Here is a 139,607-nt window from a genome sequence, read left to right as displayed (position 1 = left end):
AAAAGTGCAGGTAAAATTGATATTATATTTCTGGGAAATATGCCTGCAGAATGATGGTGCAGGTGCATTTGTGTCCATAGGATCACTTGCGTGACAAGACAAAGGGTGTCTGTGCTCAAGGAGGAAAGGGGATGGATTTCGGGGTGGGGGGGGACGGGAACTGGCTGATCGCCCCAGGCTCCCTCCCCTCTCTCCAGCCAGTTCTTAGCACACAGCCAGGCCCCAGGGTTTGGGCCTTGCTCTGGCGCGTCTTTCTGAGCTTGTTTTCTTCATCTCTGCGTGGTAACCACAGATGGTTACGGCGAGTGTCAGGAATAAGCGAGACAATGCACGTGAAGCCCTTAAGATGGCCCTTGGCGCATGGTAGGTTCTTGATAACATCAATACGTCTTCCTAGTATTACTACTTGTCATATGATGTTTGCCTTGTGCCTTTGTTGTGTGTTACTGCATTAATTACCACAGTATCAGTGGCTTAAAACGACACGCATTTATGATCTCATGGTTTCTGTGGGGCAGGAGGCTGGGGAGGGCTTAGCTGGGTCCTCCCAGCTTCAGGGGCTCCCCCAGATTAAAGTCAAGGAGTTGACCCAACGTCTGCAGTCTCACCTGGAGGCTCGAGCAGGGAAGGCTTCACTTCCGAGCACACGTGGGTGTGGGGGGCACTCAGCTGCTTGCTGGCAGGTGGTCGGCAGCTGCCCTTTGGCCCCTTGCCATGAGGGCCTCTTCCAAGATGGCGGCTCAAAACATGGCGGCTCAAAACATGGCGGCATGCTTCTCGAAGCCAGCAAGGGAGGGAGGCTGCTAGCAAGACGGAAGTCATAACCTTGTGTAACCTCATCCCAGAAGTGAGATCCATCACCTTCACCAGAGTTCCTGGTTAGAATCAAGTCACAGCCCCTGCTCAGACCCAAGGGAATCGGCGGGAGCCTTCTTAGAAGCTGTCCACCACAGCAAAACTCAGGGCCCTGGGCACACATTTGGGTACCGAGGGCTGGCACCCAGCTGGCTGTGGTTCCTTGCCTATGGGATGACCCAAACCCACATTCTTCTCCTTCTTCTTTTTTTTTTTTTTTTAAAGATTTTATTTATTTATTTGAGAGACAGAGAGCATGAGCAGGGGGAGGGGCAGAGGAAGAGGAAGAGGGACAAGCAGACTCACCACGGAGTGGGGAGCCATCCATGCAGCTCGATCCCAGGACCCTGAGACTATGACCTGAACCGAAGTCAGATGCTTGACTGCCTGAGCCACCAGGGACCCCTCAAACCCAGATTCTTTTTTTTTTTTTTAGATTTTATTTATTTATTTGACAGACAGAGATCACAAGTAGGCAGAGAGGCAGGCAGAGAGAGGAGGAAGCAGGCTCCCTGCAGAGCAGAGAGCCCGATGCAGGGCTCGATCCCAGGACCCTGGGGTCATGACCTGAGCCAAAGGCAGAGGCTTTAAACCCATTGAGCCACCCAGGCGCCCCTCAAACCCCTATTCTTAAAGGGTCTGGGCTATTAGTGGCACTGCTGGACTGGGTCGTTGTCACTTCCCTTGGATGTTTTTCTAGTCCTGGGCCACCTGCAGGCACAGGGTGCTCAGACTCCCGGGCTGTGTCCACCCCACCATGTGCCCTGATCTCTAAAGCTCTTTGAGGCCGGGAGTCAGCACAGCCCTTGAGTCTTTTACTCAGCACAGGAGAAATCTCACCAGGGGAATCCCCCAGCCCAAATCAAACTCCCGCACCTTATTCATTTAGGGGTTGAAAGAAGGATCAGACCTTCTCAACAAATTTGGAGTTCGCAACATCAGTACGTGAAACCTTGGCCTTGGCACAGAGGAACTATCACCCAAGGAATTGTCGCCGTGGCAGAAGCCTGGACGGGCGAGATGCGGACATGACGGAAAGACCTTCTGAAAGGCGAAGCCCTCAGTGAGAGTGCCGCAGGGCGAAATACTGAGCCTGGGAAAATAAGCTCAGGAAAGTGAAAACGAAAATGAAAATAATCAACGAGAAACAGTTTAGCCACACTTGAGAAGATCAGCCAGGAGGCTAAATAATCCGGAAAATCTTACCCTTGAAAATTATACAATGTCGATGAAATTCTGAAAACGTTTTGATTCAGAAACGAGAGGTCAGAGGGCCGGGCCGGGCGTCCTGTCGTCCATCATGTCTCACACCGTGTCCCCACCAGGCCCCACGTGGCTCGCCGGCACGAGGGGCTCACGGAGCTGGGCGCGGGCTGTTTCCAGCATCCAACAGCGGTGCTAACACAGGCCCTATGCCCCTTCCTCGAGAGAGGAACCCGAGGACAAGGACAGGAACGCCCCTCCTCAGGGACCCCTCAGGTAGGGGACGGGTGTGGTGCTCCAGGCGGCAGCAGTAACCAGTCACCCGAGGTAGAGTTTCAGGTGCAGAGCCTAGGTCCAGAGCCTGCCCTGGCCTCACCCTCGAGAATGAGGGTCCTCCTCGGTCCACCCGGTCCTGAGCCCAGGAGCCCAGAGCAGGAGGCGTGCTGGTGCCCTGGGGCCCAGGGGACACAGAGGGAGGGGACCCTGCCATGCTCTGGGATCCTGGGGTCAGCCCTGGGGTGGGCAGCTGCAGCTGGGAGATGGGAGGGTTTAGAGTGAAGGAAGTCTGGGCAAGAGAGTGGGGAGAAATGACTCTTTATTGAGCACTTACTGTGTGCGTGGCCCGGGTGTCTGTTACCTAATAGAGACTCATAACAAGCCCATGGGGAAGGCATGATTATTATTTGTCCATTTTACACATGAGAATACAGGCTCAGGGCAAGGAAGTCCCTGGTCTAATGCTGCACGGTGGGCCGGTTTCAAGCCCATGTCTGTCTGTCTGTCTTCTGTGTCTCCAAAGTCCCCCTCAGGCGCGTGGCCTCCTAGTCCAGTCTTCCTTTGGGATCCTTTCTTGTGGATTAGTCCCCTCCCCCCACGCCCCCCAATTTCCCCTCTAATGAAAAGCACCCTTGTCTTCCCCTTGGAAACTCTCCCTCTCGGGAAGGGCTTCGCTCCCCTCTGGCCCTTTGTCCTAGACCTCAGCCTCCAAGCTTTCCCAACCTGGGCCTGGCCAACCCCCACCCCTTCTCCCCTCCTGGGCCCCATCTCAGGAGGCCCCGGTGAGGTCATCCCTGTGTCAGCAGGAGCCGCACAATAGGGGCCAGGGTCTGCTTTCTGCTGAAGAGGGAGACTCGGGGTGGGGGCGAGAGGCAGGGGCCTGCAATTATGGGTTCCACAATGGGGCGCTGTCAAGGGGGCCTCCGCCAATTAGAGCCGCTGCGGGGAGCTGGGGGAGGGGGAGGGCACAGGGGGCCAGGCAGGCCTCAAGGATCAGGTCAGGTAGGCTCCAGCACTCACTGTTCGCCCGTGTGTGCGTTCATTCATTTATCCACATGCGAACATGTGCGCGCGCGCGCACACACACACACACACACACATTCATTCATTCATTCTGCTAGTACAGTCTGGGCACTTACTACATGCTAGGCGCCGTGCTATAAACCACAGGGACCCAGCAGAGCACAGGCGTAGGCAAGACAAGCAAGAAAGAGATAGACATACGTGACACATAAACGTGAGTCACATTTATGAGGCAAGTGCCACAATGGAAAGAAGACAGCGTGAGATCACAGAAAGCAGCAGGCAGGTGGGTGAGGGGCAACATTACTGAGGTGGTCAGGGCAGGCTTCTTGGAGGAGGTGGCATCTGAGCTGAGACCTGGTCAGCCATGCCGCGACCAGAGGAAGAGCATTCTAGGCAGAGGACATAATAAATACACAGGCCCTGAGTCGGAGCCTGCCTGGCTGTGCGGGGGCCAGAAACATGGCCTGTGTGGTTGGAGGGCGGGGTGGGGGGGCAGGGGAGGGGAGAAGAAGGGGGGCTGTACAGTATTGGAGCTGGCTCTCATCGGGTCCCGAGAGCTACCGCACACAGCTGTTCCCAGCTCAGCGTGTAGACTGGTAGCTTGAAATGGACCATACTGGGAGAGTTTACACCCTGGAAATCAGCAAATGCCACAAATCAGGGCTTTCTCCCTGGGGAGCCCACTGTTAAAGATTCACAGCACACGCTGGAGGGGGGTGTGAGGGGTCCCCGTATTGTCATGGAGAGCCAGGATTTTATTCCCGTGTATTTAACCAGATAACCACCCCTGGGGGCAGCCAGGGGGCTTCTGCCCTTTGCACATAAAGAAGACTGAGGCCCAGAGAGGGAAAGATGTAGTCATGGTTCTCCACCTTGCTAGCCGCGTGGCCACTGGCGGTGGGGTGCCTCCTGGAGCCCAGGCTTTTCTTTTCCAGGAATTGAGCACCTCACCCCCCTCCCTTCTGAACTCAGGCTCTCCAGGGACTCACAGGGCAGTCGTGTCCCGGCCCCTCCTGCCCAGTGGATCCAGGCACCTGTGGTCTCCCAGTGCCTTGGTGATGGGGGCCACTCAATGCTCATTGACCTTGGTCTTCCCAGCAGTGGAGGGACTATGTGCGCAGGGGGTTGTGTGCAGGGGTGCATGAGAGAGAGAATGCACAAGCAGGTGAGCGAGTGAGCATCTTTTCCAAGCTCTTTGCAAGTTCAAGGTGTGAAGTCTTACTAAAACAGGCATCCATTTAGCTCCTGCTGTTTACAGGTACTCCCTCGACCACTTCATGCACCTTTCTCCATCTAGTCGTTGCAGAGAGCTCTAGCTCACACCCCTGTGGGTGTGACCCCTGTACACACTGCCCATGACTATGCCTCATGACCACAGCACTCTACAAAGCTTTTTCCCAGGAGGGCTCAGGGGACGGATGACAGCAATCAGAGTGTGTTTTGGCTGAGTACTTACGGTGTACTATGAACTGGCACCTGTTGGTCCCAGTCTTGGGCATTTCTCTCTACAGTCCCATAGCACGGACCCGATGTCACCAGCCCCGTTTGACAGAAGGGGCTCATGGTGGTTCGTTGGGCCCTGGGCCTCCTCGGGCTGCTGTGTCTCTCAGGAGGCTGGGGCCCAGCTGCTCCCGGAACAGGGGTTTCCACCAGGGCTGCCTCCTCGTTTCTGCTTATTCTGAGATATCATCCCATCAGGTCCTGGGGCTCAAGACATTGACGAGGACATGAAATGGGCCTCAAGGGAATTCCGGGCAGGAGACGCTGGCAGGGGCCTCAGAGAGGACAGAAATTCCTCGTGGCCTCTTCCCACCCACCTGCTCTGTGTGATGGACAGACGTGACTTTGGACTGCATTTCGCCAGCCTGGAAGGAAGGCCCCAGAGGGTGCGGGGGCTCCATTGGAGCTGGAGCCCTGGGGAGCTTGAAGACCCTTATGAGAAAGAGGGGACCGTTAGGCCAGGACCCACTGCCCAATAAGAGGGATGGCCGCCCTGGCCCTGCCTGAGATGGGGCCACAGGGCTTCTGGCCTCCTGGGGCGCATGGGCTCTGGGATCAGCTCCCGGGGAGCCCCTGGCAAGGCACTGTGCCCCCCTCCCCTTCCCAGTTGTTTCCAGCTGCCTGGAGGATATGGGGTGACCTCCATGGTCTCCTCTATGAGTCTGACCCAGGCCAGCCAGCAGGGTTTACAAGAGTGCAGGTGACAAGGAGAAGCACCATTGCCCTTCCTCTGGACCCACAGGTCCCAGCACAGACGATGGCAGCAATAGTACGACCAGTGACACCTGCTCAGTCCCCACGCTGTGCCGGGCACTTTTGAAACTTCACCTGCCCTGCTTCATGCTTGTGATGGCCCCCTGAGGGGCAGCTTCTGATGAACGTCAGCCCTTTTCACAGGTGAAGAAATAAAGCCAGGATAGTGCAGAGACTTGTGCAAGGTCGCGCAGCCAGGGAGTGGCAGGCCTGGGGCGCCAGCTCCTGGATTCTTCTCACAGCTTCTGTTTCTCCCTCGGCCAGGAGCCCGGCGGCTCCCTCGCTTTGCCCGCTGGCTTGAGGACAGGGCTCGGCATGAGGGCATCTTGGTGAAGGGAGGAGGGATGGAAATGAGTGGCCGGGGCAGAATGTGGACAGTGGGTGAGGATGGGGGGCACAGCACAGGGGACAGGGAGTGGGGGCCGAGGAGGCAGGGCAGGGTAGGGAGCAGGGAGCTGCCCAGCCCTGCGTTTCTGCTCACAGGCACACTGGGGCCGGGGCGCTGAGCAGGGAGGAGGTGAGCTCCCTGAGGGAGAGCCCACACAGGCTGCTGTAAGGCGCATCCCTCCAACCCCACACAGCACACACCGCCCTGCACCCTGGGATGAGGATTGGAGCTTCTCAAGCTCTGGGGTGCATAGCAGGCAGCGAGAACCCCTGGGGACCCGGGCAAACACACCCTCCAGGCACCTGGGCCTCCCCTCCACTGCATCTCCAAAGCCTCTGTTTGCAGTGTAAACACTTAGCTTCCTGTGTGCCTGCTTGCCGGGTCCTACCTGCCCTCCCTGGGTGCCAGCCAGAGCGGTGGGGGGTCCACTGGGCCCAGGGGTGGCTGGTTGTTTTGAACAGGAGCTTCAAACCATCTGGGCCACACGATGACCGCTGTCAAAGAGAGGAGCTCAGCGAGGACTCAGCTGAGACAACGTGACCAGCTCCATGTTGAGACATGTCAGCCCGGAGGCCTCCCAGGAGGGGTGAGATGCAGCCACGGCACAGGCCACGGCACAGAACTAGGAAGTGCGAGATCACATTCCTAGGACATATGGGCACTCCGTGGGCCCCCCAGCCTGCTGGGCTGAGTCCCTGTCGCTCTGTCCCATCAGCTACCTGAGGGCTGACCCTTGATCTTTAATTCCCTTCTGATTCTTATTGGTCAACACCCAACCGAAACACGGCTCCTCCCTCTCCGGGCCAGGTAACTGTCCCAAGCACAACGCACTTAAACCTACCAGCCCTGGGAGACAGACATAAAAACCCTGTTTTACAAATGAAGACATCCAAGCTCTGACAGTTGTTCCCGGCCTCATGGGTGGGCCTCCAGAGGCCCAGTTCAGGCTCTTGGATGGCAGGGCTGAGGCCCGGGAAGAGGGAGTCTAACCCCGGTCCCCTCGCTCCCACCCCCATCCCATCCCATGACCTTTACTCACAGTATCTCTTGGAGCAAGGACAGGGGCAGGAGGAGGCACTGCTGCGTTGGGCACCAGGGTCTCTGGTCCCAGTTCTGCCTCGGACTGCGTGTCTTTAGATGAGCAGCTTCTACCTGTTTTCCCATCTGTGAGATGGGAATAAACTTGGCTTTGTGAGGGGGCCCTGGGAATGGAATGCTGCTATCTCCCACACGTTTCAGACACTGGCCAGAGATCTCTGCCGCGATGGGCACTGCGGTCCTTGTCCTCAACACGATGGAGAGCTGTTCCCAAGTGTGGAGAGTCAGGGGTACAGGGAGTGTCTCTCTTCTCACTTCCAGCATTCCCGCCCCCTTGGGGACCCTCTCCTCAAGGTCTCCTCTGACCTTCTGGTTCTGAAGTCCAAGTTCTCCTACTGAGGCCCTCCGGGACTGGGGGTCCCCCCTCCCTTCTCCTTTGGCTTCCTCCCCCACTCTTTCCTGCCTGCCTCTGTAGAACGCTGGGCTCCTCAGAGCTGGCCCTGACCGCTCCTCTTTCCTAGGCCTCCCCCAGGCCTCCCCCATTCTCCTGACCTTTCAGGCCACCTCAGTCCAAATCCCCGATGGCAGCCCAGGCCTCTCTCCCCTGTGGCCACCCCCCTCTTGCCATCCCTCCCTCAGGCTCAGGAGCTTTCCCACGGGCCTCTCCACCCTCCCGCGAGCAGCTTCCCCCCGGATTCCCCATCTCACCCAGCAAGTACGCTGCGCGTCCTGGAACCCTGGCCAGCCCTTCGCCCTCCCTCCATCTGCCCCCAGGGGTTTGGGTCGCCGTTTACTTTCCTGTTCCTGTCTGCGTCCAGTCCCCCTCCTCCTGGATCACCTCCTGGCTTCTCGTTACCGGCGTCGCTGCTCAAAACAGGCACCGCGTCAAGTCTGTCCCGCCGCACGCCCGGAAGTCCGCCACCTGCCGTCGGGGTCCTCTCCACGGGGGCCTTGCCCCACATCTTCTCCCTTAGCTTCCCCTGAGGCATATCGGGCTCTCTCCCATCGCGGCCCTTTGGGTTGGTCCAATGATGCGGGGACACACTGCGGAGGGACAGTGTAAGCTGGCGGCCTGCCAGACTCCCAGGTGAAACGAGGATCCACCTGTTCGCGGCTGCCCCGCCCACGGGTTCTCCGCTCTCCGCGATTGGCCAGACTCACCCTGCACTGCGGGCCCCGCCCCCCACCGTGGCTGATTGGTCCAGGCTGCGCACCTGACCCAAGAGCGGCCCAATGGGATTCTCGCTCATGAGTCTAAAGCGGGGACAGGCGGACCTGGGGCCTGGAGTGGTCCAGCCGGTGGGCGCTGAGGGTGTCGGGGACGAGGGCGTCGGAGCTGCGTGGGTCAGTCCCTTCCACACGCTTGTTTCTCGATCTTTTGTCAACTCACCACCCTCCTGCATCGCAGCCCCTCTCCCTGCGTTCCTTGGAGGCGGCTCCTGCTGCAGACTCTCCTCCCTCACTGTGGGGCCAAGCGGCCAGCCCTAGACCCCTGCCCCCAGCCAGCGTCTGCGGCCTGTGCGGCCCGGGCTGTGCTTCTCTGCGGCAGCCCTGAAGTGGCAGACGGAGACCCCGGACAGGACGGGCCGCTGCCTTTGCCTCTCTCCCGCGGCCCTCCGTTGCGCACAGCCGTCTCTGACGGGAGGGCGGCCGGAGGACAGGCGGAGGCAGGGCCCTGCGTCTGCCGCCTCCTTTCAGCTGTCACCAGCCTGACCAGGAAGAATGTATCTGGCAGAGGAGGAAGTGAAGTGTCAGGGACTTGAAGGAGGTGATCCCGGAGCCAGAGCCGGGCTCTCGTCCAAACCTCACTGCCAAAGGTGTGCGATACAGTTTCCTAAGGCTACTGGCGTCTCTTTGGGGTCAGGTGTCCCTGCCCAGACCTCAGCTGCCTCTGGGTGCTTGAGGTCAGGATGGGGACAGAGGTCCAGCCTCTAGGAGCCAAGCACAGCTGTCGGGAAAGGCCAGACTCGTGTCCGCACATGGAGAGAAGCAGGGCTGCGTGTGGAGGGACAGTGGAGCCCAAAGAACTTCCTTGGCCCTGAGCTTCCCACCCTGGAGCTTTCTTAGCCATCAAGAGCCCCTTGGGCTGACAACCAGCCGGGGGTCTTGCGGGGGGGGGCGCTATGAACATTGAGAGGGAGCTTTGACCTGGTTGAAGGGTGGGACCCTTTAAGGAAGTGCCCACCCTTGCTGAGCTCCGAGGGGCTCCTGGGGGGTTGAATGGAGAGCATTTCAGCACAGGGGGGTGCCTTCCACAGACATCTAATTGTCACCCGGTGGGTCAATTTGACTAATTCAGACATTTCAAAAGAGGCGGACTGATCCCCAGCCTCAGTTTCCTGATCTGTAATGGGGAGAGCTAGATCCCCCAGCCCTGACCCTTTCCTCCTCCCGCAGCCATGGGCCTGGGGCTGGCTGCCCACCCCGTGGGCCTGACGTCTGTGCCCAAGAACACGTGGCGGGTGGCCGGAGGCGGGTGTGTGTCGGGGAAGTTGCTGGCACTCTCTCTGGCTGCCTCGGGGTGATGAAAGGAGCTGACGGCTTGGCAGGGGCTCCTGGGGAGGCAGCAGCCAGGCTGGCGGCTAGGCGGTGGGGATGGAAGAACAAAGAGCTGCGGGTGCTGGGCTCTAGGGGCAACGGAGGGGGGAGGGGCGGGGCAGGCAGGATTCTGGGGTCCATTTGGAGTGGGCGGCACCCCGGAGGCCATGGCATGGGGGGCTAAGTGGGTGTAGGGTGTAGAGTTTACCTCGTGGCTGTGTGAGCCCAGGCAGGCCTCTTAGCCTCTCTGAGCCTCTGGGGCCACACCTGCACAGGGGGGCGATAATACCCACATTGCAGTTCAGGGTTGTGCCCTAGTGCTCACAAAAAGGCGTGGCACATAGTAGGTGCTCAATAAATATTTTTGGAGTCAGCAAATAAAATAGAGTTGAGGGAGGATGGGGTTAGCTGGTCTGTTTCAGCACGACGCCTGGCACATGGTGGTTCTAAATCAGCCACTGCTTTGTCATGGCTGCTGTGGTTATTCACCGTGGGGGCAGAAGACTGAGCCAGAATGGAGTCCCAGAGCCAACCAGAAGGAACTGGGTCAGTCTGGAGCATAAGGTTGAGGGTGGGATGTGGGGCTACCTTGGAGATGTCCCCAGGACCAGGATGTGTAGACTTCAGGGTCACAGCTGGAGGCTGGACTCTGTGCTGATGGCGGGGATGGCGGGAGGACTACATGGCTGGGAGTGAGCTGGACATCGTGGGTACCAGGAGGCTGTTGGTGAGGGCGATGTGGGAGGGACGGAAGTCTTATTTCTTGGGTCGGGAGACATGAGCAGGTAAAAAGGCAGTTGGAGAGGAGCTGGTCTCCTGGGGCTGCTCAATGATGTGGAGAAGGGGGATTGGCTGTAGGGGGCCCAGAAATGGGAGGGGCAGTCTGCGAGGGGGCTTCAGCTTCGGGTTTAGGCTGGGGTTTTGTGGCTCAGTGGTGCAGAAACATGGCCATCCTCAAGGTAGGGTTGGTTGGGGCCCTGGAGAGCTACAAGGAAGGGGCCAGTGTCTGGGAAGAGAGGGGGTTCTACAGGGCTGGGGAGCTTGGCGACACTATGGTGAGCCTCTGGTCAGCTTCAGACCCAACCCGGCAGGGAAGCGACTGCCTCTGTTACACACAGCAGGGCAGAGAGCTGCCTGGTGAGGCCGTGTAGACAGGGAGGAGCTCTGCAGGTCCAGCAGGTCCTTTCGAGAGGCAAGTAGATGCTCTTAGGGTCAGTCCTTCTCAGTGGCCGCCTGGGGCCCCCTGCGGGGATCTGAGGCTCTAGCCCTGGGAGCACGTGAGAGCACTGTAACTGATGAGTGACGTCTGCTCTGGGCACTGGGGCAGCACCAGAGAGCCAGAGGCCAGGGATGGGCTGGTACCACAACTGGGTGACATGGCAGCCCTCCCACGGACTCAAGGTGTGAACTTGGGCAAGTCCCTTGTCTCTGTCCCAGCTTGTCCTCTGTAACCTGGAAATAAGAACGCCACCTTTCCAGGTGGCTAGTAGGATTAAGAGCTTAATGGGTGTGCTCAAACATAGAAGCTTCTGTCCCCTCTGAACACACTGCAGAGGAGCGTGGGAACGGCAGCCAGGAGGGAGGCTGAATGAGTGAGGTTTCATTGGGGTGGTGGTCTGGGGACAGCACATGGGCACACATCTTTCCCTTCCCCTCAGCTGCCTGCAGAGCACTGTCAAGGACGGAAGCATGGGCTGCTCGAGGTCAGAAGATCAGGGCAGTTGAAGTGCACCTTTGGTGAGTCACTCAAAGGCTTACCTCATCTGTCAAATGGGTGACCATTTACAGTAAGGGTTATTAGCCACCCCTATGGCTTCAGGTGTCAACAATCCCGGATGGGGAAATCGCATAAGTCTGTCTTTAGCCCCCTCACCCCACCTCGACGCTCCTTTTCAGAAACTGTTTATCCTTTCCTCTAATCTGGGGACAGGATATTCCCTCTCCTATGTTTCTTTATAATTGGGGCCTCAGTTTCCTATTTGTGCAGTGAGGAATTTAAGGTGAGGTTGGAATAGAAGGGTACCGAGATCTCTCCCTACCTACCTTTGATGATTCTGACTCAGATACACTTAGGAAAGGGCTGGGAATATTCAGACTAGGGTGTGAATGACTGCCACAGTGCTGATCAGGATGTCACACCTCGAGGCGAGAAAGAAGCTGGGACTTATCTGGAGAGGAGAACCAAGATGGGCAGGGGGCATGTGGCCAGGTTAGCTGAGGGACAGTTGCAGGATGGGGCTATGGATCTGGGAAGGAGCAGACTCAGGGAGTTCTGCTGGTGGCCCCAGGACCCCTCATGGCTCTTGGAGGGAGACAAGGATGCCTGTGGCTCTGGAGGTGGGGCGGGGAGCGAGGCAGGGAAGAAGCTACAAGCTCAATGGAAGGAAGAACTTCGGACACGAAATACCCCAAAGATGGGACCAGCCCCTGGGGGAGCAGGGCAGGATGGGCGTGGGAGAGAGGCAAACAGGGATAGAGGATTCCCCACAGGAACGCGGAGGCCCGAGAAGGCTGGCTTGGCCTCCCCCAGCTCGGCTGCTCCCCCAAGTACTGTAATGCCGCGCTGGGATTTTGCCTTTCACCAGGATAACAGCTCCCCAGCGGGGAGATTTCAGGCATCACCAAGAGTGGGGCTGCTTCCTGGGGTTCCTGTGTCTAATACGTCTGGCGTGTAAGTGTCCGCTGAGAGGCTGCTGGTGGTAGGAGTGGAGCTGGGCCCAGCAGTGAATGGCCGAGCAGGGGGACACCAGCGGGCAAGGAGGGCCTGGGGCAGGGGCCTGCCAGCTCTCCCGGGGACTGTCACTGATTCATACTTGCTGACAGTACAGCCAGCGCTCGGTCGCCCATCATCCTTATCCCACGTGGTCAGCGCAGCCAAACAAGGCAGGTGGCTTTACCCTCGTTTTACAAGTGAGGCAGCAGGTCAAGCGCCCTGCCTAGGACCCCGAGCCCTGGCCTTTGGGCACCTCAGACTATGCTCTCCACTCCCTCCTGCCTTTCTCAGGTGAAGGGTGCTGGGAGAGGGACGCTATCAGCAGGAGAGAAATGGGGTGGGCCTTTGGGGTGGCTTAGGGGCTGGCTTCAGGGACGTACCTGGATGGTAGGAAGCCCCAGCCTCACCTCTGGCTGGACCCCAGGCCTGCCTGGCTGCCCCCTTAGTTCTTGATCCCACTCCTTGTCATGGGCTGAGGCAGAGGGTAGAGCAATTCCGGTCCCATGGTGGGCCCAGGAGGGGTAGGGTGCCAGGACAGGTGTACCCTGGGGAGGATGGCCAGGGCACAGACTTAGGAGCTGTGGGGAGACACCGAGTGTTTCCACGCAAGGGAGGGGCAGCATGATGGCAGTGCGGGGAGCAGGGAGCCCCCGGAGGGCCGTGGATATGGGAGGGCTTGGATTCGGGAGTGAGGGATGTGCAGTGGGGCACAGGGTTTCAGGTTTTATTGCATTTGCTGGAGGTGCCCACTCTGAGCTACCTAGTGCCTTCCCCTCCTCGCTCCCTGTTTTCTGGACTTTTTGTTCCAGGGTCTGGACCATCCTGGGGGTCCTATTGTCTGTTGGGTCCTGGTTGGGTACTTGTGCAGAGACCCAGGCCCATATCCCGGGCATCTTATCCAAGCCTCCCACAGGCTTCTTGGTGTGGTTGGGGGCAGCAGTGGTCTGGGTCTGAGCTCCCGCAGCCAGAGCCAAGACCCCCCCTCACTCACCCTTTTCCTGGGTTCCAGGATCACCCTTCCTCCCATTTGCTCCCTTCTCTGTGTTTGGCTCCAGCACCAACGCTGACCTGGCTCCTGGGTCAGACAGTCTGATTCCAATCCAGAGCTCCTGCGACTGGCTGAAGCCCCTGGGCCCCCTGTGAGATCCTCACAATGCTGGGGTCACCTGTGTCCCGTGCCCACAAATCCAAACTGGTTTTGGACAGAGTAATTGGGGTGGGGCAGCTCCTAGGTGGCTGTCCCAGACAGAGATAGACACAGGGGACCCAGCAGATGCCAGAGCCACCCTGGGAGAATTCTGGTGAGCTCCAGCAGTGGGGTCATATGCCCTAGGACAGAGGGCCTGATACTCAGGTCTGGTTGACAGTTGACTCAGTCATCACCAGGACAGAGCCAGGCAGTACTTTCTCTTATTTTTCAGGTGAGGACAGAGAGCTCGGGGACATGGAGGAAATCCTAAGTTCAGCTGGAGGGGGATGTTGGCAGCCTTGTCCCACTGTGTCCCAGTCCCTGCCCACCGCTCCACACTGGGCTGGTGCGGGGTCATGAGGACTGAAGGAGGAAACACACGTAGAGTGACTGGGACTAGCTACTGTTACTAGATCTGAGTCATGGAGCTCTGGGCTTCCTCTCTCTGGGGTTTGGTGGGGGGTGTCTCTCCGCCATCTCTGTCCGCACTTCGCATCAGCTACTGCCCTTGGGATCTGACCAGATGCACCAGGCCTACCCTCCTCTGGAGCTGAGCTCTGGACTCTGGAGGTCCGGGGCCCCACCCTCCTCTACCCCAGGCTCCCTTTGGACTCCTACCTCCGGGTCTTTGCTTATTCCATTCCTGCCCCAGAATGCCCTCTTCCCTTCACCCTTGCCACCAGGCACTCCCCTGGCACCTCCCCTTCTCTGCCCTCTGGGGGGGGGAGGTCCCTTGTGCTCCCCCAGCCTGTGTCCCTCTCTGCTCACCAGTGTGTGGTCATGGTTAGTTTCCAGGCCCCACACTCTCTGGACCCGTTGCTCAAGGGCAGGCCCAGGTCCAGTCTCTCTGCAGCTCTGGCTTTGCCTGGCCCCAAGGACGGGCTCTCATATCTATGGAAGTTTACTGAATATGAGCCACCTTCCGGCCCGGCCCCGTGCTGCACCCATTCTTCAGAAAATGAAACCAACTGTGAGTTGAGTGTGGTATCTCGGGGTTCACAGGGAGCCCTGGGACAGACCCAACACCACATGTTCTCACTTCTTTGATACCCGGGAGGTGGGAAGAAGTGACAGCCCGGGAGGGATCAGAGCAGGCTTGGGGCAGGGCTGGGCCTGGCCAGGACCCTGGACAGCTCAGCAGAGCCCAGCAGCCCCAGCCCGTGCTGGGATGGTACCTGAGATGTGTTGGGGCCTTTAGAGGGGTTGGAAGGAACTGGCCTGGCACCTGATGGGGGGGGGGGTCGGAGTGTGTGGAGGGGAGAGCAGGTGCCCTGAAGTCTGAAGACTGGCTTTGCAGTCTCAACTTTAACATATACTAGCTGGACAGGTCTCCAAACCTCTTGGGGGCTCAGTTTCTTCATCTGTAAAATGGGCTTTACAGTCTTCCTTCACAGGGCAGAATGGCCCCAGCCGAGGTCCCAGCCAGGCTGTTGTGGGTCATAAACCAGCTACAAGGATTCTGGAAAAGCTCTCTAAAAACAACGAAGGGTTCACAGGCAGCATGCGAGGGGCTGGGCCATGGGACCTGGCAGCCCAGGCCACCCACAGGGGGATGCTCAGGAGTGGTGAGAAGACGGTTAGCAGGGGTGTCGCCTCCCCTATTCTCCCTGCCCCAAGAGAGCCCTAAGCTATGGCACCCTCCTAGCTCCTGCCCGGGTGCGGCCTCTGTCCAGCTCCTGGGGACTCCCAGCCTGGAGCAGCGTCCCATGGGGGCAGAGGACACCTGTCCTGAGGCATATCTTGGGCCAGTTTTCCAGCAACAAATGCCTCCCCGTTCAGGTCTGTCTGCCTGGAGCCACTCCCTGTGGTGTAATCAGCTAGCTAGTGTCCCGAGGCTCGCTGTACACTGGGCCCGTCTCTGTACCTGGCAGTCTGGGTGATGGCTCAAGGGTCATATGGGGGGAGTGTCCTGGAATGGGGGGCTTCATTTGGACAGCAGCCTGGCTGGAACCTCAGGCAATGGCAAGGGGGGGGAGGGGCTCCTGGGGTCCTTCCACGCCTTCTCATTTCATCTCTGACCAAACACAGGAGCGAGCGATTACATCATTTTTCTCCCGAAGCTGAGAAAATCGAGGCTCAGGGAAACATGAGAATGTGCCGAGGTCCCAAGCAAGTTGGCAGAACCGGGTTAGAATCCCGATCCCTAGAGTTGGTATCTGGAACAGCGACAGCAAACACCACTAGCTGAATGCCCGCTGCGTACCAGGCCCTCCACGTGCACCGACCCCGGGCACGAGATTGTCGCATCAGCTTTACAACAGTGAAGACCGAGAGACCGTGTTTCAGAGTCACGATAGCCATAAGTGGCAGAGGCAGGATTTGAACCAGTGGTCAGAGCCTGGCTCCGGAGTCGGGTTGCTGTCATTGTGGGTTGTACCTGAGTCTGACCAGAGGTGGGCAGGGCCTGAGCTCCCTGCCAGGGCATGGATCTTCCACCCTGGGCCCTGGGTCTGGATGAAGGTCCTGGCTGTGCTCCGGGTCAGACAGCTGCCTTGAACTTGACCTGTGTCTGGGCTGTGTCAGGATCCAGACAGATCTGGGCTGACAGGCAGAAACCGTGGCGGTTATAACGGGGGCAGAGCTGGGGGTGCAAACCCAGGCTTCATCCTTCCCACCCCAGGGAGTTTCTCCCGACCCCTCCAGCACATACTGATGTCCCCTCCCTGAAATTCCCTGGCTTCCCCTGCCAGGATGATTGCTGGGGCATGACACACTTCTGGCACATTGTAGGAGCCCAGGGACTCTGCGGAAAATTCACCATACCCTGCATGCTGGTTGTGCGCCAGGCACCATGGAGGACCTAAGGAGGACACGAAAACCTAAGCTCCTTTGTCTCTGAGGCACAAGAGGTCCTCTATGGCACAGGCCTCGCTGTCCAGCCCATCCCAGCCCCCGCCCTATGCGCACCCTCCACTCTGAATGTCTCCCACCCCACTCTCCATTTTTCATGATATTCTGATGATCATAGAAAGGTTGGAGGCTGGGGCGCCTGGGTGGCTCAGTCATTAGGTGTCTGCCTTCAGCTCGGGTCATGATCCTGGGGTCCTGGGATCGAGCCCCGAATCGGGCTCCCTGTTCCATGGGAGGCCTGCTTCTCCCTCTCCCACTCCCCCTGCTTGTGTTCCCTCTCTTGCTGTCTCTCTCTCTCTCTCTGTCAAATAAATAAATAAAATCTTAAAAAAAAACAAAACGAAAATGTTGGAGGCTACAAAGGGTTCCATCAGTAAAGTAAAACAAAAACAAAAACAAAAACAAAAACACCCATCACCTTATGCCCGGGGTTATTTTGCTGGACATACCCCCGACCTTCTTTTTTCCCCTCCCTCTTTCTTTTTTCAAAGCACAGAATCGGGAACATTCCTGTGTCAGCTCCTTCACTGGCTCACGGGATGTATGCCGAGCATGGAAGTGATTTTCCTGCGACATCACATTTCAGCAGCATGATTCGGTTGCTTGGGAATCTTTGGGCTTACCGGCATTTTTCAAAACCGATCCCCTCTTGCTGGGCATTTAGCTTGTGTCCACCTTGGGACTATATTTAAACACCGGCCGTTATTACCTCGGGACACCCTCCTAGGAGGTGAATTTCTTGGCCAGCAGATAGCCTACCGTGCTTCCGAGACTCTTGAGACTTTGTACAGGCTGGTCCCTCGGCTGGGCTGTCCCTTTCCTATTTATCCTCATCCTGAAATCATATTCTCCCGATGTGCACACATAACCTTCTTCGGAAGTGTCCCTGGGCTGCACCTTCAGTCCTTCTCCCCAACCTCAGCTGTCTTTTTTTGTCCCTGGTGTCATAAGCACCTGTCAACCTCCTGCCTTTCTGAGGGCAGACGGCCTGGCACCGTCTCCTTCTCTCCCCAACACATAGTAGGCTCCTGGGAAATGCTTCCCAGACGAACAAGCCGTCCCCTGGCTGGTTCAGCAGCATGGGATTATGTGGTGTTTCTGTTAGTCTCCATGAACAAGTGCCACTGTGTTATTAAATTTTTCCAAAAGCAGAATGTCTGCTGTGTTTGCCAGTTGGTTGCTCTTTTAGGAATGGGTCTACCCTGCCCATCCTGTACTCCTCAATCTGTCTTTCAGAGCCCATTCACTGGACACCTGTGGCACCAGAAGCCCTGTGGGGTGCCCTGCTGGGGCCCAAGTTGAAGCAAGAAGCAACCTAGACCAGGGTAGGTGTGGGTCAAGCTCAGAGCTCAGTGCCTGGGCCTGGGTGGGGGTGGTGGTGGTGTAGGTAATGGCAGCCTCTTTAGGAGGGGAGCTCATGCTTTACTCCAAAAGAAGTGACACTCAAAAGAGCATCAGGCATACAGTAAGTGCTCAATAAATGTGTGTCCCAGGAAGGCAAGCGATGGTGTCTGGGAGTTGAAGGGAGGGCTGGTGGGATCAGAAGTGGTGAGGAAGCTGGTTTTAGAGGATGAGCGTCACAGGAATTTCTCTGTTCTCTCCCCAGGGACCAAGAATGACAATTCTCCACTATCCGAGACTGTATGTCCTCCAGGGCCTCCTGAGGCCGCTACCAGGCTGTGGCTGTGTCTTTGGCAGGCAACAGGTGGATGGAGTCTGTTGGGCTGTTGAGCCCAAGACCTGTCTCTTGGGCAGGCATGACAGTCTTCCTTGGAGACGATGTGCAGAGAAGCCTGCAGCCCTAGGACGAGAAAGCTGCTCCCTGCTAGTCTGGGATGTGGGATGCTGCTTCGTTCATCCTCCAGGGAGTTGGGTGGCCCAGTTGGAGGAGCTGGGAGGCTCCATGTACTAAGAGGAGTTTGAGGTCAGAAGGATCTCATCCTTCACTTGCTCGGGAGACACTGGCCTTGCCCTGGGCACTGGTCACAAGACACCATAGGGCATTTCGTTCAAATGAGCTCAGGGACCCTGTGGCCTGCTGAGCGTGGCACTCAAGGCCCTGTGTGGCCTGCCTTAGGGACTGCTCCTGTCCTTAGGGGACATCCTGTCCTCCCTGCATATCTCCTCCTGGGGATCTGCAGTTCCTACCATGGGGAATGTCCATCAGACCATCTCCCCTGTCCACCTTCTGTATCTTCTTCCAGGCCCAGCCCTCAGGCCCTCTTCTGGGAAGCCCTGCTCTGTCTCTCAGGGTGGGCATCTCTCCCTTTCCCGGCCCACGCTCGGTCCAGGCTGGTCTCTGAGCATGTCTCCCCTCTGGCTTTTCACTGGCCATGGCTGGATGGCCAGAGCTGCCTCTGGGTGCCCGGTGCCCCGCATCCCTGGGCACCCAGGGATTCCTAGGATGACACAGGTGTCAAATGGGTGTTGCAGCTACCCGAGCAGTGGAGCAACCACGGATTTGGGCCACTGAGCGAACCTTCTCTTTGGCCTGTGTGTCTACCTGGCGCCTCCTTCCCGAGTTCCCACGTGACTGCTCTCACACTCCTCGCTTCCTGACTTGGGAAGAGCCTGCCTTGGGGCTCTGACCTTCACGGGGCAGGCACCCTTGAGCTGGGCACCTGCAAAGGTCAGCGTGGACCTGAGGGACGGAGCAAGTGATCATGGAGGGTGGTCCTGCCTGGTGGCATGAGCGCACTGGGAACCCTGGGGGGAGACCATGGGGCAGCTCCCTGCTCCCGAGCGGAAGCGTAGGGACGGCTAGCTGGGGGTTTCACTGTCCTGCCCACTCGGCTGGCTGAGATCACACTTATAGTCTGGCCTGTTCACTGCCCCAGGATCACCCTGGGCCAGGGTGAGAGAATCCAGGTCCACAGACGAGGAATAGGAGGCAGATGCCCACCTGCAGTCCCCTCAGCCACTCTCTGTCCCCCTTGCTGGCCTCAGGTCCCCCAGCCGGGCCTCCTTCATCTCCTGGAGCAGCCCCTCCTGCTCCTCTAGCAGAGCAAACTCTAACAGATAAATCTGACCAAGGCATACCCCTGCCCCAAGCCTGCTGTGGCTCCCATGGCCCTTACTGAAGTCCACCCCCTTAGGTAGGCATCCAAGGCTCTTCCTGAGCTGGCTCCTATCCCTCCCCCTCCCCCACCCCATCTTCCCCTCTCCCCCCACTTCCTCTTTCTCTAGCCCCATTGAAGCTGCCATTCCAAACATGCCAAGGCCTTTGCATGCACCGTTCCCTTTGCCTGGAATGCCTTTTCCATACCTTTTCTCCTTGGCACACACTTTTTCAGCTGGGGTGTGTCCACCTCCAAGAAGCCACGCCAGGTAGCCGGCCTGGCTTCTGCGCCAGCACTTGTGCGGGGGAATTCTCCTGTGTCCCTGTCTGCCTCCTTACCAGACTGGGCTGTCCCCAAGGGCAGGCCAGGCCTGAGGCGCCCACGCAGGGTGTCCTCATACTGAGTCTGAAGCAGCGAAGAATGCAGGAGTGGGAGCCACCGTGTGATGTGAGTGTTGGGGGAGGGGACCCAGAAATATCGTTGAGGAGCCTTAGATGGGCCTCTGAGGGGCCACACCCCCTTCTCACCTCCCTCTCAGTCTGGGGGGCCCAGGCTTGACCTGTGCTCTGGCTGCAAGCCCTGTGGACATGGTCCTCCACTGTGGCAGGGGCTGGAGGTCATAAGGGGCCCCTCAAACTCCCCCGGGTGGGACCACCGCCTCTAAGGGTGCCCCTCTCCCTTCTGCTCAACAAGCAGGACCGTCTTCAAACCAGGGGCCAGGTTCTCTGTGGCCCTGCCCGGCTTACCTGCCCTGCTCCGGGTCAGGCCTCTGCTGGCCACCCGCTGTACCCTGGAATCTGGGACCCGGGACCCCACGGGAGCAAGAGATGGGGGCGCAGGAGGCGGAACCGGGCCTATGCAGCCTCCGAGCTGGGGTCCGCGTCTCCGCGGAAGATGGGGGGTTAGGGGTCCGGGGCAGGGTGCCCTCGCGGTCCCGGGAGGGGGTCCAGGCAGGAGGCGGGGGCCGCGGCGCCCCGGAAGGAGCCGCGCACGCCCCAGCACACGGGGCCCGCCGCGGCGGCCGCGGATCCGGAGGTGAGAGCGCCCCCGCCCCGCTCCCCGCCCACCCCGCGCGCGGCCGGGCCCGGGGCTGGGGGGCGGGCCGGAGAGGGGCGCTGGGCACCGCGGGGCGGCCGCCTGCTCTTTTCCGCAGCGCGGGCCCGCTGCTGCTCCCCGCGTCCGGCCCGCTCCCCGCTCCCTTCCCCGCGGCGGAGGGATGCGGGCCCCGGGCCCGGGCGGGGGCCGAGGGCCGAGGCCTGGCCGGCGCTGCGGGGGCCCCGGCGGGCGGCCGCGCGGGGCTGGGGACCCGGGGCTCGAGCGCGGCCCTCCCGGCGCCGGGGCGGGGGAGGCGGGCGGGCGGGCGGGAGCGAGCGAGGGAGGAGGGCGGCGGCGGGAGGGGGAGCCGGGGAGGCTCGGAGCCGCGCGGCGGGCGAGGGAGGGGGCGGCGGGGAGCCCCCCGCCCCCCGAAGGAGGAGTCTGGCTCCCACTTGCTGCCTCGGACGCGCGGCGAGGCGGCCGCCGCCGGAGGAGCCCCCGCCCCTGCGCGCCTCCCTCCCGGGAGCCGGGCCCCTGCCTCCCTCCGTGCGCGCTGCTGCTCGCGGCCGCCGCGGCCGCCGAAGAGGAGCCCGGGGCCAGGTAGGGCCGGGGGCGGCCGGGGCCGGGGGCGCGGGCCGGGGCGCCGCGGGGCGCGGGAGCGGGCGCGGCCGGGACCCTCTCCAAGGCGCCGGGTGACGCCCGCGGCGCGGCGCAGGGGCGCCCGCAAAGTTACTTTGGCCGCCTTTGCCGGGTGCCGGCGCCCCGGCCGGGCACCCCCAGCCGCCCAGCCGGCCGAGCGGGTGACGCCGGGAGGGGCCTCGGCCGGGGCGCTGGACTCTGACTGGGGCCGAAGGGTCAGCGAAACTTTTCCCCGGCTCGCCGGTCTGTGCTGGCTGCTGGCGGAGTTGCTGGTGGAGGAAGCGGACTGGCGGGGCGCAAGGGACGATGACCGTTCTAACAATAGCAGCCCCTGGTCGCTGAGAGCCTACTGTGCGCAGCGAAGCCCCTGCGGGCACTTGGGGGCAAGGGAGGGGGTTACGAATGCTGGTCTAGTGGCCGCTTTCGCTGGGCGTTGCTGGAAACTTCATCCACCCATGCGGCCGTGCATGCACGCGTCCACCCATCCGCTCACTCATTCCACGCGTATTTGGTACTATCTGCTGTGTGCCCGGCCCAGAGGATTCAGTGGCTAACCAGGCAGGTCCCAGCCCTCGCAGGTCCTATTTCCATGCTAAAGAGCGGTCCTGTCTCTTGTATCTTTACTCTGGGACTTGTTATAGGACAGTGAATTCCCTCACAGCCTCCCCTGATCCAGGTGGAGACAGAGGAGGGTTGGTCTGAGAGCTGATATGTCCAGGAGTGTGTGGCAGACCATGGCTTGGGGTCCTAGACCCACCATTCTGCGTTCCTTCCCATGCCCTCTCTGCTCAGGTGGGAGGGCCAGATGCCTGGCTCTGGCCGTGGCTCCCAACGGTGTCCCATTGAGCTCTCCGAGATGCATTTCCCCCAGCACTGGGTCAGACCTCTCCCAGTTCCCCTCCAGTACCTTGGTTGCCTCCCCTTCCCATTTCCAAGGCCCCTATTAAACAGAGCAGAGCAGAGCTGGGTAAGCGGGAAACAATTATGAAATTACCTGGGGAACAAAAGTGGGTGGGCTGGTGGGTGTTTGAGCCGGCTGGACCGGCCGTGAATGGTGGAGAGAGACTTGTTAGTAGGGACCGGCCACGCGGGGAGCTCAGGCCAGGCACTCCCTTCCTCAAAACCCTGGTTGGTCTTTGCAGGGGGAAAAAAAAAATTACACCAACTTCATGAATAATTAGTCAGGTTGGCTAAAATGCTCGGGGCGGGGAAGGGGGGATGTCCGCGAGGCCACCAGTGGACTGCCATAGCGAAGTTGAAAGCCAGGCCTCGGTTCACGGGAGCCAAGGCACTGGGAGACCATTTGGGGAGGGGGTGGTGGGTTTGGCTGGGCTGAGGCAGGGTTCTGGTGGTGGAGAGCACATGGGGCTTGAGAGGCAACCGGTGGTGATTGGGAGGCATTCTGGAGCTGGGCACGGTGTACCGGAGACCGTGGTGCGGGAGCCATGCCTGCTAATTCGTGCTTCACGAGGCTCGGCTCCCTGCAAATTGGCTTTCCAAGTGGCAGCCCCACAACACTTGTAAAATCTTTTTTCTCAAGATGGGTTTCTGCGAAATGGTTACATCTGTTTGAGTCCTCACTCGGAGGTATATTAATTGGCTGATGGCTAGTCGAAAGGCGATAATCCCGTCACAGAGGTTTCATCATGCTTTCAGAAGTGGTTCAACGTGGGGCTGCCTTTCTATTTATTTCTCTACCCCAGAAATTTCGTGAGACCTGGGTTGAGGTAAATCCCTTTCATGTTTGATGGGGAGGCTCAGAGTATCATCTGCACGTGGGGAGCCCTCGTTCTGATGTGACAGCTGTGGGTGCACTTAGGATCACCCCCCACCCCCCCAGCTGAGGCCCCGTGGACTGTGCTGATGGACAGAACAGGTCTGAGTTTGGGTAAAAGGCCCGGGCTTCTGGGTCTTTCTACTGGTGTCTACACCGTGTCAGGAATGTATAGGCCAATAGATAGAATAACCTTTCAAGAAAAGTCAGCTTTTAAAAAATTTCCCAGACCACCCTCGAGACTATGAAATCTTCATCCGATGAAAGCAATTCAAGTTCATTTGTTTTCCTTAAACTTGCTACATTCCCTGGCAGGGACGGCCCCTCGTGTGCTCACCTAACCCGGGACACGTCTTTTTGCCCCGAGGAATTAAGGACGGTAGTAGGATTTCACTCAAGGGCAGCACTCAAGAAGAAAAACCAGCATTCCTGGTTCAGACTAGTGGAAAAAAGGTGCCCCCTCCCCCTGCAAAGTGCCCTCATCTTTTAATCTATCGAAATGATTCTGTTGTTCCAGCTTCAGGCCTGTGAACTGAGCACGAATAGTGGGGCAGGGGAAACAATAGGCCAGGCAGACTTTTAACAAGTAAATATGATGCATAGAAAAAACATGCAATTAGTGGAGGTTAGTTAATGCCTTTCAAGTTGCGGCCGAGCTGCAGTTAAGGATAGAATTTCTGCGTTATCCCTGAATTGTCTGTCAAAATCTTTAATGTGACAACGTGACATGTCTCTCCCAACGCCCCTCCTTCGCTGTGAGTAGAAAAAGGGTCTTTTCAAGCATCCCCCCTCCGCATTCTTCTTCTCCCTGAGATCTCTCTTTCGGCAATTGGTACCTTTGTCTGCCTGCACCTCTGGAATCAGGGACCCTGGGGGAAAGGCGCCCCCCAGATGCAGGAGCCAGGGAATGGGTCCTCACGTTCGCCCTGATGGGCTGCTTGTGGGGTCTCCCTTCTGGCCAAACGTCTCACCTTCTGGGATCAGGCATGCCAAATGCTTGGGGGGCAGGGAAGACGGAGCAAAGGGCATGATTCGCACCAGAAGAGCTGTCTAGACGGTGCTGGGCCACTCTGAGAGCAGATCCCTCTAGCTGGGTGTCCTGGAGGGTGGCTGGCTCCCCGGAAGGAGACCACCAGCTATCATCCTCTCCAGACTGTCCCTGAGACTGTTCGCCTCGAATCCGAAGAAGCAAAGAAAACATTAAAGCAAAAGCAACCCCAAGGGAAAGAAAAAAGAGAGATCCCTTTTTTGGGGGTGGTGTTGGAGCGAAGGTATAAATAGTTCCTTGGTTAATTTGATTCACTGTGGCTCTCCCCGGTGATCTGGCCACTCTGCTGCCAAAAGGAAATGTTTTACTTTATTTTGACTTTTTCCGGTCCTAATGAGACGAAATTTAGTTCTATCTTCTTTCCATTGGAAGGATCTATGGTGGAGGAGGACAGCCCCAACCTCATAAAAAAAATCCCAGCAAATCTAGATTATAGGTTTTCGTTTTTGAACTTCATGGCTTTCCATCAGTCACTCTTTGGGGGTTTTCTTGGACATGAATTGGGTGGCTTGATGTCACAATCTGATCACACACGATAAATAAAAGCAGCTACAATGAAAACAAGAAGTCTCCCCTCTGGTTGATGGTGATGCTCATTGAGTTCAGAGCCAAGGATGGAGTAAATCCCTCCCTCCACCACCCTAACCTGGACCGGAGAGTTTGCTTCTATCGAATGCCTTCCCATTTCCATCCCCTCCTTCCAAGAAGGATTTGAGACTCAGCGTTGGTGCACATCAAAGACTCTTGGCATAGCCCATGCTAATCTCATCACTTTAAGGAGCAAATGATGCCTACTTCCAATTTCTAACATACCCGTCATTTCCCCTTCATTTCGTTCCTTTGCATTTTCTGATGGTGCTGCAGCCCACAAGACCGCAAAATATATTGCTCCGGCTACCTGAGAAGTGTGAGTACCCGAGCCCCGTCTTTCCCCGTTCACAACCAAGTGCTTTTGGCATTGCGGCATTGCAGTGCTGGTGGAAAAGGCAAATGTTCCCTCCCCCAGGGTGTGGAGGGTGGAGAGTTGAGTTTTGCTGGTTTTTTTTTTTTTTTTTTTTCCTGGTCATTCAGACACATGAGTTAATTGACCATACTTTGGAGATTTCATCCGTAGTTGCAAATTCCCCACGATCACCAAAAATGCACTTGTGCTGATCAAAAAAATGGCAAAACCTCGATCTCAGACTTAAGTATTAGAATTTACCATAGTGCCGATTTGATTATGCTTCAGTGACATCTGTTTAATAGATTTCCGTGAGAACTGTAAATCCACATTCACTTTCTTTGCAAATTTTACTTGAATGCTGAACAGCCCAGACCCTCTCGCTGCCCCCCACCACTTCCCTGACCATGTGGGTCCCAAACCCCACGACCGTTGAGTGTGACTTGACATGAATGTGGAAAGGAGAATCAAAACGCTGACTTTTTTTTTTTTCTTTTTACACATTTACCTCTCGTCTCCTCTTGTGTGTGAGCATGTCTGTGTGCGTGTTTGAGACGGATCTGGGCAGCTTCCTATTTCAACTCCGCGGCTCCGTGAATCTCCAAATGCTTTATTTTGAAAACTAGGACATAGCACTTTGCAGAAGAAAAATCATTCCACTCGTTATTATTTATGTGATTGCTGATGTACTAGATGGATAGAGAAAGCACCAAGAATTATACTAATTTATGGAGCTGAGCACTGGTTTACAAACATATTTCCCAGCCTGAGCTTTGTGGGTTTCTCCGCGTCTTGGGCCTCTTTGGGTGCTGTGGGATTGGAGAATATTCGGAATTTGAAGACCAGCCGGGTGAACTGACTGCATCCGTGTCTAAAATTAAAGGAATAAGTGAGCAGCTATTTGTGGCAGAGAGGACATGATCCACTAAGCAGCGCTCTCCATCATTCTGAAATAAAAGTACATAATTGGAAAATGAAGCGGCAGCCAGTGCTTGGGGGGTGGGCGGCGAGGAATTAGAAAGTGTAATTTAAAATCATGTAGTCATAATTCAAAATGGGCCCAGCTAAAAGGTTTTTAAGTGGTAAATGCTTTAAAGTCACTCGTGGTTGATCCTTTTTCAAGGAAGATGTCTAATTTTCGCGATATGTGTGCCCTCCTTCGTCAGCTTGGCCCATCACTCATCCGGCGAGGCTGCCGACCCCAGCTGCAGGGGGTCGTGCTCCGTCCTGGGGACCCGCAGCTGAGAGCGGGGCTGGGCATACGAGAGGGCTGGCCTTTTCGGGATGCTGTGGATTGGGTTAGATTCCCCCCACCCTTGCCGTGGGCTATTTGTTTTTTTTTCCTTCGAGTTTCTCTCTCTCTCTCTCTCTTTTTTTTACCCCTTGATGACATTTTTTTTTAAGATTTTATTTATTTATTTGACAGACAGAGATCACAAGTAGGCAGAGAGGCAGGCAGAGAGAGGAGAAAGCAGGCTCCCCACCGAGCAGGGACCCCGATGCAGGGCTCAATCCCAGGACCCCGGGACCATGACCTGAGCCGAAGGCAGAGGCTTAACCCTCTGAGCCACCCAGGCGCCCCTCCTTAATGACATTTTTAACTACCGACTGATCAATTGCAGGTTTTCAGGCACGAGCAAAGCAAGGAAAGACAAAACCATTTAAAAGTGATTTTTGAACTTGAGTGGAAGCGTGGCTTAAAGAATTAGTGTCCCCGTCCCTTGCATCTTGGTGTTTTTCTGTGAAATATTATTTCTCCTGCCTTTGGCTTCAGGAGGACTACTTAGGTGTTCGCGTGGCTTCTCTGTGACCCTTCGCCACGTGGCAGTAAATATTGGACAAAAGCCCCAGGGAGCAGTGACTTGCACTGAGCTGGCTTTCTCTCTGAGTCACTCTGGGTGATTGGTGGGGACAGTCGCCAGCAGGCTGGGCTGACTTGGAGAGGTGCCCCCCACTTGCCATTAGAGGAGACGAGGAGCGGGATAGAGAAGCCCTTAGGTTCCTGGAGAAAGCTGTCCAGGCATCGGTCTTTGTCACCACCCCGCCTTGGGGAGACTGTTGGGGTGGGTGTTTCTCTGGGGTTTCTTCTCTGTCGTGGACAATCCTGGGTGGTCATTGCCCTCTGAGTTCCCGACACAGCACAACACAGTATGGTCCTAGCCTCACGGTCCTGGGTGCAAAGATGCCGACGCCAAGAAGAGAAACATGGGTGCCTTTTGAGGGGTGGTTACCTTGATGGCCTTGGGTTGGCTTTATTGATGGGGACCTTTGCCCTTTATGACATTTCCAACTGTCTTTGAGATGGGGACGCTTTGGAAAGCCAGAGAAGATGCTGGCAATGATGACCGGCAGGGGACAATGAGCCAGGACCGTCCTGGGCCCACCCTGGCTTTGAGGAGCCTGTGTCAGGTAGAAGGGGATGCCTCAAGCCTCATGGCAAAGGAAATCTATCTTTTTTTTTTTTTTTAAGATTTTATTTATTTATTTGACAGACAGAGATCACAAGTAGGCAGAGAGGCAGGCGGAGAGAGAGAGGGAGAAGCAGACTCCCTGCCGAGCAGAGAGCCCAATGCGGGGCTCGATCCCAGGACCCTGAGATCATGACCTGAGTCGAAGGCAGAGGCTTTGACCCACTGAGCCACCCAGGTGCCCCAGGAAATCTATCTTTGATGTTCACATCAGCAGCCCCTGGTGGCACACATGCTCGTGACTTTCCCTCCCGAATCTGCTGGGCGTATTTGAGCTGTCGGCATGACCCAAGTGTCTCCTTTGCAAAGATGCTCCGTGTAAGCCCAGGTCTCTTAGTCTCTCCTTTCCGGGCCTTTGACTCATGCTGGCTGGCCTCGCAGCTGGGTGGGGGCCTTCCGGGGCCCAGAGAACCCATTCCTTCCCCCTCATTCTAATGGGGTTCTGAGCTGCACTTTTGATCTGCCTGGCTTCTCCCTGGTCCCCAAGCCCTTTGCGGGTCAGTTACACATCTGAGTCATGTGGGTTGCAGAACAGGCCCCTGGAGTGGGGACCGGGGGTGTTTGGGGCTGACCTGCAGCATGCTGGGTGAGGCGGGCGGCGAGGAGCTTGCCTTGGAAAGGTAGTCAAGGGTCCAGGGCAGGCTGTTCTGCCTGTGTCCCATTACAATGTCCTGGGAAGTGTGAATTAATGGAATGGCGGGGGTCGCCCAGTAACGGGGTGGGCGGGAAGAGGCTGGGAGTCCGGCTTCCAGTGAGGGAGGAGGGTTCCTTGATTATCTGAAAAATCTCTGTTCGATTCTCAGAAGCTCCCTGCAGAGCTTCCGGGTGTCACTGGCACTTTCTAACCACAGTGGAAGAGACCTTTAGTGAGCACCTACTGTGTGCTGGGTCCTCAGCCAGGTGCTTTTGCAGGTCCCATGTCCTGGTGTCCACCCAGGGGTTCTGGGAAGGAGGTTTGAGCGCGCGCAGCCTTACAGGGCAGAGACCTGAGTCTTGGGAGGTGAAAGCTACTTTTGAGTCCGGACCGTGAGTTACAAGCGCCTGTGCGGTTCCTCTCGTTCATTCCTTCGTTCACCTGCGGTTTTATTCTTGGCTTCTCATTCAGCTCAGACACAGGGGATGTGGCGAGAGAAGCCCTTGGGGGTTTGTGGCTGGAGCCTGCCTGCCTGGCCCAGCCCAGGCGGTCAGGGAGATGCCCAGTAACCAGGTGTGTGTGCCCGCTCACGTGGGGTGCGCAGAGCCTTTCAGGGGAGGGGACAGCACGTGTGAAGGCTCAGAGGCAGGATTGCTGGTGTGCTGGGGGGAAACCAGGGAGTGGGGAGCTTCACCTGAGCCGTGAGAGGGAGCCTGGGCGTCCAGTGTGGCCTCCTGAGCTGATTGAATGATCTGGGGCTTTAGACCAGAGCAGCAGGATGGCCTTGGGGACATTTGGTGAGCAGGAGGGAGTGGCTTTAGTCAAATGTGCATGTTAGGATCTCTGTTCAGGAGGCTGGCTTGGGCTGGCCTTGGCGATGCCGTCGGCGGAGGCCGGACGAGGTTGTGGGGACAGTCAGAGAGCACAGGGCCTAGAGCCGGCCTCTTCCCTACTTACGACCTTTCCATACAGCTGGTGCCTAATTGCTCCTTACCGCTTGGTGCCTCGGCTGACGTCCAGGTTCCTCATGGCATCTGAGGACCAGCAAGGAAATGTCTTTGGGGGGAACCAGAAAGATAAATCACCTTGTGAGAGAATCCGACTTGAAAAGCGGGCCCTACAAATTAGAGGCAATATTTCAACAAGAAGTTTTCACCCCAGAAATTTCAAGAATTTTTGGCCCATCCAAGCAGGCTGATTGGGCTTCTGTGGAGAGGCAGGCACAAGGCTTCCTTCATCTCCTCTGTTACCCTGAGAGGGGCCTCATGAGGCAGCGGAAGCAGCGCAGAGAGGTTAAGTGACTCGCTCAGGTCCCACAGCTAAGTAGTGCTGGAGACTGAATTTGAACCCACTGCCTGGGACCTCGAAGTTCAGGCCGTTCTCCACTGTGGAAGCACACCCCGGGGTCAAGAACAAAAACAATAAGAGGGAGACCACTTGTTTTTTATTTTGTTTGTTTGAAGATTATTTATTTATGTGACAGAGAGAGAGAGAGCAGTAGAGACAGCAGAAGCACGGGGAGCAGCAGGCAGAGGCAGAGGGAGAAGCGTCTCCCCGTGGAGCAGGGGCAGGAGGAAAGACACAGGCTCATGCTTTACTGACCGAGCCACACAGGTGCCCTGAGAGAGACCATTTATTGGTGCCTCCCCTGCCTCAGGGCCTTTGCAGTTCCTTCTGTCTCGGTTCTCTTTCCCCAGGTCTGGGTCTGACGGGCTCCCTCTCAGCACTCACCTTTGAGGTGACATCCCTTCTTCAGACAGGCCTTTCTCGATCCCCCAATCTCAAGGAACAACCCCCCTTACCCCACTACTCATTCCGTTACTCTGCTCTTTTTCCAGGCACATATCATTATCTGAAAGTATCTTTTCTATTTACTTTGTTGCCTCCCCCATCCCTTCCCTCGTGGGCAGTGACCCGTGTGCTTTCTCGCTGCTCTCTCTGGCTCTCGGAACAGTGCCGGTGTGTAGGGCTGTGGTTAAATGTTGGGTTGCACAAATAAATGCATTAATTAATTCGTTCCACCCCCCTCCTCCTGGTTTCATTGTCTTCCCACCCGCTGGCCCAGAGGAGGCACCTGCCGCCTGGCCATGATGCGTGCCTTGCTCAAGGTCACTCTGCCAGCCCTGGGACCGGAGCCCAGGCGCTCTCTGCACACGCCGGGGGCCCAGCGGGTCCCAGCGGCCCTGTTGCACAGCCGGCTCGCTGCTGCTTGTTCTGTGGACCAGGTGGAAACGCTTCCCAGCTAGAAGCCGTTTGTTTGGGCAACGCTGCTCCCCCTCCGAGGATGGGCTGCGTTCTCCACACGGCGGCTGACGCGCTGCTGTGGCTCCATAAATATTAAATGGGTATTAAAAGAAGGCTCTGCGTTCCCAGTTTCCCTGATTTCTTCAAGCAGGGCCCATTGCAAACCCCCTTTATGTGAAACGCAGCATTTCACTGCAGAGTGCCTCCCGGGACGCCTTGCTGCCTGCCGTTCCCGGCTGCGTCCCCTGGTGCAGAGCCGTCCTCCCTGCCCCGGCTGCAGGCCGAACCCTGGGCGTGCGGGCTCGTGCCCCTCGGGGCGGGGACAGGTGGAAGCCCCTGAGACCTCCCCTTTCAGAGGGCTGTGCACGGCCCAGCCAGCCTCCCTGCAGGGGTGTGTGGTGGGTAAGCAGGAGAGGGACCAGGAGTCTTCAACCTTCAGCTGAGGCCTCTTGGCACCCACCCTCTGGCAGGCCGGTGCTGGGCACGAGGGAAAGAGACTGGCAAGACCCATACTCGGTTCCTCCACCCATCCCTGCCTCCCTTCTTCCCCCCATCCTCTGTCTGTCCATCCCTCCCCTCGTCTGTTCACCCATCCATCATCCATCCATCCATCCGTCTGTCCGTCCATCCATTCATGGATCCCTCCCTCGAGCCGCTCATTCACTAATGTGACGTGTATGCACGTGTCTGCAGTGGCCCTGGGGATGACGGTAATAATGTCGGGATAATCGCTAACATTTATTGGGCACTTACTACGTGCTGGGTCCGTTGACAAGCAGTTTCCATGTGTCCCCTCGTTTAATCTCCATGACTGAATGAGGAAGCCACTATTTCCCCTGCATTCCGTGGATGAGGAGACAGAGCCGCCTGGAGGCGAAGCCACTTGTTCAGGATTGCAGAGCTGGGGGTGGGGGGAGAGCGGCTGGCTCTGCCTGGGGGGAGGGGAGTGAGCAGGACCCAGGCCCTGCCTCCAGGAGACGTCTGGCGCCTCACGCCACCCTGGAATGGGGACCCCGATCCCCGACTCCAAGGAAATGCTGGCTTTGTCGAGGGGTAAAGGGCGAGTCAGCTTCTGCCCCCTGGAGAGGAAGGCAAAGGGGTCCGGGAGCCCTGGTGTCGGGCTGCCTGCCACGCGAGCTCGGTGGCACACGCCGTCTGTGCCGGCCTGGCAAGGGTCTTCCCAGCTCCCAGCTCCGAGGGGCGCCTCTCCCCTCTGTAGGATGGGAGGGTAGGGGTGTCCATCGGAGGAGCCGGGGCAGGGATTTCCAGCAGGGCTGTGTTCCGGTCTGTTGGCATTTGAGAACATTCGGGTTCTCCAGGCCCTTCCGCTCACGGTCGACACCCTGTTCCGCAGATACCCCCATACCTGGGCAGCAGCTGCTCACAACGGCCCCTCGATTCACAGGTGTTGCATTGAACAGAAGAACGATCATAATAGGAACAGGGAGTCTTAGCTGGGTACTTGTACCTGCCAGGCGCTGTGCCCAGGATCCCCATTCATTTAACCTGCGCAGCTGCCCTGGGAGGGAGTGTTACTGTTATCAAACCAAACTCCGGAAGAGGAAGCTGAAACTCAGAGAGGTTAGGACATTGGCCTAAGGTCACACAGTGAGTCAGTGCAATGCTGGGGCTCAAACCCCCACCCAGATCTGGACCTTTGGCGGTGCGGGCCTCAGCGTCCGTGGCCCCCAGGCCTCTCCCAGGGTTACAGAGGGGCACGGGCCAGCTCTTACGGAGATTTTGTGAGTCCTGAGGCCAGGACACCCTGATTTGGGCACCTCAGAGGCCTGCCAGGTCATCTCTGCTGGGAGAGGGGAATCACAGTGAAACAATTAGCAGGACAAAGAACAGAAGCAAGTGTATGCTGGGGGAAGGCAGATATTTTTCTTGTCTTCCCAAGTGGAGGAAAGGGAGGGATATGTGTTGTGAATCAGGGTAAGTTTTTTGTTGTTGTTGTTTTTTTGGTCTTTTTTTGGGGGGGGTGAGGGAGGAGGAAGACGCTGCCATTATGACACCTTGTATGGGCCTGATTGTTGAGATTTTTAAAAAAATTAATAATCTACTTCTCCTTCACACGTAATTAAAATGTTCACCAGTCTCTAATTTTTGTCATTTTCCTAATCTAATTTGTTTTCTGATGGTGTCGATTCTTCTTCCATGCGCGAAGCAAAGGGAATTTTTTCTTCGTTTAGCGCGACTGGGTTATGACTGACCAGAAGGAGTTTAAATTATGTTATTTTCTCCTTGGTTAAATGCAGTGCACATGGAATCAGAGGGTCTTAATGACCCCAAATTGAAACAAAACACAACAAAACATCTTTAAGACCTTATGTATTTACACAGTTAAAAAAAAATTATTATGGGAACGCACGAGAACGCTAGCGGGTCTTAGAAAGGAGGCACTGGCCGTGGTGGGAAGCGTGTGAGCCTGTTGGGATGGGATGGAGACGGAGCTTGGGGCCCTGCCCCAGTCATTCAGAAGGACCGGTCCGAAGGATGTTAAAATCCAGTCGCCGCAAATGTAGACGGCGCTTCCCGAGGGAAGACAGGGTAAAGGGAAGGATGGCATTTGCAGGCTGTGGTTCTGTGTGGACTGGATTTGGGAAGGTTTTTTTTTTTTAAAGTAGATCCTCCTCCGCCCCCCCCTCCCCAGGGCCACCCCCTGAGCTGAGTTGGTGGATGGCAATCTGTCTGGGAAAATCCCTTCTCCAGGCACTGCTCGAAGATATCTTTAGGCGACACTGATGTTGAGGAAGGAATTTGCGCCCGTGCTCTCCGCCTGCTCGGGCTTGCAGGGCTGTGGGTGTGGCGTGTTTGGGGGTCTGCGGGGGAGGGGGCGGGGAGGCAGGGGAATCCTCCCTAGGGCCCCATTCGGATAAGTGAAACTTCCTTACCTGTTTCCAGAACACCAGCCATTGTCCTGCCTCATCTCCCGGTCACCCCGTGGGCTCCGGAGGGTTTTGTGGGTGAACAACAACAAAAAATGTCTTAAGTATTTAAACATGTCGGACCACGCAGGCATCCGTCCCCGGCGTTGTGGGTTTCTTTTCTTTTCTTTTCTTTTCTCTCTCTCTCTCTCTCTCTCTTTTTTTTTTTTTTGGTCCCTCCCTTCCTCTCCTTTTCTTTTTACCAAAGTATATTCATCAAACTGCTGAGTTGGAAAGATCTGTAATGAGTTTTTGAGCTCTACGACTGTGTTTTTTCCCTCTCCCCCCTTCGTCTTTCTAAATCTTCATCTGACATTAAATAAAGCAAATCCCAAACAGATTAACTGTCGTACGGTTCTGCTCCGTCTCCCCAGTCTGTTCCCAGGTCTGGCTCGGGGCCGGGCGGCGGCGGCGGGCGATGCCCGGGCGGCCCGCAGAGGTCCATGTGGCGCGCTAGGTGGGGTCCCGGCGTCCTGAAGGCTGAGGCCCTGGCGCTCCTGCCCTGCGGCCTGGGCATGGCGTTCTCCCAGTCGCACGTGATGGCCGCCCGGAGGCACCAGCACAGCCGGCTCATCATCGAGGTGGACGAGTACAGCTCCAACCCCACCCAGGCCTTCACCTTCTACAACATCAACCAGGGACGCTTCCAGCCGCCGCACGTGCAGATGTAAGTGGGCAGCCCCGGGCGGGACCGGCTGCTGGGGCGGGCTCGCGGGCGCGGGGGGCCTCCGGGCCTCTGGGCCCAAGGGCCTCATGCTCCTTGGCCGGCGCGACTCTGGAGGCTCCGAGCTGGGAGGGATGTGTGAGACGTGGCTGGGACGGCCTGGGGGCCGGTGCTGGCTCCCGGCCCTGTTTCTGCGGGCCGGGAGATGTTTCCCAGATATTTAACGATGAGGTGACTGCACGTAAAAATCCAGACTTCTGCCTTCGCTTTACGAATCGGCCAGGCCTGGCGACTGGGGGCCCACAGCGCCTCATGGGCGATGTCTGGGGGGCTGAGCTCCAGCTGCCCCGACTCGGTATTCGCGTTGGTGACTCCTGGTCTGATTCATGTTCCTCGCTGTACAGCCGGGGAGACCGAGGCCCCGAGAGGGAAGGGCCCGGCTCCAGGCTCCAGGCGGGTCGGGAGCCTAGTTTTGGGCTGGGGGGTCCTCCCTGAGCTCTCCCCCTCTCCTTTGTCTGAACCCCTTTTGCTGCTATGGAGAAAGCAGAAATGCTTTCCTAGAGGACTGGGGAGTCCTGCCGCCTGCCCTTGGGGCCGAGGGAGCGTTGCAGGGATATCTTAGCGGGAGGACCAAGACGAAGGCACAGCCTCGGGATCCCCCGGGACTGAGGGGAAACTCTCTCCCCCCTGGGTGATTTTCTGAGGTCTGGGGAGGCAGGGGAGGCCCAGCGAGAAATGGCTGAACTCCCAGCTCCGGCCCAGGTGGCTCCCCTGGTTCCTAGAAGACACTCCCCCTCCTTTATCCTTGACTTCTTCCGGGGCCGTGAGCACCAACTCAAGGGAGCCGTAATGTGGGGGCCTAGTGGCTGTTCCTTTGGGGAGACTGGCACATCCAGCCCGTGGACCCCTTTGGAAAAGGAGGCCAGGGGTGTCCGATCCCAGGGCAGGAGCTTGGGTGCGGGCGGGTCGCGGCCTCTGGTTCCCGTGTGGCTCCCTCAGGAGCCATCCTCTGCCGTCGAGCCTGGGTGTGGAGAGATTCCTCATGGGAGGAAGGCCCTGGAAGGCAGGCGGGCGCCAGGCCTGGGGTGTGCTCCAGCGCCGGGAACACGCCCTTCCCTCCGTGCTTGCTTGGGAAATGCTCATTTCGGTGGGGACTGAGGCCTGGTGTGTCCGCAGCTGCCTACTTTACTTTTTGGTACGTTTCTACTCGGGGAACTAACTGCCTCCTATCTCCGTTCCGGGGCCAGATTGGCAGATTGGGTCGGGATGGAAGCTCAGCATTCGATTTCTTGGTGGCGGGGACATTGAGGCCTGGCAGGGCTGCCTTCCCCAGGCTGGGTTTTCTCTTTTGTCCGTGGGGTTCGTCCTCTGGGGCTGGAAGTGACCATGCCTGGAGTCCCTGGATGCTGGGCTGGACTCCTGCCCTAGCGGGTGGCAGGCAGAGCAGGTGGGGTTCCTGGGCCTGGACCCTTGTGCACCCCTACTTCAAAGGGTCCCCAGACACCAGAGATAATGTCGTGTAGTGCCGTGCGGAGCTGTGGCTTACCGGGCCCAGCAGACACCCAGGCAGGCCCCAGCCCCAGAACAGAGCTGGGGAACAAGTGGTCGGAGGGGAGGAGGGCCAGGGGGCAGAGGAAAGACTGTGGAGAAGATGACTTCTAGGCTGAGACCCAGAGGAGGATGGGGGGTGGGGAGCAGGCTGGGAGGGCCAGGGCGTGGGGGCGCCGAAGGACGGCCCAGCTGGTGCGAGAGTTTCCCGTGTAGGCCCCTGCGGGCCTGGCTGGGTCCTGACGAAGCCCAGTGAGTGACCACAGGAGAGAGGGGTGGTCGCTCCCATTTAACCCATGAGCCGCTGTGGGTTCAGGATGTTTGTGAGCAGGAAATCCACACCGGGGATGGGCTAGTAGTAAATGTTCCGTCTTGTTAGCGCACACTGGGCTGGGCTAGGTGCTCGGACTATGGCAGTGGTCAGAGTTGGAGCCCTGCCCCGTGCTGAGCTGACCTTCCCGTGGGGGGGCAGACGGGAGGCACACATGTCATCCGAGTGGATAACAGTGTACGGTACAGGCATTGTGGCGAGCATGCTTCCTGGCTTTCCCGTGGCCCCTCAGCTAGTGTGGACACAGCAGAACCCCCATGGCCTGCCCCATGGCTCATGACCATCTTTCCCGGCCTGCTCTGCGCGGCCCCCTCCCGGGCCGGAGTTCCTTGCTGCCATCGGCAGTGGGGCTCAGGGGTTGGGACAGTGAGTGGTCCGGGAAGAGCATGCACTGAGCCCAAGGTCTGGGCTCCTTCTCCAGGGCTCCCTCATTGCCTGCTCCGGCCAGCCCAGCTCTGAAATGCAACTTGGCATAAAGCCGGGCGATGCCAGGGCCAGGCAGGGACTTGGGAGGGCTGCTGCCTCCCGCCCCCCCCTTCTTTGAGCCCGCAGGCCCCCAGCGCGAGGGAAGCGTGCGGGCTGCTGGCGGTGTCTGTGCAGGTTTCCATGGCGCGTCTCCATCGAGGGAGAGAGAAGGAGGACGGATGCCGCTTCCCGCCCCGTGATTTATCACTGCCCTGGGCTTTGTCTCCAGGGGGAGGGAGCGAGGGGGCCGTATTTAATAAATCCACAATTTATATTTAATAATGGCAGCGACAACCCAAACATGGCCCGCGATTGAGCCGTGTGATTTATGTGGTTGCCCCCAGAGACCCTGGTGGTGAGGACGCTGCCTTTGCCAGAGTAATGAGTCTCTGGATGGGGCCTCTGGCTTCAGGGCCCCGAGACCAATGATCCCTCACCCTGAGGGCCCAGAAACCCTGTGCCTGGCCTCCTGCCCTGGGGGGCCGGGTGGATGTGTGACGGTGTGGCTGGTGTGGCCGGCGTGGACTGGGTTATCCTGACGGTCTGCCAGAGAGGTGCCTTGGGGGCTGGTGTCAGGCAGTGACTCTTCTCGCTGGCCTTTAAAAGGAATCCTGTGGGTGGAGACTCGAGCCATCCTGTTGAAAGACCCCCCAAGCACATCTTGAAGATCATAGCCGAGTGGCAGGAGCATAGCTGTGTGCCTGGCCTCGGGGTGCCCCTGTGTCCCGGGACCCCGGATCTCCCAGCCAGGCCGGGTCACAGCGTCCGTCCCCTCTCTGATGCATGAGGCTTCGGAGGGACCCTGTGGTCCCAGCCTGTCCATGCACTGAGAGGCTCCCAGGAGATAGTGGGAGCCAGCCTGGAGCCCAGGGAGGACAGAGGGGCAAGGCAGGAGGACAGGCGAGGCCTGGAACCTTCCATGTCCCCTCCTCCCTCAGGTCCCTGCACGTGCTGTCACTTCCTCCCCCCCCCACGCTCTGCCCTGCAGACGCGGACTCACTCTTCGGATGTCGCCCAGCCGTCACTTCCTTGGGAAGGCTCTCTGATGGTTTGACAGACAAGGTCGCCCCTTCCCTCGAAGCCGGCCCCACCTCTAGGGTCCCTCCCTGCCACCAGCATGGGGCTGGGCCCTGGAGCCTACCCCAGTAGACCCATGGGAAGAAGAAAGAAGAGGGAATGAGGATAAGGCAGGACTATGTATGTATGGCCCCGGAAGAGTCAGGGAGATCCGGGAGGGCTTCCTGGCGGCAGCAGCATAACCCTTGGGCTTGAAGGACCCGCAAAAGCAAAGGCCCAGAGGTGGGAAGGAAGGGCGGGCACGGGACTCAGGAGGGCAGCACGGTAGGGCTCACCTCAGAAGAAGGGCCTCGTGGAAAGAGCAGGGGGGATTTGCGTGACACTGAGCCAACTAACCAGTCACCGTCACTCCTCTGGGTCTAGTTTCCCTACTGTCGAATGAGGGGCAGGGACTGGCAGGCTCTCCCACTCGGAAACACCATGGAGGATGCCCATGCACGTGTCTGGACATATAGTTAGAACCTCACTGAAGGGAGGGGTCCTCTGCCCCCCGCTACCCTCCATCCTTCAGAGCTCCCCATTGCGCCAGAAACAGAGATGTTGGAGGGGGCGGCCTTTCCTTCTGATGTCCTTGCGAGTTCCTGCACTTCCAGGGAGCCACTGGCTCACGGGAGAAGGAGCCCCGAGAAGTGGGCCCCGGGCCCAGGAAGCGGCTGCAGGGGGGCACTCACATCCAGCCTTTGAGCACTCACACCTTCTCCCAGAGTGAGCAGGCTGTCCCCACCTTACAGAGCTTGCCTGTGGCAGGGGAGGGTCCAGGGCACAGCCAGGAAGTGGCCCAGCTGGGGTGCTGGCCTATGTCTTGGTCCCCGAGGCCATGTTCTCTCTTCTGCACCCTTCCTGCCACCATGATCCCTGTGGGTATGTCCTTTGTTATGCGGGGGAGAGGAGGCGACAGGTTTCAGGTCTTGGAGAGAGAGCCTCAGCTGTCACCTTGTCTCTGGCCCCTACAGAATGTCATTGGAAAATAACCATTTTACCTTGTTTTCTCTTGGCACAGAAGGTGTTGAGGTTAGATGCCCAAATTCCTGTTGTGAAGACCCAGGTTCGAATCTACTCTTTAACTTGCTAGCTGGGGCCTTGGATACGGGACTAGCGTTTCCAACCTCAGTAACTCCCCAGGGCTGCTGTGACTCAGGTGTTAGCCAGCATTTGGCATTACAAGTGTCAGAAACTTAAGGTAAATTGTCTTAAGGATAAAAGAGAGTTTACTGGCTCACCTAGTTAGTGAGAAAAATCCATGTTTTCCAGCTTCAGGTATAGCTGGATCTAGGGGTCAAATTATGCTGTCAAGGTGTTCCACTTTCTGTTACGCTCCCTCTCTTTCTCTCTTTCTCTGTATCTTGCACTCTGCTTGTCCTTTTCCTCACTTCTGAATTTCCAGTCTGGGTTTCTGGGAGCTCCATGAGGTGACCTCTGTGGGTATCTTCTCCACAGGTATAGCCCTTGTGCCTACCAGGTGCCTGGCTTTCGCGAGGCACCCAATACGCATTTGTCCACAGATTGACTGAATGAAATGAGCTGGGCCTGGAAATAGTCCAGCTTGGTGTGAGTTCTGGAACAAAAAAACCAGCTTCAAAACTGCATCTCCACTGCCCTCCAGGGCTGAGATCCTGGGCAAGTGTTTTCTGAGCCTCGGTGTCCTTGTCTGTAAAATGGGCACACACAGACTACCCTGCCCACACAGTCATCGTGAACGTGAGGAGAGCAAGTACGTGTCCTGTGCTTAGCAGATGACCAGCTCTCGATCTGGGAGAGGCGTCAAGCGCGCACCTCATTACTGTTACTTCAAGGTTGAGCATTTGCTACAAGCCAGACAGCTAGAGGACGGTGCAGGGAAGTAAGTCTTTATTTTTTTCTCGGGGATTATTAGGTTTGCATCCTCGCTGAGCTTGGTAGCCTCGGGGTGGAGGGAAATAAGCATGCAGTTAATTAAGGAGCCCGGGCTCCCGCAGTAGGCCAGCCCGACTGGGGCCCTCGGAATTCCCGCTGTTCTTGGCTGGCTGGTGGTGGACGGGGCTGAGGCTGGCTCAGGTGCCTTGCTGAGGGGCTCAGGGGAAGAGAGCTCGTTGGGACCAGAGGTGGCTCTGGTGGTGGCATCTCGCTCCCTGTCTCTCCCTTCTTCATCTCTCTTGTCTCTTTGACTTGGCCTCTGTCATCTTGGGACACGCCCACAACCTCAGTATGTGTAGGGGTGAATAATAAATGAATGAGTGAATCTGATTGGCTCACTCATGTTCCTGTGCCTGGACGAGAGCCCAGCAGTGATCGGCCACCCTTGGTCCAGTCAGCTGTGCCGGGGCTGCAGAATGTACCGGTGATCCACAGGCCGGCCACCTGCCAGACTGTCTGTCAGAGGGTTGGGGTGGGGGAGGGGAGAGAGGAGGGAAGGGACTCAGAGGACAGAGCGGTGGCAGGGGAGATTTTAGCTCCCAGACCAGCTCAAGTCTTACCCCCTCCTGGAAGCTTCTAGGGAGCCCCTTGCTGGGTTAGAGCCCTCTCTGGCCCCCAGCTTCTCTGTTGTCCCATCAAAGCTGGCCAGCCAAGTCTGTCTCCACCATCAGTCTGGGGTCTCTTGGCCTGGGATCAGTCTTGGTGAGTCCCTGTGGCCCCAGCATTGAGCTCAGGGCCGGCCCGCAGTGGGTGGGCAGAATGTGCTGGGCTGAATGAATGGATAGATGGACGGACGGGTGGATGGACAGACGGACGGGTGGATGGATGGATGGATGGATGGGTGATTGGATGCGGAGGGAAGAGGAAGAGTCCCTAGTGCCTTCTTGCTGGTTGCCATCGGACTGGGACTCGGAATCTTCCTCTTCTCCTTGGTCACACTGTGCTCGGACCTGCTGGGGTTTAAGTCGGCTTGACCACGCCCCTCAAGCACCAAGGGGGCTCCCTCCCGCCCTGGCACCGTGATGCCCTGCAGAGAGGCTGGCTCAGTGCCTCCGACTGGGGTGGATAGAGCCTGCTAATGCTCCCTTGCACATTAGCATGCCGAACCCACGTCTCTCGTAAGGTGTTAATTAAATTTCTTCGAAGTATATTGTCTGAAAAAAAAAAAAGGATAATTAGAAAGATGTCTTTAAAAGTATTTATGTAACTGATATGGTACCGCTTTTGGTTTGCCGCATAATTAGATTTAAACACAACTCCTCGAGCGGCATACTCATTTGGAGAGAGCTGCTCGTTGAAATGTCATTGCGTTGTTTTTAAGAGTTTTGAGCCTGGCAGAATCATTCAGCTGAGGAGGCTGAATGTGGTGGGGGGAGCACTGAACTGGGAGCACAGAGCTGGGTTCGTGTCCCACAGTCTGCCTTTATTCCCCGGGACGCTGGGGGCCACTCGCTCACCGTCGTCGTCGTCGTCGTCTGCGGAACCAGGGGGCTATGACGGGCTTCCCGGAACAGGAAGTTACATCTCTGCAGCTGTTTTAATTTTCTGATAATTTTTGCTTAGTGACGTAGCTCGATTTTACGGTCAAGCAAAGCAAGGCCAAGCTGAAGGTCACACATTGGTGATAAGGGGCCGAGCTGGCATTCGAAGCCTGGTCTTCTGATTCCAGCGCCCTTTTCCTACACACCCCTGGAAAGCTCTTGTTTTTGTTTTGTTTTTAAAGATTTTATTTATTTATTTGGAAGAGAGAGAGGAAGAGAGAGAGAGCATGAGCTGGGGGAGGGGTGAAGGGAGAGGGACAAGCAGACTCCCTGCTAAGGCTCGATCCCAGGACCCCGAGATCACAACCCGAGCTAAAGTCAGACGCTTAACCACCTGAGCCTCCCAGGCGCCGCTGGAAAGCCCTTGTTTTAAAGAGTTTAGAAAAACTGCCTGGGTTTCCTATGCTCCCGTGAAATCCCCACTTTCCCACCGGCTCTCCCTGGACACCATGTGTTCCTAGGGGCCCTGAGGGGAGACAACTCTTTCGCCAGGACCAGAGACTGTGGCCTTTGCATTCTTGGTGTGACTGATGGCTGATGGCTGATGGGGGTGAAACTGGTTCTTAGGGGGTGAAGAAGAAGCTTATTTTTCTTATTATAAAGCCCAGATACAGCATGAACACATATATATGCATCTGTGGTGGTGAAATCTCATGGGAAGGGAGCAAGCAGGAAAAAGCATCTAAAAAGGCCCCACAGCGGGGGATGGGGGAGAGGGTTAGCGCTGGCCAGACAGCGGGTCAGCTGTCACAATCACACCGAGCCTACCAGTGCTCCCCACTCCTTACCGCCTTCGACCCTCCGAGGGCTCCGTGTTACAGAAGGGAAACTGAGGCCCAGGGGGAACACACAGTTTTGCCAGGCTAGCGAGCAGGAGAGTCAGGACTTGAACCCCCGAGGGCCCATTGGGAAGGCCAGGCACACTGTCCGTGTTTGGGCTGGGTGTGGTCCGAGCGGACGGGGCCGTGGACGGGGCCGTGGACGGCAGCTTCGGCCCTGGGCTGGACACACCCCACCTGCGGTGTCTTCTCTTCCCCCAGGGTGGACCCTGTGCCTCACGATGCCCCCAAGCCCCCCGGCTACACCCGCTTCGTGTGTGTGTCGGACACCCACTCGAGGACCGACCCCATCCAGATGCCGTACGGCGACGTGCTCATCCACGCCGGCGACTTCACAGAGCTGGGGCTCCCGAGCGAGGTCAAGAAGTTCAACGAGTGGCTTGGTAGGTGCTGGGTAGGAGGTGGCCTTGCTCTGCTCCCCAGGCCTCCCTGACCTCCCGCTCTCTGTCACACCTCCACGTCTCCTTCCCCAGCCCTTGTCTCAGCCGTGATTTGTGTGTGCGATTCTTTTGTCCCGGGAGACGCCCTCCCGGAGGGATTTTGCCCGGGTCTCTTTATGCCCCCTGGCACGTCCGGCCCCTGGTGCCTGGTACAGGTAGGTGTTCAGTAAATAATCGGTGTGTGAATGAATGAATGAATGAATGGGGGAATGAATGAATGCCTCTCTGGGAATGGCACTCAGCTGACTGTACCGCCCACTGCCCTTGCGACAGCTGTCCCCGAGGCGCCCGTGCCATCCCCTCCCTGGCACAGCTGTGGGGAGGGCGCTGGAGCGCCGTCCCCGCGGTGGGCGCTGGTGGGCGGATTTATAAGCATGCCCTCAGGGATTTGTCTTCAGCTTTTTGCTTTCTTCCCAAACAAAAAAGGCATAAATATGGAGCGCCCCTGGGAAAAGCTGCTTGCCCGGAATCCGGAGAAACCTCAGAGCAGGTTGTCTCTGCCACGGCCTGGGGGACAGATGGAGAGCCCCCGGGCAGCCTAGCTTGGAGGTGTGGGTGCAGAGACGGCCCAGCCCTGCTCCCTGGGCTGCTGGCGGGTCCTACCCCCTGGGGCCTTCCTGCCGCGCCGCTGGCTGTTGGCTGGGAGCTCCGAGAGCCGAGGGCCAGGAGCGACCCCGGGAAGCTGCAGGGAGAGAGGCCTGACTCTACCAGTCGAGACAAATATTTACAAGCAAGGCCTTCCCCTCCACTTGGCAGGCTTGGAGCTTTAAATATTGATTTTTGGAATGGGAATTTCTGTCCAAATGCCCCATTTGGGCTGCACCGTGGGGAGGCCAGGGTGGGAGAGAGCTCCTGCAGGGTGGGTCGGCCGCTGGCTTCTACCCCGCCCCGTGCTGTCTGCTGGCCCTGGCCGCCCCCTAGGAGGGGGTCCTCGCTGGCTTCTCGTCCCCCTTGCTGTGGGTCTCCACAGCTGTGAGGCTGCTCTTGGCTGAGCCAAGGGTGTGTGTCCGAGGCAGACACCAGTCTCCCACCGCAGGCCAGACACCATGTGTCACTTTATTGTTTCTGTCCACTTGCATGAATGAATGAATGAATGAATGGGTGAATGAACGAATGCCTCTCTGGAATGGCGATGCCGGGGGCAGACACACAGCTGTGTGTCCCAGCATATGTGACTTTTGGGAACTGGGTGAACTTGGGGACGGTGTCGTTTGTGTCCTGAAGACGCAGCAGAGGATGCCGGCCCGAGGTTCTCACGCTGAGGTTCTCCAGGGTGGGGCCGGTTTCCGACGAGCCCTGGGAGTGGACAGATGACCCAACCAGGTGGGCCACGTGCTGCTGGTGCAGGGAAAGGGGGCTGTTTCAGGCCGAGGGGACAGGGGAGGCCAGACGTGCTGGCGGACACTGGAGAGGAGCGGCTGTGTGCTGTGGCCCGTGTAAGGGGCTTTGGGACTTTGGGGGTGAGGGTCCTGGAAGAGAGGCCTGAGTGACCACGGCTCGGAGCCTCAGGATCACTGGGGGCTCAGGGAGGTGGCACGGTGAGGTGGGCATTTCAGCAACGTCGTTCTACCTGCCCCTTCACAGAAGTCAGAACAACCATGGGCATTTGGGGGTCTTCCTAATTCGCACGTGAAGCTGCCTTGACTTATTTGCCTGAGTTGTTGCTGGGCGGGGGGTGTGAGCTTACAGAGGGGGTCTTCCTTTTAGAAAAAGTTCCTTTTCCCCAGGTTTCTCCCCTTGGCTGTCTCAGAAGTGTTTGCTGATGCATTCAAGTGGGGTTGGTGGGGTTGGGGGGGCTTTAGGCCCAGGAACGAGGAGCCCTTTGCTACTCAACTGAGTGGCAAGGAATGTGCACATGAGTGAATGTTTAAATGGAAGCAGCTTCTAGAAGTCCATTTGCAGCTGGCTTTTTGGGAACCTGCTTGTTGTACGAGACTCATCCCCTGGGGGCTGACAGTTCAGGTCCCCTGGGGGTGGTGGTCATGGCTGAGAGGCGGGTGGTGCACTCATCGGCCCGTGTAGCTTCATCCATCGGACACGGGTGCATCTGTAGATAGCTAGTGTTTCAAGAGTGATAATATGTGATAATATGCCCTTGGTATGTGCGGTCAAATCACTGAATCCTGACAACAGAATGAAGCGGGAGCTGTCGTCATCCCCATTTTGCAGAGGAGAAAACTGAGGCCCAGAGAAGTGAAGTGACTCGCCCGAGGCCACACAGATAGGAAGGGGCAGAGCTAGGATTCCAGGCCAGGCCGCTGGACTCCAGAGCCGGGCTCTTGCTAACCCGTATCTCCTTTCTTGCTCCTCTTAGAGTGAAATCTCGGACCCCACGTAAACAGGAAGACTTTGCTATCTGGGACCAAACGTCCTGGGTCTGCTTCCTGCCCCGCTAGTTACAGAAGCCACGTGACCACTCTGAGCCTCGGTGGCCTTATTTTAGAGATGGGTGGTCAGACTCTCCTTGCCACCTCCAAAGAGGGAGGCTGTTTGCAGGCTCCGTTGGGCTGGAGGAATTGACCGAGTTTTATAAACTGTGAAGTGTTGCAGACATCATGCTCTTGCCTCCAGGAGCTGACGTTTGCCAGATCAGGCCTTGCCTTGGGGTAGAGTCAGGGGTCATGGGTGGGTCCCCCAGGACGTGGGGCACATCTGATCATGAGGTCCTGAGGCTGGGCAGCGGGGAGAAGGCCTAGAACAGTTTGTGTGCAAAAAGGTGTGGAATTTCCGAGAAATCTTGATGTATGATCTCAGCTATGTTCACAGTTGAGACACACACACACACACACCTGGAGAAAAGACCGGAAGGAGTCCGTCTCGGCCACGTGTGTCGCAGGCACTGGGGTGACAGTGGGGCGGGAGAAGCAGGGCACACTCATATTCTGGTGATGGGGACATGGTGCCTCTGGGGAGGCAGGCTCGTGTTCGCATAGGCCTGTGGGACCTATAGGGCCGGGGACCGGGGTTTGGGGTTGACTCTATGTGCAGTGGGGATTTGCGGGAAGCCCATGGCTCGGAGTGATCTTTAAAAAGGTGTTTGAAGGCCTGGATTGTGGAGTTAGAGTGGAAGCAAGGAGACCAGTGAGGGCAAAGTCTCTGGAATGTTCCAGAACCGATGTCTGCGTGGGAGGATCTTGGGGGATTTTCTTCTTTATGGTTTTCTCTCTTCTCCACCTCGATTTTCTGTAGGGAGCATGTGTTATTCTGGTGGCATCATGTAAAGGCAACAGTAAAATCTTATTTAAAAAAAAATATATATAGTTTATTTATTTGAGAGGGGAGCAGCAGGCAGAGGGAGAAGCAGACTTCCCACCGAGCAGGGACCCCGATGCGGGACTCAATCCTGGGATCACGACCTGAACCAAAGGCAGATGTTTAACCAACTGAGCCACCCAGGTGTCCCCAAATCTTACTTTTTTAAAGAAATCTTGGCCTCTCCGATATCTGGTGCAGAGTGTGTCCTAGGGTGGCGTAAGGGCAGCACTGGCCTCAGGCCAGTCCTGGTGTCCTGCAGCCGCTCAGGAGGTCCCCTGGAGCCCTTCCCAAGGCCAGCAGAGGCCCGCCCGCCTCTCACCCAGGCTTTTCTCCTCAGTTAAGAAGGTTACGGATTTGAGATTCACAGCCGGCTTCTTCCCTGTTCAGGGACGTCATGGAAAGCATTTAAAATCATATTCCGGGGGCCACCTCCAGACAGACAAGAGGAGATTTAAGAAATTAGTACAGGCCTTCTTTATAAGTCAAGATTAGGCACCCGGCTGGGGGTGTCTAAATTCGAGCCGACTTGAATTTGCTGACAGGTGCATTGCTCTGGGCTTGGCCGTGAGCGGTGACCACGTTCTGCCCCTTTACAGGGTTCTTTCTGGGTCTGAGTTTGGTGACGGGGGCGTGGTTGGGGGAGTGACGGTTCTCCTGAGAACACGGTTAATATCTTTCCCATTGGTCGTTAATATCCCAAATATGTTCATGAAATATATTCACGAAATAGAAATGCCAGCTTGATTCATAAATGTTCTAGTGACAGCTAAAACATTGCTAGAGACAGGCTTCTTAGCCATAGGGAGCAAAAGGGACAACGAAACTTGCTGAAAATGGAAAAGAATGTGCCAGAAGCTCCTTGCTGCTCCACAGCTAATGACCCCAGTGTCACCCGAGCCACACTGGCTGACTGCAGTCCCTGTTCTCCACTCTGGGCCTTGGCTCATGCTCTCCTCCCAGTGGGGAACCTGCCTCCTCCTCCAGCCCACGGAATCCTGCCCCGCCCCGTTGGGCGACACTGGTTTCCTTCCCTCTGTGTACTCAGAGCTCCCCATTCAGGCCCTGGGGGCGGCCCTCAGCTCATGGCTGGGAATTATCTGTGTCTTCATGCCCTGTACCCCACCTAGGCCGTCAGCCCCTGGAGGGCAGGGCTGGACCTCATTCCCAGCAACAGCCAGCACTCGACCCCGGGAGGTCTGGGACAGAGGCTGTGGGCTTGGGATGGCCAGGAGTGAGGGGCGTGCTGGTGCACTGTGAGCCCGTCACTGCGTACCCAGCCCGCATACACAACCAGTTGCCATGGTCGGGGGGGGGCCAGCAGCAAGAGGGGGCTCTGAGGAGGGCAGGTTGCTGCAGCATGGAACTTGGGGTGGGTCTGAGAAGACCCAGGGTCGGAGGTTGAGTTGGGATCTCCATGATGAGGCCAGGAGCTAAGGCCAGCAGGGATCTGGACCCAAGCAAGGGGGGGCCAGGTGTTCCAGGTAGGCGTGTGGGGTCCCCCTTGGAGGCCGGGGCTGCTGAGGGCAGGAGGAGAGGCTGAGCCCCAGAAGCACCCACCTCCCAGGATGCCAGCTGGCCCAAGGGGTCGACGCCACGCACATCTGACCCCAGGCGAGGACACCAGGCTGTGGGCTCTGAGTGCTGGCCATGCTGTCGAGCGAGAACTGTGAGTGTATGAGCTGATTTGCAGAGCGCCACCAGGTTCGCTGTCTGTGACCAGCGGGTGCCGGGCTGGCCTCCTCAGGCCCCCACCAGGAGAGGTCTGCAGCCTCTGTACCCCCGCCCCCGCCCCCCAGCTCCCACCACCTCAGACCCCTGCACGGGCCCCGAGAGTGACAGCCCGGAGGCCACTGGTGGCTTGTCCTCACCTCTTCTCTCCTCTCCTTGCTTCTCGGTGGGGCTGGACGTCGCCCCGTCTAACTCGGGTTTGCCTTCCGTGGTTCCCACACCACCGTCCTCTCGGCACTGGTCCACATCCATCCCCTGTGTTCCTTGTTTTGTTCCGGCCCGCTGAAGGGGGCTCCCCCTGGGGGGTCAAACTCGGTCTTTCCAGGTGACCATCAAGGGCCCCCAGCACTTGCTCCAACCCAGACACGCAGACACCTCCCCCTCTCTCCGCAGTCAGCTTTCTCTTTGAGATCAGCTGACATATTGTTCAGTCTTCCTAAGATACCTCCTCCTGGCTGGTCACCGGGATTTCAGGCTCATTCTGTCCCAAACCTGTGACCTGTTGCCATCGGCCCCCATCCACAGCTCCTCTGCCCTCTCCCTCCCCTCAGAGTCTGGCGTCCGCTGTCATCGTTATTCTGACTCTGCGGCTGCTGCTTGTCCCCTCCACTGCGTCTGTCACTTGCTGAGCGGCGATAGGCACCCCGCCAGGCTCGCCTTCCTCCTGTAGGATCCTGTGAGCCCCTGGAGGGTGGAGATGGTGGCCTGTGCTGACCGCAGGGCCCTGCGTGGCCCCGAGAGTGCTCAGCGGGAGGGTGTTTGTTGAATAACGCATGGCGAGGCCGTGAAGCGAAGCGGGAGCGGCACGCCACTTAATTAAGTGGCGCCTTCCCCTCCGCGGAATCAGGCAGGGGGAGGAAGATGAGGGCCCGGTAATGGAGTATTTGGAAGTTATAATTAACTTTTTACTGGTGCCCTAGCATGAAGCGATGTATAAGACAATATAAAAGGGGTCCGAGGATTTAGTTAAATAGAGCCGGGTCTTCTGCAAGTAAACCCTTAATTAAAATCGGGGAGGGAGGGAGGGAGGGGGAGGGCAATGGAGACGTCGCTCCGAGGTGGGGTCTGGTTCTTGCCGCACCTGCTCCCGCGCTGAGGCCCGAGGGCTGCAGAAACGGGGCCGCCCACGGTCCTTTGGCCTGTCTGTGACGCAGTCCAGGAGCCCGTGGAGTGGGCTTGGGGGGGGCGGTGCGGGGCTCTGGAAAGGGGCAGGGCGCTGGCCCCCCCAACTCAGGAGCTGGAGGCACAGGGATTGTTAGAGTTTGTGGGGAATGACTGTCTTCACTGCGGCCAGAGGCGACCACCCCCTCAACCACTTCTCCCCTCTCTGTCACCTTCCGCTCTGTCCCCAGCAGCGTGTGCGAGGCCCTGCTTTTGTCTTATTCCTTTTTGCTGTAACTTTCTGACCCCCATGGTTCCCTCCTTGTCTCACCACACTTGACCGTGACCTCACCCCACTTACAATGCTTCATGCTCTGTACTTGCCATGCACCATGCCTCCTGACCCCTGCTGTGCCGTGGCGTGGCGTGGCGTGGGGGGGCATCCCCTATTTTCGGTACCAGGTGCAGAGACAGTACCTGGCTGGCCCCATTCGTGGAGAACAAGACAGTAGCTGGCTTCCCCCAGCCCTTGCCAGCGTGCTCTCCAGGCCACAGAGCCTTCCTTCCCACTGTCAGGCAGCCCGGGGTCGGGGCAGAGGGGGGGCTCTTGGCTGTGGCCGGCCGACTTCCCCAAGGCTGTAAGCAGCTCAGGCTCTGCAGGGACAGGCCTCACCCCGATCCGCGGTCAGGACCGCAGCCTCTTCGCTGGAGCAGGGCACGGAGCACCGAAGTCAGGTTTCCCGGGGCCCACTTCTGGCTCAGCCCCTCACCCGCCAGCGGACCTCGCTTTCACCCCACTGAGTGTCCAAATGCCAGAAAGCGTGACGTGTGGACCGTGTGTTACCTAAGATCCTTCTGGTGCCCCAGGTCCCCATTCTTCCTGGCCTCTCGGCCCTCGGTGGGTCAGTGAGGGTCTGCCTCTCCTGCTGGGCTGTGACCGTGGGAGGACAGGGGAGGGCTCCACGCTTACCCCAGTCCATACATGTCTTAGGAGCCCCCTGTGTTCTCCGGTTCGGTGTTGGAGGCTCAGGCTCAGGGATGACCACAACAGGTGCAGTCCCTGCCCGAGGGGCCTGGGGACAGATGCAGGGCAGGTTATAAAGATGAAGTAAATAGGATCGTTTTGGCGATTAGATCAGTAAATCAGGTGAACAAACAGGGGAGGTGATAGTGACTGGGGCAGGGGTTTATCTGACACAAGGTGGCCCTGGAAGGGCCACGAGACTGAGCCCAGCGGGCACGGAGGCCCAGGCCTGCTGACCAGCAGCCTGCTCCTAGAATGAGGAGGTGGATTATATTTTATTTCTTTTTTAAGATTTTATTTGTTTATTTGACAGTCAGAGATCACAAGTAGGCAGAGAGGCAGGCACAGAGAGAAGGGGGGAGGAAACAGGCTCCCTTCTGAACAGAGAGCCCGATGCGTGGCTTGATCCCAGGACCCTGGGATTATGGCCTGAGCTGAAGGCAGAGGCTTTAACCCACTGAGCCACCCAGGTGCCCCAAATTGTTAAGGAGGCCAATGGGGCTGAGGCGGGAGAGGGATACAGTCTGACTCAGTGTTTCGAAAGTCTCCTTTGGCTGCTGGGTAGAGCTGGGCTGTGGCAGGCAGGGAGGACTCAGTACTGGGAGAGGCTGCACAGGTGCGGGGAGCTGGGACTGGCCCTGGGGGCGGCTGTGGACACAGAGCTCGGGGCAGGCTTTGGCTGCAGTTTGGAGGCGACAGCAACAGCATTTGCTGCTGGGAGGTACGTTTGGAGGGTGCCAGGGATTGCTGGCCTGGCGTGAGGCAGGCACCCCACGAGGAGAGAAATTTGTATAAGGCGGTCACGTCAATCAAAATGTTCAGCCAACTCTTTTTGCTTTTTGTGTTTTTTTATTTTTTTAAGATCTTGCCATGGTCCTCACTGAGTATGTCCAGTGGGATCTAAAGTGGGTCCTGGTTCATTGGCTCGTTAGTTGGACACCACGGCCTGATTCAGACCTTTCCAGAAACGTGCAATTCTCGCAAAGACTTGAGATGGAGTATTTAATACAAAAATTTTCTTGGACTTCGGTCCTCATGTCATTGCTGGCAACTTTCTGCTCAGGAGCTGGTCGGCACTCAAGGATTTTGGTTGCAGGTAGCACAGGGGCCAACGAGATGAGCAGGTGCTCGCCTAGGTGTAAGTGACCAATGGGTGAACGGTACTGCCGAGATTGAGTGTTCACTTAAAAAATTAAATTTCTACATTCATAAACAAATTCTTCACACAGCCAAAGTGTGTTTCAGGGGCTAAAGGAGAGAAAATTACTTTCTAATAAAGATGGAAAAAAAAGTCTAGATTCTAAGTTGTGGTCCAGTGACTTTGACGAGCTGTAATTACGGGAGCTTCACATTAATGTGTACGCCTCTTGAAAGGTGTGTTTAAGTGCTAATTACCCTTTAAAAAAAAAGATTTTATTTATTTATTTATTTTAGAGAGAGGGAAAGAGAGCAAGGGAGGGGCAGAGGAGGAGGGAGAGGGAGAGAGGGAATCTCAAGCAGACTCTGGGCTGATATTATCTCACGACCCTGAGATCATGACTTGAGCCAAAATTTAGAGTCAGATGCTCAACCAGCTGAGCCATCCAGGCGCCAAGTACTAATTATTTATTTACAACAGAATGATTTTGGAGATGAATGAGACCCACTGGCGTGTGTATTTTTGTGTGAGTGTTTCAAACACGTTTTGCAAGATTATCATCCTAAAAATTTCTGCCTTAAGTTAAAAACAAAAACAACAGGGGCGTCTGGGTGGCTCAGTGGGTTAAGGCCTCTGCCTTCGGCTCAGGTCATGATCCCAGGGTCCTGGGATCGAGTCCTGCATCGGGCTCTCTGCTCAGTGGGGAGCCTGCTTCCCCCTCTCTCTGCCTGCCTCTCTGCCTACTTAAGATCTCTGTCTGTCAAATAAATAAATGAAATCTTTAAAAACAAAAACAAAACAACAAAATTTATGTTTACACAAGGTTCAGATGCCTATCTCTGAAAGGCCTGGGCTCTCTGAAAGTTCTTCCTTTGTTTTATTTTGTTATTTTGGAGGATTTTTTTCTTGCTTATCTATATCCCATTTTGTGCTGGAACATTTGAGGTGCTTTATAAAAAGAATAAGAATAATAAAATGGTAGAATGTAAAGGAAAAATGAAAAGCCAACATTTAAAAAAAGAAAAGAAAGAAATTAAGAGTAGTTCAGATGGAAGGCCCCGGGCTACCTGGACCCTGTGAACTGGAAATCAGAGTCTGAGCTTCCTGGGGGCCAAAGTGAAAAGGGAGACGCATTTGACAAATGGCTTTTGCATTTGGGGGAAGGAAATGTGTAAGTCCCTCTGACTGATCTATCCCGTGTGTCGTGTTGGGTGTCTATCTCATTCGGCTGTGAGTGTCTTGAAGACCAGATTGTGCCCCTGTTGTTGCTATGCAGGACTATCTTGGTAAAGATTTTTGTATTTGGACAATAACAGGGAATATTCGTTTGACGTTTCCCAATATTAAACCGTTTCTGTCCATTTCTGGCATTCACTGTGTGCTTACCTCCCTTTGGATTGATTGAAGTTCCTTTTTTTCCCCTCTACTGGTTTGGAAATTTTACATTCTTTTTCAATTTGTTTAGTAGTTACTCATAAATTTTTAATATGCATCTGACTTAACTCAGTCTAAAATTAATCAACACCTCCATTCTTCCCTGAAGGTCCCTGGAACGCACCCACCCCATTCGCTTGATGCCATCTTATATATCTTTGCTGCCTAGTGTCTCACTTCTAATTTGGTTTTAAGCCTGCCCTGAAGTAGGCATCATCATGATTATTAATAATAATTGTTTCCAGTTTGTACTTGATTGTTTACTCAATGTATGTTTGCTGGGCACTTGCTATGGTGCTGGGCATGGTTCTGGGCACTGGGGGTGCAGTAGTGCATAAACAGAAGGTGGGCCAAGGACAAAGAGAACTCTAGGGTGTTGGACAATCAGGATAAGGGGTCAAGACAGGACCTTCTGATGAGGTGACATTTGAGCAAAGACCTGAACGGGGGGAGCCAGTTAGGGAGGACATGCTGGGCAGAGGCAACAGCTCTGAGTCAGCGGTGCTGGTGACACCTTTGAGGACCCCCGGACAGGCACCCAGTTGGATTGCCATGGAGGGCTTGAGCGAGTGAGTGGGGGAAGCAGAGACCGGATGGGGGAATGGGAACCAAGTAAGGAAGGTCAGGTGGCTTCATGTAGAAGTGGCACTTGAGGGAGACATTGACATTTGGGCAATGTTTGCTCAAATGAAGGGTGGGTTCAGGTCTTCCAGCTCGAAGGGGCAGGCTAACCAAAGGTCTGAAGCTGGAGCTCTGCCTTGCCATTGGTTTGCATTCATTCACTTACTCTGCAAACATTTATCAAGGACCTGTCTTGTCCTAGACCCTGTGCTAGGTGCCGAGGATATAGTGGGTAGCAAAACAAACAAGACTTTTGCTAGAGAGACATATACATAAGGAAACACCATGGCATGATGGAGACAAGGTGAAATGGTAGCCTGTGACCAAGTTAGACCCATCTAGGTTTAACTCAGAGCTCACCTGCCTCCCACGTGTGAGACCATGGGCAGGTGACTTACCTGCCCTGGGTCTCAGGTCCCCATCTGTACGGTGGATGCCCCCAGGCTGGTGGTTGTGTAGCGGAGGGATGTCGTATTAATAACCACATGGGCTCAGAGCCTTTGCTGGGCTTCCCTCCATGACCGTCCTCTTCACCCTGTAGGGCATCTTCTCTTGTTAGTGCTTATTCGAGGCTGTGGAACCATTGGAGGAAATGGTTGGTTGGTAGAGAAATACTGGCTTGATCCTTCAAGAGTTGGGAAAGCAAGATTTTCTTGCTGGTGTGCTTTTTCTTCTTCTTCTTCTTCTTTTTTTTTTTTTCCCTACCAACGTGGAGAGATGTGTTCGGATGTGAAATAAGCCTGTGGGTTTTTTTTAAATGTCATTTCCACGCTGGACTTCATTCCAAAACAGGAATAGTCAACAGCCAGAACATCCTGGCTAGCACAGCAATGAAATATTCTGTCCCCGTGTGCACACAAACTTCTGAAATGTCTGGAAGATCCCACCATTTCCCTGTCCACATCTTCCCCCGCCTGCCTCCTGCACCTGGACTTGGCACAGACTTTATCAGAAGCTCTGTGTCTGGTTTGGTTTGGAGATTGTGATCACCACTTAAAGAGGGTGTGGAAACCGCTCTGTCCCACTGCTGCTGTTTTACCGAGCTGCCTCTGCTTAGTGGGGTGTCTTCCCTCCTGGTCTCTTGCATCATCCTCACAGCTGGCCCTTCTCAGACCTCAGGTGCATGAGAAGCCCCTGGAGGGGGAGTCTTGTTCAAATCTGGATCCTAGTTTGGCAGGTCTGGGATGGGCTGGAGATTTTACATTTCTTACAAGCTCCCAGGTGGCTAGTAGAAGCCCTAGACCAGTGCTGTCCAGACCAGTAGCCACCTGCCTCATGTGGGTATTGAGCACTTACAATGTGGTCAGTGTGACCAAGAAGCTGACTTTTGTGTTTTATTTCACTGTAATTAATTTTGAAATTAAAGAGCTAGAGGGGGTTAATCACTCTTATATGGGATGACACAGCTAGACAACCCCTTGAGATGTCTGCCGTTAATGTCTCTGCAGATGAAGAAGCCAAGCTCAGTCTGGTGAAAAGCTTGCCCAAGATTGTACAGTAAATAAAAGTGGAGTCAGGATTATAATCCAAGGTCTATGCTCTTTCTTAAATTTTTATTATTTTTTAATACCTAAGAAGTTTTTTTTTTTTTAATGTGGAAACTTCCCCTATGTATCCAGAAAATCTTGGCCTTTTTTGAATAGCAAATTTATGACCAGGAGTACAGGGCCAACCAAACAAAGTGATGGGTAAGTTGCTGACAAGATGGGAGAATTTGCCCAACACCCTACATTTCATATTCAAAAAACATGTCTTGCCGCAAAGCTTCGTTTCCAAGTCTCAGGGCTTAACAACAATAATGACTTCCTCTGGATGACCATTTACAGTTTAAAAGCACTTTCCAGTTTAAAGGTGCTTTCATGTTGTTTCCTTATTTCTCCCTTGCAACAAGAAGCCTGGGTTCTTTGTAACGTTGTCCCCACTTTACAGATGAGAAGACTGAGACCCAGTGCAGGGATGTGGTTTCCTGGAGGTTACCTAGTTCCTGGCTTTCAGATGTCACCGTCTCAGAGAGACATTCTCTGGATTGGTCAGCTGTCCCACCCTGAAGCTTCCTGTCGGGCTCACCCAGCTTTATTTGTTCCATATCCATTATCCCCACCTGACCTGGTATGTAATTGTTTATTCCTTTATTACCAATATCCCACAAAGGTCACCTTCTCTGAGGTAGGGATGCTGTTGGTTTCATGCATGCCTGCACTTCAGCACCGCGGACAGCGCCAGCCCCCAGGAGGCATTCTTCTTTGCTTATCACTTATAAATTAAATCAAATTTCTTACACGAGAGAGGAGCCAGTGGGAAGGAAGCCGCCTTTGGAGCAGCAGGTGGACTCCCTTCCCAGCTCTGCCTGTCCACATGCCAAGGCTGCTGGGCGGCCTTGAGATAATCATTACTCTTATGCCTCAGAGTTATCATCTACAAGTGGGGTACCAAGTGGGGTAATGCACTTTCTTTGTGGAACTATTGTGAGGAACTGCATAAGACATTGCAGTTGGGATCCTACTTAACTAAGCATGTGGGTCTGGAGAGACTGGCCTCGGTTTTCTCATCTGTAAAAGAGATCTAATATTGACAGAGCTCAATGAGGCAGGGGGAGATCTGGGCTCAGCATGGGGCCTGGCACGGGACACAAGTATAATAAATTCAGCTACTATTTCTATTGTGGCTGTTTTATGAATGCATCTAATGCCCAGCACAAAGTAGATGCCAAGCTGATGGCAGCTTTAATTATTATTATTAATTTCATCCAAAGATGTCTTCCTTTTTTTTTTTTTTTTTACAGTTATTTAAAAGTTAGGATTTGGTTCTTTGAAATTTGTTTTAAAAAGAAAGCAGATTTTTTTTAAAGTGTATAGGTTTGCTTTTTTGATTTCCCTTAAGAAGAAGATGAATTTCACACCTTTCCGAGTGTACACGATGCAAATGAAGATCTGAGACTCACCGAAGGCCGTTTGGAGCTAATTCTGGGCTGGTTTGACAACTACAACACTGAAGGGGAAGCATTGAGCTGACAGAGCGGGGCTTTCTTGGGTAATGTCCCAACTTCTCAAAATAGTCACTTTCCAGACGACTGTTGTCATATTGGAATTCTAAAGAATTTTTCGTTCATTGATCCAACTGTGGCTCCTCCCCCCTTAGCACTCTTCATTCTTTCCCTGCTGTGTTCAGGGTGAAGTCCAGACCTTTGCCTGATAGCTGGGGCCCCCTGTGGGTCTGATCCCAACTGTCCCTCCCAGGCCTGCTTCCACCCTCCTTCCTCGGCCCTGGGCTTCTGAGCAATTCCCAGATACCTAGCAGGTGGATTTTTCTACCTCCAAGCCTTTGCTTGCATGGGGTGCGTGCTAGGAGGACGGACTTACCTTGTCTGCCTGGGAATTCTACTCATCCCTGATACCCAGTTCTATGCCTGTATCTCTCATCCACCATTTCAGAGCCCCTCCCTTACTCCTGGTCAGGGAAAGGAAAGCTAGTGCTGTATCTGCCGTAGGACATTGTGCACCCCCACTACAGATCCCAAACTGCTTGCCTGTGTCTATCCCACACTAGAGGGCAGGAGAAGGGGCTGTGTCGGGACCTCTCTGTTCCCAGTTCTCAGCACTTATTAGAGCCAAGGAAAAGGACGGTGGAATAAAGAAATGGGTACACAGGGGTGCAAGATGATTTTACTTCAGGTGGATCCTAACATCTAAAATGTCTTTTTAGCTTTGAAATGGTGGGTTTTACAAAGAAACATTTTAAAAATAAGAAGCCATGGTCGTAATCATTTTTGAATACTTATTTCAGTGGCTACTACAAAAAACATCACTTTGGGCTATATTTCCTCCTCTTTAAAAGAGTTGTTTGTTGGGGCACCTGGGTGGCTCAGTGGGTTAAGCCACTGCCTTCAGCTCGGGTCGTGATCTCCAGGTCCTGGGATCGAGCTCTGTGTCGGGCTCCTTGCTCAGCAGGGAGCCTGCTTCCCCCTCTCTCTGCCTGCCTCTCTGCCTACTTGTGATCTCTGTCAAATAAGTAAATAAAATATAAAAAAAAAATAAAAGAGTTGTTTGTAGCCAGAAGGTACCTGTGAAACCTTTTGGAAAAATATTCAGTAACACAAGGGCTAGGTATCTGACCCTGTAACCCTGCCTTTTGTCCAGGGCTGTCAAACCCTAGGAGAAATCCATGCTGGGAGTTTTCTGGGGAGGTAGGAGCAGGTGTGGGCTTCCTGTCCTGAAGCTTCTCAGCTGGGACCTTTTGATGTGGGGTGGGGGTGGGAATTGGTCAAGGGGCTGAGGCTCTAGATGGCCACTTAGAGCCTTTCCACCTCAAAACCACAATGACCTGTGAAGTTCTAAAATCATTTGCCTCCACGATTAGGATGATTGGCCTCCAGGGTTCTAAGATTTTAAAAGAGCATTTCTAGGATTCTAAGGTCCCAAGAACCTACGGTTCTACGAGCTCACAATTCTAGTTGTCTGGGATTCAGGACCTTAGTTTTCTTCTTCTGAGATTTTTAAAAAATTTAAATTGTGGTAAAATATACATGACATTTATCATTTTAACTTCTTGTAAAATGTACATTTCAGTGGCATCAAGCACATTCACAGTGTAATGCAATCATCACCACCCTCCATCTCTAGAATTTTTTCATCTTGTAAAACCAGAGCTCCATCCCTATTAAACTATACATCCCTATATCCTCTCCCCACACCTGCAGGCAACCATCGTCTTACTTCCTGTCTCTATGAATTCAATTACTCTAAGGACCTCATAGAAGTAGAATCGTATAGTATTTGTTCTTTGGTGACTGGTTTATTTCACTGAGTGTATCTTCACGGTGCACACATATTTGAGAAAGAATGTCCTTTTTTAAGGCTGAGTAATATTCCATTGTATTGACATACCACATTGTGTTTATCTGGTCTTCTGTTGGTGGATTCTTGAGTTGCTTCTACCTTTTGGCTGTTGTGAATAATGCTGCTGTGAACATGGGTGGACAAATTTCTCTTGGAGACCCTGCTTTCAGTTCTTTGGGGCAAATACCCAGAAGTGGAACTGCTGTGTTGTATGCCGGTTCTACGTTTAATTTTTCAAGGAATTGCTGTACCGTTTTCCATAGCAGCTATTTCGTTTGACATTTCCACCAACAGTGCACACGGGTTCACATTTCTCCACATCCTTGCCAACACTCGTTGTTTTCTGGGTTTTTGATAACAGCCATTCTAATGGGTGTGAGATGGTATCTGGCCATGTTTTGATTTGCATTTTCCTGATGATGAGTGATGTTTGAACATCTTATGTGCTCATTGGCTATTTGTATATCTTCCTTGGAGAAGTGTTTATTTAAGTCCTTTGTCTACATTTTCCTTGTTGAATTGCAGAGTTTTTAAAATATGTTCTGGTATTAACCCCGTATCAGAAATTTAATTTGCAAATATTTCCCCTCTTTTTGTGGGTAGCCTTTTTACTCCATTGATGGTGTCCTTTGATACACAGAAGATTTTAATTTAGAAGTATTTTTTTCTCTTGTTGCCTGCATTTTTGGCATTATATTCGAGAAATCAATTGCCAAATCTAATGTCGTGAAATTTTGCCCCTATGTTTTCTTTTAAGAATTTTGTAGTTTTAGCTCTTACTTTTACGTCTTTGTTCCATTTTGAGTTAATTTTTGTATGTGGTGTATGGTAAGTGTTCCACTTCATTCTTCTGCATGCAGATAGTCAGTTTTCCCAGAACCACATGTTAAGAATATTATCCTTTCCCCCATTGAATGGTCTTGGCACCTTTGTTAAAAATCATTTGATCATATAATTTTGGCTCAGGTCATGATCTCAGGGTTGTGAGATCAAGCCCTATGTCAGGCTCCATGCTGGGCGTGGAGCCTGCTTTAAGGTTTTCTTTCTCTCTCTCCCTCTGCCCCTCCCCTTCTTCTCTTTGGCCATAAATGTGAAGATTTATTTTGGGGCTCTCTATTCTCATCCATTGGTCAGCATCTGTATTTAGGCCAATACCATACTGGTTAATTACCATAGCTTTTTAGTTAGTCTCGAAATCAGAAAGTGTTTGACCTCCAACTTTGTGTTTCTTTTTCAAGATTATTTTGGCTATTTGTTGTCCCTTTAGATTCCATATGAATTTTGGCATGGGTTTTCTATTTCTGCAAGAAACATCGTTGGGATTTTGGTAGGGATTGCATTGTATCTGGAGATTGCTTTGGGTAGTATTGTTATCTTAACAATATGAACTCTTCCAATCCATGAACATGGGATGTCTTTTCATTTATCGGTGTCTTTAATCTCTTTCAGCAAATGTTTTGTAGTTTTCAACATATAGATTTTTTGCCTCTTTGGTTAAGCTTATTCCTAAGTATTCTGTTCTTTTTGATGCTATTGCAAATGGCATTATTTTTAGATTGATTTTAGTGTATGGAAACACAACTGAGTGCTTTGCATATCGATTTTGTATCCTGCTCCTTTGCTGAACCCATTCAATTTGTTCTAAGAACTATACTGTTTTTAAAATGATCTTCAAAATCTGTTTATAAGAGCCACAAGGTCTTCTCAAAAGTATTATGTTATTTAAAATTAAATCATTTGGAACTCCTCATAATAGGAGAGATCTAGTAAGGACATACATATATGGTAACAGTTTTTGTTTTGTTTTGTTTTGTTTTGGAGGAATGTTTAGTTAAAAAAAAAAAAAAAAACCTCTGGCACATGCCAAACGTGTTGGTTGTGACAGAGAGGGGGAAGTCATGGGCTTCAGCTCAGAGAGGTCTGAGATCAGATTCCCACTTCCCTGCTTATCAGTTGTGTAGTTATGTAACCTCACTGAGCCCCAGTATTTATCTATATCTTTCAAACATGCTGCCCATTTTGCAAGACTGTTATTTTGAGAGTTAGAAATAGGGCATGAGGGATCCTGTCTCAGAGTCTCAGCAGGGGACACCTGTGATATCATTAATGTCTACCTGACCAGCCCATGTGAGGACATGCTTGCCCGGATCACTTGCCTTTGAACCCGGCTGCCAGAGTAATACCAGCATGTAGGTGCTCAGAATATTGGAGGGACGAACCAGTTAAGGTTTTATGCCTGTTTTGTCTTTCAGTTGGTCTTAGCTGTGCCTTGGTTTGATTTGGGTCTAGGTTTTGAACAACAGGCAGAGCAAATGAGAGGTCAGGCTACCCCTGGAGAGAATTAGGAAGTGGGCAAGGAGCACCTAGCCTCCTGTTGCCTTCTTCTTATTTGAGTTTTATTTGCATTAAAGTAATAGGTGTATATAGTATACCTATATATACCTATATAGTATACCTATATATACCTATATAATATAGTAATAGTCACAATGGGATAAGAGGCTTATGATGAAACCAGCAGTCCTCTCCCCAGCCCCCTCCTCAGTCCCGATTCCCATTCCCCATGTAATCCTGGTAGCTTTTATTACCAGAGTGTCTATAAGTAACAACCTTATATGACTATCTTTTATTTTCCAATTTTAGATGTTACTCCTAATTTCTTACAATTAAAAATGTAGATTTAGAGACACAGCCTCTCCACCCATCTACGCATATCTCTTCTCCTGTCTTTTTAATATTGTTCTAAGACAGTTTTAGGTTAAATATTTGTTGCGCAACTTGTTGTGTTTCGTAAAGTAGTCAATTGTTTTGTGTGCTTGCTTGATTTCTGTGTACCCATCATGGTTCATTCCTGTGTCCTGCAGAGGTTTTGTGTTTTGTTTTTTTAAGGAATTTATTTATTTATTAGAGAGAGAGAATATGAGTGGAGGGGAGGGGCAGAGGGAGAGGGAGAAGCAGGCTTTCTGCTGAGCAGAGAGGCTGATGTGAGCTCGATCCCAAGACCCTGAGATTATGACCTGAGCTGAAGGCAGCTGCTTAACCACTGAAACACCCAGGCACTGACCGCCCCCCCCCAACCCCACCCAACCACAATGTGATGAGCTGTGCTAAGCCATCTTCTGGTTTCTTTTTCTCATTTTCCCTTGAGCCTCTGACCCCAGGTGGTCTGGACTGTTGATCCTGCATACAGCCATCATCCTGGAGTCTCTGCGTATCTTCCATCCTGGAGCCCCTGGTTCCTGCATCCCGTGGCTTCCTTCTTCTTGGTTTACTCCCTCATTTTGGTGGAACACACCCTCCAGTAGTCTTCTGAGAAAGAGTGCAGTAGACAAGTAGGCAAAGTAGGCAAAGTTGCATGTCAGAAAAAGTCCTTACTCTGTCCTCAATCTTGACTGATCATTTGCCTAGCTATAGAATTCCAGGGCCACACCCCATTTTCCCTCAGGATTTGGAAGGCACTGCTCCAAAAACGTTCTCATCACTTCGTATAGCCAGGGAGAACCCCACTCTTGTTTGCATACCTCACCCTTAGTGTCTGAGCTCTCTTGTTTCTGGGCAGTGTGCCTTGGGTGTGAGTCTTTTTTCATTCATCTTTCTGGGCACTTGGGCAACCTTTTTAATGGTGCAAACTTTGCCTTTTAATCCTGGAACATTTTCTCATATTCTTATATTTTTAAAAGTTTCCCTCTTCTTTTTTATCTGTGACATCTCCTTCTACAACCCATACGATTGATTTTTGTATCTTTTCTTGCCTGGCACTCATGTCATTGTCTTTTTGTTTCAGTCTGTGGGAGATTTTCTTAACTTTATCTTCCCACTCTTTAACCAAATTTTTAAAATGCTGCTACGATTGTATTTCTTTTGTGAAGAGCACCCTGCTAGAATTTCATGGGTGCAATCGCTTCTATTATCTCACAGAGGGTGTTAATTATGTATTAAGTTATTTCTCCTGCATCAGTCCCATTTTCTCCAATTTCCTTTCTTCTGCTTGTTTTGGTCTCTGAGTCCATGTTCAGCCTGGAGGTTTCCCTCCCAGCTCTGAGGATCCTGTGTGTTTGTGCATGTGTGTGCGTGTGTGTGTGTGTGTGTGTAGGGGGCAGCTTGCAATGATGGGGACCTGGCCATCTCCTTGGCAGAACCCCCTATATCTGTGTCTGTAGGTTTCCCTCCTGGCCCTGTCTTTCTCCCCAGAGAGGGGTTCCCTGTTTGCAAGCCTGGCTCCCAGGATTTGCGAGCTGAATGAGGAAGGGGCCTGGGGTCTTCAAAGTCACCATGTTTATGCTTTCACTGTATCTTCCTCTGGTTCAACCCCCACCTTGCTGCCCATCCTCCCTCCGGCCTGATGGTCCCTAAATAGGGTTCTTTGGAGCTGATATTTTCCCTTGAAATGAAACCCCCTTCTTCTGTGGAGACTAGAAGGAAAGGGCCTATTTCCCTGAATGGGTGTGATGGCGGAGGGGTCCAGACCCACCTGCTCGTACAGGTTCTAGGTCAGACACACACCTGGGTCTGAGCCACCCGGGGCCTCTAGCCACAGCTGTTTGGGCTTCCTGTGACACTCCCTCCCGCAACCCTTCCCTTCTCCTCCCCCAACCCTCTCCCAAGGCTTTGGTTTCAGTTTTTTCTGCTCAGCGCAGCCAGTCCACTCATCCATCCCTCCAACTCCCAAACCTTTGTCCTTAGAGGGTAATGCCTTTTTGATTGCTCTACTGTTGATGTCCTGGGATGTCAGCCACAAGTAGAGGGACATGGGCTTTCAGATGCCCTTTCAGTGAAAGTGCCCTGTTGGCCCCACTGTCTTACTCTCTGACACCGCCGGCGGGGAGCCCCCACCCCAGCATTACTCACACACATGCCTGGAAGGTCTCAGAGAGCTGAAAGGGCTCTCAGAAGGTCAAGACCTGTGCATCCCCTCCTCGTGGAACACGGAGTAGCACGACGCACAGCTTCTGGAGGCTGCCACCTGCCGGGCTGGTCGAGTCTTAATGATCATTGGTCCCATTCATGGCAATTAGCTTCACCTTCCAGAACATCCTTCGAGGACTGGTTGGGCGACCTTCGGCGGGTCACTGACCCCTCTGACCCTCATCATCTGTCCTGCTGGGTGATAATACCTCGTGGATTCAGTGAATGTGTGTGATGACCCAGGGCTGGGCACGAAAGTGGAATCGGGCAGGTCCCAGGAGGGTACCCAGGCCGGTGGGGGAAGCAAGAGCACCGGCTGGGCAGGCTGGGAGCCCTGATCCGGTTGGGTGAGGGATAGTGTTTGTAGCAGGCATCTTGGAGGAGGCGGCCCTTGGGCTGACTGTGTAGGGTGAGTGGAACTGGAGTGGCCTCAGACAGGAGGGCAGGGAGGGGTCCCAGGTGGATGGAAGAGCAGGAGAAAAAGACAGGAGGCCTCAGTGGGGCCGAGGCAGCAGGGACAGGGCGGGGCAGGGCAGGGACGGGCGTGTCGTGCAAGGCGAGGTCAGAGCACCAGCAGGGCCTGGCCCAGAGGGGGCGCCATAACCCCAAGCGCTGAATGTGACCAGCCTGGCCCCTACCTGAGGCCACAGGTCTTTCCCGAACACCTTTGCGCCCGCGTGTCCTTCCAGGCTGTGGCTTCCTGGGAGGTTCCGACGAAATCTTTCTGCTGGCATCTGGCCTTCTTTTCGGGAGGAGGGATGCAGAGACGTTGTGGTTGTCCCTTCGAGCCCGAAGTCACTCTGCAGTGGTAGTTGGCCCAGACATTTAAAGATGATTAGGACTGAATGTTCCTGTAGTTAAAACATTTCCCAGGAAAAACAAATGTTTGAAAGTTAAACATTTTGGCTATTTGGATGGAGCAGAAGAAAAACTGCATTTGCCTTTTAAATATGGGCACCGGCGCTGGGTCGGGAATCCAGAACCCCCCCCGTGCTGGACGCGCGGGCCAGGCGGGGGTGGGGGCAGGCCCTGCCTGCAGGTCGGTGTGGGGTCTGCTGTCCCAGGACGGGTCCTTCCCACCCTGGGTGTCTGCACGCCCAGCTCTGGACAGGTCGACCTGCCGGCAGACCCCAAGCGGCTGACCTGCCCTCCCCGGCCCTCCGCCCTCATCCTCCTGGCTGACGTCTCTGGACTGGGTCACCTCTCATCCAGGTTGGATCCACATGCCTGTAACTTTCCATATTCTGATGCTCTGACATCTTGGGGCCTTGCTGAGCCTGGAGGTACAGCCTCTCCCAGGGTTAACCAGTTCTAGAGAGAGTAAAAGGACCCACCTCTGACAATGCCTTTCGTATACAAACCAACCCACCCAGAGCCTCCGCCTACCCCCCCCCCCTCTCCTTTATAGGCTCTCTGGCTCTCAGCTCCTACCCTGGGCTCCCAGTCGCCCCAGGCACCCAACAGGTGGAGGCAGCCCTGGGCCCCTGAATCTGCCAGAATTGTCTCGTCTAGCCAGTCCTAAACTCGCTTACCCTGCCTCCCTGTCTTGTCCCTTGGAAACCACAAGGCTCTGGTCCAGGTTTCTTCTTCACTCCCTCTGCCTCCTGACCCACTCTGGCTTCCCCATGCGGCCAGTAGGGCCCTGAATGCCGCCTGTGTCTAGGGACCTGGGAGTATAAACTCCCTGATTCATGACAGCCATTTCCACGTCTGTGCATCTTACTTATACCTGAATTAAACAAATCCTGGGGTAAGCACAGCACAGGTGCTTTGCAATCTTCCCAGTGTGCTCCTTGCAAGAACCCTAAATCCTTCTTACAGACAAAGACACTGAAGCTCAGAGAAGTGAGTTTTCACCCCAGGCCAATCAGCCAGTAGGTGGAAATAGGATTCAGGCTTTTTGGGCTCCATGGCGAGCCCCTCTGTGGCTAGACTTCCTCTTACCTGGGGAGCTGTGGGAATCTAGAAACATTGACCGTAAAATGTAAATTGCCTATGACACCGCCTTGCACCAGGAAACGCTCACATCAGGACAACAGAAAACAAATTTTGCAGGCACAGCCACCGCGCGTGTTCCTGTCCCCGGGCTCCAGCCACGGGCCCAGGCACGCGTCTTCAGACCTCTCCTGCCTGTTCTGGCTTCACGCAGAACTCCGCATCCCCTGGCGCTGCCGGCCCGTGTCCTGTGTTTGTGCTTGGCTGTGCGAGTCCATCCCAAGCACTAACGCGCCCGAGCTGCGTCGAGACCCACCGGGGGCTCAAAGCAGAGTCGTGGGGCTTGCTCCGTCCCAGTGTGATTCTAGACCGCGCGCCATACCCAGAAGCCTGCTAATGTGAGTCTCCCAGACACTGGCAAGTGTTTAAACACAGAACTGTCAAAGATGTACTAAAAATGCAATCAGAGATCATTACGCCGTCTCTTTATTCCATCCCCCTCTGCTGTGTTCTGTGAGATGGGAATGGGCGGGAAAAGCCATAAGTGGGCATTTTCCTGATTGTCGCTGCATTCAGAGAACACTAAAACTCTGCCGGGCTCCACGCGCCGCTCCGGGAATGGCATGGATTATAGAGAAGCTGCACAGATCTTGTTGAATTTAACGGATTATGCAGTTTGGAGGCAGCACTTTCTTTCTGTTCGATGGGACCGATACGCGTGAGTGACAAAGAATTGTAGCCCTTCGGAAGGAGATTGATCTTGGAAGCGCACGTAGCAGAGTTTTGCATTTGCGTCCCTCTGTGAGCCCCGAACGCCCGTGCACACTTGCTACCTTGTGGCATCCGTATGGGGGTGCGTATCTATTAGGATATATACGGCAAGTGGAAAGTTCACACGCTATGGTCTTCCTCTACTGCTCAGCTGACTGGTACCTAACGGTCCTTTTACCACCAACAAATCCATGGCTAGCAAATGCCAGGAACTAGGATAATCTGGCCGAGAAGAAAGGAAGCGTTTAGGGAGAGGGTCTGAGCATTGCAGAATACACAGGTAGGACAACACCCAGCATTCTGGAAGCAGGGCTGGTTTCCTTGAGGTCTTGGGGCTTCTCAAGGATCACGTTGGGAGATCAGCCACCCTGCCCAGGACCTAAGCAGCCTGTCCCACCCATGCTTAGCTCCTCCCACCTGTCCTCGTCTTTTTCCAGTCCGCAGCGCATCAGGCATGTCCGGGGAGAGGCTGGTGTGGCTGCTGTCCAGCACTCCCGAGGCGGGAAAGCAGGGGTTCACGTCCCGGCTCTCCACTGTCTCGCTGTGTGACCTCGGGCAGTTCCGTCCCCTCTCTGATCTCCAGTTTCCCCCTTTGTTTGCTCTGTGGTGTGGATGGAACCCCTGTGTGCCACTTCTGGGACTGAACTCATGACTGAGGCTTATTCATCAAAGTGTCCCTGACGGTGACTCTCTAGGGTCTGGAGCAGGGGGTGGGGGGTGGTATTACAGTGGGGCCCAGCCTCTGGGAAGAAAGCGAGTTTCTGGTTTGATGGGATTTTTGAGTAGGCTGACTGGATTCTTTGCTTCTGAGGGGCCGACGAGGGGAGGTGGGTAAGAAAAAACATGGGGACCCATCTGTCCCCTCTCTCACATTTCCCTGCTGCAGAAAAGTCCCTCTCCCGGGGTTCAAGCCCTTCGGGCACTTTGTCAGGCAGGTGCTTCCCTCACGTACTGGGCAGCTCCCCTGCAGGCCAGCCCTCTTCCCTGCCGCCGGGAAGGACAAAGGGAACAGCATTAATTCCCTCTGTGTGCTGAAGAGTTTGCGTTCATCTCATCTTTTTACCCACAAAGCCCCTACCAGTTACTCCGTCACCGAGGTCCACAAACTCTCCCCAGCTTCACGGCACAGACAGAGGCAGGGGAAGGCAGAAACCAAGCAAGAAAGCCTGTGCTGATTGCTCAGTGGGCATTTTATCCACAGTCAAGCTGGTAAGAGCTGCAGGATCGTGGGAGCACCTGGAAGCTAAGGCAGCCTTAGGCTGTAGCAACAGAGGCAGCAGTCCTAGAATAGAGGAGGGGACTTCTCGACACCACTCCAGGATGGTCAGTCCATTCCAGAGCTTTAGTTCCGGCTCCCTGACTCCCACTTGGGAGAGAGCAGGTCTGATCAGAGAAGATTCAAAGATGGACATTCAGCGTTGGGGGGCGGGGAGGGACATGGGTCTGAAAACATGCCCTGCTGGGACAGTGGGAGAAATGGTTTGGAGGAAAGGTGAGGGGACCCAGGAGTTGGAGGTCGGTTGGTATAAAAAAGACAGGCAGAGTTATCCCAGGATGGATGGATTGATAAATGTGTTCACCCACCTCTCCCCACCCATCCATTCATCCGTAATCTGTCCATCTCTGTCCATCCGTCCTCCATCCCTCCTCCCACCCGCACGCTCCCTAGGAGGCAGTGGGCACGATGGTTTGGGGTGCCAGTTCTGGGTGAGTTTGATGAGGCCAAGCCCCAAGGTCTACCAAGTGCCCAGTGGTGTCTGCGGTTACCAGTCCCCTCATGAGTGATTTATGTAAACTTGGGTAACCTCTCTGAGCCTTGCTTTTCCCAGATGGAAAATGGGGATAGTTCTACTTCGGTGCCTGTGATGGTTATGCACAGCTGGCGAGTTGCCAGGTTCAAGTGACCATCCAGAGAGGTATGTCTGTGGTTGGACGTCCAGCTCAGAGGGGCGCAGTGCCGGACCCTTGATGTGTTTGCCAATGGACGTGCCCCCTGCCTCCGAGCCACGTGACACCTGCTTCTCAGGGAGAGCCCAGACGGTATTTGAGGGTATCAGGCATCAGGTTGTTGCTCCCGTCCACACCTGGCTTTGTGTACAGGAGCCTTGACCTCCATCCACTCCTCCCTGGGAGGGAAGAAGCCTCAGTTCCCTCCTCTGCGGAAGTGGGAGGAACAGGGCAGAGCTGAGAGCTTCGTGCTCACTCCCTAGTCCCCGGGAGTCAGGAGCTGCAGAAATAACTGGGACTGTACAGTTGGAGTCATTTGTTAATTAGCTTAAGTAACACCCCCAGTCAGAGACAGGACGTAAATACATTAGTGCGGCTCCCCCCGCCGGGGCGGGGCCCGGATGGAGATGGATGGGTAACGTAGAGTCGGAGCTGGAAGGCGGTGAGCAGAGGCCACCCCTCATCCCCCGAATGCAGTGTGGGAAGGGGCTCAGCGAGGGCTCGCAGCCGACTCCGTGGCTTGGAGGCCTTGAAGGAGTCACAGTCGCTGACCCAGAGATGTGGGATCAGCTGGACCAATGTCCAACGGCCCCGCCCCTGCTCACCTGCTGTGGGACCTGGGCAGGTTCCTGGCCTGAGAGCCTCCTGTCTCTAGCTACAGAGCGTATCTCGGAAAGTTCCATGGGGACTGGAGGGGCCGGCCTTTATCCAGGGTGGCTGGCCCGACGATGGGGTCCAGGAGATGGCAGTCTTCTCTGGGGTGTCCTCCACGACCCTTCCCCAGATGCTCAGGCCCCCGCAAAACTCCTCCCTCCCCTCCGGCAGCTGGAGCAGGGCTGCTGAGGGCTTCTCTGTTCCATGTCACCTTGTGATGCTGTCGGCGGCTTCATTTGCTAGATTCCTCCTGGGACCTGCCAGGGATGGGACGAGTGAAGCAAACACGTCTCGTCCTGTACCCTGCAGCTCTCTGGCTCGGCTTGGGGAACAGGCAGGTGCTCAGCACCTCTGGGCCGGGCCCAGCAGGGTGGGCACGTGGGGGAGGCAGAGAGCCTGCAGAGCCCAGACTGGCAGCACTGAGGGGCGGGGGCCTGCCGAGAGTGGGCGGTTCCTCAAAATGAGTGACGTGGGTTGGGTGTGGGTCCTAGGGACAGGTGGGGAGTGGGGCAAACAGATAGCAGCTTCCTGTCTGAGGGAGGCACAGATACTCAGCCCTTGTCTGGGCCGGGAGCATGAAATTTTAAAATTGATTGATCGATTTTTAGAAAACAAAGAATGGCATTTTTGGGGGGGACTTTTTGCATTTTTTACATTGGCAACCAGATTCAAATAGAAGAGTTATGCCAAACAAAATGTGCCTGTGGGTAGGTCTGGTCGGCAAGCGGTGGCCCAGAGAATCTGACACTGTGGATACCAAGGGCTGTGCGTCTCTGTTCAGTGTCTTCCGAAACCCCAGAGCGGTTTGCCTGCTTTAGAGTGGGGACAACTATATAGTGGGGACAACTTTAGAGTGAGGCATCCAGCTGGTGAGTGGCCGAGCTGGGTCTGGGGCCCCGGCCATAGAGCTAGTCATTGTCTTGGGGCTTCCAGAATTGATATATGTCAAGGAGGAGAAAACCCTCTTTTCTCAAACCTGTGAAGGATTCTGGGGTGCCTGGAGAGGCACCGTGGGCAAGATTATGGTTTTCTGCCAGTTTTTCGGAAAACTTCTGTCTTGCTCCCTTCCCCACTCCGGGGCTGGGCTGAGACTCAGGTGGCCCTCGGGCAGCCGTTTGCCGTGACCGTGACCGCAGAGCTCAAGAGCAGGCAGGATGTGTAGGGCCTGGTTTCAGGGGTGGGGCCAGGGCACGAAGAAAGAAGGTTCCAACTACATCTGGACTCTTCTGTTCCCTTGTAATTTGAATACAATAGTCGTAGGTACGGTGCCCAAAACGTTGTTGTGTTATTGTTCATCCTTCTCATGACTTATTGTTTGCCCAAAAGGCTCGCCCTGCCTCTTGCCGGAGCTCACACAGGGCTGAGAAAAGCACACTTCTTCCTGGAACGCCTGTTGGGAGCCAAGTCTGACCGCATGTCTGTCCCATCCGATCCGATATTGTGGGCATCAGGACTCAGTAAGGCACATGGTCCTTAGAATTTGGGGCATTTCTGGAATTGGGTTCTCGACAGAACACTCACGGGGCAGAAGATTCAGAGTTTCATGTCACAGGCCAGGACGGGAAGGCCCGGCTGTTCCTGGACTGTGTTCCCCTGGGGAGCCGGTCACAGGGCAGGGGCTCTGGGAAGCCCGAGGGGCCAGAAAGGTCCGTAGCCCCCAGGAAGGGGCATTCCCCGGGCACACCCACCTTGATCAGAGGGGAAACTGAGGCTCAGAGAGGTTGAGTGACTTGCTTATTTGAGAGGTGACGGAGCTGGGATTGGAACCGACTGAACACTTTCCTGGCGTCAGGACAGCGCTTTGCGTCCTGGCCTCGTGGGGGGCACTTTCCTGGGCTCTCCCCGCGCCGGTGGAACGTGTTGGGGTCTCTTAGAACTGGCTCGGAGTCCAGCTCTGCCACCTCTGGGCCGTGTGTCCTTCCACTCGTCACACCCCAGCTTCCCCAGCCTCCGTTTCTACCTCGGCGCCGTGGAGATGCAAGTGCCCGGCTCAGTGCCTGGACGGAGGGACTCCAGGAACCCTCGGGGACCGCGGGAACTGGCCATTTACGCAGAAGCATTGGGGACCAGAGAAGTGACTTTCTTGCTGAAACAGGTGCATGGTAAAGCTTTGTGTCCCTGCACTGGCGCTTGTAGAAACCAGAATTCAGGTCATTTCGACGTTCCTTCGGTGGCCGCAACGACTCTCCTGTCCAAGGCCCACGCTGGGCTGGGGTGTGCCCACACCGTGCTTGCCCGAGCACCAGGGCCTGCCCTGCCCAGAAGGGGCCAGGAGAAGGGCTTGGGCCTGCGGGGTGGCTCACCTTCAACGTTACATTTTTCATCCAAATCGGGGCCCACAGGTGCCATCATGACTTTTTTTCCCAGGCCCAGAGAACCTGGCGACTGAGGCTGGTGGGCGATGGGGAGGCAGAGACCCGAACCTGGGGTCAGGCTGGCTCCTGGGGGCCAGTGGGAGCCGGGGTGGGGGTGGAGGTTTACTGAGTCCGAGGGGCTGTGGTAGTTGGTCGTGGGGGTGGCGGCCGCGCTGGAACCCGGCCTGCAGCCCGGTCAGGCGGGAGGCAGCACCCACCCCAGCTCAGGGTGTCTGCACGTTGAAGACCGCAGAGGAAGAAAGGGAAGGAAGTGTGGTGTGGGAGAACGGCCTGGGCTCTGCACCGAGCCAGGCTGGAAGGACCTGCTGCTGGTGCGGCCTGGGGTCTGCGTGGACGGCTTTGTTCGGGTTGCACTTGGCTTGGCCAGTCAAGTTTGGGCCCTTCCCCAAGCAGGGCATCTCCAGAGGTTCCACACGGGCTCTGTGAGGAACCGGTGCTTCCTGCTGGAGCGTGGAGGCTCCCGAGTCACACCCCCCGCGTGGTCCGTGGCCTGGGACAGTGAGGCTGGGGACCAGGCCTGGAGGTCCGGGGCGGGGTCTCCTTTCAGGGGAAAAGCGGCCCACACAGAGGAGCCAGTGGAGGCGGTCAAGTCCCGAAGGGGAGGCCAGGGGCCCGGAGGCAGCGGTGCAGGTCCCTCCTGCTCGCCTGGGTCTGGTGGCCTGTCACCTAGCTACCACCAGAGCAGGAAGGCTGCAGGGAAGAGGAAGGGCCCGGCTGCTGCCACCTCTGACCCGAGGGCACTGATGGGGGGGCGAGCAGCTGGGGCTGCTCCCTTGGGGGGTTCCGGAGGCTCTCGCCTGCCGCCCTCCCCCGGCTGGGGGTGGCTCTCAGCCGTCCAACAGCGGGGCGCCGCGTGTCTCTGTCCACCCCCGCAGGCAGCCTGCCCTACGAGTACAAGATCGTGATTGCCGGCAACCACGAGCTGACCTTCGACCAGGAGTTCATGGCTGACCTCATCAAGCAGGACTTTTACTACTTCCCATCCGTGTCGAAGCTGAAGCCGGAGAACTACGAGAACGTGCAGTCCCTGCTGACCAACTGTGTCTACCTGCAGGACTCGGAGGTCACCGTGCGGGGCTTCCGCATCTACGGCTCGCCGTGGTGAGTGCGCCCTGCGCGCCTTCCCGACCGCGGCCTGGGTGGGCTCGGGGAGCGGGGACTGAAGGCCCAGGGAAGTGGGACAGGGAGAAGCACCGGGGAGTTCCAGACCCCAGCCCTCCTCGCACCCCTGTGTGGCCCCCGACCAGTCATGGCTGCTCTCTGAGCCTTGGTTTCCCCTTAACTAGCTGGTAAGTCGTTCTATCACCTGTGTCCTCTGTGCTGTTTGTCTCACACACAGATGGCTGCTGTTATTATCCCCAGTTTCCAGGTGAGGAGGCACAGAGAGTGTGAGGGTCTTGCCAAATGTCACACAGCCAGGAAGGGGCAAAGCTGGGATTAAACCCAAGCACTCTGGTTCCAGAATGCCTTCTTTCAACCATAATTCTGTATGCTAGGACTCTCCCCATTGCCCCTGTCCCCTGACATACACCAAACGTGCCTGGGTGAGGGGTGACAAGTGATCAGCCAGGCTGAGGAATGGCAGCTGGGATTTTCATGGAAGGTCGAAACCTGGTCTTCTGTGTCAGGGATGAGAGTTGCTTCACTCACGAGTACACATCAAGCTCTTACTCTCTGTTGGGCACACAGAACCATCAGGCCTCATCCCTGGCTCAGTGGGGATCATGGTGAGAACGAGTCATGACTCTTCTGTGTGATGGTCCATGTGTCCTTCAGAGCCCTGGTGATGATGATGGTGATGGTGATGGTGATGGTGATGGCCATTGTAGTGGTGATGGTGGTAGTGATGAAGTGATGATGGTGATGATGGTGATGGTGATGATGGTGATGGTGATGGCCATTGTAGTGGTGATGGTGGTAGTGATGATGGTGAGGATGGTGAAAGTGATGACGTGATGGTGATGGTGATGATGGTAATGATGGTGATGATGATGGTGATGTTGGCGATGATGTTGATGATGGTGATGGTGGTGATGGTGATGATGATGGTGATGATGGTGATGATGGTGATGGTGATGGTGGTGATGATGATGGTGGTGATATTGGTGATAATTAATTAAGACGATGGTGATGACTGTGCTCACTTCAGCAGCACATATACTAAGAAGATGGTGATGACGGTGATGGGGATGGTTGTGATGATGGTGACCGTGATGGTCGTGGTTGTGATGGTGATGGTGGTGGGCAGCAAATCATTCCTGAGCAAATTCAGTAAGCCAGTCTCTGGGCTAAAGTCTCCATAAGCATTGTTTCTAATTCTTACTCAGCCCTGAGCAGACTGATTTAGTGTCCTCATTCTGTAGATGGACAGACCAAGTGGCCCTTAGAGGGCTTAGAGCTGGCAATAGCCACAGGGTGCCAAGTGCTTGTAGGGTGAGGAGGGGACCAAGGAGGCTCCTTGGAGGAGGTGAGGTGACCTGAGCAGTGAGTGAGGAGAAGGGCATTCATAGCTACGGAGAGGTCATGGCCTGAAGCTGCACCATCAGAAGTACACGCAGGGAGGCTGAGGCATGATTTGGGGGCACACGGGGACTGTATGGGTGCAGGGACTTTGGGCAGAGCCGTTACCAATACAGCATGTCTGGGAAACCCCTGGGCTGTCTGGTGGATGCCATGTGGTGACAACTGGTGCCTAGAGGCTGCTGGCGGGTTTAGGACCTGGTTCTACCTTGCCAAGGCATCCTCATGAGGTGGAGGGAAGATGTGGGCTGCCCCACGGTCCCTGAGCCACAGGAGGAGCCTGCTGCCATCTCTTTGTTCCTCGTCGTGGCTGGGGTCTTGAGAATCTCCCTGGGGTCTTGATGATTAAGGACCACGGGGCACTCGAGGACATGCTGAGCTCGGTGCCAAGGATGGGAGTAGAGAGGAGGCGGCTGAAGCTGCCTGGCAGGCTGCTGCAGCCCAGACGTGGAGAAGGAGTCTGGCTGAACGTGCTGGAAGGACTGGAGTATGAGGAACAAGAGGGAAGTCAGGAGAAGAGGCCTTCAGGTACCAGACCAGGCAGGCTGGATGGCATTTCCTTGCCCGTGTTTTGAATACCCCCTTGTCCCTGCATGTCCACACACATACACAACACTTTAAAAAAATATTCTATTCTGTAGGAGTTAATAATGTGCCTTGAGAACCAAACAGTATCAGCTCAAATCTTGGCCTCACCCTTTATGGGCTGTGTGACCCTGGGCAAGTCACTTAACCTCTCTGTGTCCCAATTTCCTTCCCTGCAAAATGAGAGTGAGAGTGCACGTCCCGCAGACGGTGGTGGTGAAGGCGGCAGGAGGGGTTAGCTGGGCCTGGTGCCTGCACCCACAAACTCTCCATGAACGGAGCCCCATTGCTGTTATATGCTGCAGGGGCCGCCTTCCAACTCTGTCTTGGCCAGAACCCAGAATGTGGCCTGGAGGACAAGCAAGGGAGGGGACTGGCAGATGTCACTCAGTGTCCATCCCCTTCCCCCACAGCGGCTGTGTGCACCCCTATGGCTGGGGGCTGAACAAGCCCTTTGACGGCCTGTCCTCTGGCTCATGGGTGTGTCGAGGACCAGGGGTTTGGGCCAGCCCTGTGGTCCCCTCTGTGAGCTAGATGCCAAGGTCAGGTGCTCCGAGACCTGAGGGAAGTCCAGCTGCTCTGTGCTCAGGCCGCCAGTGGTTCCTGCCTTCAGCTTTTGTGGTTCCCAGCCTGGACAGTTCCAGACCCTTTAGTTCCAGACTCTCCTGGGGACTCCCTATTTTCTCCTTGTCCCCCTTCTTGACCCGGCTGGGGCACACCCACTGCCTGATGGCATGTGGAGCTCAGTACTGAGTGGAGGAGTGGGAGGGGCTCAGGCCAGAGAAGGGACCCCAGGAGGCCTTGGTGAGATCCAGGAGGGCTCCCTGTAGGAGGGGGGGATTTGAACTGTGGTTTCTGCAAGTGGAGGAGGCCGGAGAGGAGCCATGTTTCTGAGCCCCACCCTGTGCCGGGCTCCCCCAGTCTCTTTTGGTTGCTATTATGCAGCCGTCAATGCTGAGGGCTAAGGGCTACCTGGTCTATGCTGCACGTGCAGGCTGTGGGCTGGAGTGTCAGCAGTTGCCCTGGTTTCCCTTGGGCCCCATCTGGGGCTGGCAGCGGGTCGGGGGGAGTCACAGCAATAGCCATGGGCCGGCGTTTGGTTAGTAAGGGAAGGGCTGTTCAAATTGGGACGCTATGAATATTTAGCTGTGTGACTTTGGGCAGGTGGCTTAGCCTCTCTGGTCCCTCTGTAGAGTGAGGAAATGATACGACCATGTTATAGTTGTGAAGTCCGTGTGGGCCCATCCAGAGGAAGGCCTGGCCCAGAGCAAGGCCCTGGAGGTTGGTTGCTCCCGCGTGGAGGCCGGGATGAGGTTAGCTCTACTCCAGCTGATACCTCGACAGCCTCCGAGGCAGGGCCAGGACTCTCCCATTTTACAGAAGGACAAGTAGAGGTGCAGGTGGCATGTGGCTTTAGACTGGTTGTCTCGACTCCTCGTCTGGACTCTTCCTGGTCCAGCATAGAGACCAAACAGCGTTCTTGTACAAAACCTACTTCACACCAGGCCCAGAACAATGGACTGTGTTCCTTGGTTCTCCAAAAAGCCTTCTGGCGCGCCTAGAACTTACAGGCCCCACAAGCATATTGAGGAGCTCATGGTCAGCTGCTAATTGCTTCATTCGTTTGCCAAGGCTTTGCTGAATCCCACATACTGATCGAGGCCCTGGGGACAGGCTGAGAACCAGACAGGTGCAGCTCTGGCCTTCATGGGGTTTATGTCATCGTGGGAGACACATCAGCCACCAAATCTTTGATTCCATAGGGGCCAGGAGACGAGGGGCGGGAGCTGGGGTCAGGGAAGTCTTCCCCTGGGAGAGGGGCCAGACACGAGCAGCTATGCAGGGCTGGGGGCTGGGGAAGCGTGTGCTAGGCATAGGGAACAGCTCAGGCAAAGGCCAGGAGGCTGGCAGGGCTGTGGGCATTCTGGAGGCCGACGCTCAGCGCTCAGTGCATCACAGCTCCCTCTGCCTGTCACCCTGTGTCATCAACCTGCTGGGACCCTGCACAGCACAGCTGAGATCCAAAAGGGACACAGTGCTCATACACGCAGGCTGTCAGCCAAGTGCTCGTTCCCTGCGTCCAGACACACCAGGGGCATCCCCAGGCTCTGCTTCTCACTCCAGTCTGACCTGGGGAGTCCTGTGTCTCCAAGCCTCGGTGTCCCAAAGGCATAAGGGGACACGCCCCTGCCAGCCTTCTCTGTGCTGTTCCCAGGTGACGCTGGCCCTTGGGACGGTGTTCACGGCCACAGCATCTCCTGGTCCCACTGCTGATTCTGCTTGGTGCGAGGGTTGCGCGCCCCACTAGCTGTCTGCCGAGGCTCAGCACCCCCGCGCCGCCCGCCTGGACATATGGCGGCTCATTAGCAGGGTAGCCCGGCCAAGCTGGTGGTAATTATTACGAAGTTCAGATGTTTGGGTTTCCCTTTCTTCTCCCTGCTCTCCCCACATGGACTATCACGGGGAGCGCAGGAGCTGCTCTCTCCAGCTTTAGAAGTGGAATCATACCCGTGGGGGGATCGGGGATTGAACAGAGCACTGGTCACCAGTGCCCGGATTGCAACGGTGTCTGGAGCATGGGGGCAGGGCTGACCCAGGTTGAGGGGCAGACCTGTTTGGTGTGACCCTAGCAGGCAGAGCAGGAGGAGCGCAGAAGACAGTGACAAAAGGCAGGCTCTCATCAGTGCGGGAAGACGGTCCCATGGGCAGGAGCCCAGAAGGGCGGGGATACGTCCTTACTGAGTGCTGAGCTGCCTGGCACAAGGGGTATGCAAGAACAGACCCGCTGTGTTTGGGCTTGGCGTCTTCCCAGCCCCTCCCCGCTCCCAGGGCCCCAGTTCCTCTGCTGGCGTGGAAGATCCCCCTGCAGAGGGAGGGTCCGCATGCTCTCGGGGGCTACGCGGGCAGGGAGAGTCGTCTCGGTGCTGCACTTGGAGCAGTGGCATCGCGACCAGGTTGGCCTTGACATGGAGGACCGTCCAGAACAAGCGAGGAAGGGGAAACCAAGCAAACCCGTGGTCACCACGGTTGGCCCTTCTTCTAAGTGGTGTCACCGGGAGATGCTCTGCGTGGGAGAGAATCCTTCCACTTTTCCCTTGGGCCACACGTTCTGAAGACCACAAGGCCACCGTGTGCCCGGGCCCCTGCGGGACTCTGGAGATCCAGATGTGCATCAGGCCTGGCCCTGCTGTCTGGGCGCTTGGGATGAGGGTGGTGGTGGCTGGGCGGGGGGGGGGGGTGTGGTGCACAGTTCCATAACGGCCAACAGCCCGTGCCGACCCAGCCTTGGCCCAGGGCAGTCCCCGGCCCTGTGCTTGCCTGCATGTCCCCCTCGGTCCTCGCTCCTGTAGGACACACAAGACACGGTCACACACACACCCAATTAGGCCTGGAGGCGCAGGTCACGGACTGTGAGTTCTTTAGGGGAACCTCTAAATCGTCTCAGAGCGGTGACGCGGATTCCTGTCCCCAGCGGGCTGTCCCTCGCTGAGCATCCTGGCTGGCACTTGGTACGGTAGGGCTTTTAAATCACGTCCGTTCTGCTGTGCTGGCCTCCCCGCCTGGTTTCGTTTGTATCCCCTGACAGCCAGGGACGCCGAGCATCTTTTGTCGGCCACTCGGATGTCTTCTTTTGTGAACTGCTCTTGTCTTTTGCCCATTTAAAAAAAAATGGGTGTCTGTCTTTTCTTATTGGTTCGTAGGGATTCTTCATGTATTGCGAATGGGAACTCTTTGTCGTAACGTGACAAGTGGCTTTTCATCCTCTGGGACTCTCCTAGTCGTGCCTTCAGATGGCCAGAAGTTCTTAATTTGGGGGTAGTCAGACATATTCATGTTTTTCTTTGTGGTGGGTGCTCTTTGGGTTCTATCTAAGAAATCTCCCCTCCCCTGGAGTAGTGAAGATATTTCCGTGTCGTCTTCTGGAAGTTTGCTGTTCAGCCTTTTGTGCCTGGGTGTTGGGTCTACGGGGGGTGAGTGTGTTGATGGTGAGCAGGAGGGATCCCACCTCCGGTGTCTCTGCATGGATGCCCGCTTGGCCCAGCACCGAGTGGAGACAGTGTGTTTCTCCCGGCACGCCCCACACTAGCCATTTCCACCTTTGTGCCTGGGCTCGGTGTCTGGGCCTCTCCTCCCCCATTAGGTCCCTTAGCTCCGGGAACACAGTCTTCATGACTTTGGCAATAGCTTTCCGTCGTGCCTCTTTTCCTACTAGAATGTTGGAGGCTCCATGAGAACAGGGACCCAACTCTGTTTTGTGGTCTTTACTCCAGCGGCTGGGACAGTGCCTGGCTCATCAGAACAGTGTTGGATGGATGGGTGGAAGGATGGCCGGACGGACAGGTGACGGACGCCGGGCTGCAGGGACTCAGTTAACATTCGGGCCCGGCCTGGCGTGCTGTTCCCTGTCTTTCTGGGACTTTCCTCCAGGCCTTCCCCCAATTTTCTCACCTGTAAGGTCCTTCCTCCTCCTCCTTGATGCTGGTCCCTCCAGAGCAGAACCTGACCGTGCCACCTCCCTGCTTACCCTGCTGCCTCCCACCCCCAGGCTGAAGGCCTGCCCCCCACCCCCGCCCCATCTCCAGACCCAGTCCTCCCCCCACCCCAGCAGAGGCTCCGTCGCTGCGGGCCTCCGGTCCCAAGTCTCTTGGGGGGCAGTGTGTTTGTGACGCCGCGCCCGGGGCACTGTGACTTTCCAGTCGCAGGAAAGCCACGTCTGGTCCTCTCGGGAGCAGACTCGGCATGGAGCCTTGGGTAGAGGCGCTTAGAGGAAGGGGTAGGAACCACCCACGGAGGAAGAGGAAGAGCTGAGCTGTCACAGAATCTTCAGTGTTGGAAAGAACTCTGTATACATACCGTATTCATTTATGGGTTTTGGATACATTTTTTGTTCTCATTTAACTGAAAACGGCCTTGGTTTAAAAAAAAAAAAAAAAACCACGCGTGCGGGAGGGAGTGAAATTGGCATGCGGCTCGTCCATCTGGTCTAATTACTTCTGGTATTTTGAAAGAAGGAATATAAACCTGCTGAGACATTAAACTTCGAGAAGAGGCCGCCGGCCGCCGCCGGGTGTCTGGGCGCGGACCCTGGTGCCCAGCTTGGAGGCCTGGCGCTGCCTGCGGGCAGGGGGGCGGGGGGACCCTGCGTCTCTCGCAGGGAGCCCCCGGCCTCGAGGACCAGCTCTCTTTAAATGCCAGGACTGGACAAGGCCACGCTTGACACTCCTGCTGGCCGGCAGGACCCAGCCGGGTGATCCTGACTTGGAATCTTGGCTTTCTATGAAATGACAGCTGGGATAGGCCCCTGCTGTAGGGCCACTCTTAGGGCCCCAGGGGGTCATGTGCATAAACCGCTTGGCGTACAGGAGATGTTCAGCACACGGTGGTCCCGCTCACTGTCTGACCCTCGGCAGGTCTCCGCCTGGATTTCCCAGAGCGGGGCCGGGGGGGAGGGGGTGAGATCAGGGTGTTCTTCACAGCGGGGGCCGCCCACTGAGGCGCCCCGGGGGTGGGGTATGGGCAGGGGCCGAGCTTTCCCTGTCCTTCCCTCCTTCCCTGTGTGCACAGCCCAGGCCCCCTGGGTGGGGTGGGGGCAGGCACAGAGCCACCTGGGAGTTTTAAGCCTGGGACCCACAGTATCCAGGTTCTGCCTACGGATGGGACAGTTGTCATAGTAACGGTTCCCACTGCTGTCCCCGAGGCCCCGTGCTTTCGCCACTTGTAGTTAGATGTTTGTCCCCACTGGACAGCTGAGGAGCCCAAGATCCAAGATCTGAAGGGACTTGCTTAGGGTCCCCCAGTGCTTAGGGCCGGGTTGGGCCTGGGTGGCAGGACAGAGGCCCCCAGACCTGGGTACAGAGAGATGCTAAAAGATTTCTTTTTTAAACTTTGTCAAATTGGTCTTCTGGAGAAAACCAAATAGAGGCTAACAGAGTGATACCCTGGCTTCTTCCTTGGCCCCTCAGAGGCTCTCACAGGACGTGGCCGAGGGCCTGGGACCCGGGCCAGAACCGAGGCCTGTGCCAGCCCAGCACCCGCTGTACCGGCTGTGGTCAGAGGCTGTTGGGGCCACAGGGACACCGGCCCTGCCCGTTACGGCTGCCTGGCTTCTGGGCCAACCCCTCACCAGGAATCCTGGCTTGGCACAGCTCCAGCCGCTCCCCCAGAATCCTTTGCTCTGTCTCTTAAGAAAAGCTTTTTATTCTTTTGAAAAACATTTATTTCTCAGTCTTCCTCCAACAGTTGTCCAAGGTGTCCGGGGCGCTAGACGTTTGCACCGCACGCTCGTGTTCCGTGTAGCTCTTCCGGGGCCGTCCTGGGCAGCCCGGTTTGGGGGTGCCCCTCAGACAGGATCGTGCCTGCCTTGGCCTGTGGGTGCCCGCAACCGCGGACGGCTTACTTTCATTTCTTGGGCTTTGTGGGCTCACCCGGAGGCTGGAGGTCGGGGCAGGCGCCTGCCTCCCTGTGGTCAGTGGGCAGCCTTTTCTGGTCCATTCCCTCCCTGTCCCGGGACACCTTCTGGGGGTCCAGCTTTGTAAGGGGGGATCACCAGCCCCGCTCCCTCCCCTGAACGCTCTGAGGCTCCCTGCTGGTTACTTCAGGGCCGCGGAGACCCACCTGCCCTGGGTCACAGGCTGCCAGGCCTGGGCCTCTCGCGCTGTGTCTGTTACCGTTCGTTCCTCTCGCGTTTCTGGGTGGCTTTAGCATGAGGCCGTGGCCTTCCTCTGTTCGTTCCGGCCGGAGGGGCAGGCTTTCCCTCCTGTAGCTGCGATTCGGAGACCCCTGGGTCCGCCAGTGTGCCGGGAGCTGCCACAAAATCGTCCCGTTTAACCTGGCGAGCCACGGGGCAAGACGGGATTGTTTTCATCCCATTTCGTGGACGGGGATGGTGAGGCTTGGGTGGAGGGACCGGCTAGAGATCTCGGCCCTAGCAGAGGGGCGCGGGGGCCCAGGCCCGGTGGGTGGGCTTGGTCAGCTTCGGGCCGGCTGGTGGTGGCCTTGGGAGCCGCTGCTTCCCGCTGGCCCCTGGCCCTGCCCCTTGGGTAGCCCCTGTGGGCTGCAGAGCCCGGACGGGTCTCCCTGGATCCCTGGCCCCGGTCATGGCGTGTTCTTCCTGAGTTCTGAGTCCCCCTTCTGGGAAATCAGACTCAGAGTCTCCCCTCGCAGGGCCGAAGAAGGGAGAGATGCGGGGCACGTAGAGCTGATGGTGGGGCGCCGGGGACCTTGGTGGTATTTTGCGCCCCCCCGCCCCCGCCATCTGGAGCCCAGATGGGGTCGGGAATGGCCTGGGTTCAGTGGGAGCCGCGGAGCCAGCCTGCCCGTGGGGCTGGCCGCACACCCCACCTGAGCCGGCCGCCCCCTTGGGCGGTGACAGTGACCGGAGGGCAGGAGCCAGCCCACACAGCCCAGCCTGTCCCTGAGGGACCCGGCGTGGCCACCGCCAGGGTCCCGCTGCTGCTCATGCCCTCTCTCCTTCCTCCCTGGGTTCTGACGGTTGTCAGCCCCGCGCGCCACGCACAGCCCGCAAATTTTGATGTCGGGAAGAAATTCCTCACGGTTTCTGGCCCTCCGCTGTGCTGCCTCTGTACACACACACCACACGCCCACCCCCGCACACACACAACTACACACACACATGCACCCACCCCCACACATGCACAGACACCGTATACACACATGCACACCTCCCCACGTCATCCACACACACACACGCAGCCACACGCACACACCCACAGCGTACACACATGCCACACTCACACACACACGCGCGCACACACCCATCCTTTCCTCTCTCTCTCACACGGACTCTCTCCTCTGCCCCTTCCCTGTCCTTATCTCCCTCCATTTCACCTTGTTGTTATCTCCTTTACGGAGGGCCCCTCTGCACATATGCGTGCGAGTCTCCACGAGATTAATGTTTGAAACGAATTGCCTGCCTTCTCCCTGCTGCACGGTCCCCGCGAAACAAAAGATGAATGGTTCCGCGCCTCGGAAGGGTGGGGGAAATTAATTAGGAATGACAAAGGACCCCATTCTTCGGTTCCACTTATCTTGCTGCTGACTTGCCGGAACTGCTGTGTGCTGGGGGGGCAAGGCGTGTGATTGGCAGTCCTTGGGGACCGGTCGCCAGCCTGCACGGCCCTGCCCCCTCACCGGCCCCCGCGGGCCCCCGGCCGGTGGCAGCGGCCCCCTCAGCCTCCCCCTCAGGAGACCAGGAGTGCGGCAGACCTCTCTCCCTCAGAGCCCAGGTGATGGCGGTGGCTGCTCGGACTGTGGGATGTCCCCACGTGTCCGGGAACCACCTGTGGGGGTGAACTCGCCTGGGCCACCTGGGTGCGTCACTGACTCAGTTTCCCCGGCTGCAGAATGGGAGCACAGCCTCCCTGGGGTCCCGAGAGGGTCCTGGGAGGCTCCTGGGGCCTCTGACGTGTGGTACCCCCATCTGAGATGCTCTCAGTATAGCCATCTCTGAGAGAAGCTTCTCGGTGGGAGTCGGGTCAGCGCCCCGCCCAGACCTCAGCTTTCACCCCCGTAGAATGAGGAGCGGAAGTGGGAACACCTGGCCCACGAGGTCCGCTGTAAGGGGCCGCCCCCCTCAGCCCCCAGCCCTAGGGAGTGGGCTGCCTGGGGAGGCAGGGAAGGTCCCCGGAAGGAGGTGAGCGGAGATGCAGCAGAGGAGGGGAGCACGCTGAGCCTGGCTTCACCTCTGAGGTCTCATCTGTGAAATGGGCACACGAGCCCACCAAGGCACGTCATGGGAGGCTGGGAGAGACCGGGATGCTCCATGGGTGGTTTGTTCTCATGCTGGGCTTCTTATAGGTCTCAGGGCCTCAGGACTCCAGGGGCTCTGGGGTGGGGGGGCTCCCGTCGGGAGTGTGCGCAGAGGCGAGGGTGAACTCTTAGTCCTTTCCACCTGCCTGCCTGCCGGTAGAGCTCCCGACCATTGACTCCATCATGCGTGCGTTCATTCGCGTGCACTGGGGGCAGCCGTCCGCGAGTCCGCTTGGCTCGGCTGCCTGTTGGGTAAGAGGGATTTAGGGACGATTTGAACCTGCCCTGAGAGAGGCACCATGAGGGGACTCGGAGCAGGGAGGGTCACCTGTGCTTGGGGAATGGAGGCGATCGGGGAAGCTTCCTGGAAGAGGTGGTCTTTAAGCCAAGCCTTAACAAATAATGGGTCATGGACTCTGAGGAGAGGCTAAGAAGGGCCTTTGAATGGCTGGAAGAGAAGGAGCAAGAACCCAGAGATGGGGAGAGGCCGGGCAGCGTTCGGCAAACGAAAAGGATTGTTGTGGCCGGCACGTGGTGAGTTCAGGGGGACATCTGAGCAGGACAGTCCAAGAGGGGGACTGGGGCAGAGCCCACGGGCCCTGTGCGCCAAGCTCTCAGGTCTGGGCTTGTCTCCTAGGCACAGGGAGCCATGGAAGGCTTTGGAGTAGGGGAGTCCCCTGGGGGAACACTTGAGAGGCACCACGAGCCAGAGTCACAGGTGCTGCCTCCCCGTCCAGCCAGGCTCAGGGGGGGCCCAGCGAGGCCAGGGGCTGGGCTGGAACTGGAGAGGGTACGTTCAGGAGCTGCTCAGAGGGACAGCAGGCTGTTGCCATCGGAGAGTGGGATCCCGTGGCCTGGCCACCCCTGTAGGGTCTTCTCTGGGTCAGCCACCGCTTGGGCATAGGACGCAGGAGCCGGGACCCCTGGTCCATGTCCCTGTTGCCCCCTCTGTGCCCTCAGGCACACCACCTGGCCTCTCTGTGCCATCATTTCCTTGTCTTTAAAGTGGGAGCCTCCCGGGACTTTGTTAAGGGTTAACTGAGCGGAGATGTGGAAGTCAGTGGGGCTTGCGGAGGAGATGGGAGGTGGGATTCCCGGTCCTGTTTGCCTAAATCTGGCCTGGAGGCAGAGAGCACAGGCTCTGGCATCGGTCTGGGTTTGAGCCCCCCCCCCCATCTCACTTGGTCACCAGGTAACCCCGTGCAAGTCTCTATACCTGCCCGCACCTCAGTTTCCGCATCTGTAAAATGGAGCAGTGGTGGCAGCTGCCCCCCCACGTGGGTGTGAGGACTGGGGGCTCATGGAGAGGCTCTGGATTTGTGCCTTTGTGGGTGCCCCCCACCTTGGCCTCCGGGCAAGGGAATTCCAGATGCCCGTCCTCGGGCATCACGCCCTGGCCCAGGTGCACCACCAGGCCCAGCCCCACCCCAGGGCACCCCAGGCCTCCTCCTCCTGCACACCCCAGCATCCCCCGGAAATGGGGTGCCTATAGCCCAGGCTAACCGGGTGACCCCTGGGTGCCCCCCCCCGCTCAGGGCCGTACGCCTTACCTGGCCGAGCAGAGCGCACTGGGCTTCAGCGTTCTCTGTAGACGAGCGTAATCCCCCTCCCGTCTGCTGTCGGGGGACCTGGGATTCACGCTTCAGGGGGAAATCGTTTAATGATTGGCCACAAGGAGGTCATTTATATTGGCTAAGCGGGCTTAATTAGCCTGGATTCGAAGGTTACCATCAGCACACAAAAAAGCTGTTAAGGGGTTAACCTCTGAGAGATTACATTGTATTCAGCGCTCTGTTAAAGTTTGAATTAATTTTTCCCATGGGTTTGTTCACATTCTAATTTTCAACTAAATGAGACATCTGTTTCAGAAAAGGAAAATTTGCTCTGGTTGTCATGGCAACTATCATTCTGTAAGAAAATTATTCCAATGGTTACTTTAGAACAGAAAGACAGAAATTCAGGACATAAAGCCGCCTCCCATTACTCAGTCGGAATTCTGATTCATCCGACCTCCCTGGGGTCTGTGACGTGTCCTGGACGGTACGCAGACATCGGGCTCCTGGCCCTCAGCGTGGCGTGGCTGGGTCCAACGCCAGGTCGCGTGGAGATGAGGGTGGGGTTTTGGGAGGGCCCCGGGCATCCTGTCTTGGGCGTTCACGGTCTCAGACCACAGCTGCCCTCGGGTGGGTGGGCCACCAGCGGGTGGGCTGGACCCTGGCTGCTTGGGCGGCAGGCTCTGTGAGCCCTTGCCTGCCCTGGCCTCTGTCTGGAAACCAGGGCAACCTTGGACTTCAACTCTGGCCCCAAAGGGCCTTACGATGGACCGGATGTGGAATGCCGGAAGCATCTGAGGCCGACTTCACCTTGAAGAAGGCCCGGCACCACCCTTCTGTCTCCTCTTCCCATGGTGGGAACCTGAGTGGACATCCACAGGAGGGGCTGGAGGGTTTCCAGGTCCTGTGGACTGGTTAAAGGCCTCTGGGAGGTGAGGTCACTGTGAAGGGTGTGTGTCCCCCGCTGCGCTGGAGAAACCCCCGGCCTGACGAGGGGGTTCCCCAACCCACGGGCCATGCTGGCAAATATCTCCTTTGGATGTTTGCATGAATGATTTGACTCTTCCTGCTCCCCCTAAAATTTCAATAAAAGCTAGGACCTCCCCTTTTCCCAGGGAGCTCCTGGGTGTTTAGAAGGAGTTTTCATAGTGGAAGAATAATTTAACCTCTTAAACCTCCTCCCACTCTCCATTTATCCCCTCCCCTCTGGGTCAGGGTCATAGCACCCAGCAAGAGGGTCAGAAGTACCTCATGGGGGTAAGGCCTGGGGCACAGGCATCATGATCCTGCTGGGAGAGGTGAAGTCACCAGCCCGGGGGTAGGACCAGAGTGCCTGATGCCAACCTGGGTGCCTTGAGGCAGCTCTCAGGGCCTCCCCGGGGACAGGGTGGTTTCCGCCTTCCCAGGATCGGAGGCGGTGTATCTCCAAGAGCTAGGCAGGTGTATCTACGGGGAAACGCCAGTCCGAGAGGAAGGGAGAGGGGAAGCTGGGGCAGGTGGAGGCTCGCGTGGGTCGGCTCCTGGGGGTCTCTGAGGTCTCTGATACGTTTCTAGGTTCCTCTTTCAAGAAGCTACCCCTTGCTGTGTCTCACAGGAACTAACAGACGCCTTCTCTCCATGCAGATGAGGCCTCATCCTGTCTTGTAAATATTTGATTAGATTTTTGAAGAATGAATTCTGTATTTGGAAGGCAGCGCCAGAAACACGTTCTTCTTTCCCGGGAGGCTGATGGGGCTTTGGGCTCCCGGGAGGACCGCTGGGCTTGGCTTTCTGAGCGGCTCCCAGGCTGCTGCAGGCTTCCCTGCAGTGACTCTGGCCTGGCTCAGCCAGAGAGCGGCTGTGAGTACGTCCAGAGTCTGGCAGAGCTGGGAGCTCAGCGTGTTAGGGCAGGAGCAGTCCCGGCTGGCCGCTGGAGCACGACTGTTTCTGACCAGGAACCATGGCAAGCAAAGCACTTTACACTGTGACTCAGTACATCCAACCATGGGTGTCTATTTAAATATAAATATATTTAACGGAAGTATCCTTTCCCTGCTAGGAGGTACTCTTTTTTTTTTTTTTTGGATGCTCTATTTTCTTATTAAAAAAAGTTATTGTGACCCATCAAAATGCGGTTTGAAAAGCTCTGCCCTAGGCCAAAGGTTTTTCGTGAAGGCTCCATGGGTGAGTTTCAGGAGGGGCCCACAATAATGATGGTGATAGTGATAGTGATGATGGTGGTGTTGATGGTGCTGATGGTGTTGGTGATCGTGGTGATGATGGTGATGGTGATGGTGGTGATAATGGTGGTGGTGTTGGTGGTGGTGGTGGTGGTGATGGTGGTGATGGTGGTGGTGGTGATGATGGTGGTGGTGATGGTGATGATGGTAATGGTGGTGATGATGTTTGTGGTGGTGGTGATGGTGGTGGTGATGATGATGGTGATGGTGGTGATGAAGATGAGGGTGATAATGATGGTGATGGAAATGACGAAGGTAGCTGCAATGTGCTGAATCAGGCACTGTTTTAAGCACTTTACGTGGATTAATGGATTTAATCCTTCCAAACAACCCTATTTTACAGATGGGGAAATTGAGGCATAGAGAGAAATTGAGTCACTTGCCAAAAGTCACACAGGTAGGAAGAGGTGGTCCTATTCTCACCTCGGTCTCTCTGACCCCAAGATTGCCTTGAAGTTGGGTATAAAATTGTGTATGCGTGTGTGTGTGTGGTGCATTTTCTATGGTTGTGCAAGGGCAGGCCTCTGTGGGTGTGTCAGTGATAGGAGGTGTCTTCTGAGGGGACTGTCCCCAAGCCAACCCACCCAGATGCTATTCCCCAGCCCTGAACACCTGGTCTCCTCCCTTGGCAGGTACTTCCTATAGTTGGGGATCCCTTGGACAGCCCAAACCCAGGGACGCAGACAGCCCCTCTGTGACTGCTTCTTACCATCTGTTTCTCCTCCCAGAGCCTCAGAGTGCAGATCCCACGCCCCCACCTTCACAGGTGGCTCTCCTGGGGCCCACTCGTATCCAGGGATGAGGGGATCTTCTCGGCTTCTCCTACAAGAACAAAGGCAGGAACCACAGCGCTCTTCTTCAAGGCCAAAACTTAGGCCAGCAGGGGCTTGTGGAGGTGGTGGCCTGGTGTGCTGTGCCCACTTTTAATAAGTTTCTCTGGGCAGGAGCTGGGGGCTGACTTTTGGATATGGGCATCATCTTCGGTTTCGGAGTTTAGGCTGTGACCTTCAGGCAGCAGGAGAAGTCCTCTTTGACATCAGTTAACAGATGGATTCATTCATTCGGATTCATTCATTCATTCATTTATTCCCCGCCTCCAGGCTGGTCTGGGCGCGCAAGGCGAGGGGAAGATTGGGGCAGACAGGGCTTTGAAGGATAAACGTGGTGTGAGGTCAGGGGTGGGCAGGAGGAGAAGAGGAGGGAACCGGCAATCCTGGCGGGAGTCCCAGGTGAGCGAGGCTAGCAGGGGAGGGGATTTGGCATGTGTATGAAGTGGCAAAGGACTCGACCCCCAAATGGCCACTGTGGTCCCCCATCTCCCTCCTTCATAAACCCATGTTCCAGAAGACGGCACTGCAGGCATGAAGGCTGAGGGGAGAGAGGGTCAGGTCTGGGTTCAAACATGACTTGCCCCACCTTGGACACCTCACTGCCCCTCACTGAACCTCACTCGGTCTTTTTATCCAGAAGGTACCACGGTTGGACTGAGTTAGGGTTTTCAAATGGTGTTCCGTGAGACGCCCGGGGTTCCAAAGACATGCTTTGGGTGGCTGCCAGAGGTCAGCCTTGCCATGAAAGACATAGAGGCCATGAGGGATTTTAGGGACAGCTTTGGGAATGTGAGAGAGACCTTGAAGATGAAAGCCCGGCCGCACTGCTGACTTGTACGGTTTGTGCTGGAGGTGGTAGTGAGGTGCCCAGCCTGGGGGTCAGCACACCCAAATCCCAGGCTAGCTCACCTCGTTGAGCCTCTGGTTCCTCATTTGTAAAATGGGGATACTCTTAGTCCTTAATTCCCAGGGTTCTTGTCATAGGAAAACCGTCCCTGTAAGGTACTTAGAGGGTACCTGACGGAAAAGTAGGTATGCAGGAAATGTAGGCAATAATTTCTGTTCTCACTCTCCTCATCTGTAAAAGAGAAAGAAAGAGACCTGCCTGCCTGTCCTGGCTGCTGGTGTGACAGTCTCGGAGGTGGCAGAGGGGGAGGTGATGAGAGTGATGACGGTGATGGTGCTGTTGATGACTGTGTCAGTGTCCTAGGGCCCTATAACTAATCACCACAGACGGGGGTGGGGGGCTTAAAACAATAGACATTTATTCTCTCACAGTTTGGAGGCTGAAAGTCTGAGATCAAGGTGTCACCCCCATTTGCCCTTTTTGAGGGCCCTGAGGGAGAATTTCATGCCCCTCTCCCAGCTTCTGGTAGGGGCTATAAGCACTTGGCAATCCTTGGCTTGTAGACAACATTACTCCAATCTCTACCTCCATTGTCAATGGCCCTTTTCTCTCTGTGTCTCTGTTTTCACACGACCTTCTCATAAGAACACCAGTCACTAGATTAAGGGCATGCCCTAACCTGGTACCACCTCATCTTAACTTGATTATATCTGCAAGGACCCTGTTTCTAAATTCAGTCACATTCATAGGTACCTGGGGTCCATACTTCAACATACGTTTTTGAAGGACACAATTTGACCCACAACAGTGGTGATAGTGATGCTGGTGATGGTGATAGTGCTGGTGGTGGTGATGATGGTGATGGTTATGGTGATTGTGGTGGTGATGATGTTGGTAGTGATAATGGCGATGATCATGATGTGGTGATGGTGATGATTGGGTGGTGATGATGATGGTGATGGTGGTGATGATGATGATGATGATAGTGATGGTGGTGGTGATGATGATGGTGGTGATATTGGTGATGATGATGGTGGTGATGATGGTGATGGTGATGGTGGTCACAGTGGTAATGAAGATGATGTTGATGGTGATAGTGATGGTGGTGGTGATGATGATGGTGACTTTGTAAATCCCAATGGGCTGTGTTAACATGGGATCTTATAATGACTTAGGCCCAAGAGAGCTTCATAGCAGGGATGTTTTTGTTGGAAATGAAAGCCCAGGGCACCTGGGTGGCTCAGTGGTTTAAGCCTCTGCCTTCGGCTCGGGTCATGATCTCAAGGTCCTGGGATCGAGCCCCGCATCGGGCTCTCTGCTCGGTGGGGAGCCTGCTTCCTCCTCTCTCTGCCTGCCTCTCTGCCTACTTGTGATTTCTCTCTGTCAAATAAATAAATAAAATCTTAAAAAAAAAAAAAGAAATGAAAGCCCAATCAAATGGCTTTATGTTGCCTGTATAACTGAGAAGTGCAGAAGTATGGTGGATGACTGGTGCATTTTTGGTCCAGCGGGCTCCCTTGGGCCATGCGGTCCAGCCATTGCCCTTTGGGACAGCTTACTAGCTGCTAACATCTTCCAAGGCAAGAAGCTCACTGGTTGATATGCAGGGATGAAAACATCCTCTCTCTCATCATTGAAAGAAGAAATACCTGGGATTCCCACCAATGGGAAGGATCCAGGCTACCTGTTCACCACCGAGCCAACCCGAGGGAATCATTGGCGGTGGTCAGTCTAGGTCTGAGTTGAGATTCCATTCATTGGCCTGGGTCCCTCTGGTCCCACCCTCAGAGCTGGGGATGGACTCAGCCCGGCTGGGAGCTTCAAGGGAAAGCAGGAATCAGCAGCCTCCCCTTCGAAGCCATTCTCTCTGGATTGGGTCTCCGCCTGCCCCAACGTGGGCAGGAAGGTGGAGAGTGTTTTCCTGGTGAGGGGTCAGGGAGCGTGGTCTTCTCTGAATTTCCTTAGAAGAGCTTGGAGAACGAGAGGTCTTTGGCTGACGCTGATTCTTTTTAAATGTTCCTTTTAAAAGTTTACAGAAATAATATTTATTCATCGTAGAAAAACAGAAGCTGTGTTGAAGGAAGGGGGAAAGAGAAGAGGAGGCCAGAGACATCCCACAGCCTGCGAATTGGTCAGGATTCTGGCTAAGTCTAGGCCATCCCCACCTTTACTTTGAGTTTCTAGGGGATCAAGCCTGTCCCGGAGACCCTCCGGCGCTGCGGCGGCTTCCCCTTCCTGTGATGGTCCCGCGCTCTCGCTGAACTGCCCGCTCTTCTTCCGTAGGCAGCCGTGGTTTTATGGCTGGGGCTTTAACCTCCCACGAGGCCAAGCACTGCTGGAGAAATGGAACCTCATTCCTGAAGGCGTAGACATCCTGATAACCCATGGACCGCCACTGGGTAAGAGTCAGCTGCCCCCCGCCTTGGCTGGCCCGGCCCCCAGTGCACCTGCTGGTGCTGGGGGCAGCCGCGGGGGGTGTGGGTGTTGAGAGGCAGCGTCTGGCCCCACCTGAGCACGGAGATCAGCCTTGACGAGCTCTGTTCTGAGTCTGATTTGCTGTGGCACTGGGGACAGTTCTCCCCATGCCCCCCTCACTTCCCCTACTGTGTGCTGGGGGTTCAGCGTGTTACCTTGTGGACTCCTCGCAGCCCCCCAGGGAGGTCAGCATCAGCTGCCCAGTTTATACATGTGGGATACTGGAGCTCAGGGACGTGGAGAGGGAGGGCTGGGCCCTTGACCTGCATCCTGGGGACCGAATACCTTCAAGGTCCCTCTCTCGGCGCCGTCCTGTTTGCCCTCACCCGTCGACACCTGGGGAACCGCACCCCCACCCATTCCAATAGTCTCCAGGGCCTGTGGGTTCCATCCGCAACAGCTCTCGTCCCAGGCTCCACTGCCGCCTCCCTGGTCCAAGCTGATGTCACCGCTCACTTGGTCTGTTTCTGGGCCCCACTGGCTGTCCCATTGGGGGCTTTCTCAGGCCTCCCCTCCCCCTTCCCTCACCCACACTTCCTGTCCATCTGCACATCCCTCCGATTCCACCTCCAAACTGGATCCCAGCTCCTTTCTCTCCTCTGCACTGCGGCTGTCCCCACCTGGGTCCCGGCCAATGTTTTCTGTCCCTTTGATGATTGCCATGGTCTCCTCTCTGGTCCCCTGGTCCCAGAGCCCTGTCCCTTCCGCTCCACTCTCAGATCAGGGGAGGGAGTTCTCTGAATTGGCAGCTAGGCCATGCCGTCCCTCTACAACACTTCATAGCTCCCCTAGGCCTTAGAATGCTGTCCAAACTCCCAGCAGCCCCGCCCCTCCCAGCCTCCTCCTCCTCCTGCTGCCTCCACAGAACTTGCCATCACTCCCGCAGCATTTGGGGTCCAGGGCGGGCAATCCTGGACAAGGGGTAAACCTGGGCAGTGCTCGCCTCCAGGGTTTATAGGCTGTGGGTTAGAGGGTCGTGGAATGGCCAAGCCTGGTGGGACCTTTCTCTCCTTCCCTCCCTCCCTCTCTGTCTCTCCGTCTCCCTCCCTCCCTCCCTCTCTCATCACTAAGACAGTGGCAGAGGCAGCCTGCCTGGTTTGGGGACTCAGAGACACCCCCTTCCCCTTCCTAGCATGCAGGAACCTGTCTCCCCCACCCAGACCAAGGGGGGCCGAGACGAACCCTGGCGGCTCGCTGGGAGTCATCGATTACTCTTCGTTTGCGCAGCCGTGTGTGAATAATGGGCCGCCGCCATCTGGGGCGGCTCCGGGAGGCTGGCGGTGCGAGCAGACCCTGACCCAGCCGTGAGCCAGGCTGCAGCGAATGGAGTTCATTTTCATGATTTTGGGGTATCTGTTTAGAAAGTTTCCGATGTGGAAATCTCGCTCCTGGTTCTGCTCAGCTGCCAGCCCCTAGGGTGCGCTTGGGCCTCCCCTGTCCCTTTCAGGCCTCAGTGTGCCTGTCTCTGCAATGGGGGGGATGACACCTTGGAGGCCGCTTTGAGCACAGGTCCGGGGAGCTCACTTGCCCCCCCCCCAAGTGCCCGGCCCAATCTGGGCTCTTGTAAGCCATGCTCTCCGGGTGGCCCTGCGGGGGAGGAAGGGCGGGGCTGCCAGGCCCTAGGCAGCACGTGGCCGAGCCCTGGGCTTTCCCTCCCTGAAGGCAGGGGCCCAGGCAGCCTCCGGAGAGCTTGCTGGGGCCTCCGGGGGGCAGGGCCACCCAGGGCTGTGAGGCCCGTGTCTCTGAGACTCAAAAGCTGCCGTGTGGGGCCTGCGGGGCTGGGGGCCCAGCCGTCCGACTGCTGTCACTGCCCTGCTGTTGTCTCCTCACACAGGCTTCCTGGACTGGGTCCCCAAGAAGATGCAGCGGGTGGGCTGCGTGGAGCTGCTCAACACGGTGCAGAGGCGCGTCCAGCCGCGGCTGCACGTCTTTGGCCACATCCACGAAGGTCGGCGCGGGGGTGGGGAAGGGCTCCTCATGGGCCCTGTGGAGGGGCCCCCTCACCGCCCTCCCACCCGGTCACCCCCTCCCTGCTCTCAGCTCCTTCCTGACGTACGCTCTTGTACGTGCTTTGTCTGCACTTGGCCGTCAGTTGGCTACCGCGGAAATGGTTAACAGTGGGAAGACAGTTGCAAAGTCTGGCAAGACTCAGGGCTAAGTTTCGCTCCCTGGGAGTGCAGCGACTCTGCCTGGCTGCTGCCTCTAGCCTGGGAGGCTTTTGGAACGTGAGCAGGAGGCTTCCTGGAGGAGGAGACATTGGATGGAACATGGAGGATGTGTTAGGTTTGGTAGGCTCACTGTGAGCTCCTTAAGACCGGCGGTTACCTACAACTCTACAGCCTGGCATACAGTTGGTGCTTAATAAATGTGGAGGGCCCCTTGCTTGCCTGAGACATTCTGGTGGCACCTCACCTCCACCCCCACCACATACACATACAGACCTGGTATTCTGGCTCTGTTCGTGGGGGGTGGGGACACTTGCTGTGTCCACACAGTTGGAATGGTGGGGGGGGGTTCACTTCCACTTGGGGGGCAGTGGGCAAGGCGGGTGTGATGGTGCTGGGTGAGATCAGCCCACGCCCTGCACATAGGGCTTTCCTTTTCAGCCTGGAGCCTGATTCGTCAGCTTGGCAGACCCCTCCTTTAACTCCTTTCAGGCCTTCATCCCACCTGCCCGAGGCCACACTGTCCCATCCCACCCTACCAGAAAGCACATGGGCTCCCATGGGCCATGGGGACGGATGTGGTTTCCCCCAGAGTTGTCTCCCAGTCTCCTGCACCTCTGTCCGTGTTAGGCCAGGGTCCCTGGGCCTCACATATGCTTGGTCTGCATCAGGTCATTTTCTAGCTCAGAAGCAAACAAGCCTCAGCCCTTTCCCTGAGGGCTGCTGCATGGTGGTGTTGGAGGACAGAAGTGATCAGGCCTCCCCTGGCCCTGAGATCACAGAGGGAAACAGATAGGCAGTCAAAGGCAGAATCTGAGAGGTCAGGGGGTGGACAACCCACGTGCTGTGGGATAGCAATATTGCCGTCATTTTTTGCAGCCCAGACATGCCATCAGATCCCAGGTGATGTGTGACCCAAACCACACTCCTGCACGATTGTATAGGCAAAATGGGGGCTCCAGGGAATGGGTAACCTACAAGAGGAGGGGAAATGGCCTTTTTGGCGTGGAGGTGATCTGAGCTGAAGGATGAGGATTCTAACAAGTAGACACGGTGGAAAAAGGGTATGATGACAGCAGAGGCTAAGAGAAGAAAGTACATGATGATGGTGATGATGGTGGTGATGGTGATGGTAATGGTGGTGATGATGGTGGTGAAGGTGATGATCATGATGGTGGTGATGATGGTGGTAATGCTGGTGATGGTGATGGTGGTGATGGCAATGATTGTGGTAATGGTGGTGGGTGATGGTGACGATGGTGATGGTGAGGATGGTGGTGATGGTGGTGGTGGTGATGATGGTAATGGTGATGATCGTGGTGATGGTAATGGTGGTAATGGTAGGAGGTGAAGGTAATGGTGATGGTGGTGATGATGATGATGGTGATGATGGCAATGATGGTGATGAATGTGATGGTAGTGATCTTAATGGTGGTAATGGTGCAGATGATGATGGTGATTGTGGTAATGATGGTGATGGTGATGATGATGATGGTGGTGATGGTAATGGTGGTAATGGAGATGAGGGTGGCTATGGTGATGATGGTGGTGATGGTGATGGTGATGATGGCGATAATGGTGATGGTGATGATGATGATGGTGATATTGGTGATCATAATGGTGGTAATGGTGCAGATGATGATGGTGATTGTGGTGATGATGATGGTGATGGTGATGATGATGGTGGTGGTGATGATAATGGTGGTTATGGAGATGAGGGTGGCTATGGTGATGATGGTGGTGATGGCGATGATGGTGATGATGGCAATGATGGTGGTGATGATGATGGTGATGGTGGTAATGGTGATGGTGGTAGTGGTGATGATGATGGTGGTGATGATGTCAATGGTGATGTCTCACTGTGTGCTCCCCATGTGCTTTCCAGGCACCGGGCTGAACACTGTATGTGGATTAGTATCTCATTTGCCCCTCGGAGCAGTCGGGGAAGGAGCATCTATCATCACCTCTATCTATAGATGAAGAGGTCGAGTTGAGGGTTTCAGTAGCTTGCCCTGGCCTGTTGAGCCTGCTGTAGCGGAGTGCTCTCTGACTACCATGCCCCCTAGGCCACCTCACTACCCTAGGTCCTGGCCTTACTCCCTCAGCCCTGATGGCTGTGTGCTTACTTTCCAGGGTACGGTGTCATGGCAGATGGGACGACCACCTATGTGAACGCGTCTGTGTGCACGGTGAACTACCAGCCTGTGAATCCGCCCATAGTCATTGACCTCCCCACACCCCGGAACTCCTGACTGCCCCTGCTGTCTCAGCCCTTCCTGCTCACATCAGCTACATATGCCTGGCCGAGAGCACAGACCCCCAACCACCCTTCTTTCCATGCAGACCAGCTGCCTGGCCGCGGGGAGCAGCCCAGCCGATGGGTTGAGGCCTTGGAATGAAGAAAACCTCCCCTGACTCTTCAGCCTCCGTCACCTGGAGTCAGGACCCTCTGGGTCCCTGGCAGGGGTTCTGTGCTCATTACTGTTTTCTGCGTGTACATTTCTGCGTGTACCTTGTCAAAGGACCTAACAAGCTTGCGGTCCTGTCCTGCTTGGGAACTGACGGACTCTTCATCCTTCTCAGTTGGACCCACTCGTGGGCTTGGGAAGCCGCTGCTCCTGGACACACTTTGGAAGTTCTCGCACAAAATCTCCCTCTAACTGAGGGTCTGTGTGGCAGCAAGCCCTGGGGTTGGGGGTGTGTGGGAGGTTTTGGAGCCTGCGTGCAAGTGGCACCTGTTCCTGCCCCCCCCCCCCCACTGGGCTTGGGGAGGAGATGGGCCTGCTTCACAGCTGAGGCCCTTGAGGGAGCGATCAGGGATGTCTCAGGAATTCGGGCCACAAGGCCAACAAGGCCAACAAGCCGTCTGCCTCACCTCGTGACCCTGCTTTCTTCCTGTGGGCATCTTCGCCATCTTGAACAGTGGCCTGAGCACCCTGGGTGCTTGCGTGGAGCCTGGACCCGGGAGAGTGGCTCTATAGAATGAGCCATGTGGGTGCCCAGGACCAGATGGAAGGTTTCCGAGTCACAGCCTTGCAGGGGCTGAGGAGCTCTGCAGAACTCAGCAGGCTGGAGGGGCCACAGACCGAGGCCACCCTGCCATGTGGTTGTACCCATGTGGGCGTGCACGTGTGCACGCGCGCGCGCGCGCACACACACACACACACACACACACACACACAGAGTCCTTCTTAACTTAATGAAGTGGACCCCGGGTTTCCCCTTACTGTCCTCCAGGGGGTTCCATTCCTCAGTGCAGTTTCCCGTGCACCATTTCGGTTCTGTCTGTTGGACCCACAGCCGAAGGGGCTGAGTGGTTCCTGGTCCTTGCCAGTGTGTCCTGTTAACGGGAGGGTGGCCCAGTGGCACAGCAGGCCCTGGCGCTGGCAGCTTCATGTAGAGCGCCTTTCCTTTTTTTCCTTTAAATTAGGACCGGGTTTGGGGGGGGTGGGGGGTTGGGCTGATTCTGTGAGGGCGAGGGAACCAGCAGGGTCTCATCGGAGCGAGGCCAGAGAGGCGGGATCGCCATGTGCAGGGTCCAATTCTATCTTTATTGAAAATTTTGATATTTTGTTCATCATGGATATTTTTCTGAATCAAATTTGATTTTGAAAGACATGGGGTTAAATAGCATCCTTTCTCTCTCTTGCCCAGCTGTTTGGTAGCTCCTTAAATCGGGCACCTGAGAGGAGGGCCTTACCCACCTCACCCTTGGCCCAGCCCCGGGGCCAGCCCTTACCATGCCCCATTGCAGATACAATCTTGATTCATGCCAGGCGGTCCTGCAAGGTCAGCTCTGTTGGCCCTATTTTAGAGATGAGGAGATTGAGATCAGAGAGGGGACGTCACTTGCCCGAGGGTGCACAGCTCAAAAGGGGCAGAAGCCGGACTTGAGCCTTAGTGTCTGGCTCCGGGGCCTCTGGTTTGCCGGGACTCAAAGCTCCGCCCCTCCGAGGCAATGCATGGTCCCAAGTCTCTCTCTCCCTCTCTTTTTTTAAGGGTCCTGTTCAGAGCCTCTCTGGTCTGTGTCTCAGAGAGAGCCCCTGGAGCGCTGAGGGATCCTGTTCTCTGATCCCAGCACCCTGGCATCCCGGGAGGCCACAATTCCTTCCCTGCTCACGCAGGGGTCCCCATGGGGCAAGGCTCACTGTCCACGAGGGGAGTCTGCCGGCAGCAGCGCGCTCTGTGGGGTGTGGGACTTCGGGGACTCTGTTTGACCGAGTGGTTCCTGGTGGGTGAGGATGTTTACAAAGTCTCTGGGGAAGCCCAGATGCATGGCGCATGGGCACATGTCGGGTGGAGAAGACACAGGCCCTTTTAGTCACCTCTACCGAATTTCTATGCGGACCGAGAACTATAAACTTAAATAAATTTTTTTCCTAAGGTATCTTCAGAATATGGTGTATTTTTATGTGGAAAAGAAAAGTTATGAAGGCAGCTGTTACTTTGAAAGAAAATTCATTAAAAGTCCTTGAGGTATGAAAGATGATGGCGTGCTCCTCAATCATTTTGGCATAACTTGATTGTGGCTGTAATTTTTTTTTTTTGTCAAGCATGTCAGACAATAAAGTCTTTGTAAAAAGAAAGAGATGTCCACGTGACGCCTCTTCCTGTGTATGTCTCTGGGTGGCCTGTGAGGCACATGGGGGAGGAATGGCGTCCTCCCGCTCCAGTCCTGAGTCCTGGACAGAGTTCAGAAGTCAAAGACCGTCCATGTGGCAGCAACTGGCATCCTTTTGCTTGCTCCAGCATTCCCCCGGGATGGGCCAATCTCAGAAGTGGTTGGCATGGGCTATTCTGTGCCCTATGAAATTCAAGTATTCTGACTGCCTGATTCCTCAAAACAGAGTACCTTGAGATGGTCTGAGCTCTGGGACCTTCCCGGAAGCAGTATGTTCAACCTAGCTCTGACCAGACTAAGGGGCCAGGTGTTGCCCAAGAAAAGCACTGACAGGTATAATGACTCCAGTCTCAAAGCAGCCTAAGCTGTATAAATCCCATCATTTCTTTCCTTCCTTCCTTCCTTCCTCCCTTCCATCCATCCACCCATCCATCCACCCACCCATCCAACCATCCATCCATCCATCCACCCATCAGTCTGTCCATCCATCCATTCACCCATTGGTCTTGTCTGTCCATCCATCCACCCATCCACCCACCCACCCATCCAACCACCCATCCATCCATCCACCCATCAGTCTGTCCATCCATCCATTCACCCATTGGTCTTGTCTGTCCATCCATCCATCCATCCACCCACCCATCCACCCATCCACCCACCCACCCGTCCAACCATCCATCCATCCATCCATCCACCCTCCACCCAGCTATCCAACCACCAATCCACATTCCCTTCATTGATCCGTCCATCCCTACCACAACTTTCACTGATCACTTCCCGTGGGCCTGCCTTGGACTAGGGAGGTGGTGATAGATTAAGGAGGTAGGATTGCTGAGGGATGGATGTGGGGGTGAGGTGAGGGAGAGCCAAGGATGACAATGGATGTTGGCTGCCAGTCATGGAAGGGAGAGGGGGAACTGGAAGAACAGGTGTGAGGAGAGAGGCTGAGTTTTGTCTGGGACTGGAGCTGCAGGCACACTTGGGATATTCAGGGGAAGGGTCCAGTGGCTGGAGGGATAAATGGATCTGGAGGAGGAAGAACCTCTCTGAGATCTGCATTTGTGGGTCATAACCAAAGCCATGGGTCTGGAAGAGACATCCCAGAGGGGTGAGTGGAGGGCAAGAGGGCAGCCTGGGGCAGATTATGGGTGTCAGCCTCTCCATGGCCCTTATCTGTCCCCAGACTGCCCCACCTGTCACCTGACCCTTCACCAGGGCCTTGCAGGGAGCCTATGCCAACTGGCCCTGGGCCTTGGCTCCCCATCAGTGGGCAATGAGGAGGAACCGCTTGACCATAGGTAGACTTGGCTGCTGTTCTTGGCCAATGTGAGCCCAAGCAGGGCTCCTGATTGCGGGGGGGTGGTGGGGGGCAGGGACCCTCTGGGGCAGCTGCTACCTCTGGGAGTGCTGTAGGCCCTCCTGCAGCACACGGGTCCCTACGCCCTGCTCAGAGTCCAGAAACAGCCCCTGCTGCCCTCAGTGTAGATGGGTTGTCTGGGGTTTGGACAAGTGGTAGAGGGGGTCCCACAGCAAAGGTGCCAGGGCACCTAGTGCCTAGTGGTTCTGGCCATGACTTATTGCCGCCGATGCTGATCTTGAGCACAGGGTAGAGGGGATGGATGTCTGCCAAGTTTCTCCACCGTAAAGATGCTGGTCTTCCTTTTCCATATTCTGTTAGAAGAGAGACACGAGTCTAGCTCACGGTCAAGGAGAGGTGACTCAAGCTCTCCCTTCTAGAGGGAGGAGCAGCAAAGAATTTGTGGTTCTAGTCTTGGTGGTTCTGCACTCAGGGCTCAGGCACTCACTGTCATCTTTGCCCAGGTGTCCCCCATATGGGATGGCATCCTGGATAACCCTCTTATCGTCCATGAGAGTCTAGTGAGCAAATCCGGTGAGCTGTCTCCTGGGTCTAACTTCACTTTCCAGGAGAGACCCTTGCCCAGACCCCAGAATAAACCAGTGGTGGTAACAAGCTCTGTGGACAAGGATTTCATCCAATGCTCTCCCCTAATGGCGCCCACAGCTCCCAGCTGGGCCCAAGCCTACCTGGGGGCCCTCAGTTCCACTCTCCCATGGAAGGCACGGATTCTGAAGGACTCCCAGACGTTAGAGTTAGCCCCTGCTGTCTGGAATCTCGCAGTGTGCTTTGGAAGGTTCCTCTAATCCCAAAAAAGAAGTGGAGCCCTTTAGGTCTTACATGCTTGGGGGCCCCAAGAGTGGCAGAGGGGGCGGGCTGGGGGGCCCTGAGGAACAGCAAGCCCAGGGGACAGGGAGATCGGGGAAAGCTTCCTGGAGGAAGGAGTGTGGCTGGACCCTGAACAATAGAACATGACTTTCCCATTCAAAAAAACCTTTTTATTTTGAAGTAATTTTAGATCTACAGAAGAGTCCTAAGGTGGTACAGAGCGTTCCTCAATACCCTTCTCCCAGTTTCCCCGGATGTGAATACATTACATAGCTGTGATGCTCTTACCAAAACTAGGACATGAACACTGGTACAACACTATTACACTGTAAACTTTATTTAGATTTCAGCAGTTTTTGATTATGGTCCTTTCTCTGTTCCAGAATCCAGTGCACGCTGCCATGTTGCTTTTAGCTGTCACGTGTCCACAGCGACAGTTTCTCAGTCTGTCCTCACTTTGCCTGACCTTGAAAGTTTTGAATACCGGTTGAATATTCTGTAGAACGTCCATCCAGTTGGGTTTGTCAATGTTTTCTCACGATCAGCCTGGGGTTATGCGTTATGAGATTGCAACCCAGCTGGTGGGTCCTCAAGGCACCTGGGGTCACGTGGTGGTACCGTGACTTATTGCCGCCGATGCTGATCTTGAGCACATGGTAGGGGGGATGGATGTCTGCCAAGTTTCTCCACCGTAAAGATGCTGGTCTTCCTTTTCCATATTCTGTTAGAAAAGAGACATGAGTCTAGCTCACGGTCAAGGAGAAGTGACTCAAGCTCTCCCTTCTAGGGGTAGGAGCAGCAAAGAATTTGTGGGCACAGTTAAAACCACTGCATTAGTTAATAAATATTTGGGGGGTATATTCAGGCTATGCAAAGGTCCCAATTCTTAAAGTTTTGTCTGCTAATTCGAGCATCTGTCTATGGATCCTGCCCGGACTAATGGTTCCTGAAGCACTCTCATGGCAATTTTTAACTTCTTCCTTCCTCATACATTTATTATCTGGAATTGTTCTGTAAGGAAGATTCGTCCCTTCTCTGCCATTTATTTATTTTATATCAGCACAGATTCATGCTTATTTATTTTACTCATTAGGTTAAAACCTAGTACTATCACTATTTATTTTGTGACTCAGATTGTTTTAACTTTGTCCGCTGGGAGCTCTTTAAGTTGGCTCCTGTGTTCTTTTGACATATTTGTATCTTTTGTTTGTTTGACTTCTTTGATTTCTGGCATTACAGGGTGCTCCAAGGCCATCTTGCATTTTCTTTGCCCCAGGCCTAGAACCAGCCATTTCTCCAGAGAGTTCTAACTCCTTTTATTTAGAAAATAAGATCTAGGTGATAGATGTGCTAGTTGTTACTAGGGTATTACTACTTCTAGGTCCTCACAGTGGACAGCGGGAGGAAATATATGAATGTTCTAATCCATCTATACGCTCTTTCTCTCTCTTATGTCTATATCCATCCAACAGTCCATCCAACATCCATCCACCCATCCACCCATCCAACATCCATCCACCCATCCACTCATCCAACCGTCCATCCATCCTCCCATCCACCCACCCAAAGTCTGTCCATCCATCTATCCATCCATCCAACCATTCATCCATCCATCCATCCAATGTCCATCCATCCACCTACTTAGCTATCATCTACTTATCTTCGATAATCACTAGTTCATACTGATATGCCACCCCCACCCCAGATTTGAATGCAGCAATGCATCATTTGTTCTTGTTTCCACCTGCTTATTTGTAACTTTTTCCTTTGACAAGGAGTAGCCTGGCTCCCATACCTGCACTCATGTGCGTGTTCAATCCTGGTACCTCCATGAAGCAGTTTCAGAATTCTTGGTCTGGACCCTTGTGAGAAACACAGTTACCAACTACAGTATAAGGCTCCTGTGCAACCCTTTTTGTCTTTAGTTTGATAAACCAAACTCTGTTTTCCAAGGTTAAATTGGTCAGGTCCTTTCTCCCAACCCAACTCAGGGAGGTTATGTCATACATGTGCGGTGCAATTAGATTTTGTTGTCACAGTCTGTCTTACATCCTGGATTCTCTGACATCTTAGTTGACTATTTTAAATTTGCCTACAGTCAAGCCACTCTCTGTAGTGTGCAGTTCTGAGGGTTTTCAGAAAGGCAGAGTCATGTATCCACCACCCTAGTACCGTAGGGAACTGTTCCATCACTTGAAAGATTCCCCTTCTTTGACCCCTTTTAAGTCATACTGTTTTCCAGAATGTCTGTATGTTTTTACAATCCCAGTGGCATTGAGTAAGTATTCCTCTCGGTTCACATCTTCATCAGAATTTGGTATTGTTCATTTAAAAAAATTTAGCCATTTGAGAAGGTGTGTCTTGTATTTCTTTGTGGTTTTAATTTCCATTTCCCTAATGACTACTGGTGTTGAACATCTTTTCATATGCTTATTTTCCATTCACATATATTCTTTTGTGAAGCGTCTGTTCGGATTTTTTTGTCCTCTTCCTTAAAAATGTTTTTTGTTTTGTTTTGTTTTGTTTAAATGTTCCTTATGCTCTGGATTTAAGTCCTTAATTGAATATGTGATTTGCAAATCTTTTCTTCTAGTTGGTGGGTTGTCTTTTCATTCTTTTAACAGTTTCTCAGGGCAAAAGTTTCTAATCTTGATGAAGTCCGACGCATCAATTTTTTCTTTTATGAGCCGTGCTTTTGGTGTAGTACCTAAAAACTCATTGTCAGGCTAAAAGTCATGCAGATTTTCTCTGATGTTTTCTTGTAGAAGGTTTATAGTTTTATGTTTTACATTTAGGTCTATGATTCACTTGAAGTTAATTTTGGTATAAGGTGTGAGGTTTGTGTAAGTTTCATGTTTTTATGTATGGATGCTCTGTTTCCGTTGAGTTGTCTTTATATGTTTGTCAAAAATCAGTTGACTATATTTGTATGGGTATACTTTTGGGCTCTCTATTTTGTTCCATTGATCGATAAGTCTGTCCTTTTGCCAATATCTTACTCTCCTGATTAACTTTATGGGTAAATCTTGAAATCGGATAGTGGCAGTTATCCAATTTTGTTCTTCTTTTTCAGAATTGTTCTGGCTATTCTAGTTCTTATACCTTTCCATGTACATTTTTCAATGAGCTTGTTGACATATAAAGTAGATCTTGCTGAGATTTTGATGGAGATTACATAGGATTTATAATCAGACTGGAAAGAATTGGTATTTTCACAATGTTTAGACTCACAATTCATGAAAAAACATTTCTCTCTCCATTTGTTTAGATCTTTGTTTTCTTTCATCCTTGTTCTACAGTTTTCATCATACAGATCCTGTGCACATTTTGTTAGACTTATATCTAAGTATTTCACTGGGGGCTATATTTTAAATAGTATTGTTTTTTAAATTTTACGTTGCAGTTGTTCCCTGTGAATATGTAGGCACATGATTAACTTTTGTACTTTGTAATTCACTTAGCTTAGTTAGCCTTTTTGGTGCGTTCTTTGGAATTTATTATTAGATAATCATATCATCTGCAAATAGAGACAATTTTATTTCTTCCTTTCCATTTTTATTTTTCCTTTTAATTCTTCTTGTCTTATTGCACAGTCTAGGACTTTCAGTATGATGACGAATAAGTGATGAGAGAAGACATCCTTGCCTTGTTCCTGATCTTAGGAGAAGACTTTAAATCTCTCATCATGTCTTTTATTCAGTTAAAGACATTCCCTTCTGCTGCTAGGTTGCCAAGAGTTTTTCTTAAAAATCAATGCTGAATTTGTCAAGCATCGTCTTCTGCATCCAATGACGTGATCATATGTTTGACATGGTAGGTCTAAGTGTGGATCTCTTTGAGAGTTTGTCCTCTTGAGAGTTCATTGAACTTCTTGGATACACGGATTTATGTTTTTCTTCAAGTTTGGGGAGTTTTTTGGCTATTGTTTTTTTGAGTCTTCTTTCTGCTTCCCCCCACCCCTCCACCTCCTCCTGGGACTCAAATTGTGTGTATGCTGGTATGCCTAAGGATACTCCACATGTCTCTGAGGCTCTGTTCATTTTTCTTCTTTATTTTTTCTTTTTGCTCTTCAGACTGGATGATCTCAATTTACTTATCTTCAGGTTTTCGGATTCTTTCTTTTGCATCCTCAAATCTGCTGTGAAGCTCCTCTAGTGAATTTTTAATTTCAGTTACAGTTTTCAAACTCCAGAATTTTTATTTGGTCCTTTTTAATATTTTTAACCTCTTTAATACTTTTAATATTCCCAATTTGGTGAGACATTATTCTCATGACATGGGTTTCTTTAGCTATCTGACTATATTTTATATAGTCAAAGCTTTTGTCTACTACATCCAACGTCTGGGCTTCCTCAGGAACAGTTTTATTGATTACTTCCCCCGCCTCATGTATGGGTCATACTTTCTTCTTCTTCATTTTTTAAAAAAGATTTTATTTATTTATGAGAGAGAGAGAGAGAGAGAGAGGAAGAGCTCAGTGAGAGGAGCAGAGAGAGAGAGAGGGACAAGCAGACTCTGTGCCAAGCACCGAACCTGACATGGGGCTCGATCTCAGTACCCTGAGATCATGATCTGAGCTGAAACCCAGAGTCAGATGCTTAACCAACTGAGCCACCCAGGCCCTCCCTTTCTTACTTCTTTTTACATCTTGTAGTTTGTTGTTAAGCACTGGACATTTTAAATAATATAATGTGGCAACTTTGGAAATAAGATTCATCCCCCTCCAAAAGTTTGTTATAGTTGCTTGTTTTAATTATTCATTTAGTTCCTTTTCTGAACTAATTCTGTAAAGTCTATATTCTTTGTCCCATGTGGCCAGTGAAGTCTCTTTTCAGTTAGCTTAATGGTCAGTTAATGATTAGGCAGAGACTTCCTTAAACACTTAGAACTAATAAATCTCCCAGTCTTTGCTGACAGCTCTGTGTGCATGTGGAGTCATGTCTTCAGCACTGAGCCAGGGAGCACAAACTCTGCCTTAGCTTTTATCTCCTGCCAGTGCAGAGTCTTAAGTTCAGTCAAAGATGAGAGCTTAGGGCCTTGTCATATCTTTTCTGAGCATGCACACATCCCTGGGCATGTGCCAGCCCTAGGCACATACATGGACTTCTAGGTCCCCAGGAAATCTTGGGAACTTTTCAAAGTCTCTATGAGCATCTTATTCCCCATCTCTGCCTTTTAAGCTCTCTTAAATTGGTTGACCCAACTGTCACCCTCTACCCCAATCAGCCACAAAGTTAAAATATTTGCTTGTAATTGTTTTTGACAAATGTAGCCTCTGTACTCCGAGGAAAAGATCTTTTGGTACCTGAGCAATTTCTGAGTCAGTTCAAATACAGTCTTGCAAAGGGGGTCCTCCGGGGAATCACTCGGCAGGTCAAATATGACAATCTCTGCGAGTGAGGCTTTGAAAGCGCTCCAGCTCTATTCTACTTCCTTTGGTGACTGCCACAGTGCAGTGGGAGTGCGGACTGTTATTTTTCAAAGCTATCGTGGAGCTGGAGAGTGGCTCTTTGGACTAGAACAAGTTGAGATGTCACAAAGTGTGCTCTTTTTTTTCCCCCCTAAAATTCAGCTGCTTTTCTTGAATAAACGCTCCTTGGATTCCTGTATAAACATTGGGTTAATGTCTAGAATTCTGAAAAAGTGGATTCTGACAGTGTTTCCCCTAAGCAGATGTACTGCGGGCTTGGCATGTATTTCTGCCTCTCCCCGCAGGAGCAGAGCCTTTTATTTTCGTGTCCCACTCCCTCACCTGCACTGGGTTCCAATTAGTGCCCCCAGCTACAGCTTTGTCATCCTTTTGCATATTACCGTTCTCCTCCCTCTGAGAGGTGGGAGATGGGTTCTGGCAGAGTTTCAGCAGTGGCTGCTGCTCTCTCCTTCCAGCCAGTACCACTGGGGAAACAGAAGGGGTGGAGGGGGGAGTTTCTCTGGATTCTCCCTGACCTCTGTGAGCTCCCGGTGGGGTTCCTGAACAATGCAGACATCCCTAGGTCAACAGCTCCCAGAGCATTCACATTCTCAGGCTAGCCTTCAGCAATTAGTTAGAATTTTCCAGCTGAATCCTCTTACTGGCTTATCTGGTGTCTGGGGGTCACTATTGCAGGTGAGCAAACGCTTGGGTCTGCTGCTCCCTACGGGCACCTGTCTCGCCCCAGATTCTGGTGAGTTTGTGGTGGACTCCATTCTCAGATGGATTTAAGAAAAGTCATTAATTTGCGTTTGTCCTGTCATACAATTGGGAGTGATGCTCTTTCCAGCTCTCTGCCTCCAAGAAGCCAAAAACCGCAGGTGCTTCCCAAGTCTCTACTGCGTCCTGCTTGCTAGCCAATAACGCATTGGCCAAACTAGGTCACATGACTGACTTATGGATTCAGGAGTTGGGAAATGGACGTCACCTCTTCAGAGACAGGAACTCCAAGATTAGATGGAAGGGGCATGGGCATGTGAGGGCGAGATGAATGAAGTCATTTGTCCTGATATGAGGCGCTGCCCTGGAGGTGGAGAGATGAGGACTTGAACCTCGTAACATGATGGGATTCAGAGGGGATGCTGCACTCAGCCGAGTGTGGCTCAGGGAAGGCTGCCCCCAACTGAAGACACCTGATTGGGATACAGGGCCCAAGAAAGAGGAGGAGGCGATGGCGGTCCTATCTGGGACTTACCCATCTTTAGGTAGAAGCCCAGGCCTCTCAGCCTCCTGGCTTTGACTTTCAGGACTCTGGAGCACACCCCTCCCTCAAGCCCTTGCTGAAATCTGGTCTTGAGGTCCAGGCCCAGACTTTGAGCTTAGGGCTGGGGCACTTTGGGTGCCCATAGACTGAGGGCTTCTCCCACCAGAGCCTTGACTCTCCTCGTTTTCGATTGTTTGCGACCTACCGTCTTTAGAGCTCTAGGGGGCAAGTGTGTGTTTGAACTCTGGGCCAGGCACAGAATGGGCTGGCTGGCTGGCTGGAGCCATGGACGGATGGTCCCAGGAAGAGGGCAGAGAGGGTTTATCTAACTTCCTTTTGCGGATACAGAAATAGGGGCTCAGTCCAGAGAGGTAAGTTGAAACCCCCCAGGGGCAGGCCAGGGGAAGGCTGGACATCCCAACCCTCAGTCTGGCCCTGTTGACTTGGGCTTGAAAGGTCCGGGCGTCAGCAAAGTGGCTGGCCTACTTCTTCTGGGCTTAAGGGAGGGGATGGCTAATAGCCCACTCACCGGCAACCCTCAGCTTGGAAGTTGTGCTAACTCCCGAGAAACCCCATTGCCGAGCCCAGCCCAGGGACAATTCGCACTGGCTCGAGAAGGAGAAGAGATGTGGGCACTTCCTGGGGCCATGCTCCGCGCTAGCTCTTTCCACACTCGGCTCTCCCAATGTCCTCTGAGGTGAGACTGAGCCCCATCTACAGATGTGGAAATTGAGGCTCAGACTGGGGAAGTGACTTTGGCCGGGTTTCATGGTAGAGCTGGAACTCGAACCCAGTCTCACTAACGCCACAGCTACCCTGAAAATGCCACCTGTGCGCCTGCCTCGCCTTGGCCAGCTGTGAGCACACACGGGTCCCGTGTTGGGTCAGGATGAGCTGTTTGCCTCTGGAAGGCCCTTCTTGACCGGGAGGCTGTCCAAACCCCTCGATGACAGACCCAAAGACCACTGGACAGCACAAGGCTAAATGTCTGACTCAGCCTTGGGTGTCAGGAAGGTCGCCTGGAGGATGCGGCTGAGAGGACAGTTGAGGGGCACTGCCGGGTGGGCGGGAGGGAGAGCAGGGGCAGAGTGTGAGGCCATGCGAGGGTCTGCTCCGGGAAGGCCGAGGGTGGGCACACGGCGGGGGTGGGCGGACAGGGTTGGGCACACAGGCAGGGCCTCCAACGCTGGGGCAGGGGCACGGGCACATGGGAAGGGCATCTACTCGCCCCTCACTCCTAAGAAGAGCTGCTGAGGCCAAGGGCATCCCTGCCGCACGGCACCCACTTGGGGTCTCCTTCTCCCTGAACTCAGGCTGCCCGAGCACCCACTCCCCTGCAGCGGGCATCTTCCTCCCTGGGTCCTCTGGAGTCTTGGGACTCCCCCCACCCCAGCCCTGCCCCAGCCAGAACCCCTCAGCCTCATCCTTGATGCCCCGTTGCCAGGCTGGGGACGTCTGACCGAGGGGCAGGAAGCCCCCCACCGCTGCCTGCACTTCCCGCGGGGCCTCCCCCCTCTCTCAGCACTGGCCTCAGTGTCGCCGTCTCCACAGTGGGGCTGGGAACCTGGTGCGGCCGGTGGGACAGAGCGCCCACAGGACAGTTTGCTCCTGCCCCTGCTTCCGGAGAAATCAGTGAGGACCGCAGGTAAGGGGAGGAGAAGCCGCGGCCACTGCCCGGGCCCCCGCGGGCCTCCCTCAGGGGAAAACGAAGCCCGCGCGTCTATGCAGGCGCCGGCTGGGCGGGCTGCTCGGACCCGCAGGTATCACAGCTGCACGGAGAGCAGACGACCCGGCGTAGGTCAGGTTCAGAGAAAAATCACAGGCGATGAAGCGGAGAGAAGACGCCGCACCCCAGATTCCAACCTGGGCAGCAGGGGCTCCCCGAGCTGGGCACCCCGGGCCTGGGCCGACCCACGAGGCCAGAGCCCGGCAGGGGGGCCTCCTCCTGGCTCGGAGCTGGCGCAGCCTCCCCGTGAGCCGCCCCCCGCCCCCAGCCTGGGGTCCGGTGTGAACTGAGCTGGAACCCAGGACACAAGGAGACAGAGGGGACAGTGAAACATCTTCACGGACAGAGAGGGCCTGTGGCGGCCGCAGCTCCTCTTCCCACACCTCATCATGCACTTTGGAGCCCGGAGCCTCCCTGAACTTGGGCCACTTCAGCCCGTGGCCTATGCGGACCCTGCGCAGGGGTGGGGGGGGGGTCTTGGCCCAGGGGCTTCTCTGCCGGAGTCACCTGGACTGGGGTGACAGTGGGGGCTCCTTGCACTCACCCCTCCCTGACAGTCCGTGGCCACGCAACTCAGGGGTAGTTAGCCCAGCTGCCTCTCCCTATTCCCTTCCAGAACCTTCCAGAAGGCAGCAAACTCTGTCCTCCCATTTGCTTCACGAAAGGTGGTGAGGACTGCAGGGATTTAAAAGTTCTCTTAGCTTGTCAGACCCTGTCATGTCTGAGGAAGGGTCCCTCCCCCAATGGTCACCGACGGGTGCCTCCAGTCAGCCACCAGCCGGGCTGGAACGAGGCCGGACTTAGATGTGAGCTGGTGCCCGTGTCTCCAGGGCAGAGAGGCGGCCATGAGGACAAGCCCAGCAGAGGCACCGACCTCACCCAGGACGCAGGAAGGCCTTCTGGGTCCCCCAGGCTCTTATGAATAAAAACCTCCAGGAATCCCAAGTTTTTAAGCATTTTATCGTTGGGGGTTCTTATGAACCCTTAAGAATCATTCCCACAAAGACTAACAGCTTTATTTGCTCCAACCAAGTGCAGGGTCTCACGGCTCTGGGGGCCCCGAAGCCACCTGCAGACACCCCGCCCGTGTCGGAGCCGCGGGGCAGCTCTGAGCCTTCACCGCCGGGAAGGACACAGGCCTGGCTGTGTTTCTGGAGACACGCCGAACGTTCACGACCCCCCCCCCCCAACCCCACCCTGATTCTGGGATTTCGTTAGTCTTAGGGACAGGTCCCGTGGTCCCGGCTGGTCCCCGCCGGATGCGCCACAGCAGTCACCTACTGGAGGAAGGCCCGGAGGAAGTCGTTGTAGGAGATTTTGGAAGACAGCGTCTTGTCGTAATACTCCAGGATGTGGAAGAACTCCTCCTCCGAGAGGTTGATGCTGTACTGTCTCAGGACCTGCCGGACAGAGCCCCCCCGGGACAGAGCCCCCGCTGGCCTCTGCGCGCTCAAGGAGGTGGGCTGCCAGCAAGGGGCCGGCCGCGCGCCGCCTCTCCGCCGCCCAGTCCCAACATCCCACCCCCAAAGCGGCCCCAGCAGCCCTCTCCCTGCACCGCACACCCCTGGTGTTCAGACCCCCTGGTCTTCACCGTGCTGCTGTGTGTGCAGCTAAAAGGCCACACTTCTCAGCCTCTCTCGGAGCTAGGTGTGTTCTAGTCGGTTAAACCTAAGTGAGAACGTGATGGGGGACCTCTGGGAAGCCTCCTCTAAAGAAAAGTTGCCTGCCCCTTTGGACTACGGACGTGATGCTAGGGCCCCAGCAGCCACCACCGACCACGAGGCAACCCTGTGGAAGGAAGGCAGGTGCTAAGGATGGTAGAGCGAGAACAATGGGGTCCCCAGTGACTGTCCAGCACCGCGCTAGCTCTTGCTAGCCCGGGGCCTCTTTTATGTGACAGAGAAACAGACTTCCACCGCCTTTGAGCTGCTGGGTCCCCCCCTGTGACATGCAGCCAAGACAGACCCTAATAGATGGTGTCCCTCATAAGTAAAAGTAAAGATTAAGTTACAGATTTCCTATCTTGGAAATATATGAGTTATAATTTGTTTCTAACGGGAGGCTAGAACGCGGGGCTGGAAGAGACCGGGATTCCTCCGGGCAGCGGGACGACAGGCCCCGCCAAGGAAGCTGAGCCTGTGTATCCCTGACTCCCAGCTCATCTCCGAATCTGGCTCTGTTGAAGCCACATCTACCTTTCGAGTACTCCCTTCCCTCTGCCACCCACCCCCAAGTTCCTGGGATGCAGACAGGACGCCGTTTCCTTCCCCTCTTGGCCTGGAGACAGAAGGAGAAGGCCAGGCCGAGAGCTGACTTGAGCCCCAAGTAAAGACAAACAGTTTGAGCTGGAAAGCCACTGGGGGCGTGGGGTGGGGGGACGGGCTGAGGGCAGGTGTCCCCAGGGGGGCTGCTGGGACGTCCCCTCCTCCTTCCTGCAGCCCCTTCGGCCCACCCACCAACTTCTGCTCATGTTCCCGACTTGAAGGGAGAGGGTTTTACTTTTAAAATTTGTTTTGGTAGAAGCAGAGATGAACCTGAGGAAAACATTTTGGAAGTGCATTTTGAGGTCATCACCCTTTGACGCTCTGAGCGTTCTGCCTGACTGCAACATGTGGTTTTGAATCTAACGTTTGGACCGCAATTACTTTCTCAACCTCCGTGGCTGGGCGGGTATGGAGAAAGGGGGTAGGTAGGGATCGGGGCCCAGAATCTGCTAAGTCAACGAGTTCTACGTGATTCGGAAAGTGGGAGTTCTTGACTCAGCCTCAAGTGCGGCCCATTTCTTTGGTCTGGGGGGAGGTGCCTGTGGTCGCCCCCCGCGGACCCTGCGTCCTCGGAGCGTTGCATACTTCCGTGGGCACGTCGGAGGCACCGGAGTTCACACTGCAGGGGAGGGCGGCTGGGCCAGCTGCTGTGTGGGGAGGTGGCCGGCGCCACGGGGAGGGCGGCTGGGGGAGGAGAGGGGGCGACCGTCTCCCAGGAGGCAGCACTGGCCTCTGCTGGCCGAGGTCCCATAGCTGGGACCCTGCTTGCAAGGTAGAGCAGGCCCTGGTTCCCCCATGGAGACCACGGGCCCAGCCTTGTGTGGGGTCCGGCCTGGGCTCCAAGCACCAGTGGCCCCTGTAGTGGTGTCCGGAGGGCTCAGGTCATGCCCCCCAGGGTTCTAGAAAATTTCAGGGATGAGAACCTGGAGTCTTCAGGTGAGGAGCACGTGACAACCTCAGGGCCCCAAGGAAACGAGGCCCAGGAAAGCTGCTCACACCTGGGACTTCGCCAGGGAGGTGAGGGCCCCTCTTTTGAGGTTTTCTGGCCACTGGCATCTGGCTGGTTCTCCCCGTGCAGACATAACAGACACCCAAGAGCTGAGCTCACCTTCCTGAAATCAGCCACGCTTAGAAGCCCCGTCCCGCCCTCATCGTGGGCTTTGAAGGTGCGCCGCATCGGTCTCCAGCAGTGCACAATTTTGGGCTGAATACGCAGTAAAGCTGAATAAAAGGAAGAAGTCTCAGCACCAGCTTCTTTCTGGGGAAAAAACCAACACAAAAACCAAGAAGGGTGAGAATGGAGCTTCTGGGTGGGTAGCGTGGGGCAGACAGGTTCAGCCCTGCGGCCATGAGTTCCCCTTGAGGACCTGGTTTGCCCCTGCTCATCCCTACCCTGGGCTACCCTGGCCCACTCCCCTCCAGAACGGGGTCTCCAAGCAGAGCTCATCGCCGTATTGGCAGGTCACCAACCCTGCTGTTCATTACGTGTCACTTACTCCCCACCCGCTTCCCCCCCGCCTGGGAGGAAGGTGGCGGCGTTGATCCCCATTTCACAGAGTGGGAGACGGGAGGCTCAGGGAAGTGAAGGGGCAGGACCAGGACAGATCTGGGCAGGTTAGGGAGGAGAGAGGGGGCCAGGGAGAGATAGCTGGCCGATTGCGAAATACTTTGAGGTAAAGAGATTTCAGTTTGGGTCTTCTAAGTAGGTTATGATAATGAACAGAGTTTTTTAAAAAAAATCACAAGGTTGTAATTATATCTTGTAATTAGATAGTACACTACACTGTGATTATTTCATTTAGGTGCTATTCGATTGAAAACAAGATATTTTAGCATGATTTCGCCTTAACACATGTCTGAATACCACAGAGGTGAACTGTAGGCAATAATGTGTAACACATTTTGGGAAAGTTTAATTTTAACATGGCATTACATAAAACAAATTAGTGCAAAGTTAAATTGCTTTCAATTTTCCCATCATTTAGCACCTATGATGGAAACTCACCAGATACCCTCTAGCTTTAGTTAGCTCCTGATTTACCCAATCTGCACTTGAGAAAGAAAGGATTCTGTGCTTTCCTGGCTCTTCCCACACCCATGCCTGGCTCACGAAAGGCTCTTCTATCCTAGCTTAGGGTAGCTCGGGTGTGGCCGGAAAGCCGAGTCCCACCTGGCTTCCCCAGAGAGCTGTCTCTGCGGCCGAAGGTTGCAGAGAAGATCCCCAAAGAGCTAGAAAAAGAAATGGCGGGACTGGAACACGGACCAGGACCGGGACCAGGCGGGGCAGGCCTTCTGGAGGTGCCGGCCCCACGCTTTCCTAGGAAAGCCCCTGAGAATTGTCTCCCACCTATCACTCGCACCCAGGGTAGGGTCGGAGTGGCAGCTGTAGTCCCTCCTGGTGTAACGTCCAGAGCTGGGGCGGGGTGGGGGGAGCGGTGACACAGCTCACGGGCAGTGCACTGGTATCTGCCCCGACGCTTGGCTCCCAGTGGGGCCGTCTTGGAGCACCTGTCGCTTTGCTGCACACAATTCCAGGAGACTAGGAGTCAGCTTTTCGGCCCCTCAGTGCGGATGAGCAGTCTCTGCACAGGGGAGGGCTCAGAAGGGGTCACCCTTCATAGGCCTTCGAACCCAGCGGCTTCCTCCCTCATTTTCAGGAGGGGAAACTGAGGCCCAGAGAGGTGGAGGAAGGCCAGAGCTGGCAGGGGCCTTGCAGGCTGTGCAGTTTCCATAGCTCGCACCTGTGCTCCTGGGTCCCCTGAAGACATAAGGCAGACAGTCGTCTCTCCGCTCACAGGAAAACAGAGCTAGAGAAACAACTGTCCTAATCTTTTTCTGCCGTCGCTTGGCCTAAGGCTCTGATGCTTGCTCTCGTCTAAAGTAGGAACTGCACAAAGACGACACCCGATTTTGCACAAAATCACATGCAAATTTAGCTGCATAGAAACGTTCTGCATGGGATCTACTGTTTGCTGGGTTGACCCAGCATGACCCTGCTGCTGCCGGGCGTGACGGGGACCCACGGGGAGCGGCTGGGGCGGTCCCCTCCGGGTCCGCCCTGCACGCTGGTCCCTGCAGCTGCGTCCTGGGGTGGCTGGAGCCAGCTGTCTGTCCCCCGAGCTGGCCACGCTAGCTGCACCTGCCCTTCAGTTCAGTATCACAGATGATGGAGTAGCAGCGGGAAAAGCTGTTGTTTGTTTGCTTCATGTTTCGGAGAGACAGGAGAACGGCGAGTCCATGAGCACACCGGTTGGACTGGGTGTGAGTGAGGATCACAAAACTGATAAATAATGGAGAGAAAAGGTAAAAACCCAGGACGGTGCCCTCCACCCGCTATTTAGGCATTTTTCGGTTCTCATTCCTCTTCAAAAAAACAAAAAGGAAATTGTAGACAATGCCTTGTGGGTACAGTTTATGCAAGAAAGATGATGAATCTCCAACCCCCTCTTCCCCCAACCCAGAGGAAAGGGTCTGGCTTGCCCCAGAAGCTTGAACATACATGGATGTTTCCATTAAAAATGTTTCACTTTGGGGCACCTGGGTGGCTCAGTGGGTTAAAGCCTCTGCCTTCAGCTCAGGTCATGATCCCAGGGTCCTGGGGTCAAATCCCACTTCAGGCTCTTTGCTCAGCAGGGAGCCTGCTTTTCCTTCTGCCTGCTACACCCCCTGCTTGTGCTCTCTCTCTCTCTTTCTCTGACAAATAAATAAATAAAATCTTAAAAAAAAAAAAAAAGAGAGATGTACACTGTCCTGGGTTATCCTGGGGGACCCAATCCAATCACCTGAGTCCTTAAAACACAGACTCTATTGTAGTGAAAGAAAAAAAAAGTTTCACTTCTGTTTGCAAAACGGGTGTCTCCTGGTGCTGGGGGAGGAGCCAGAGAGCCAGGCTACTGTCCCCAGTCTTGGGTCTCCAGGCGCTTACGGGGCTCCAGGAGAAGAGAAAGAAAATCTCTGAGTCATTTCCAAGGAAGGAAATTTTGAGCTGTTTGTGATGCTCTCAAAGCCTTTACCTGTACCTCTTGCCTCCCTGAGGAAACCACCAGCTCGTTGGCTTTGCGTCCACTGAGCAGACCCTGGGGGTCATGTGTCCGCCTGGAAAGTGCTGGGGCTATACAGGCCTTTATGTAATGGAGAAGACGGGACAACAGAGACGCGCTCGACAAGTGTCTACACACTCACATCATACGTATACGCACACATAACACAAGCGCGGTACACATGCACTATCATGGGAACACGTGCATGCATCATGAGAGTCACGTGTACACATCCACATGCACAGATCACATGAATACAGTACACACCCATCACACCTGTCCACATATATTGCACAGATGTGGTATACAGATACCATGATTATCACGCACATGTGATTTGCATGTATATGTGTATAGACAAAATCTGAGCCTATTTTTGGGGTCCGAGGGGAGGTGGCAGTGAGACCGGGGACATCTGACAGGTGGGTCCTCACTGGCCAGCGGCCCCTCCCAGAGGCTCCGTGCCCACTGTGCCCACCATGGCTCTGAAGCCAGACGATCCGAATTTACAATGACTTGAGAGAGGTGAGAAAGCCTTTCTGGCCCGGCCCCAAGCATTGCCGGAGGGTGATTCTGCCTACCATCTTATGCGCATTCTGAATTTTCATTCTCTGCATCAGGGAGGTTTCCTTCGCTTTCAGCAGGAGGACACAGCTCTGGATGAAGTGGCAGTACGCAAACCTCCCGTTGTTCTTCAAATCGTATTTCACCACGAGCTGCTGGCATTCCTCTTTGCTTATGTCCAGACTGAACTTCTCCACAAGGGCTAAAGACAGAAATACCGGTTCAGCTGCTGGCGATTTGTTCACTCATTCATTTGTTCACGCCTGCATTCATTCATCTGCCGAGGGGCTCAGGGCTGGGTCCTGGCTCACGGGCTGGCGGTGGGTGGGGCTGGGCAGACACGGAAGCAGACAGGCAGGTGCGCGGCAAACTCCGCGCGGTGAGGAGGGAGGGGTCCCCTGCATCCTGCTGGGCCCTCGCTGGCCTGGTGTTGGCGGGCTGTCGGGTTTGGAGCCGCCACTGCTGTGGAGAGACAGCAGATCGCGATGCCGACCAGGACATGTGGGGCGGGACGGGGCTGGGCTGGGGAGCCTCCAGGGGCGGCCCGGCTCTGCTGTTCCGACTTGCAGAAAGTCATGAGCAGGGCTCAGAACATACAGAAGGACTCCTGAAAATTGATAAGTGTATATTTTACAGCATGGAATTTTGGACGTGCTACTGAAGCCAGACAAGCCGAGCAGGATAATGGATGGGCGGCTTCAGCGGGTTCCCGGGTAAACACTAAACACAGCGACGAGACAAGCTAAGGTTCATCAGCCTCAAAATCAAAAGAATTAACTAAAAACCAAATGGAACTCAAACATGCATTAAAACCAACATTGCTGATTTGGTTTTAGCAAAACATGTCATGTAAAATCAGTGGAACAATGCTTGTTTATTATTGATTTCATCTTCTATATTTCATTTAGAAATGGTTATTTTTCATAGGAGCTGTTCACTTACAGGGTTCACACCTTGTTTCATTTGCATACTTTTAAGCCGTGATTATCATGAATATTGATTTATATGATTTATATGATCATTTATATGATTTATATGAATATTGGAGGTTCTTGAGAAAAACATTTTCCTTAAAAAGGGACCTAAAGATTGGTCAGGAGGAGGGGGAGCTGACCACAGGGGACTTCAAGCAGGGGAGCGACAACATCAGATTTACCTTTCTGTAACGTAAAATGCTGCACAAATCACATGCAACCATGAGGTGACTATAAACCTGGCTGATGTCATTTGAACAACTCATCAAAGCGACACGTGGTCAGGACCCGATCAATGGGGTGAAGCGGATGCCCTGGGTGGGCTGGCCTGTCCCCAGCCGTGGCCCTCCTCTGCCTGTCCCACCTCCACCCGCTCTCCAAGCCTGTGAACCTTTCATGCCGCCCAGAGACCACAAGCAAGTCCGTGATTTCTAACACTGAGAACGTCACGGCGTGCGGACTCGGTCATGTGGGCGCGAACGTGCCCTGTGGTGGGTTGAGGTGCCTTAGGAATTCTTGTCCCCCTAGGCAGCGTTTATGGAGGTCCCCACCCTGCCACGGGGGGGGGGGAGGGGAGGGGGATGGGCTTGTGCCAACAGGTGACACTCTTATGAGAACGCACCCAGGAATTCAGCCGTGGTGACCTCGCCCTGCTTGTTCATGTCCTTCTCTTTGCATTCCTTCAGGAACTCTCGCCAGCAGCCCTGGATTTTCTTCCGGAGTTTGCTCTCTATGGGCTCGCAATTCTGCAAGGGCAGAGGGCCCGGAGCCGAGCCAGCACTGGTGGGGGTCTAGAGCGAAAGGAACGGAAATTGTCTTGTAATGTGAGATTCGAAATCATGACACAAACTTACAGGCAGGGCTCAGGTTTGGGGTTCAAGATTTCACAGGCAGTATTAGCTCAGAAATAAAGGAGGAGCAAAACAGAGATGGTATTCTGCCATTTGATTTTCTACTTCCATCAGTCGGCTGTATTTGCGCCTAAATGCAATGACCAACATAGTTTTGGAAATAAACATGTAGCCAAGATTCATGTATAGGGAGATGTTATTTAAAGATATTACTGGTACATGACTCCGTGTGTGTGTGTGTGTGTGTGTGTGTGTGTGTGTGTGGTGACAATAACGTATTTTTCACCAGAGGAAGAGTCTTATCAAAGAAAGGGAGTCACTTGTCATTTTCATGGATGTCTAATCCCTTCCAGAATGTCCAATATTGTGAAATCATGTGGACCAAGTATGAGGCTGTTTTCGGTCTATTGTATTATCCATTTAAATACGGGGAATGAATTGGGGGTAGCCCATGCATCCTCCATCCTAAGGTTATCTGCTACAGTAACCAACTCAGCTGAATTCCTCTCTTCCTCCCGAATTCTGTACCACCTGCGCCTTCCCCATCTGGGTGGACGTAACACCTTTCTTCTAGATGCTCAGGCAAAAACCTTAGAAGCCAGCCTGGACTCTCTCTGTCTCAAATCGACACCTAATCTGTTGGGACACCCCGTTGGCTTTACCTCAAACACACATCCAGCATCTGACCTCTGGCCACCGGCTCCCCACTGCCCACCTCGCTCGGAGCCACCAGGCCTCTCCCCTGGACCACTGCAGCCTCTCCCCGACTCCTTGCTTCTTCTGCCCATGCCTCCAGCACCCGCTCCACGCACAGCCCCTACTCAGCACACAGACAGGCACCTTTATCCAGAGGCTTGTTGTCCACATCGCTGTTCTGCTTAAACACCTGCAGGGCTCTAATCCCAGGAGTGAAAGCCCAGCTCCTTGCTGTGCCTGCCCCCCGCCCCCCCTCCCCAGCATGTTTCCTGCGGCTGCCGTAACAGAGCTACAGATTTCGTGGCTTAAAACAGCAAATGGTTATTCTCTTCTGGTTCTGGAGGTCAGAAGCCTGAAGTGGGTCCCACTGAGCTAAAATCAGGGTGTCAGTAGGATTGAGTGCTTTCCAAGGTTCTAAGGGAGAATCCGTTTCTTACTTTTTCCAGCATCTAGAAGTGCCCACACTCCTGAGCTTGTGGTCCCTTCCTGAACCTTCCAAGTCAGTGGCATCAGATGGGCCTTTTTCCAATGGCGTCTCTCTGACACTTCCCTTCTGCCTCTGCCTCCCCCGTATACAGACCCTTGTGGGTGCCTTGGGCCTTCCCGGACACTTCAGAATAATCCTGTTTTAAGTCAGCTGGTGGGCACCTTTAACTCCATCTGTAGCCCTGATTCGCCATTGCCATGTAAGGTGACATATTACAGGTCCCAGAGATTAGGACGTGGACATCTTTGGGGTCCTCCTGACCCCTCCCTTCATTCTGCTTCATCTTCACTGTCTTCATCTTGTTAAATACTTATTATTCACCGTTTCTTGGCTATTATTCCAAGAATGTGAACTCCACAAGGGCAGGCACCTTTGTTCATTCTCAGCCCTAGAAAAGACGCAGCACATAGTAGGTGTGCAGTAAACGTGCATCGACTGAGTGAAGGAAGGATAACTTCTGCCTCTGAGCACTCACCATGCACGAAGCCCAGCGATGGCGGCCCTAAGTACATGGCTGGGATACTCTCAAGCCCCCCTCCCCAGAGACAACATCATCCTTCCTGCAGATGAGGCAAGAGCCTCCGTGAATCCCGCCTCTTTCCTGTGCCCCAGGCTGGGCAGCTCAGCCTGGGGACAGAGCCGCAACGTTGGACAAGCCTTGGTTTGAAATTGGGTCTCTCCGCATCTAATGTAAGGATACCTATTTGAGCCTCAGTATCTTCAGCTGTAAAATGGGAGCAACGCTTCACAGCAGGGCACACATTTGGGGCCTTGCACACACTGCCTCCCTACCACAGGGCATTTGCTTTCCTGCCTGATGAAACCCCAGCTTGCTGACATCTAGAGTCTCCTGCCCCTGCTCCTGTACCCATTTCTCACCCTAAAGCTGCCTTATTCCTCCTTCCACACCCCACACCTCCCTTCCACCCACCCTCTCCCCAATCTTTGCTCACACCTCCGCCCTTCCTGCTCCAGGCGGGTGACTGCTAAGGACACACCTGTGGGCTCCTCTCCTGTGTCACTACCCCAGGCTCTGCCCGGGCGACCTTCTCAGTCACCTGTCCCTTAGAGACTGTAGGCCCCTTAGGTCCAGGGGGGTTGGTGGCTTCGGGGCCCTGGTGACGGCGGCACGACATCAAGAAGGACTCACACACGGGTGGCTCAGAGGTTTCAGCCCGGCCTTCAGGTCGTGAGTGGGCGATGACACTGCAGACCTGCTTCTGTCCGAGACTTTGGGGACACTGATGCCCCTCTGGGCCTTGACGGAACTGCCAGCGGTCAGCGGTGTTGCCATTCTCTCGGAGCTGAACATGCTCAGGAAGTCCGGGTACTTCAGCCTGCCCTTGGCATTGACCGGCATCTCGCTCCACAGTCTGTCAAACTGGCAAAGAAGCAGAAGTCAGTCCCCAGGGTGAGCGTAAGAGCCCAACGGAGACTCCCGCGGCGCCCCCGAGACGTGGACGGGAGCTAGGGAAGGCCAGCGCTCACAGCAGAGGTCCGAGACCCACATCTATTAAAAAAAAATTGAAAAGGGGGGAAAACCCCACTTGGTCTGTGCTTGATGGAAGCCTCTGAAAGACGAACAGGATTATTCATTCAAGAGGATTCATTCGTTCAAGAGGATTACTCATGGCTTCCGCAGGACATTTTTTAATTGAACTGTGCCCTTAGTGAGTAGTTGAAGCCATTAAATGTTGTGATGAGTCACAGAGCCTGAGCTGCGGTATATAAGGACACTTTGGGGGGAAATGCAAATCGAAGCCCGGTCCACCTTGGTCCCGGGGAAGGCCAGCCGGACTCATTTCTCTTCCTTGCAGGTACCTGAGTTCTGCCACGCTCCGCTGCTGTGCTCACAGCCGTAGTACGCAGCCCACAGAGGGCCAGCGCTGCCTCCCCACCGGCTGGAAAAGGGAAACCAGAGTGAAGCGTGTGGCTTTGGGTTGGTTCCAGGCCGTGTCTGGACCATACGAGCACAGATAGAGAGCAAAGTGACCCCAGCATCCTACCTGAACCACTTTTGATGACTGAGGGCTTTCGGGGAACTAAGAAGAGGGATAACTTAATTCTGAGTTGGTTTTTAGGGCCTTTCAGAACTGGTAGGGCCCCAGATTTCAGCACACGCCAAGGGGAGCGGTGTCCCCTCCTTCCTGAGGGCCTTGGCCAGCGCTTCTGGCCTCTGGGTGTCCCAAAGGCAGTGATGAGAGGCCCTGCTGGCTCTGTCTGAAATTCTGGAAATGAAGCACTGAGGGGTGGGGAAGAGACGGGGAATGTTCCAGGCCCTAAGAAGGGAAACAGGTTTAGTCTGGGACAATATTCTTGACTAGTGTTTTAAACTTTTTATTTCAAAAGAACAGTAGATTTGCAGGAAGTCACAGGGATGGCTCTAAGAGGCACCATGTGGAAGCGAGAGACCTTGAGAAAGTGGTTCGCCACGTGGTCTTGGAGAGACTTCACCATCACCACGGGCAGTGACCACCCCCAACTGTCTCCCCTAAGGAAGGTTCTCCCAACCTCCCAGGACAGATGACTGGCACTCTTCTCTACATTCTCCCCTTGTGCTGAAGTCACCCGTGCAAGTGACATCGCCCTTCCTGGTCCTGAAGCTCTTTGAAGGTCGTCCGAGACTCATCTTCGAATGTTGAACATCTCACAAAAGGACTAGCACACAGCAGGTACTCTGGAAATGTTTGCTCAACTGCTGAAAGTCCTACAAAACTCACAGAAGACTGACCAGACAATGGTAAGACCCTTTAAAAATGAGGGGGGACAGAGGGCACAAAGCCATATTATGATCCCAGTCCTCATGCAGGGCTTTCAGGAAACAGAGTGAGATGTGGCTGAATGAGAGGAAGTGGGTTGTGGAGGGCTCTCCTGCATGCCTGCCTTAGCAACACGGGGGGAGGAAGGAGGAGGAAGGTCATGTTATCAAGGGTAAATGCAAAGGAGGGTGTGAATGCTTGAGGATGCGGTGAACACCTGAAGCATGGAAGCGAGGGTATTTATGGAACCACAAGGACAATAATGGTGTCTCTTGGTCTGGCAGGAGGAGCCGGGAGGGACCAACTCCTAATTAAATCTTGTGGTACAAGTGAAAGTAAGGCAGGATCATGGAACTCCTCTCTGCACCATGAAGGGCAGAATGAACACTGCCAGGAGGACGTGGAATTGGACGGGTGGGAAGTGGAAGGCCACAGGTGGCCCCTCAATCTTGATAGGTCGGCACACCCAAGAACACCGATGGAGGCCAAGGATGTGGCATAGGACAAGGCTGCTGGGGGATGCAGGGACTGGAAAGGCATCAAGAGGACCGGAAATGGGCACCACGAGAGTGTGTTCTGAAATTACAGGCCTGGGAGTCGGGCGCGAAACCCAGGCAAAATTCTGGCGGTTTGTGAACGAGCTGAAAGTGAGTCAGTTTCCGCGTCACGGCGGCAGATCGTGCGCTCCCTGAAATGTCCCCTTCCAACGCGCAGTAGCAACTGCCTTCTGAACACTGAAAAACATGTGACTTCGGGGTCCACTGCTGTGATGGGGAAACCGCCGGAGAGCGCCCCTCCCATCCCCACAGCAAGGGAAAGTCAAATATTTACCAAATCAGAATGTGTAAGGCCCATCAGAGAGCGGAGGCTCCAGGGAGCCCAGGGGACCGAATGTCACGGAGCCCCAAGTCTCCAGTAGAACCAGACACCCCAGCCCTCCCGCCTGGCAGAGCTCGGGAGGAAATCGGCTACAATGTTAACAGATCCGTCCAGGGCAAGTGTAGGCTGGCACCAGGGGCTGGACTGGCCGGGAGGCCCAGACACAGGTCACGCTCATGCTCACAGGCTCTCCTCCACCCGCCCCTGTCGAGGCTCCGGAGACAATGCGCATGACGTCGGCACAGACAGATTCGCTTCTCCAGAGCCTCGGCTCAGGGGAAGTGAAAGCCTAAAGCCGCTGGGGCAGGCGTAGCAAAACCCACTCAAGACCAAGGCCCCCGGGGGAGGGAAGGAAGAAGCAAACCCTTCTGCCTCTAGGAGGGGTAGGAACTCCCTCCCTCAGGGCCCAGCCACGGATCCATGGCGCCTGGGGGAAGGAGGTCAGCAAAAGGCCTGGAGGAGGGGCGGCAACCCCAGAGTCTGCACCTGTACGGAGCAAAGGTCAGAGGTCAAGGATGCCGGGGTTGGGGGAGGATTGGGAAATTCTCCTGCCCAAGGCCCACCACAGAGACAAGGTCACGTCTGACTGCCACAGAAGGGGTATCAGGGGTGGGAACGTGGAAGAGGTGCCGGCTATGGGGCCCACACAGTGGAGGCCGGCTCCTGCTGGAGGAGTCTGATGCCTGCGCACCGCGCACCCTCAGGGTAACGGCAGCAACAACAAACTCAAACGAAGTTCAAGGACAGTGAAGCCCAGAGAGGTTGAGTAACTTGTCCAAGGTCATCCAGCTGGACAAGTGCAGAAGCAGCATTGAAACCCAGGTCTGCCTGTCTGAAGGGCTGTTTGTTATTTGCCTGCGTGTTTCTCACCTCCTAGAGGTGTCTGTTAAAGAAATGCCATGTCTGAAATGTTCAGAATGTTGAATGGTTCCTTTCCCTAACAGCCGCAAACAGAGCCAAGTCCCCATGCACTCGTCAGGACAGATCTAAACTGCCTGACCAGGAGAGGCTCTCTCTGGGGGTCCCTATCTTCTTAAGCCATATCCAAGTGGACCCAGCTCCTGTGGCCTTTTATTAGACATTTTCTGCTGAGTCACAAAGACCCATCAGTCTCCAACTCCACCGGCTCCGAAAGTCGCTCTCCTTTTCTGAAAGGTTAATGACACGAAAAGGTTTCAAAAGATGTGGCACTTCCCCTGCTTACAGAGCTCTGTAAGTCAAGAAAGCTGACATCTCAGCTTCGTGATGGTTTTTTTTTTTTTTTGGATGAGCTAGTTTTTATACGGCAGATAAACCAAGACAGGATATCTCTACTAGGATGCTGGTTAACATGGCTGGAAGGGTCCCAGCGTGTTCAGGGAGCCCTTCTGAATAGTGGCAAGCGAGGTCCAGACAATTTAGGGGTGCCAAATTACTTCTGTGTCTCCCCGTACAGACACGGTACCATCCACCCAAGAAGGTCCTGGTACATGACTCACGCAAGGAGAAAATGTGCATCTCTGTGGCTTTGCCTTCCTGTTTGCCAGCCTGTATCTAGAAGCGTCCTTCCCAAATAGAGCACAATTTTTGCTAATCATTCCCCAACTTAAACCATGGTACTTACGCCAGACTTTGATGCCTCGATGATGCAGTCTATATTTGAGATGTGTCTGCGTATTTTTAGAGACAGCATTTAAAAATAAGTGCTTGATTTTGCTGGAGAGGTGGGGGGCTGGATGTGCTGGGGATGGTGGAAACTTTCTTAGTGGACAATTCAAATCCAATTCTGTTATACATGCTGGATATGCCAGCATGTCATTAATTTACATCGATAATCAGAGTAAAATTTTGCTCATTTAGATGAAATGAAAATCTTTATTAGCAAAACCTTTGTTAGTTGGCCCCATAGAATAATAAATGCAACTGGATTAATTTTAAAAGTTTCTATTCGTTTATGGTAATGGAGAGAAGTATTTGCAAATAGTGATCTCGCTCAGCTTTGATCATCTCTGGGACTGAACTGTTGGGGGGGAAAGAACTTCCATTTGTTAATAAAAATGATCATAATGCTTTAAAAAAGTGGGATTTTAGGAAAGTGAAATCTGATGTTCATATTACTCATTATGAATGAATTCCTTCTGTGGTGTGGCGAGTTCAGAGGCCTGAGTGGGGAGGGGTTGGCTGTATGAATACTCTTAGCCCTTAATCCTGGAACCCCGAGAAAGTGAGGCCTCATCGTGGAGTGACCCAACCTGGGAGCCGAGAGTGACCTTTCCACCCAGGAACCCGGGCTGAGCCGAAGCAGAGTCAGAGGAAGGACGGAGGTGGGGCACTTCCGGAAGCATTTCGGATTTCAGTTTCCACCTGAGCCATTCTCTGGGATGAGGGTGGCAGCTTGTTCGACCAGTGGAGAGTGCTCGGAGCAGTGCCTTGTCTGCTGGGGAGGGAATTCTGCTTCCGTGCTTGGATCCCTGGTGCTCTATGTCATCCTGGCTGTTTGGCCACGGGACCGTGCCGCGGGAGAACGTGGACACTGAACCCACGACACCATCCATTCACTTGGACTTGCTGAGCACCTGCTCCGTGCTGGGCTCTTTTTTGGCGTTTGGGCCCCAGTGAGGAACAAGCCCCGGGTGCTGACATGTAGGGATGTTGCGGACTGAAGTCAGCAAGCGAGGCAGGCCCTCAGGAGGCCGTCCTGCTGGGAGGTGCTCTTGGCCTTGGAGGGTCATCACGGAGGGCAGAGAAGCCAGTGCAACAGGTTGTCAGAGCTAAAAAGCGCACCATTCAGTTTTTGAGGAGGAGACTGCTGAGAATCTCTTTTGTGATGGGCAGGAGGCCCTCAGAGAGGGTGGCCTGTGTCCAGCCTGTGGGGTGGACCTGTCACCAGCATGGCCACAGTGGTACCCCCAGAGCTTCTGGAAACACTGGCAATGGAACCAGGGGGAGGGCGGGGAGAGGGAAAGGGGGTTGGTGGGAGGCCCAGAGCAACTCCCAGGCTCTATGCCGCCCCGTTCAGGTGTGGGGAGAGACTGGGTGCCTCTTTGGGTCACAAAAGCCCAGCGATTATCCAGGGAAGGAAGAGGGAGCGTGGAGCCCAGTTTAATTTGATTTTAAAAATTTGATTTTATATGCGCCCTGATTGAAAAGGTGCAATTCATGCTTGTTACACAAACAGAAGGCTCCTGTGAGTCTTTAGTAAGATTGAAAACAAAACAGTAACAACACCACCCCCCAAAACCTTCCAGCACTTTCAAGATAGAGAACAGCCCTAAACTTTGGCCCAATGCTCATATAACACCGCGTAGGACAATGAACCAAATGCATTTCTTACTTGCTCATCTGTCAGAATCTGGACGTGGCGGGAGCAAATGGCCCTGAATTCATCCCTGGAGGCGGTGTTCGTTTTCATGGTGTCGAAGTTCTCGAACTCCTGAGCAATGGCGTGGTAGTGGGAGCCCACCGCCTTGTGCAGCCGAGCCAGCAGCTCCTGGTTTGCCGTTCCCTTGGGAGACACAGACGGCAGGACTTTGGGCATTTTCTCAGCCCACTCAGCAGCAGTCTGGGGGAAAAAAAAAGGAAGATTGATCCTTATAATAAATAGTAAGTCATCTTGTGGCTCCGGGGCCACGGCTCATGGCAGGTCCCAGGGGAGCCCCGGCTCCATGAGGAAAAGTGTCACCCAGAGGCGGGTCTCAGAGGATCCAACCAGAGGTTCAGACTTGTCTGAAAGGGAAGCCCGGGCTCCCTGGCCTCGGAGAGGGAGCCACAAGTCAGGGCCACTGTGCAGGGGGAGGACATGCCCTGGGGAGGTCAGGCGTTTGTTCTCCTGCATTCACTCATTTGCTCTGTCCTTTGGTTCACTTCACAAACACACAGCGAGTGTCCGCTCTGAGTTAAGGGTGAGTAAACGTGGATCCAGACCGCTCTTATTTCTGGACATCAGTGCAATGGATTTACACTCCCAGTGGTTAGAATAGGAAAGGCAGTTTCTGAGGGCCCTTACTACGACATGATGCTGCAGCACCACTGCTGGCTAAGGATTTCCTTAAGCCTAAAACTTCGAGGCCCACAGGGCTTTCAGCAGAATCTGTGGGCTTGGAGGCTGAGCAGGGCAGTGGAGCGGGTTTGCTGAGCCCTAGGCTTTCCAAACCTCTCCCGGGCAGTCTGGAGGCCGAATGTCAGGGCCTCATGGCGCTGTCCATGGTGCCTGGGAGCCTGGAGGTGGGGCGAGCCATGGCCTGGGCTCAGGGCCGCTTTCTGGAGGGAGGAGGAACAGCCTGTGGGGAAAAGGGGTGGGGAGAGAAGGAGCTTCTTACTGGATGTGTAGGCTGTGTGCTGGTGAGCGGGCCAGGCAAGGTGGGCAGAGAGGAGCCTGGGGAGGACCGCAGACCACGTTCTACGTGTGCTGATGACCACTATGGTGGACAGGCGGGACAGCAGGAATAGCAGTTGAGGAAGTTACTTAGTGACCACCAGCAGATGCTAAGATCACAGGGGTCTCTGTGTTCAGCCTGGGGCCAGTCAGGAGGACAGACTGAGCTTGCGATGAAGACAGACTTGGGCAACTGGGGCTTAAAGGGCTGTGGTGTCCTGAGCCTTCTGTGAGGGGACAGGGTCGGGGGAGTGGACAGGGAAACAGCGCTGACATCCACCTGCCTGCTGCAAGCCCAAAAATGACCCCCAAACCAAACATGAGGTTGCTGCCTCAGCAGTTCAGCTCCTGAAGTTTAAGGAAGGGGTGAGGCTGTGGGATGGGAGGGGACACAGCTCTGTGAGAATGTGTGGGTGACAATGCATGACAGCTGTCTCCCGACGAGGGTGAATTCTGAAATCTGTCGAATTTCCTCCATCAAAACCTGTCGTGACTGTTAGCTGTAACAGCTCTCGTGATGCATAGCACTGTGCTAAGACCTTCACAAGATTTTCATCCCCCCAACTAGTATTAAAACTGGGTTGTGTCTCGTGAAAAAAATGTTCAACATCACTTGTCATCAGGGAAGTACAAATCAAAACCACAGTGAGATAACACCTCACACCAGTCACAATGGCTAAAATTAACAAGTCAGGAAACGACAGGTGTTGGCGAGGATGCGGAGAAAGGGGAACTCCCCTACACTGTCGGTGGGAACGCAAGCTGGTGCAGCCACTCTGGGAAACAGTATGGAGGTTCCTCAAAAAATTGAAAATAGAGCTACCCTATGACCCAACAATCCCACTACTGGGTATTTACCCCAAAGATACAAATGCAGTGATCTGAAGGGGCACATGTGTCCCAGTGTTCATAGCAGCAATGTCCACAACAGGTAAACTGTAGAAGGAGCCGAGATGTCCATCGACAGATGAATGGATAAAGATGTGGTCCATATACACAAGTGAATATTACTCAGCTGTCAGGAAGGATTGAATATTTACCATTTACATTGGCATGGACAGAAGTGGAGGGGATTATGCTGAATGAAATAAGTCTCAGAGAAAGACAATTCTCACATGGTTTCACTCACGTGGAACATAAGAAACAGCACAGAGGATCACAGGGGAAGGGAGGGGAAACCGAATGGGAAGAGATCAGAGAGGGAGACAAAGCATGAGAGATTCTTAACTCTGGGAAACAAACTGAGGGTTTGCTGCGGGGCGGGGTGGGGGGTGAGGAGATGGGGTACCTGAGGGATGGGCAGTAAGGAGGGCACATGATGTGATGAGCACCGGGCGTTACACACAACTGATAAATTATTGAACACTACATCTGAAACTAATGATGTACTACATGCTGGCTAATTGAATTTACATGAAAAGAAAACTTGGTCATGTCTCATTTTCAGTAATTCCACAGCAATATATGTATTCTGTGTTACTCTCCTTCAGGACAGAGCATAATGCTACTTTATGAAGTTGCATCAAACACAGAATGATTCTGAAAATACCCTCAAGAACATGACCCCACACTCGGACCCCAGCCTGTGTCATCTTCAACCACTGAAAGGTAAACAGAAGGTTTTAAAGACATCCACTTGGAGCCATTCAAGCAAGTGAATGCTTTTCTTTTCCCATTCTAGAAAACGAGACTGACCTTACTGGTGGATGTGATACATTTCCAGACAGTTACAGCTCACCTCCCATAGCTAAGCACAGGGCTGTTTCCCTAAACACTCCACGGGGTGTTGGTATTCAGAGTGCAAAGGAGCCTCCTCCAGAAGGAGAGTTGTGCTCAAAGTCTGACCTGACACTTGGCGCTCCTTTGTGCCCTGAGAAGGATGGGCCCCCAGCTGGGAAGAACACAGGTGGACAAGTCTAGCACGGGATGGCGGGAGTCCTGGGTGTGAGGCTAGACTCTGCCTCTAACACATTGTGTGGCCCCACGCAAGCCCCTAGCCCCCTTTCCCCTTGGTTTCCTCATCGACCCAGAGGGAATAAGGAAGGACTGACATGAGATGGTTTATGTAAGTGCTCTTTGGAAGTTTTAACACAAAAAACAAATTGGAAATCCTCTCATTCTACCAATAGATGTAGAAGAATTCTCACTAAGTAGATTATGCAACCTGGGTTAATATGGTTTCTACTCCAGAGGACACTGGATCATTTTTTTTGAAACTGGATCATTTTTAAGCAAAAGAGACATTACTAAATTTAACTTGAGTGTTAGAAAGGCCTGAATAGACAGGTAACCATAAAAGAAACTGAAAAAGCTATTAAAAGATCTATCATCTATTATTAAAAAGGTGCCAGACCTAGCTGATTTTAAGGGCAAGCTGTATCTTACTTTTAAGCAATAAATAATGTTTACATTAGTCAAATAATTCTAGAACACAGAAAGGAATATACGGTGTATTGACTCATTATATCTATTTCCCTAACACCAAAATATGATAAAAACTTGAAGCAAAAAATATAAACTCACCTAGTTTACGAGCACTAACATGAAGACATTAAAACATTTTTAAAAAGACTATTAGGAATACTTAGCACCATTATTTTTAAATCAAAAGTCAACTAGGGTTTATCCCAAGTATAAGAATCCTCCAAGGATTAGCAGACCTTTCAATTCCTTATATTAGGTCACATACTGACAGATGGCAAAACGCATTTAACAAAGTCCAGCAGCTAATCCTGTTAGAAATGGTGTAGCCATAACTACACCACATAGAGATAAAATGAAGATCCTGTGTGTAATACTCTCTCAAATAATTGAGAGTATTAGCCAGATACTGTCTTCAAAGATAGTAAATGAGTAGCATATTAAAGCACTGAAGTCCGAAACAAGACAGGCACGCTCGACTGTCAGTTCTACTATTCATGTTTTTAGAGGCTCTAGCTTTCAAAATAAGACAAGACGATGAAATAAACGGAATGAATGTCGACAAACGAGATTCACCGTTATTTGTGGATGTGATTGTACAACTAGAAACTCTCCAGACAGTGAGGAAAGTGGCTGGAATAAAGCCAAAAATACAAAACAGCAATAGCATTTTTTGGGGCAATAATGATAACTTGTTAGAAATTGTATCGTGAAACCGACCCACATTTACGTTGGTAACAAGCTCTTGAATACTCTGGGATAAATGTCATATGAGAGCACAAGACCTACACAGAGACGTTCTACGTTCTGCATACGTTCTGCACACGTTCTGCATACGTTCTGCATACGTTCTGCATACGTTCTGCATACGTTCTGCATACGTGCTGCATACGTTCTGCATACGTGCTGCATACGTGCTACGGAGGGGCTGTCGGAGCAGGCTGGAATACAAAGGGACGTGTACTGTGATCCCAGATAGGAAGACGCCATTTCAAAAGATCTCAAATTATAAATAAAGTTAATAGAATCTTAATAAAAATCTCAGTGGATATTTGGGAGAATCATCACACATATAGACACTAAAGTTGATAGGGACAATAAATATAGGAGAATTGCCATGAAGTTCTTGGGAAAGGCTAACAATGAAGTTTTTGACCTGCCAGATATTAACATGCTATGAACTTGATACAATCAGAGGAGTGTAGCTTGGTCCAGAAACATGCAAGAAAATCAGTGGAAACATGCAAGGAAATCAGTGTCCACCTGCTTAGATTGTTAGTGGATGAGAAATGGGCCTCTAACTGTGGCCGAGCCATGATACCACTAAAGCAGTATGGAACGGCGTGGCTGACTCCAAGACAGCTTTGGCTCAGAGTGATCTTGTAAGCAAGAAAGAACATCCAGGTTTCAGAAAGGAAAATTTTTTCTTCTCTCCTGACCCATCCACTTCAAACCACGGTCCTCCTAGGTTTCCACCTTGGCAAAGGGAGACAGTCCTTCCAGTGACTTGGGAAATAAACAAGGTGAGCTCATGGAACTACAATCATTACAGAACGATTTACAAAATTAACAAGATTTTACAAAATTGGCAACAGTTTGGATGCCTGGTAGTAGGGAAACAGTTAAATAAGATATGATATTTCTTTTTTCAAGATTTTATTTATGTAATTGAGAGACAGTGTGCAAGCGCCAGTGGGGGGAAGGGCAGAGGGAGAGGGAGGGAGAATCGCAAGCAGATTCCGTGCTGAGCGTGGAGCCCAATGTAGGACTTGGTCTCACGACCCTAAGATCATGATCTGAGCCGAAATCAAGAGTCAGGCATTTAACAGACTGAGCCACCCATGTGCCCCAAGATTTGATAGTTCTATAGGATGCATTACAATGTAGTTATTTAGAATCTTTCAAGGAATAATTTAATAATATAATAAAATTTTTGTGATGTACTAAGTGGAAAAGGATCCAAAAAATGGTCCAAATGATTGTGCATATGCACGCACGCATGCACACGCAAGTATTAATGCTTGTTCTCTCGGTGGAGAGGGAAGGGCAGCAAAGTCAGGAGGATGCTGGAGCTCCCAAGCTGGGAGGGTCAGGGGTCCTGAGGTCCGAAGCTTGGGACAGTCTGATGAGTGATGCTGAGGACAGCCTGGTGGGGAATCCTGCTCAGTGGGACAGCCTGGGCTGAGTCGGACCCCTGCTATTATCTGACTCCCAGAGCCCCGAGGATCGGGGAGCACCTGTGCTGGGTGCATGTGACATGCACACTGCCCTCACAGAGAATGAATGCTCAGTGCACACCCGTGAGTACTGTCCTGAGTCTTTCACGAACACTCGTGAGATGTCTGGTATGTGCCAGGTGCTCGTCTAAATACTGGGGAGGCAGAGGTACGAAGTAATCCTTAATAAGGTCTCTACCCAGGAGGACTCTCCAGGAGGAGAGAGAGACCAGGGCCAAGCTCACCTGAGAGCAGATTCTAAGCAGGTTGTGTGCTCTTAGAGGGGGGCACCATGCCGTGGACACAACTGGCCTCCCCGCGGTGGGAGGAGGGAGGCCAAGGAAGTGCCGGTGTAAGTCAGCTGAAAACCCAGAGCCCGAGGCCATATTCAAGGCCATGTTCAAGGCTGCTGGCCTGCAAAGTCAGCTCTTCCCACAGGCCCTGAGCTGCAGCCCGAGGTGCCCCCATCCTCTCCCGGGCCAGGAGGTGGGAGGCCAGGGGTCACACACACACATGGGCACTTGCCAATGAGAATAGAGGTGACACAATTTCCTGTCCAGACACACAAGAGTGTGGGTAACTGAATCTTCTCACGAAGGGGGTTTTGCTGCCAGTTAGAAATCGTCTTTGGCCTCCTGCAAAAGTTATTACCGTGTTTTCACTGCAGAAAACTTAGAAACGACAAAAACACTACAAAGAATAAACAGAGATCGCCGCTCCCGCTGCTCCCTGAGCCACCATGGCCATCACCTTGGTGACCAGGGTGCACTGCTGACCCTGCGGACAGGGCCGCCCCCACTTCACACTATGCCGCCCAGAGCACTCCCCACCTCCCTGGCTTCGCAAGGGCAGAGCCTCCTGGCTCTCCCATCAGGGCACGCAGGGGCGGAATCTGTCAGGCGCCCCTGTTCTGGTTCTCATCCTGCTTTTGAACAAAGCCGCTCAGCCACCGCCAGCCTCGCTCCGAGTGACTGAAGACGCCAGGGAAGAACAGATGGCTCTTGGTCTGGCGCTTTTGTGTCCCTGGCACTTCTCACGTGATCATTATATCTGAATGGGGGAAAATGGTGCTTTTTCTATAACTAGAAGGAATGTTTCTCCTAATCAGAAAAGACACCACTATCTTCCGATGTAAATGTCACTTTCCGCTACTAACTAGGCTTTCCATAAAAGGCACCATCGGGATCGGAATGATAGCGGGGACATGGAGAACCACAGGGAAGGGATCAGGTGTCGTGCACCCACCTTCGTCCACACCGTTGTCTGGAACGGGAGCCGTGGGGCCTGCACCCTCTCATCTAACACCTGTATACACCCTGGGCTGTCCTGGGTACTTAAAACAAACAAATTAAAAGAAGTGGAATCTTATACCCCATAGGTCTGACCCGGCTGGAGAATTTCTGTTTTGAAGGAATTTTCTCTCATCTACTCAAGGGCATTCATGGAGTCTGGTTTTACCAAAACAACTGCCCCTCTTGATACTGCAGGGACACACGGACCACCCCGGCCAAGAAGAAAATTCCTTGTCCCTTTTGTGACTTTATAATGTTGGCAAAATATATAAAAGAAACCACGTCCCAATATGGGAAGTATATAATCATCAAAGAGCCTGTGAGTAACATGGAGTGCTCTTCGGTTTCAAACGTGCCCATAGATCTCATTTAGTAAAAAGCAAGTCCGAGTTTTACAATGGACACCTGTGGTTCTAAGTCCTGTCATTGCATGGAGTCACCCAAGAGGCTGCTCTTAGTGGGTGGGGATCAGAGGGAGGAGGTCTGGGTGGAGGTCAGAGGGAGGTGGCCTTGGTTGGGGGTGGTCAGAGGGAGGCGGCCTGGGTGGGTAGAGGTCAGAGGGGGGAGGTCTGAGCACAGGTCAGAGAGAGGTGGCCTGGGTGGGGTGTGGTCAGATGGAGGCAGCTTGGGTGGGGGGCGGTTAGAGGGAGGAGGTCTGGGGTGGGAGTGGCCAGAGAGTGGCGAGCATGGGCCTGTGCAGAACTCATCTGGAGCGTGTGCCTTCCGCCCAGCTCCAGGGCTCCTCTCCCTCTTGTAGCCTGAGGTCTCTGACGCTGTCTGTGGCTCTGACTGGGGTTTCTCCCAGCGCACGCAGCTTAAGAGCCAGGGAGAGCCCTGGAGGCACAGTGCTGGGATCCCCATACCATGTCCCATCCTCCCTGGTCTGGCCAGACCTGCCATCTCTGGGTGCCTCACACCAGCACAAGAAGAAGGGGTCCACCTGCCTGGCTCTGGCTGGACCACAGCTGGAGGCAGTGGCCCCATTAATCCAGGTTCACCAAACTAGAGGGAGCGCAGGGGACAGGGGTCACACTGGTGAGGCTGAGGGCGCTGGGCCTGGAGGGCGAGGACAGTCTCCCATCAACCGAGGGCTTTGGGGTTAGCCAGAGCGAAATGGAGTTGAGCTCTGCCTTTTTCTTGTGACCTTGAGCAAGACATAACACCCCCCTCTGCCTCATTTTCCTCCCAGGGATAAAAACAAAACCATCTCAAAAGATGGGCCTGGGATTTCAACAAAACGACACGTGCGTGCTTGGCCACACCCCTGGCACACGTGGGCAGCCATTCTTGCTGCTGCTGCCCCTGGGGGCTGTGATTCCAGACATTTCTGTCTGAGTCTGACAGACCCGGGTTTGAGCTCTGGCTCCTGGCCAATACCGTTTCTATCTTGCGTCATCACGGAGGCATTCTGGTCAAGCCACCTGCCAGGGAGGTGGAAGCCAGGTCTGAGATGTGGTCATGCACCCCAGGAGCCTGGGCAGGAGCCCAGCGACACCGTGGGCACTCCACAGAGCCCTTGTCTCTTGACCAGCTGCCCCAGGCTCCGATTCAGGACGGCTGAGCCACAGCCCTGCTCAGGCCTCCTGGGGCTGGTGCCTTTAAGCAAGTTGCTTCGTTTCTCTGGGTGTAGGTCCCCCATCTGTAAAGCGGTGATAGCCGCAGCAGTGGAAGAGAACTGCCCTGTAAGAATCGTCCAGAAGGCAGGCATAATCAGGGACCACACCATCCATTTCAGGAAGGCACTGTACCAACCAGTTTGAGACAAAGATGGATGGGCGTGTCTCTGCTGCAGGAAACTCACATTGAGGTGGTGGGGAAAGCTCCAAGTGAGAAGCTTGCTGACCTGACCCACACCTGACCAAACCAAGGGGAGCGAGGGAGGGAGGAGCCCCCGAGGAGAGGGTTATACCGGCCATAAGAGCCAGCTGCAGGCAGGGTGTGCTCCGGAAGGATTCGCTGAACCTGGGAGGTTGTTAGCTCACATGCTGTCTATCGTACTCTTCTTCCAACAGCTGGAAAAGGGAATGATTCCAGAAAAGAGCCTTCTGGCCTCCTGTCAAGTTCCATCCAGCCACGATCGTGGTTGACTTATGAAATCAATTTGCCACTAAGTCATATCTCAAACAACTTTTCTAGATAACGGGAAGAGAGAACACAACAGGGAAGAGGCAGACTGAAGTGTCAAATAATCCAGTAGGGTAGGAAACGGACGTACGTGTCCATTGTTTCCTGTGGAATACTGCATTCAAGGCTTGATCGCTTCCATTCTCCCTGTGTCCATATCCTTTGCCATGTGACTTTGGGGTTCCTCGGACTGAAGAAGCTGGGAATATGGCTTTGGATTCAGCCATGTGACTTGCTGTGGGCAAGGGAAGGTTAGCAAGTATAACAGGAACAAAGAATATAAAAAGTTCTTGCATGAGAGGGCAAACCCTCCTGTGTGTGGGGAGGGGGGCACTGCCTTGAGAACAGGACCTGGGCACAGCTCTGGTCTGAGCAGGAGGTGAGAACACAGCAGAGATGTCCCAGTCAGGTCCCCTGAGCTGGGCCACCCTGGATCAGCCACCCTACAGATGCAAAAATGGAATATGTGTTCATTGTCATGGGGGATTTGGGGTTGTTTGTTACCTGGCGTAACTGACCAATACAGTTCTGAATGTCTAGTTAGCAAGAGAGAAAAAGGGGTGAGCTCAGAGGACAGAGAAAAGAAGGAAGCTGTTTGGCGCAGATGGTTTTCTGGCTGTTGGTGTTCACTGACAGTGGGCACTTTGCTTGGGAACTTTGTGACCCTCCTCCTGTGGGTGGCCAAGGTGGCAGTCACATGGCCGGGAGTGAAAGGCCAGCCAGCATGGTTTAGCGAGTCCATTTCAGCTGTCAGATTAGAAACACGTCGGTATATTCATGTAACTATTACGAAGGTTAAAATTAGTTAATCAGATCACATGATTCTTCCACTAAGTTTTGTTCTGAATACTTGGGGGAAAATTATATAGTTTTTCTATCATTCCTTACAGGAGAAAAAAAAAATCCTAAAACTTCACACAGAGTAAGAACACAGCAGGTAGCAAAACTCCTAATTAGAAATACTCAGTAAAGAATTCCTTTTCAAGAACATGATAATTACTTCTAAGAATTGAAAAATTGCTTCATTTGATCAAATATTTTGATTAGCAAAGAAATTAATTGTACTGTATCTCCATTTGTATTTACAGTGAATAAATGAATGTTAAAAATAACAACAGCAGCAAAACTGCCTGTCAAAAAACCAAAAACCAAAAAGGATAGGACATAAAAAATCCAGACAAAAATAAAGGAGAAGCTCTGTGTGCCAGCGCAAGGGTACAGACCCTCACCGCCCGATCGAGAGCCCCCCGCACACCCCCAACAGTGCATTTGTGTCTATTAGGAGGTCCCGAGAGCTGTGCCATCAGGGGATTGGTGCCGATAACCCAGTGCACTGTTTGCAGAAGTGGGGGAGTGATGCTAGAATTCCAGGCAGAATCCAGGTTTCCCGGGGGCGCGACCACGGCCTGGACCTGAGGTCTCTCCGTGCAAGAATTCTTTCTGGGCGAGGCGCCTGGGTGGCTCAGTGGGTTAAAGCCTCTGTCTGCGGCTCGGGTCATGACCCCAGGGTCCTGGGATCGAGCCCCGCATCGGGCTCTCTGCTCAGCAGGGAAGCTTGCTTCCTCCTCTCTCTCTCTCTCTGCCTGCCTCTCTGCCTACTTGTGATCTCTGTCTTTCAAATAAATAAATAAAATCTTAAAAAAAAAAAAAAGAATTCTTTCTGGGCAATGCACAAGGGTCCGTCCAAAGATCCTTCCCTTGGAAAGGTACAACCAAGATGAGCTCTTAGTCTGCAGGGCTGGGCTTTGAGAGGTCAGGATGCAGCTGCAGTTGGTCCCCAGGCTACTCTCCTGCAAGCTGACGATGGAGCTTAAGACGGACTGATGGCAAAGCTATGCTCTTCCCACCTTATCCTGACTCCAGTCCCCTACTCCATGTGTGAGAATCCAAGCCCCTACCAATAATAGGGAGGTGACGACTCATACATGTGATGAGAGCCTACCTACTGTGTATCAGGCACTGGCTCAGACCCCGGGCACAGAGCAGGGGATGGCAGACAGATCTCCCGCCCTGGAGGAGCAGAAGCTTTTGGAGACGGCTGAGGAAACAAGCAGGGAGGAGAGCTGCCCTGGGTCTGCCTCCCAGGGCCCTCCCTCATCTGGCCTCACTCCCACCCAAGCCATGCCAGTCATGCCCACAGGGAGAGGTTTTCCCCTCCTGGGTCCCTGCACACAGGGTCCCCATGCCTGGGAAACCCCATCTCCCGACACCCAGACTTGGCGCAAGCTCATCAAAACTGCCTGCACTCCTCTTGGCCCTGATGATGCGGAACAAATTCTCCTCTTCCTCTGGTTCCAAGCTCACTTCCATCACACAGCTCATGAAGGATCTGTCCGGATGCTTTTGCAAACGCCCAATTCACAAACCCTTCGGTAGCGTGAAATTGCCATAAAACGCAGAGAAATAAAGCAAACATTCGAGCCACCCCTTCGACCCTTTAATGATTCAATAAACTCATGGCTGAAGTCATTTATGAAACTATTAAAATAAATTCTTCCACTCAAATAAATTCCACACCATATAATCACATCATTACTAAACATTAAACATTAAACACACACTCACTGAAGTAAGAGAGGATTAAAAAAATAAATAGAGAATGCAAACATTTCAGGTTCGCTCTGTTCGGGACCATGCAAAGCTCTTTCTGCACTGACGCACTTAATTCAAGTAACAGCCCCACGGAGTGGACGTGAGGATGGTTCCCATCAGCCACGTAGGCCTCCGAGAGCACGGACCTGCTGGGACTGGACCTCTGTTTGCTCAACCACAAAATATGGATAATGATAGAACCCACACCTTCAAAGGCTGTTAGGAGGTTGGTCGAGTTAATGTACATAGGGGCTTAGAGCAGCGCCTGGCTCCAGTATGTGCACCATCAAAGGGGGTGGGGGGAGGGGCTGGGGGTGTGTGTGACTTGCTCCTTCGTCTTAATCTCTCAGAATTGACCATCCAAATTCAGGCCTCATTAAAAGGCAAGAGATGGAACATTCTGGATTGCATGCCAGTGGTCACAGCCATTTCTGCCGGAGTAGGAGTTACTCCCAGGGAGCTGTATCTCTGCATGGCCTGCCCAGCCCCCCTGGGGTGGGTCCAGCGCCTGGCACACATTCTTATCCACATTTGCTGAACGTTGCAAGTTAAGAATCTTTCAATGGAATGGGGCATCTAAAGCCAGAACATGGAGAGCTCACCGACAAGTTAGACACCTAGGCATAGGACAATAACCAAGATATGAGCACCATCTGTATTTTGGATTTTCTCTGCAAGACTTATTTGGGACAATGACCTACTGGGTTGTCTCTAGGCTTCCTGTTATGGTCATGACCTTGTACAATCAATGGTACAGATCAACTCGGGTCCTTAATTGATGCCAAAACAGCAATTAAATTAGTCTGTCGTGACTCTGGAGGGACAAATGGATGGGGGCCTGCCTGCACTGGCCGGGCCGCAGTCCATTTATTTGGAACATCCAGGTAGCGTCCCCCTGGGACTGGGAATCAGGAAAGGATGCCAACTCAGACTGGAGAGGACATGCTTGTGGAAGTGTTTTTGAGAACACCAGGCTGAGTGACAGACCCAGGCTGGAGCATCGGAGGAGCTGGGACAGGGAGGTGGACCACACCCAGCCCTGCCCCCCAGGAGCACAGGATGTTGGGGTTTGAGAAAAATCTACTCACTCAAATTCAGAGTAACTGCTTTACTAGAAATTCAGAATTGTGACTTCTTCCAAACCTCATTGACTGGACACGATCACTTTATGGTCTGCCTGAAACAGTCGTTTGAAAAGAGGTCCCTCAGATGGAGAAGGAGGGGCAATGCGACACTGCCCCCCTGCCGCCCACCAGGTGGAAGCCAGTTTGGCATGGGCCCCTTCACATTTCTGCCAGGGGCATCAGAAACCAGGCCACGCTCCCTTTGGGGGCCATGCCTGTCCTTCTTCCAGCGGTGTTCTACCTGGCAGCTGCTAGGGCAGAAGGCACCCAGCCACTGGTCCTTCTCCCGAGGTGCCTCCAGACCCAGGTGCCGCCCGGGATGTGTTCGGGGAGGAACTGTAACAGATGCAGATCTGGGAGTTTTTAACCTTAAAAGAGTGACCCTGCATATGCTAAGTGGTAATCAAGCTTAGCAGGTTGTACACCTAATTCTTCATCTCCTGGGACAATGTTATTTTTGGTCTGTGGCTTTTATCACTACAGTTGGCTTTGAGTGGGCTGTCTGTATTAGTGCAAATACCAGGTCAGCGCTAGGACTGGTGCAGATGCCAATGTTCCGAAGAAAGAGGCCCTTGCTTGTGCCAAGGTACCAGTGCTCTCCACCGGTTAGGGGAGCCAGCTCTCCAAACTCAAAGGCCCAGAGAGGGGAGGTGGGTGGGTCTGGTCTGCCTGGTTCCCATGAGGTGCCACTGATATTCAAGGTTATGTGTGATAACATTCCTCTTCCTTCAGCTGAGGCACAGTGAGGCCAACAGCCCCTCCCCCTGGCCAGTCACCAAGGCCACCCCTGGTGTCCAAATTGGCCTGAGCTGCCCCTTCAACAACCTGCCACATCAATGGTCTCCAAGACAACAGGTAGTAAATGTTGGTTAGCAAGTGGCGAGCGAGTGAAATTTAGAGGGAACATTTAAAAATCCCTGAAATAGTATTGAGAGGACTTAGCCTTTCTTGCCATCAGGAGCAAGAGTAAGTGACAGTAATAATAATCTTAATAATTTACTTAACTCATCCCTAACAATCTTAGAGCTCTTTCCCGAAAAGGGAACGCCCCCATTCTTTATCCACTCATTAAAAATACATGGACACCATTATATTTACAATAAAAAGAAAGATGAATCAAAGTAACACTGTTGGGAACTGATATAAATACAACATTCATAAAAGAGGACAAACATTTTGATGTGCTTTACGGTTCCTTCTGCAGTTAAAAACTACAATCTTAAATTCTCCCCCCGAAACACCCGTCTTCCGATTATTTAACATCTCACTGCATGACTTTAAGGACCATATATTATAAACACAAAGTAAGGGAAGAGCTCATTGGCTCTCTGCGCACTACGATGTGACAAAATAATTACTCTGCCTTAAATAAGTATGCGTTCTGTTAAAAAAAATTCCATTATTTCCATGGTAATAAAGTAGAGAGATTTTGTATGGGTTTCTCGTATGTCTTTTAAAAATTCTATTTCTGCTCCGAGCGGTATTTTTATATTCACGGAAGATACTGAAAGTGCACTTTCAGACTTAAAAGAAATGTTAAGCAGGAACGATTCTCGAAAAACAAGGTGATCCGCTCTATTTTGCACACAGCATTTTGAATGTAAACTGTTTTTCCCAGAAGTGAAAAAGAGGTATTTGCTGAGGAGGGAAATTCGGGCAATGTTTTCACCTGGTTTGTGGGCGTCTTGTGGGAAAGTTACGAACGTTGTCACTCAGGAATTGCCCCTTGTCTTCTTTTTCGCTAAGTCACTGGGTAGGATTTTGGTTTCCATGCTCTGTTCCCCTTCTTTGATGCCACCCAGGTTCGTGTTTCTCATCTGGCAGGAGCGGGGAGGCTCCTTTCTTCCCCCAGCTCGCAAGCCTCTGAGCCCACAGGAAATCCCGAGCGTGGGTCTCAAAGCCAAGTGTGGGGCACGAGAATGGCGTGGCGCCCCGGGGCCCGAGCTCGGGCCCGGGGGTGTTGACCGGCCCTGGCCCCAGGCCCCTGACCCGTCCCCTGAGCCGTGCTTCTTTGAAGCAGTCGCAGGAGCAAGGAGGGGACCCTGCGCCGCATCCCAGGATTTGAAGTTAATGCAGCATCTGTTCTGAGAAGCGCTCACGTGATTTTCACATGTCATGTGTGACAGGCACATGAGACAGGAGATCAATACAAGTTTTGGAGGACAGATTGAGCAGGGTATCCGACAGAAGAAACGGATTGTGAGTAGGTGCGAAATTGTCATCTCCACTCTGCGCACTTTCAATCCACTCCAGGCCTTCCGGAACGTGTTAACGACAATTTCCAGTTGTTCCTCTTCCAAGAATGGGTCGGGTTTGGGGAGGGATTATTCACAGTGAACCCGCTTTGCAGAGAGCGGCGCCGGCTGTCTTAATTACATTTTGGTGATCTCCTTTTAATTACTTGCCTCCTGTGCGTCCCCTAGAGGCAAAGGATGACTGGTACCATATTTAATGAGCTTGGGGGGATGCATTAACTCTTACCATTATTTATTACTTCTTTCCCTTCTATTAAAAACACTAGCCCAGGATTAAACTTCGGAAATCATCACAATAAAGACGGGCTCGACTCCGCTGCACTCTCCTCCCCATTCCAGCCACTTCAACCAAGCTGACTCACGTCCTTGCCCAGAAGTCTCAACGATCTCCAAGGAACTGAACTCTGGAGCCACGAACAAAGGTCAGGGGCGGGGGTCTGCCCCTGCCGTGCCTCCCCAGTCATCCACAGAGAAACAGGAAGAAGGCAACCCCCCACGAGGCCTGCCCTGACTCCAGGGGCCTCTGGGTGCCCCACGTTGTGGCCACACACCCTGTGTCTCCACGCTTTCAGCTTAAAAAGGCCTTGATGCCTGTCCTCCGGGCCAGCATACCTGTACCCAAGTAGAAGCTTCTTCCTCAAGCCAGGAGGAGCCGGACGACGGCCAGAAGGTGGCTCCGGCGGTGCCATGAGCGTCCCCCAGTCCCAACCCCTTCCGGCCCAGGGTGCTCACTTGTGTACCTAAGCATCTTTCCTCTCATCACTCATGTTGCAATTAATCCGAAAACTCTGCCCCAAGAATGTTCAGCAAAGTGCTTCCAGGGGTAGAAGAGACCCTGTGAAGGAAATCAGGAGATGCGAGGGAAGCAGGCGGGCGACATTGGAAGCTCTATCCTCAGTCGGGTAATTCTAGAGCGGGCAGAGAT

General features: G+C 54.2%; 2 protein-coding genes across 2 annotated transcripts in view; one reads left to right on the top strand and one right to left on the bottom strand.

The window, feature by feature from the left end:
- Window positions 1-19,808: 19,808 nt before the first annotated feature.
- On the top strand, window positions 19,809-93,836 carry MPPED1 (metallophosphoesterase domain containing 1; the record flags this gene model as incomplete). The annotated part of the gene is made up of 7 exons (XM_080811822.1): window positions 19,809-19,835; window positions 33,475-33,767; window positions 41,660-41,845; window positions 70,501-70,722; window positions 89,228-89,343; window positions 91,254-91,367; window positions 93,718-93,836. The coding sequence occupies 7 exons, from the start codon at window positions 19,809-19,811 to the stop codon at window positions 93,834-93,836; spliced, it is 1,077 nt and encodes a 358-aa protein (XP_080667948.1).
- A 14,231-nt stretch (window positions 93,837-108,067) lies between these two features.
- EFCAB6 (EF-hand calcium binding domain 6) overlaps window positions 108,068-139,607 on the bottom strand; it is a gene marked incomplete at its 3' end in the record, with an annotated part of 203,919 nt that continues 172,379 nt past the window's right edge. The window contains exons 25-30 of the mRNA XM_080812428.1: window positions 123,618-123,845; window positions 117,817-118,047; window positions 115,255-115,423; window positions 113,676-113,860; window positions 110,163-110,312; window positions 108,068-108,190 (exon numbers count right to left, since the gene is read on the bottom strand). Of these exons, the coding sequence (XP_080668554.1) occupies window positions 108,068-108,190; window positions 110,163-110,312; window positions 113,676-113,860; window positions 115,255-115,423; window positions 117,817-118,047; window positions 123,618-123,845 (1,086 nt within the window). The remainder of the gene's footprint in view (window positions 108,191-110,162; window positions 110,313-113,675; window positions 113,861-115,254; window positions 115,424-117,816; window positions 118,048-123,617; window positions 123,846-139,607) is intronic.

This window comes from Martes martes, assembly GCF_963455335.1.
Source record: "Martes martes genome assembly, chromosome: 8".
NCBI classification, from domain to species: Eukaryota; Metazoa; Chordata; class Mammalia; order Carnivora; family Mustelidae; genus Martes; species Martes martes.
The sequence above is the reverse complement of the archived record's forward strand: the minus strand, read 5'-3'. Positions and strand labels throughout refer to the sequence as shown.